The 137,219-nt window shown below is 42.1% G+C and overlaps 15 protein-coding genes and 1 long non-coding RNA gene across 21 annotated transcripts; 14 read left to right on the forward strand and 2 right to left on the reverse strand.

The window, feature by feature from the left end:
- Positions 1–277: 277 nt before the first annotated feature.
- smg1 (SMG1 nonsense mediated mRNA decay associated PI3K related kinase) lies at positions 278–29,184 on the forward strand. The gene is made up of 64 exons (XM_047571785.1): positions 278–517; positions 3,970–4,118; positions 4,290–4,430; positions 5,353–5,489; positions 5,735–5,793; positions 6,304–6,517; positions 6,774–6,899; positions 6,999–7,071; positions 7,577–7,674; positions 7,761–7,934; positions 8,178–8,399; positions 9,215–9,316; positions 9,501–9,791; positions 10,323–10,453; positions 10,819–10,980; positions 11,060–11,178; positions 11,293–11,380; positions 11,515–11,616; positions 11,704–11,844; positions 12,017–12,243; positions 12,345–12,544; positions 12,752–12,913; positions 13,046–13,200; positions 13,317–13,450; positions 14,003–14,314; positions 14,403–14,544; positions 14,861–15,011; positions 15,113–15,233; positions 15,539–15,784; positions 16,192–16,343; positions 16,454–16,589; positions 17,553–17,697; positions 17,784–17,922; positions 18,058–18,276; positions 18,399–18,579; positions 18,986–19,147; positions 19,393–19,607; positions 19,736–19,890; positions 20,018–20,240; positions 20,319–20,565; positions 20,781–21,010; positions 21,125–21,370; positions 21,477–21,615; positions 21,729–21,838; positions 21,946–22,164; positions 22,307–22,500; positions 22,668–22,840; positions 23,067–23,346; positions 23,430–23,702; positions 23,816–24,050; positions 24,162–24,373; positions 24,460–24,616; positions 24,818–25,007; positions 25,245–25,525; positions 25,638–25,847; positions 25,948–26,085; positions 26,523–26,675; positions 26,762–26,941; positions 27,153–27,380; positions 27,611–27,822; positions 27,914–28,014; positions 28,307–28,483; positions 28,621–28,727; positions 28,838–29,184. The coding sequence occupies exons 1-64, from the start codon at positions 441–443 to the stop codon at positions 28,913–28,915; spliced, it is 10,953 nt and encodes a 3,650-aa protein (XP_047427741.1). The 5' UTR covers positions 278–440; the 3' UTR covers positions 28,916–29,184.
- Positions 29,185–30,929: 1,745 nt separating this feature from the next.
- On the forward strand, positions 30,930–34,584 carry LOC124997838. Its single transcript, XM_047571846.1, has 5 exons — positions 30,930–31,452; positions 31,594–32,055; positions 32,143–33,127; positions 33,334–33,450; positions 33,572–34,584. Exons 1-4 carry the CDS (start codon positions 31,292–31,294, stop codon positions 33,424–33,426), a joined length of 1,701 nt encoding a protein of 566 aa, XP_047427802.1. The 5' UTR covers positions 30,930–31,291; the 3' UTR covers positions 33,427–33,450; positions 33,572–34,584.
- Positions 34,585–34,989: 405 nt separating this feature from the next.
- On the forward strand, positions 34,990–37,640 carry LOC124997964 (serine/threonine-protein kinase SMG1-like). Of its 2 annotated transcripts, none has more exons than XM_047572052.1 (5): positions 34,990–35,194; positions 35,545–35,696; positions 36,328–36,609; positions 36,747–36,853; positions 36,964–37,640. In XM_047572052.1, exons 1-5 carry the CDS (start codon positions 35,058–35,060, stop codon positions 37,039–37,041), a joined length of 756 nt encoding a protein of 251 aa, XP_047428008.1. In that variant the 5' UTR covers positions 34,990–35,057; the 3' UTR covers positions 37,042–37,640. The 2 variants fall into 2 exon arrangements, with proteins under 2 accessions (XP_047428008.1, XP_047428009.1); XM_047572053.1 differs by having other exon boundaries at positions 34,997–35,194; positions 36,433–36,609.
- A 1,758-nt stretch (positions 37,641–39,398) lies between these two features.
- Positions 39,399–41,687, forward strand: LOC124997839. The gene is made up of 5 exons (XM_047571847.1): positions 39,399–39,573; positions 39,715–40,176; positions 40,266–41,199; positions 41,409–41,525; positions 41,628–41,687. The coding sequence occupies exons 1-4, from the start codon at positions 39,413–39,415 to the stop codon at positions 41,499–41,501; spliced, it is 1,650 nt and encodes a 549-aa protein (XP_047427803.1). The 5' UTR covers positions 39,399–39,412; the 3' UTR covers positions 41,502–41,525; positions 41,628–41,687.
- Positions 41,688–43,081: 1,394 nt separating this feature from the next.
- On the forward strand, positions 43,082–43,952 carry LOC124997779 (2-Hydroxyacid oxidase 1-like). Its single transcript, XM_047571760.1, has 2 exons — positions 43,082–43,313; positions 43,661–43,952. Exons 1-2 carry the CDS (start codon positions 43,177–43,179, stop codon positions 43,875–43,877), a joined length of 354 nt encoding a protein of 117 aa, XP_047427716.1. The 5' UTR covers positions 43,082–43,176; the 3' UTR covers positions 43,878–43,952.
- A 550-nt stretch (positions 43,953–44,502) lies between these two features.
- Positions 44,503–46,417, forward strand: LOC124997780 (serine/threonine-protein kinase SMG1-like). The gene is made up of 3 exons (XM_047571761.1): positions 44,503–44,701; positions 44,925–45,031; positions 45,141–46,417. The coding sequence occupies exons 1-3, from the start codon at positions 44,563–44,565 to the stop codon at positions 45,216–45,218; spliced, it is 324 nt and encodes a 107-aa protein (XP_047427717.1). The 5' UTR covers positions 44,503–44,562; the 3' UTR covers positions 45,219–46,417.
- Positions 46,418–47,587: 1,170 nt separating this feature from the next.
- LOC124997840 lies at positions 47,588–50,075 on the forward strand. Its single transcript, XM_047571848.1, has 5 exons — positions 47,588–47,748; positions 47,890–48,351; positions 48,444–49,275; positions 49,482–49,598; positions 49,712–50,075. Exons 1-4 carry the CDS (start codon positions 47,588–47,590, stop codon positions 49,572–49,574), a joined length of 1,548 nt encoding a protein of 515 aa, XP_047427804.1. The 3' UTR covers positions 49,575–49,598; positions 49,712–50,075.
- A 1,213-nt stretch (positions 50,076–51,288) lies between these two features.
- On the forward strand, positions 51,289–63,345 carry hao1 (hydroxyacid oxidase (glycolate oxidase) 1). Of its 2 annotated transcripts, none has more exons than XM_047572323.1 (8): positions 51,289–51,453; positions 51,803–51,954; positions 60,492–60,768; positions 60,871–61,043; positions 62,254–62,345; positions 62,443–62,601; positions 62,705–62,774; positions 62,894–63,345. In XM_047572323.1, exons 1-8 carry the CDS (start codon positions 51,317–51,319, stop codon positions 62,959–62,961), a joined length of 1,128 nt encoding a protein of 375 aa, XP_047428279.1. In that variant the 5' UTR covers positions 51,289–51,316; the 3' UTR covers positions 62,962–63,345. The 2 variants fall into 2 exon arrangements, with proteins under 2 accessions (XP_047428279.1, XP_047428278.1); XM_047572322.1 differs by lacking the exons at positions 51,289–51,453; positions 51,803–51,954 and adding exons at positions 59,285–59,538; positions 59,873–60,024.
- LOC124998122 (serine/threonine-protein kinase SMG1-like) lies at positions 52,370–54,480 on the forward strand. Its single transcript, XM_047572324.1, has 3 exons — positions 52,370–52,849; positions 52,987–53,093; positions 53,204–54,480. The coding sequence occupies exons 1-3, from the start codon at positions 52,531–52,533 to the stop codon at positions 53,279–53,281; spliced, it is 504 nt and encodes a 167-aa protein (XP_047428280.1). The 5' UTR covers positions 52,370–52,530; the 3' UTR covers positions 53,282–54,480.
- A 734-nt stretch (positions 63,346–64,079) lies between the features above and the next one.
- Positions 64,080–72,903, forward strand: mettl22 (methyltransferase 22, Kin17 lysine). 2 transcript variants are annotated; one of them, XM_047572320.1, is made up of 12 exons: positions 64,080–64,163; positions 65,944–66,107; positions 67,030–67,228; positions 68,037–68,167; positions 68,425–68,465; positions 69,725–69,869; positions 70,032–70,103; positions 70,645–70,698; positions 71,294–71,374; positions 71,721–71,823; positions 71,951–72,119; positions 72,523–72,903. In XM_047572320.1, the coding sequence occupies exons 2-12, from the start codon at positions 66,002–66,004 to the stop codon at positions 72,595–72,597; spliced, it is 1,176 nt and encodes a 391-aa protein (XP_047428276.1). In that variant the 5' UTR covers positions 64,080–64,163; positions 65,944–66,001; the 3' UTR covers positions 72,598–72,903. The 2 variants fall into 2 exon arrangements, with proteins under 2 accessions (XP_047428276.1, XP_047428277.1); XM_047572321.1 differs by lacking the exon at positions 64,080–64,163 and adding an exon at positions 66,665–66,712 and having other exon boundaries at positions 65,968–66,107.
- A 1,137-nt stretch (positions 72,904–74,040) lies between these two features.
- abat (4-aminobutyrate aminotransferase) lies at positions 74,041–94,282 on the forward strand. Its single transcript, XM_047571725.1, has 16 exons — positions 74,041–74,197; positions 79,264–79,412; positions 82,148–82,245; positions 82,327–82,356; positions 84,325–84,442; positions 85,408–85,457; positions 86,368–86,448; positions 86,549–86,641; positions 87,359–87,421; positions 87,529–87,592; positions 88,861–89,009; positions 89,352–89,489; positions 89,621–89,788; positions 90,000–90,146; positions 91,438–91,549; positions 91,826–94,282. The coding sequence occupies exons 2-16, from the start codon at positions 79,343–79,345 to the stop codon at positions 91,945–91,947; spliced, it is 1,503 nt and encodes a 500-aa protein (XP_047427681.1). The 5' UTR covers positions 74,041–74,197; positions 79,264–79,342; the 3' UTR covers positions 91,948–94,282.
- Positions 94,283–97,543: 3,261 nt separating this feature from the next.
- On the forward strand, positions 97,544–103,649 carry rcn3 (reticulocalbin 3, EF-hand calcium binding domain). Of its 2 annotated transcripts, none has more exons than XM_047572393.1 (8): positions 97,544–97,649; positions 99,212–99,438; positions 99,591–99,784; positions 99,964–100,136; positions 100,264–100,324; positions 100,406–100,497; positions 100,801–100,908; positions 103,350–103,649. In XM_047572393.1, exons 2-8 carry the CDS (start codon positions 99,224–99,226, stop codon positions 103,455–103,457), a joined length of 951 nt encoding a protein of 316 aa, XP_047428349.1. In that variant the 5' UTR covers positions 97,544–97,649; positions 99,212–99,223; the 3' UTR covers positions 103,458–103,649. The 2 variants fall into 2 exon arrangements, with proteins under 2 accessions (XP_047428349.1, XP_047428348.1); XM_047572392.1 differs by lacking the exon at positions 103,350–103,649 and adding an exon at positions 101,619–102,228.
- Positions 103,650–103,722: 73 nt separating this feature from the next.
- On the reverse strand, positions 103,723–109,120 carry LOC124998169 (nitric oxide synthase interacting protein). The gene is made up of 10 exons (XM_047572395.1): positions 109,025–109,120; positions 108,668–108,771; positions 108,015–108,120; positions 107,797–107,878; positions 107,286–107,421; positions 106,824–106,975; positions 106,261–106,377; positions 105,282–105,352; positions 105,057–105,165; positions 103,723–104,178 (listed from the first exon to the last, which is right to left on the reverse strand). The coding sequence occupies exons 2-10, from the start codon at positions 108,735–108,737 to the stop codon at positions 104,107–104,109; spliced, it is 915 nt and encodes a 304-aa protein (XP_047428351.1). The 5' UTR covers positions 108,738–108,771; positions 109,025–109,120; the 3' UTR covers positions 103,723–104,106.
- Positions 109,121–115,284: 6,164 nt separating this feature from the next.
- LOC124998117 lies at positions 115,285–115,926 on the forward strand. Its single transcript, XR_007111025.1, has 2 exons — positions 115,285–115,435; positions 115,755–115,926. It is a non-coding gene; the product is annotated as an uncharacterized LOC124998117 (long non-coding RNA).
- A 2,171-nt stretch (positions 115,927–118,097) lies between these two features.
- bcl2l12 (BCL2 like 12) lies at positions 118,098–127,039 on the forward strand. Of its 2 annotated transcripts, none has more exons than XM_047572145.1 (8): positions 118,098–118,470; positions 121,504–121,684; positions 121,845–122,049; positions 122,870–123,080; positions 123,233–123,337; positions 124,173–124,243; positions 124,511–124,771; positions 124,860–127,039. In XM_047572145.1, the coding sequence occupies exons 1-8, from the start codon at positions 118,284–118,286 to the stop codon at positions 124,899–124,901; spliced, it is 1,263 nt and encodes a 420-aa protein (XP_047428101.1). In that variant the 5' UTR covers positions 118,098–118,283; the 3' UTR covers positions 124,902–127,039. The 2 variants fall into 2 exon arrangements, with proteins under 2 accessions (XP_047428101.1, XP_047428102.1); XM_047572146.1 differs by having other exon boundaries at positions 124,176–124,243.
- On the reverse strand, positions 126,745–134,219 carry tspan4b (tetraspanin 4b). The gene is made up of 8 exons (XM_047572148.1): positions 133,895–134,219; positions 132,032–132,101; positions 131,711–131,902; positions 131,542–131,616; positions 131,338–131,433; positions 131,093–131,206; positions 130,005–130,088; positions 126,745–128,698 (listed from the first exon to the last, which is right to left on the reverse strand). The coding sequence occupies exons 2-8, from the start codon at positions 132,098–132,100 to the stop codon at positions 128,630–128,632; spliced, it is 699 nt and encodes a 232-aa protein (XP_047428104.1). The 5' UTR covers position 132,101; positions 133,895–134,219; the 3' UTR covers positions 126,745–128,629.
- Between the last annotated feature and the right edge of the window lie 3,000 nt (positions 134,220–137,219).

Here is a 137,219-nt window from a genome sequence, read left to right on the forward strand (position 1 = left end):
ATTGTTGAATGTCAACTGTTAACTCCATGACACTGTTAAACCTAACTGGAAAGCATTTTTTGACTGACTGTTACAATATCAATTGGTTTGTTGTTGTTATTAATTGTTTACGAGTCCGTGCTCTTAAATTAAGCGGATAGTAAACAAATAGAACAAATATAGCTTGCAGAAGAAGAACAAGTTTTATTTATTTATTTTTTAATCTTAACATAAACTGTAAAACCGCACTCCAGCCTAGGTGGCGGTCTTGCGCCAACCCCGTCGTGCCGCCAACCGCCAATAAACCTCACGAAGAAGGGTGCCCACCGTAGGCTAGCTGTAACGACGAGTTGCTAACCTTATTTGTGAGACTTGACAAAACATATTAGTTGAACCGTAAGTCCGTAGTTGTAGAGACCAGGTTGTCGCTGCCAGCAGGCCATGCAGCGCTCTAAAAGGTAATGAGCCGTAAAGCCCCGGGGTCTCGACTCAGCGGCGCCCACAGACTGCGGCCACACTGGAACGACTGGCAGCCCAGGTCGGTGCTCTTCTCCGGTGTAGCATGGGTAAAATAAAACGGGCCTACTCTTGTTGTCTTGCTGGGTTGAGTTGTGGCCACATGGGAGGTGAACACTCACGCACCATTTCACCTTTAAATGCCTTCCCGTGGCGTGAATTAAACGACGTTTTAAATCGAAATTTCGACACAGTTTGCCACGGAGGCGCGGTGGTTTAGCCCGGGCTGTTGATGTGGGGCTGGTGAGCCCGGGCTAACGTTGCTCCTCACAAGGGGGATGGAAACATGTTGCCCGCCTGCTGCTTAACTTACTTAATGCTTGATAATTGACAGCAAGTGGCAGGAAACACGTCAGTTTAAAAATAGCAGCACCCTGTGCGCCCTGGTGATTTAATAATTAGCCACAAGTTGATATGTATTCTTAACGAGCTGTGGCAGTCGTGTGTGTGTGCTAAGGTTAGCATTATTACATTATTGCTGGCTAATGATAGCTTGGTAGCAGAGGGGGGGACGACGCCACCCTACTATAATGTTATCGACTTCCTAAATGACTTCCGGATTATTTTTATTTTTTTTGAAGATGCCTACAGAGGAATGCGTGGCGGTGTTGGTGCTGTAACTTCTTGAGCTGAGGATTAGCAACAGCAAGAGTCAAGACAGCAGTGATTGAAGTGTCTGATTTCATGACATTTGTCATCATCATCATCATAGGGGTTTCCTTTTTAAGCGTGGCAGCTGTCTAATGGCCCCACGTTCCCACTGTGTGGCTCTTTATTTTTTTTTTTTTATAATAACCTTAATGTGGAGTAAGCAACTTTTTACATACAAAGATTGTTCATGTTAGAACTTCCAAAGATCATACCTTCCAGTACAACATCTGAGGCTTGGTGCCCCCAAAAAGACAACGACACTAAAGCTTGAGGTATAGTGGTACGTCACGTCTACGCCATGGCCAAAGCCTGACCTGCACTTCCCCATGATTGCAGCGTCACGTCTTAGCATTGTAGACGGCATCAACTGTGATTGATCCAAATAGCTGCTTCCGTCTGCCTCATACACGCAGTTCACTCGAACGCAACGTTCATCAACTCCCGCATGAGCCGCTCACTTCCAGTCACCACTTTGGAGCGACCGGTTGCCTTAAAAGCGTTTTTGTGCCGGTATTACAGTACCCCTACACATGAGGCTCTTTGTAGACCCGTTGCAGTATCTATCCCGCACCGTTAACACTAATGACACACCTTTTGGTGGAATTTGGCTGAAATTATTGGTGGGGAGATCCCTGGGACCGTTCGGCTTAAGAATCCAACACGACGTGGTCATCTACTATGATTAAACTCTTCACTCGACACTGACCAATGTAATTCTTTGTAGCTGGTCCCAGTTCTTAGGTTTTCCTTCTAAAATGACGATTACACACTGTTACCATCTGCTGGTGTTAGTTAGTTCCTCTTACGTAGCCGTAGAACGTACTTCCCACTTGATCTTTTGTTGGCCTTGTGATGGGTCTACTGATCCTTTTGTCAACTCCCAATCCTTTTAACTCTGAGGTTTGCGGTGGTGCAGCTCATTGCCCTCTCTGACCATAACCCTCGTTCGATTTCTATTAGTCCGCACGTTTTCTCATGGACTGTTTCTACACAACGTCCTACTATTTGAGTTAACATGTGTACTATGCTATTCACTTTCTTAAATTCATTTTTACCATAGTCAAAGTGTCTCAAATGTTCATGAATGAAACTGGGCATGCAGGGTCATTTACCTGGATAGGAGGCTCATGTCTTATTTTTACACCAAAACTTCCTGTGGGTCCAATTTAAAAAAATTTTGAACAAATACTCAAACCATATAGGTCCATAATTAATTGATAAAAATATATTTCTAAAATGCTCATCAGGTTGAACCTTTGTCAACTTTTTTAAGTGGTTTTGTGGTTTCAGCCAACGTTAGCTACATCCACTGAACAATTAATCAGACACAAAGGGACAGAGGCAAAATTAAAGTATAAATAGGATCAGTATAAAAAGATCAAGTTTGTCACCGTGATTTTCAATAGACTAGTCTCCATGATGATGAACTGATAAACATGAAACTTCACAGCGTGAATCACACATTTACAGGAGGGAAAAAAGTGTCCCTTCCCTCGTGTGCAAACTTTGCATTTCCCTTTTTTTACTCACTCACTTTCTCATTCTCCCACTCCTTTCTAAATCACTCCGTTTGGGTTCTTTTAAGTTACACTTAAATGTTGCTTTCACTCACTTTTGATGAAACAGGGAAGAGCAGGTGTAGTTCTTGTAGTTCTAAAGTTGAATGTACTCTGCCAACTCAAATGATTGATTTGATCTAACTCTGTTTATGCTTCAGCACAGACACTTAACGCATGTAACCTGCAGTATATGGATGAGGAGTCTAACTGTACCGAGGAGCTTTGACTAATTACAGGGTGGGAATTCCCATCCTAAAGTGGAGTTTATTACACACATGATTCACCACTCAAACCAATCCACGTCTGCAGGATTATTTGCTGTATGCGTTACCATGTTAGGTGGATGTGATTTATACATATTATGTTATATTTGAGTTGTTTCCTCATAGACAGAAAGCCTGTAAATACCTGTATTTCGATTTCTATGTAGTTGTTTTGCTTTTACTGTCTTTTTATTGAAACATATCTAACCAGGAAAGCCTTTACTGTTGTGCTACTGCTAAACTTGACAGTCAGCACAAGAGCATTTATAATGTAATTGTCTCTCGGACTTCTAGCTGGCCTACTTGTCAGTTGTATATAACTTTTTTTTCCGGTAGAATAAAACACGATTTAATTTGTAATTAAATGCATGATAGACCGTTTAAGCAGTTGTTAAGGATTGTATTTTTTATAGCGTCGAAGCTCAAAGGGTGTTTTCCCACTGCTCCCAGGAGAATATTGTCAACAGCTGAGCGTCGCTGCAAGGCAAAAGTACCTAGACTTCCAGCCAGCGATGTTGGTCACTAAGACACACTTTCATTTCATTATTTTCTGCAGACAAATTGTTGCAGATAGATGTGCTAAATTTTCGCCTTGCAGCGTTGCATATTTCACAGTTTAATTTGATTAGTAAGACAAAGAGCACATTCTGTTAATTGTACGTTTCAATCAATGCAGCAGACGACTGTAGATATATTGGTGGAGACGCGTGTGTGGCACTCCTCTTTTGTTTTTTTGAACTGTTTTTAGCTTCTGCTGAGACAGGGTTCCTTATACTTTGCACATAATACTCACTTTTCTACATTACAGTTGCTCTGTGTTTCAACTGCAAAAAGCTGTTTCCTCCAGTTGCCCAATCCTGTTGTATTGTCAATCAGTAACTTAAATTGGTTTGGAATTGAGTATCGGTGGGAAAGTGCCAAAAGCAATGTCGAAGCCACCTTAAAAACTGTGGTTATTCAATTTGTGTTTTCTTTTGTGCATGTTTTATTCACATATTCAGAGTTGACAGTGCATCATCCAGCCAGGACGACACAAAGTCCAGAGAGCTCGGTTCAGGCCTGTTGTCAGACGTGTTGCCTTCCAGCTGCCCTGAACAGCCAGCGGTGCCCAGTGATGCCTACGCTGCCACAGATGCACATCAGGAAGAGAGTGAGGCCTCTTACTAATTTATATATGCGTGTTTGTTTATGTGCCCCCTTCTTTGTCTGCATTTTAAAAAATAAAACTGGGTACTTATCCTTTTATGCTTATGCATTTGAGGCTTTCTGTTAAATATGTTGTTTTAATTCTGCACGGTTTGTGTCCCCCTTGGTTATGAAGCTGGTCAAGGTGTCTGTGATACTACGTTTGGTTGGAAGTCGCTGGGGAAAGAGTTGAGACCCAATGACGTGACAACGGATTTGACCCCTTTTCAGCATGGAAACCGTGCTTTAGCTTCAAAGGACATGAGGAAATCGCAGGGTAAGCTGTGCGACAAACCTGAACTACTCTAAAGTCTAAAGTACAATGAAAGGCAAAATTGTCAAGAGGCATTCAGTGTAAACTTGTGTACAGTGCAAACTAAAGAAAGGTAGTGAGTGTTTAGTAATGGCATGGGGACATTCACAAATATTGATGAATGTGACGTTAAAATAACATTAACCTCCTGCGACCCAAGCTTTTGTTTGGAATGCATTTTTAATTTCTACTTCAAAGGTATTTGGGATTAGTAGGATCTAAGTATAAAAAATAAGCATCATCTTTGACCTGGAAGTAGTTTTTGGGGAAAAAAAACTTCCTCATATGTGTCCACAGGGATTATTTCACTGTATATAAGTCACCAGGATGTACCAATATGAATAAAACAGTTTATTTTAATGTGAAAGCACAATTGGAAATGATGAAATCCTAATGTCCTCAAACCAGTACTTTGTACAAATTTGTTAAATTTGCATGTCAAGTGTATTGATCCTTCGCTACAAGTTCATGCCAGACAAAAATGGCTCCTTATGAGGAGGACAACAGCTCTAAATAAAGAAGAATAAGCTGCCACATATCTAATATGCAACCTCCCCGTATGGGGACGCCGGGTCTCAGGAGGTTAAAAGTGAACAAAAAAGTAAAATACAGATTTTTTTTTTACAGATCAAATTAACTCTTCATTATGAAGCATGAAACTGAAGGATTAGCCTAATAAACACAATATTAAACTTCATGGCTGACTGACCTGACATAATACAGAATGAAGATGAGTCAATGCACAGACCCAAACAGTATTTATTTCTGTGTACTTCTCCAAGATGTGCAAAAGGTTGCTCAGCTGTAGTCTTGATCGTTTTGAACCTGCAATAGAATATGTAACCGTGCAGCCAATTAGTGGAGTGAGCGTGTCCTTGTGTTGCAGACAGAGGGATGGCTCACTCAGAGGAGTCTCGACTGGCCAACCTCCTGCGCCGAGTCTCCAGGGAGGATGATCGCGACCGGAGGCTGGCCACCCTCAAACAGCTGAAGGAATTCATCAGCCATGGCGAGAACAAAGTGGTCAGTCACAAAAAAAAAAATCTCAAAATACAAGAATGTGACGTTGATTTGAGTAACTATAGCCTCGTTTATGGAAAATATTCTACAGTTTTCCTTCCTTTTGCTGTGAAATCCCTTAATATTTTTAAGTGTATATTAACTCCTCCCTCCAAATCTGTGTTTGAAGTCACATGAATGTATTAAGTGTACAGATTCTGTGCTGACAGATGCATCACGGCCCTAATTATTTACTTTCTCTTGGACAGACTCTTGTCAAACAGCTGGATACCATCCTAAGCACCCTGAATGACATTTTGAATGAGAGGTAAGCTGTGTTGCTGTGGTTTTGTCGTGAGTTGTGTGATGTTGCTATGTACAGAATGTTATCATTTACTGAGGCCAGCTCAATGAACAGTACTGGCCAGTAGAAAGAGATCTGAATATCTGGATTCGTATTTGTCTAGGGATCCCAAAAGCGTCTCTCCTAATGAGGCCAAAACTTGTGATGTTCTTAGTGTTTCTACTATTGAGATTGTTTCAGATATTTCATGTTGTTGCTCTCTGTAGTGTGCAAATTGGCAACGGCCTCACAAGTGATTATAGGTGAGCCGAAAATACAAATAACGTATGACGCAATTTAAGGATTGCCACACGGCTATTGATATTCCAGTGTTGCAACAGAGATGCATCTTTTAAAGACATCACTGGGGGTCAGGTTTAAGTAGTGCAGTAGTCCTGGCTCTGGCTCAGGATCATGGCGTAACCCTCGATGATGGCTCACCGTGAACAAAATGTATAATACTCGGCCTCCTCTCTGTGCCGTTGACACCTGCAGCAGTAAGCTGCTGTGCGAGCTGCGCCAGGATGCGGCCGCCTGCCTGGGTCTCCTCTGCACGGTGCTCAGCTACGAGGCCGAGCGCATTTTCAAGTGGCTCTTTCTCAAGTTCAACTCGAGCGGTCGCGACGAGGTGAAACTGCTTTACCTGGTGGCTGCACAGCGCGCTTTGGAGGCTGCTGGAGAGAGGAAGGCCTTCTCCCACATCATGCAGGTAACCACACGAAAGAAGCTTCACGTGTCATTTGTGGCTTTTGAGCTACAGCTGTAGGTTATAAATCAAGTTTTATGTCAAAGTTGCCACACAATCCATTATGTCTATGGTTGCATCCCAATTGCTACTTAGAGAACATGTGGGAATTACTTCCGTTTTCCATTACACTAGCAGGCTTCTATTAAAATAAAATAAAAACGTACTGTTCTAGTACAAAAGTGTCAAGTGTAAACTAAGATGGTGTTATTTGCTGCAGCTGGTGATGAGCAACTTGCAGTCCATCCTGGAAAATGTGGACACACCGGAGCTGCTTTGTCAAAGTGTGAAGTGCATCCTTCAGGTGGCTCGCTGCTACCCACACGTCTTCAGCACCAACTTCAGGGTACGTATCTCATCAGCTACGTCAGATCAGGGCATCTTATCAAATGCCAGCTCTGAATCTTGACATGTACTGCTTTATTTATTTATTTTTTTCCCGTAGGACACAGTGGACATCTTGGTGGGCTGGCACATCGACCACACTCAGAAGCAGACGCTCACTCAGCAGGTCTCAGGTCAGTTGGGCTTTTTCTGCCTGTGATAAAATGGAATCGGTGTTTGTTTTCTACTCCTGCTGCCATGTGACTGGAATATTTGGTTGAATTACCGAATTACACTCGTTCCCTTTTTGACTACTCGCACACCACAAGTTACACCTTGTAACCGTGAGCCCATGGAGATTTGTGGCGTATTCAAAGCAGCCTGTCATTTGCCTTTTGCCCAAGAGTGGCTTCTGTCTAGTCACTTGACCACAGAGGCATCATTGATGAAGCGTTGCTGAGACGGCTGTTTTTCTGGCAGCTCCTCCCGAGCTTCACAGGTTCCGTGCAGCTCTGTTAATGATCGTTGGGTTCTTGTTCAGCTCCCCTGTCTGAGGTTCAAAGCTCCTAGTGTGGCCTAACTCTAGGAGGAATTTAGGCAGCTCCAAATTTCTTTAATAGGTGTGCTTAATCAATCGACACACTTGATCACGCAGTGACAGTCCAGTGACGTTGCATTGCCCTCCATGTCTGTGTTTAGGCTGGTTGCAGAGTCTGGAGCAGTTCTGGGTGGCAGACCTGACCTTCTCCACCACCCTGCTGGGCCAGTTCTTGGAGGATATGGAAGCATACGCAGAGGTGACTCCTCCACCGTGCACTAAGTGTCATGTTGCAGATCTTTCAAAAATCCCCTCAGTTCTTGACTGAGTCTGTGCTCTCTTTAGGATTTGAGCCATGTGGTGTCAGGAGAGGCGGTCGATGAAGACATTCCCCCTCCCTCGGTGTCACTTCCCAAGCTAGCCGCTCTGCTGAGGGTTTTCAGCACGGTGGTCCGCAGCATCGGAGAGCGGTTCAGTCCTTTCAGAGGGCCGCCGATCACTGAAGTCTACGTCAACGATGTAAGAGGGAGAATCTGACTCTCGATACAGAACTCGCATGCATCTTCTCTCTCTTAATTTGCCTTACAAATGTAGTCAAAGCAGAAATTTATCTAGTTACAGCCCTTTTCTTACTCAGCACCTTTTTTTTGTTTGTTTAAATCCCTTAAAGGCAGCTCAGTGTGGAAAACTGTATAAAAACCCAAAGGTGGAGGCTACAACCAACAGATAATTGTTTCCGCTCCGTTCTGTGTTTTATCTAAGGTCCTGAACCGGGTCCTGGGCTGTGTGACCGCCGCGAAGCAGGTCCAATTCTCTGAGGCCGTCCTCACAGCGGGGAACGAGTGCGTGGGGGTGTTGCTGGCGAGCGTGGAGCCCTGTGGTCAGCTGATGGACGCTGTCCTAGCCTACGGCCTGGACCAGCTGGACTGCTGCCAGGCCTGTGGCTCAGACTACAATCTAGCAGTGCTCAGTCTCCTCACCCTGGTAGAGTCACTTTTCTGGTTTCTAGCACATTTTTATCCTCCCGCTTTGATCCAAACCACAGCGCTTGTGTTTGTAATCTGGCAGTCGAGCCTAAACAGATGTTGTGTCAGTTTTGTTACAGACTTTCTGCAGCGATTCAGATGTAATTGACCTTATGCTGTCTTTCTGCCAAAGTGCAGCCTGTTAGCTTGTCACCCATTTATATGAATTGGCTTCACTATATTGGCTTATATGTTTTGTGTTTTTATTTATTTAAAAAAGGACATTGCACTTTAATCATCTTCATAGTAAATTAGCCACTCGTTAGCCAGCTGGCTAATTTTCAACTGTAGTCCTTTTGGTGGTAAGATGTTTTAAGATCCAAAAAATCAAAAGTTGTTAAAATTGCAAAGCAAAAAGAGTCATTCATCACTAAAAACCAGGCATTAGCTATTAGGCTAGCTCAAAGCTAATACAAATACATGAATAATAGATGACAACAACATGCACGCTGTAAGGCAGATACAGCTAATGATACGTATTTGGTTCTTCAGAAGCCAGTTCTTCAGGTGGAGACTAAATGTCTTGTAAAATGTGCAGTTTCTTATGTCAATTCTATTCCGTAATTTAGAAGCTCACACAGAAAAGCACAGTTGAAAGGCACTAGATCTACGAGGGATCACACAGTCCCCTCTGAGGGCTGACCTTGTTGTTACCATTTATGATTTTAAAAAAGCGAGCATCAGTGTGTTTCATTAAGTTCTCCCAACTAAGGATGTTAATTTCTTTCTTTTTTCTCCCTGTAACATTTCATTGAAACACTTGTCCTCTTACAGATTGTTGACCAGATCAACACAAAACTGTCCGTGTCTTTTGTTGAGAAGTTGTTGGCGCCGGACTCGCAACTGCTCAAGCTTCGCTTCCATCAAGAGAAAGAGGTGTGTGTCCTTTTATTAAAAATGTTTAACCGGGTGTCACATAGGTTCATCAATACAAAGCAAAGTATAACAAGAATTAGTTGTATTTTAGGTTAAATAAAAATAATGCACGTGTTTGTCTTTGATCGTGCTCTATATTGTGACTAAGTTTGTGTATGTGTGTGTGTGTGTGTGTGTCACACAGGTGATGTCAGCTGTGCACGCCGTGTATCAGGCGCTGCTAAGCCTGAAAAACATTCCAACACTAGAAGCAGCTTATAAAATGGTGCTGGGTGAGATGGCATGCGCCCTGTCCAGCCTGACGGAAACCCTGGATCCCTGCGGGAAGGCCCCGGCGCCGGGCAGTCCCAGCCCCAATATCCAGCACCCTGCTTTCGCCTCCCTCACCCTGCCGCTGGAAAAGGCCCAGTTCATTGTCATCTTCAACCTCAGCACCCTCACTACCATCGGCAACACCAAGAACTCCCTCATTGGGGTGAGCCGACGTTACGTGACCCAGAAATATTCTCTCGTTGTTGGATATCATAAGGCCTCCGATATTAATTCTGTTAATGGTTAAACAGACTTGTTTAAAACTGCCCTGTGGTCTCAAGAATCAAAATCTGAGATTCCCTCTTTAGCCCGGAGGACATGGCAGTTCAACACGGTGGTTAAAGTGCCTCAAATGCGCCCTTGGATTTAAAGTTTCAACAAATTATATGTTGTCAGAAAACATGTTACTGGCTGTAACCTAACTCATAAACCACAGAGGCTTTTACTACATCCACTACATGTGTTGAGACAAACTTGGAAGGAAACTTATTTTGCTTTTTGGTTGGCAGAGGCACGCAAGTGCAACAGTGTACCTCTATTTGTTTTTCCTGAAATTATCCAAGATTGCTCAACATGAAAGTAGCTGTTCATCTTTGAATAAGGTTACAGCTCTGGCAAATGATTTGTTTCTTCTAACAGAAAATGAACTGCTGTTTTTGACATTTTTTTTAAAAAAAAAATGCGTTTCATGTAGATGTGGGCCCTGTCCCCCACGGTCTTCGCCCTCCTGAGTCACAACCTGATGCTGGTCCACTCTGAGTTGGCCGTCTACTACCCTGCCATCCAGTACGCTGTGCTCTACACCCTGTACTCCCACTGCACCAGGTAATGCGCTCATCTTTGCTGTGAATTCTGTCCACTACGGCGACAGAGTTTCACCTTTTGCATTTAGAAGCCACAATTTATTTGTTTCATTTGCACCTTTAAGAATCATCTTAGAAAATGCTATTGTGAGAGTAGGTTGTTATTCCAAAACCTTGCTGGAGAGCTAAAACTCATTCATTTATCTTGAGCGGTAAGTTGGTAGCAGGAGTAATGGGCGAGTGTGAGATTCTGAGCAACTGCACACAGCGATCCCACCAAGAAGCCAGATGAACATTTTACTCGAGCATCTGGTCGACGCCAACACGCGTCGGGTTTGCGCTCGGCTGCTTTAGTTACCCGACCCCCTCCTCTGCTTCCGTTTCCAGACATGATCATTTCATCTCGTCCAGCTTGTCGTCTTCGTCTCCGTCTCTGTTCGACGGTGCCGTCATCAGCACCGTTACCACGGCGACGAAGAAACATTTCAGCACGCTGCTTAGCCTCCTGGGAGATCTGCTGTCAAAGGAGCACCTTTACCCAGAGACCAGGTCCTTTGAAGCACACACTCACGTTTGTTACATTTGGATGAAGCTACGTGAAATAGCTCTGACACTTTTGGTGTATTAGGAAGCTGCTGCTGACCTGGGCTCAGGAAATCTCTTTGCTGATGAAGAAGTCGGACACCTACAGCCCCCTCTTCTCTCTACCCTCCTTCAACAAGTTCTGCAGGGGTCTACTGGCTAATGGTGAGCCACAAATGTGCAATTCCCTACGGAATATATCACCTTATGTTTTCTAAAGCTGTTTTTCCTCCTTAACAATACTGATGTGTGTTTTTCGTGCTTGTTTTCTCTGGAAAGCTGTGAATGAAGACCAGAATATCTGCCTTCAGACCTGCCACAGCTTACAGGTCCTGTCTTCATCACTGTCCACTGAACTTCTGCAGAGGTGAATAACATGCATTTTACGCTTTTGTGAAGTTTGCTGTAGATGTGAAGAAAAATCATGGCCGACGTGTGTTCTGTTGTGTTAAAGCCCAGCGTTCATGCATGTGTTTGTGTGTTGTGTGGGTCGTCTTTTAGGTGTGTGGATGTGTGCAGAGTGCACCTGGTCCACTCAGCGGTGAGAGTTAGGCAAGCTTACGCCAAACTGCTCAGGACAATCCCCCTCGATGTGGCTTTGAGGTAAGACTTGATGTGCCACTCCAGGTTTGATACGGCCTCATGGTTTGATGTCACGTTATTAATGGCGCGATTTTGTTTTGGCCAAAGTAACCACAGCCACCCTGAGATGAGGGAGATCTCTCTGGCTGTCCGCCACCACATGAGCCGTGCACCAAACAGCACCTTCCATCCTCAGGACTTCAGCGACCTCATCAGCTTCATCCTCTATGGAGTCCTGCACCGTGGAGGGTAATTCATTTAGACAAATACCTGCTTTTCCATGCTTTGTCTTTTTGACTCTTGGTAAAGTCAGACAGCAACATTTGCAACAATGCAATGCGTTTTTAATTTTGTCTTATGTATTTATGAAGCATGATCATTATATTAAGACTTCCTACTCTTCATATTTCTGTGTTTACAGCAAGGATCCCTGGCTGGAGCGTCTGTACTACAGCTGCCAGCGGTTTGAGAAACGAGACAGTCGAGGAAACGTTGACGGCGGCCGGCCGGATGTGGTGCCACGGGCCCTTCTGAAAACCGAGGTGGTGCTGTGGCATTGGGCAGTTTGGGAGGCGGCACAGTTCACCGTACTGTCCAAACTCCGCACACCGCTGGGTCGGGCTCAGGACACCTTCCAAACCATTGAAGGTATTAAGAAGATTCCTTTCAATGGTGCTACATCTTAGTCTGCCAGTACAGTTTTTTGTGCATGGATTTGTGGTTTTGATAGCTGCGGTCCTGTGTTTCAGGTATGATCCGAAGCCTGGCTGCGCACAGTCTGAACCCAGAGCAGGATGTTGGAGCCTGGGCCGGTACTGGGAGCGACGGAGATGGTCACCACTCCAATCAGCTTCGCCTCGCGCTGCTGCTCCAGTACCTGGAGAACCTGGAGAAGCTCATGTACAACGCCTACGAGGGCTGCGCCAATGCTCTCACTGCCCCGCCCAAGGTGTGTAAATAAAAGGTGTCAGATTCTTAAGGCGAGACACAGCAGCAAAAAATGTTTTTTTCACCCACTGGTCAGTTTTGAGATCTTGAGTCTCGCCTTAAATAATGAAAATTTAAGAAGGAGAGCTGCTACCAAGAAAGGCTGTTTGAATATCTCAAACACATTTGTGTGTAAATACTGACGTATCCTTCCATCGTTGTGTCTCAGGGCATCAGGACGTTCTTTTACACAAACCGTCAGACATGCCAGGATTGGCTGACAAGGATTCGCTTGGCATTGATGAGGGTTGGCCTTCTGTCTGGTCAACCAGCAGTAACTATTCGCCATGGCTTCGACCTGCTCACAGAGATCAAGAACAGCGGCACCCAGGTCAGTTTATGAAACTTTTATGCTCAGATATTATGAACTCTATCCCTCGTGTGTGACTTCAGATTGCTTGCAGTTGCAGCATCCTTGGCAGTGTTTGGTTTGGTGAAAATCATGTTTTAATTTGCTCACAAGGGTCCGGAGCTGGAGGTTCCTCTGGCGTTGCTCGTGGAGGCTCTGTGGGAGCTGCGCTGTCCCGAGGCCATCCGGGGCCTGGCGGCTTGGAGCCTCTCCACCACTGGCAAGAGTCTGGGCTGGTTGTCGTCAGTTGCCCTGCAGGCTGAGGGCCGGTAAGCACCTTCGCTTTAACCAGACATCTTTAGCCAGTTTAACGAGACATTCTCAACTCTCAAACATTCGTTTGATGACCCTCTGCTAATTAAATGTTGTCTGTGTGTGTGTGCAGGTTTGAGAAAGCAGCTCTGGAGTATCAAGATCAGCTGTCTGCAGTTACAGGAATGGACTGCAGCATCAAAAGCGCTGAATGTTGTCTGCTCAAACTCTCCAGCAACACGAACAGCCCCAAACACACTAATAACGGTAATCAGCCACTATTTACGTTGAATGGAACCGTAAAATGTTGGGTTTATCCCATATTTGCAAAATCTGAATCAGTGAAGAAGAGTAAGACAAGATGATCTATAACAGGGGTGTCAAACATAAGGCCCCGGGGGCCAAAACTGGCCCTCAAGAGGTTCCAGTCTGGCCCGTGGGATGAATTTGCAAAAATTACACTGAAGATAACAGCTGAAAATATTCAATAAAATAAGAAATTGCACTTGCACCTTGCACTTCATAAGAAATTTACAGTTGTTCATTACACGTACTTGTACTTCTTTACATTAAAGTAAAGGGAAACATTAGGAGTTGTCATTGTTTACAAGTTAATAAGCTATTGTGTTACTGGTCTGGCCCCCGAGAGATTGAAGTGTGTGAGTGTGGCCCCTTAGCTAAAATGAGTTTGACACCCTTGATCTATAATAATGTTTTGGCTCATTGGTGCACATGCTTTTGTCTGATTTAGTCATCGCAACAGGATTTATTTTTAAGTTATTTGTTTATTTATTTTGGTGACCCTCTAAAAAAAAAAAGGTGACAACAGGAAGACGGTGCTACTGAAATCCAGCGAGTGCTCCCCCGAGGTGATCAACTTCCTGGCCAACAAAGCTTGTCAGTGTTACGTGGCCCTCTGCGACTGGGCCTCCGTGAAGGAGTGGCAGGCCACCGTCAACGCCCTCAAGCAGAACTCCACCAATCCAGTGAGCATCAACCTGAGGACAGATTTCAACTACATCCAGGCTCTGAGCCGCTTTGAGGAGGGGGATCTGGTCGAGTGTGGAGCTCAGTTGGAGCTGCTGCCGGGAGAGGACTACAGCTCTCTGTCCAGCAGCAAGGACAAGCTTGGTAAGTTTGTCAACGCCAGGTGTCACGAAGCTGCAGATATTTATATATTGTTTCAAATTTACTCAAAACGTAACATTTGTTTGCTCAGATTTGAAGAGGCTTCTGCCCTCCATGAGTCCAGATCCAACTGAGCTGCAGAGAGCCATTGAGGTGCAACTCCTTCGCAGCTCTGTCAGTGCTATGGCGAAAGCGAATCAGCAGCAAGAGCACGGGACCACATCTAATCCAGAGTGAGAATTCTTATTTTTAAATGTTGTTTAGAACAGCATGTATGTTTTATAAGGGGTCCATCTATTTCATAGTAGATTAGAATTGGTTGTTCAAAGGTCAAGCTTGTGTAATCTTGCAGAACGCAATGTCATGAATTCATAAATGAATTATGCTAAAATTCTGCTGTCCACCCCTTTCGCCGCATCTCCCTGGATGACAGCCAGGACAGAGGGGCTCTTGTTAATTTGGTAGTTGTCTGGACAGATGCAGATGTAAACAGCAACTGGAAGATGTTGTCTTTCAATAAGCCGGTGTTGTCTTACGATGACGTTGCAGTGCATTGGTGCGTTGGTTGAAACAAACTGGACGCATCTGCCTGGGTCCCCTCCGCCTGTCCACGCTCACTCTTTCTGACTCCCTGCCCACCCTACCCACCCTGCAGCTCCACTGCACTGCCACCCTGGAGAACACTCTCACCGGACAAGAGGTATGCACATCCACACATGCTCTTTGACTCCTTTTAAAATGCAAATTCAATTCATGTACAGCTATTTATCTTATTTATTTCTACCTGTGTATTCCTTGCAGGACTGTGTGATTCCTCTGTGCAGTGAGGCTCTGAGCTCTTGTAAGCAACAGGACGTCCAGCTTTTCCTTCAAGCTCTCAGATACACCATGTTCCAGAGACAACTCCTCCAGAAACTCAAAGGTAATTGTCAATGACTGTATAATATCTGCATTTCTGATGGAGGCCACTCAAAATAGGGGATTGCTCTTATTTCAGTGCAGAGATGCAAAGCACTTATGTGATATGGGCCATAATCCACTGTGTGTAGTAGTCGGAGTTGTACAAATCAAGCTGATATTTTTTTGAAATGTGTATTTTCTTAGCATAAAATGTACTCTGTGTTATAGTTCTGTTGTCCCAACAATACAGAGTCCCATGGACACAATATATACAAATGTGTTTTTATTTGTCCGTGTAAAGATTTCACCTTCTTCGTTCTCGCTCAGGTTACTCTCCCTCCATAGACGGCCACTTAACGGAGCTCTGTCTGACCGCGGTCAAGTTTGCGCGGAAAAAAGGAAACATCACCCTGGCGTCCCGACTGCTGAGCCAGTGCAGTGACGGGACACAAGAAGAGAAGCCGCAAGATGAGCTGAGCCAGGCCTTTAGACGTCTCAGTCTGGAGGGCACTCTGGGGGAGAAATGGGGACCGGAGGTCCAGATAGAGAAAGCCAAAGTCCTGAGAAGTGCAGGTGAAGAACTGGAAACAGCCAAAAGCTGTGCACTACTGTTACCTCCCCTTGTCATTCTCCTTCCTCTTGTGTGTTTGTACCTTTTCCTATATGTGTGAAAGGTGTGTTTGAGTTTTGTCTGTCCTCTTTCTGTGTTCAGCTCATGCAGATCAGGCCCTGTATGTTTAGCAACAGCTTGAAATTACTCAGCTTCCTCCAGGATTATAGTCTCATTATGTTTCCGGTGTAATGTTTTTCCTTTTTAATTTAATATTTGTTCAGTGGTTGAGTTGTTTTTCTGTATGACCCGAATGAGTGAACCCTGTGTTGCTTTTCTATTCCACTACTACTCTCTTTCTGTGTTGATTATGTTGACAGTGTCTTATGTATGTATGTATGTATGTATAACTAGTGTCTTTTGTCCACAGGTCAAGCCTTGACAGCCATGGAGATGCTGAGCAAGGCTGCTCTGTCTTACTGCCACGTGGGGAAGAACGAAGGTGCCGCCTGCCGCTCACTGCTGACACTTTGCAAATGGCTGTTGGCCGACTGGAAGGACATGACACCTCAACTCAAACAGGTGCACAATTATTTTTGAAATTTTAAACCAGATCGAATACACATACTAATAGTGCAAATGGCTTTTTTGTGCTTGGAAGCAAAACTTAAAATGTTTAAATTTCATCCCAGGTGGTAAAGAAATCAGGAGCAGTCAACTCAACAAGCGCTTTGGGCAGTATGTCACCTCTGAGCCGAAATATTGCTGCTCTGCTGGAGCTTCCTCTGGAGGATCAGGGCATCCCTCACATCACTGCTGAGACGTCAGGTAACATGGACACAGTCTTCATACTGCAAGACAAATCTAATAATGATAATAATAATACATTTTAATTTATAAAGACCTTTCAGATCTTCAAGGAGTTAAAATGTAGATGAAATACAAAATACAACAAAAAATAAACATGAAAACAATAATACATAAAGATCATTAAATCAAATGTATGACAAATCAGAACAATTGGTTTGTGGGGGAGTGAAAATATGGGTCTTAAAAGCGGTTTTGAATGTGATGAGGTGCTGAGCGGCTAAATGATCGATGGTCGAAAAAGGACCCCTAGGGGTACTGCAGGGGGGTTGCAAAATCTTTGGTTGGTTAGACATTTTTTGTATACATTTTTTTTTCTCCCACAAGTTTAGATTTCTTTAAATATACATCAACATGAATCCAACATATTTTAGTAAAAGGATAAATGAAGTCAGAAGACGTTGCTGTCACCCTACTGTTGCACATGTTGGATATTAAAAAAAATGAATATTTGAACCTGTGTATTTGAACAATACTGAATGCAAAATTGTAATATATTTATGAAGAGGACTGGACTGAGTTTAATATAGAACACATATAGTAGGTAAGATTCCCTACTTCATTAAGGATGGTGGTGGATTTGAAGCGAAGGTGGAAGTAGGCGGTCCTGGCGACTAATGTTTGAAGAATAACGCAGAGACTATCGACCTGGGGGGAGGGTGAAGGGGAAAGGTGGAAGGATTTCTGTCTTATTGCTGTGTCCAGAGAGTTTGAGGAAGTTGTGTGTGAACCAGAGCTGAAGTTCATTTAGACAGTCACAGGGGGAGGTGGGTTGGGCGGAGAGGTAGAGTTGGGTGTCATCAGCATAGCAATGAAAGCTGATATTGTGTTATCTGAGGATGTGGCCAAGGGGAAGGATGTAGATACGTCCATATCCAGCTTGGTTCCGGCACCGTTATAACCTTGATGGTCTTATCTTTGCAGTGAGTGTTGGAGTTGGGGAGCCAGACTTTGTGTTGGGACAGCTCTATCAGCTCTCCACCAGCCTGGCTCCAGAGGTGGCAAAGTCCTGGGCTGCCCTCGCCAGCTGGGCTTATCGCTGGGGCAGGAAGGTGGTGGATAACGCAAGGTTAGTGGGCCGACATGAATACATGAGCAGTTTGGACTCCACTTATAGTTAATGTATTACTTACAATTTAACATTCCTCTCATCAGTCAAGGGGAAGGATTGCCTCTTCTCCCTGGAGAAAAGAAGGACATAGAGGAGCTGCTGCCAGCGACCACCAGCGAAGAAGACAAGGAAACCATCTTCAGCATCCTTGGACAAGCCATGTGTCGCCCCACTGGCATACAGGTAGTTATTTGTCTGAACTTGTCTGTCAGAAATAGAAATTTAAAGAAAAATAAATCCACAATTAAATAATACATCTCTTTTGCATAACATATATATGCACCAATGTTTGTTTCAACCCCACTGTTGTGTCTTTAGGATGAGGACATGGCTCTACAGCAGGAAGACGATGAGGACGACATGGTGGACGTGATCTGGAGGCAGCTCACCACCTCGTGCCCCTGGCTGGGGGAGGCGGGCCAGGTCGTCACCGATGGTCTAATCCGGGTTTGGAGACGGGTGGTGGACCGCATCTTCGGTCTTTACCGCGTCTCCTGCCAAGCCTATTTCACCTTCCTCAAGCTCAATGCAGGACAGGTGAGACCGCGTCCACTGGAGTGTTAACATCCTGACGACTTGATCCAGTGTCTTTCTATTGGAGGACAGTGAGTTCATTCCTTCATCCTGTGTGTCTTCTCTGTTTTTTTTTTTTTTTTTAGGTCCCTATAGATGAAGATGACCCTAAACTCCTGCTGTCCTATCACTGCAGCAAACAGAGCAACGATGATGTAATCGTCATGGCAACCCTGCGTCTCCTCCGTCTGCTGGTGAAGCATGCTGGTGAACTGAGAGAGGGGCTTGAACTAGGTTTAGCCTCGACCCCCACAGCACCCTGGAGGGGTATGTCATGCAGCAATATTTGCATCCACTTTGGGATTCTTTGCATGCAAACAGAAGTTAATTGTGTGCACAAAAACAATGTTGTTCAAGGACAGGTTAGTAATCTCTCATTAGCTAAATAAAAGGAAGTATCAGGAGATGATAGATGATGCTGGTCAAAGAGTGGGACACAAGGTTATTCCCCACTGAAATGAGCTACAATTTCCTCAGTAAAATCATTGCAGTGTCTTACATAAGATTGGTTTAAATCCCAGTTCAGTTTTATTTATATAAAACCAACAGACCTAAAACTCCCAGAAGAAGCCCTAAAGCAATGTACAGGTGATGTGGTGCAGGATGTCGTGCCTGAGTTTAACCAGGTTTGCTAGTTAGTTGGGCTCCGTATTAACCCCTGTGTTCTCCTCAGGTATCATCCCCCAGCTCTTTTCCCGTCTCAACCACCCGGAGGCGTACATTCGGCAGAGCATATGCAGCCTGCTGTGTCGAGTAGCTCAGGACTCCCCCCATCTCATCCTCTACCCCGCCATTGTAGGCTCCCTTTCCCTGGGAGGAGAAGCTCAGAATTCAGGTATTCTTTCATATTTTTAATCCTCTGCTGTTCCTGTAAAAAAGTCTGAAAGAAGCGAAATGTATTGTATGTGAAATGTATTCACTTCGATGCAGTTTGCATCTAATATTGACTAGCGGTGATGCCATCTGCTCCCAAATTAAACTCTATGTGGCCGTAACCATAATTAAAGCCTCTAATTATCAGTGAGCAGTAAAAATGCAAATACTGTGGACGTGTTAATTGATGATGAGATGTGTTGACAGGGAGCAAATTGCCATCAGCCCTGCCCACGTTCTTGGGTAGCATGCAGGCTGAGGACCTGGGTGGGGAGGAGGAGCAGCAGCTGGAGGACGGTGGACAGGGAGGACTTCCAGAAGAACTGGTGACCTGCTCCAGTCAAGACCAAGCCATGATGCAGGACTGTTATAGCAATATTGTGGAGAAGCTTTCTGTAGCCAACCCCACCATGGTGCTTCAGGTGGGTGGATGGACACAGATCCTTCATATATCTAAAATCACAACCCTTCAAGTCCAGTTTTTGGAATTATTTGGAAACGGTATTGTCGACCCACTGATCTAAAGAACCTGTTGACATGTCATCTCCAGGTCCAGCAGCTGGTGGGTGAGCTGCGCAGGGTGACCTTGCTGTGGGATGAACTCTGGCTGGGTGTGTTACAACAGCAACACATGCTTGTCCTGCGCAGGATCCAACAGCTGGAGGACGAGGTCAAGAGGGTCCAGAACAACAATACACTGCGCAGGTGAGACTCTACCAACCGAAAATAAAATCATTGAACAAAACCTTTTTTGCTTCATATTTATACCCGTTCCCGTTCACTTTAGATCCTTTAAAAAGAGATTTTGATTGCCGCTTTTTTTGTACTACAGGGATGAAAAAATCGCCATAATGCGCGAGAAGCACTCGGCTCTGATGCGTCCAGTGGTGTTTGCATTGGATCACGTCTGCAGCATCACAGCAGCTCCAGCAGAGACGCCACATGAGACCTGGTTCCAGCAGACCTATGGTGATAACATCACCGCTGCTCTGGAGCGCCTCAGAAACCCTGTCAACCCCGCCAACCCGGCCAATAGCTGGCTTCCCTTCAAACAGGTGTGTGTTAATTCATATGCACCTGTACATGCATACATTTCCTTTGCACAGATGTTAAATTACATTTAAACGTAACAGATAATGATGAGCCTGCAGCAGCGTGCTCAGAAGCGAGCCAGCTACCTGCTTCACCTGGATGAAATCAGTCCGCGCCTGGCGTCCATGACAACAACAGAGATGGCTCTGCCGGGCGAGGCCTCGGCATCGGACGCCGTCACCATACAGAGCGTCGGCAAAACCATCACCATCCTTCCCACCAAGACCAAGCCCAAGAAGCTGTTCTTCCTGGGATCGGATGGACACAAGTACCCGTACCTTTTTAAAGGTGAGAAGCTAGTGCAGTGAATATGTGTCCCATTTAAACATGGAAAAAACTTCAATAATGTCTGCGAACCTGGAAAATAATCTAGCTAAATCAAAACCTCTCTGGCACACTCCCAATGTAGATGCAAATTTTAAATCAGCACTAATTCAAACTAGACCTTCACTTGTTTGTGTGCTCCTGATTTGATATTTGTCCGGTCTTAAAATCCCTCCCAGGCCTGGAGGATTTGCATCTGGACGAGCGCATCATGCAGTTCCTCTCGATCGTCAACACGATGTTCACCAAGATCAACCAGCAGGAGCAGCCGCACTTCCACGCCCGCCACTACTCCGTCACCCCCCTCGGAACCCGCTCGGGACTGATTCAGTGGGTTGATGGTGCAACGCCGCTCTTTGGCCTATACAAACGCTGGCAGCAGAGGGAGGCTGTGCAGCAGGCTCAGAAGGTGGGTTATTTCCCTCCACAATTCTACATTGTAATACTTTTATAAGTACTTAAGTATAAGTACTTAATTTTTTTTAATCTGAACCACTGTGTCTTTTTTCCCCCCCTCATCAAGGCCCAAGACTCATTCCCACCGCAGCCTGTGCCTGCCGTACCCCGCCCCAGTGAACTCTACTACAGCCGCATCGGGCCGGCTCTGAAGGCAGTCGGGCTGAGTCTAGATGTGACGCGGCGAGACTGGCCTCTCAGCGTTATGAAGGAGGTGCTGAAAGAGCTAATGGAGGCTACTCCTTCCAACCTGCTGGCTAAGGAGCTGTGGTGTTCCTGCACCACGCCCAGTGAGTGGTGGAGGGTCACTCAGGTAACTGGGCCTTTTAAAATCATAGAATGACTCAGGAACATCATCACTGATTAAAATCTAGACTTCATCAATGTGCTGCTCAGCTGATTTTGGTTTTACGCTGCAGTCCTACGCCAGATCCACTGCTGTCATGTCCATGGTGGGATACATCATCGGCCTCGGCGACCGTCACCTTGACAACGTGTTGATTGATATGACCACTGGTGAGGTGGTGCACATTGACTACAACGTATGCTTTGAAAAAGGTCAGTATAACATCTATCTGATTAAAATGATTTATGTTTTATATAATTGTTGAACTGCCTCAGGTTTCCTGACTGTGTGATTAATTTTGTGTTCTGTTTGCGTGTGTCACCAGGGAAAAGCCTCCGGGTGCCCGAGAAGGTCCCGTTCAGGATGACTCACAACATTGAGACTGCTCTGGGAGTCACTGGGGTCGAGGGTATCTTCAGGCTGTCCTGCGAACAGGTAAATGCCACATCTCAATTTTACACCAGTGAAGTATCGGGAGAAAAACCATTGCATGGTTTCGTTCTGCTCCGGTAAAAGTGCTGAAGTCAGATCTGTCATTCCAGGTGGTTCAAATAATGCGCCGGGGCAGAGAGACCCTACTGACGCTGCTGGAGGCCTTCGTCTATGATCCCCTGGTGGACTGGACTGCTGGGGGGGAGGTGGGCTTTGCTGGTGCAGTGTATGGAGGAGGAGGCCAACAGGCAGACAGCAAGAAGAGCAAGAGGGAGATGGAGAGGGACATCACACGCTCCCTCTTCTCCTCTAGAGTGGCTGAGATTAAGGTGACGTCAGGACACACGTTGATCCCTGATCTTTGCATTTCATTTTCTTTTTTCTAATTTTGGTGTGTTTCATGTATTTGTGAAGGCTCTAGCACAAACTGAGTGTCTAAATACATCATGTACCGGGTGGGTCTTTGCGCAGGTGAACTGGTTTAAAAATCGTGATGAAATGCTGGCTGTGCTACCGCAAGTGGAGGACGCGTTGGAGGAGTACTTAGTCCTGCAAGAGTTGCTCTGCCAGGGGGAGAAACTGCAAGGCAAACTGCAGGAGGAGATCGCCTTCTTGGAGGGGGCAGAAAACCATCCAGATCATCTCATCTTGACGCTGGAGCAGAGGTCAGAGAGAGGGCTTTGTTTTTTAAATGCTGTAAATATGGTAGAAAAGCCAACATAGACCTACTCGTCTTTTGTTGCCATATACATAGAGGAGACAGACAGAGAGACTGAACATTAATACTGCATGTGGTGCCACATTCTGAAACCCTTTTCAACCCCGTTCACAGGTATTCTGAACACACCCAGCTGCAGTCACAGCAGCGGACTGTGCAGGAGGCCATTCAGAGCAAGCTCACCGACCTGGACCAGTGGATCTCTCAGTACCAGGCAGCTTTCTCAAACCTGGAAGCCACACAGCTTGCCAGCCTGCTGCAGGACATAAGCAGCCCCATAGATCTTGGTTAGTCCTGAGAACTGGTTAAAAATTAACATTTTTGGGGGATTTTTAATGGGTTTTCTGCAAAATAAGTCCTGAATTCTTTAGGTAGTTCTAGGTAATATGTATTTAATTAGTAAATGATTTAGCGTTTAAGCAGAGCGTGATAAAATGTGTTTTTAAAATGCTGCATGTATTTTATTTTTGTGCTGTGCTGCATCTTATTCCTGGTTGTTCAAAATTCCTCCAGGTCCTCCAAGCTACGTGCCTGCTACAGCCTTCCTGCAGAATGCGGGCCAGGCCCACCTAATCAGCCAGTGTGAGACCCTGGAGGCGGAGGTGAGCTCCTTGCTGCAGCAGCGCCATGCGGCACTTCGCAGCTGTCTGGAGCAGCTGCACAGCTATGCCACCGTGGCTTTGCTGTACCCTCGGGCCACGATGCTGTTCCACAGAGCCCACCGTTGGAAGGCCTGGTTGGAGGAGCTGCTCAGAGACATGACGGTGGAGCATTGCCAGCACATCTATAGGCAGTAAGGGACCACAGCATGTTTTAGGGATCTAAAACATGGTCTATTTAAGCCATAAATAAACGTATTTTCCCCTCCCTTTGCAGATATGAGGTGCTGTTCGCCCCTCAGCCTCCTCCGGCCACCTGCCAGTTCTTGTCCAGCGTCGAGTTGACTTTGCAGCACCAAGTGGGTGACACCAACGAGCGTGTGATCCACCACGCAGAGCGTCTGAAGACGGAGGGCACAACTGTAGCCGCCTGCGAGGAGCAGCTGCAGGAGATTGAACACTGCATCACAGTCTTCCTCCGTGAGAACGGAGAGCCGGGTTCTATGAGCCTCGCCGCCATCATCACCTCTGCCCTCTGCACACTCTGCAGGTAAAATGGTTCATGGTTGTGTTTGTGCACTTAATCTAATGTATAATACAATGAAACAATTCAACTCCTCGTAAATAAACAAGTAAAATAAAAGTTTATTTTTTCCTGCCTAGGCGTAACCTGGTCATGGAGGGCGCAGCTGCCAGCGCTGGAGAGCAGCTCGTGGACTTGACGTCTCGGGACGGGGCTTGGTTTTTGGAGGAGCTCTGCAGCATGATTGGAAACGTCAGCGCCTTGATGACGCTGCTACAACGCTGCCCGCTCCTTCCCCATGACATGGAGCTCCCTGCGCCTTCAACCACCACCCAGGCAGTTTACCTGGCGAACGCTGTTTACACCTGTTTGCAGGTAAACACGTCAGCGTGTCAGGACTTAGAAGCTGCGTCTACTCCGTGTGTGTGAGTGCATAAATGTTGGAAAAAATAATCTGACACTGATATCTTTTTTTGTTTTTTGTAGGAACTGAACACCAACTTCCGTCAGATCATCTTCCCGGAGGCTCTGCGTTGCATGATCAAAGGGGAGCCCACCCTGGAGTCCATGCTGGCCGAGCTGGAGCAGCTGCTTGAGCAGAGCTCCGACGGTCTCGGGCTGCAGGGTCTGATCGACAGTCTGCAGGCGAACACGGGCCTGGACCACGATGGGCACAACCACTGTCTCCACATCACCAGGTTGAAATCTTCTTGCCATGTGTTGCATCATACTACACATTGCTGTGTGAAGCGATTGAAGTCTAATTTCTGATGTTTGTGCGCAGGATGCTGCGTGCCCAGTATTCTGATCTGATCCAGCCTCGCAGCATGGACGGACAGGGCCAGGAAACACCGAAGATGTCCGCCGGTCAGATGTTGTTGGTGGCCTTTGATGGCATGTTCACCCAGCTGGAGACTGCATTTGGGCAGCTCACCGAGAAGGTAGCTCTAATTGAAGTATTCTGATTTTATAGATCAGCGAAATGTGTTCCCCATTTGTCTTTTGCATTTTTGGTTTATAGATATATTTTATTATTAATACTTTACATCTCTATCACTTCCTGGTTAAATAAACCGTTGCTGTTGATGATTATTGATATCTCTCACATCCCATAATTTTTTCCCGCTCTTTGTCATCCTCAGCTGTGCTCTTTAGGGGTCCCATCAACCTGGAGGAAGGTGGATGTTCTGAGGGAGGCTCGGGCCACACAGCTCCACTTCTTTGAGAGTTTAAATCTGCGTCAGGTGATGGAAGAGGTGTTCTTCCTCAAGAGACTGCAAACCGTCAGGGATTTCTTCAGGCTGTGTTCGTCCTTCGCTCAGACCCTGTCTGGTAAGAGGTCTTCACCATGAATTAGAAGCGACCCATTACCTTACAATCACTGATTACAACCCCTCCATCAGCTGTGATGCCTAAAACAATAAGTTAAAACCATAGTACCTTTTGTTTCTTGTTTTCTACAACTTTTCCTCCTTGTACTATAAAACGTTTATTATATTTTAACACTTTTAGACCAAATCCAACTATTCACAGAAATAAAATCAAGCCTTTTCTTCATTTCCTTGTCAGGTACCTGTCCCCCGGCTGAAGAAATGTTGCCTACAAACGGGCCGGTTGCTGTGGGGAAACCACTGTACCGCCGGCCCAGTGCGACGGGGTCAGGAGCGGCAGTGGTCAGCGAGGAACAGATGATCCGCCCCATCAAGGCCTTCACAGCCGAGTTTGTCCGGCAGATGCTCATGGGTCTGCCCAGCCAAGCCCTCGGTCTGGCTCTCTGCAGCACCATCTCCGCCCTCGGCCTGGACGTTGTCGCTCAGGTGGAAGCAAAAGACTTTGGTGCAGAGAGCAAGGTATGAATATGTCCTGGCCACAATGAGGGACCACCGGCACGGTCCAAAGAAATAGCATGAACAATTACAATCAATATTTAACCAGTAAACCTGGATATGTTTGACTCTGAAGGTGTCTCTGGATGAGCTTTGTAAGAAAGCAGTGGAGCAGAGCCTGGCGTCAGGTCGGGTCTCCCAGCAGCTGCTCAACAGAGCCACGGTGCTGGCGTCCTCCTATGACACCGCCTGGAAGAAAGTCGACCTGCTGAGGAGGTTGGACATCAACTTGGAGATTGCCAAGGCCGGACTGCAGAGGAGTCAGCTGCACATCGCCATGTTCCAGGTACTCGCAAAAGCCATCTTGGTCCAAGATTACCATGATGAATGTTTTCAGTTCTGCATGTTTCCGACATTCAACTGTTTTTGTGTGCGTTCACTTCCAGTGGCAGCACGAAGATGTTCTGGGCCCCAACAATCAGCCCCTGAGTGTCAGCGTTCCTCCTCGCTCCGTGATCCTCAGCAACATGAAGAAGAAGCTGTACAAGCTGAGTCAGGATGAGGGAGCCATCGTTGCCATTCAGGTCAGTAGTTCAATTACAGGTCCAACATTATAGAGGAGTTTCTGGATTCTTCAGGATAAAGACATTTTTGATCTTTGGTCTATAAGAAAAGGTTTCTTTGCTAGTGGCAACATCATTTCCACAGTTTGTTAGATGCAGTATTACCTACAAGATAAAATTCGTGAAAAATGTCAGTGGGACCTAATAAAGGACCAGAATGTGACCTAAACAAAAGTCTGCAGGTTCATTTTATGCTCTTTAAAGTCATGTTTACCTACTTGTGTTTAAAAAACTGTAAACTTTTGAAGCACATACAACTTCCAGTAAACTTCTCTAAGTTGACAATATGGAAGAAGTTTTAAGTGGCAGCGTAATTAATGTTTATAACCTTCATAATCCTGGAATGAATTAAATAAATTACTCAAACAGAGGTCCCTGTCCTGTGTTGGTGTCTTTAGGAGAAGCTGGCGTCGCTGGAGGCGAGCATCGAGCAGCGTCTGAAGTGGGCTGGTGGAGCCAACCCGGCTCTGGCCCCCGTCCTGCAGGACTTTGAGATGACCATCAGGGAGAGACGCGCCATGGTGGCCAGAGACAACCAGCGCACCAGCCAGGTAACACTGCCGCCATGTTGTAGTTACTCTTTGTGACTCCATGCAGCTCGCAGCTACTGAAAGTTTTCCCGCCATCTCATTTCCAGGTCACCTTCTTGTGCTCCACCATCCTCAACTTCGAAGGCCTTCGGACCCGATCCCCCGAGGCTCTCAACATGGACGCAGCGCTGTTTGAACTGCTGAAGCGCTGCCAGCAAACCTGCTCGTATGCGGCTCAGTTCAGCAGCACAGTGTCTCCTCTGGAGCTCCAACTGCTGCACAGACTGGTGGGTTAGGGTTAGGGTTAGGGTTAGGGTTAGCCAACATCCATGGATTCTATAGTCCTTTACATAAATAAATGGAACTGCTACACATACATTTCTTTTCTGATGCATTATTACCACGTGCATATAAACAGAATAGTTAAAAACCACTAGCAGCACTTGATTACAAACATGTGCATTATTGAATTGTTCTCTTTGGTCGTTGTTATTACAGAGTCCAGTGCTAGACCTGCCCATAGGCAGCCCTGATTGGCTGAGCTGTGCCCAGAGGCAGCTGGAGGAGGAGCTGAGCATCGAGCGGAGGACTCAGGAAGAGCGAGAGCAACAGCTGGAGTCCTGTGGAGAGACGCTGCAGCTGCTGGTGGACTCCATCAAAACTATTCTGTCCAACCACAACCGCCAACTGGCCGACGTCAAGCACCTGCTGAGAGCCATGGCCAAGGTTTTCATATTATTCATATCAACAGGAATGAAAAATGAGCCCCTGCAAACGTTTGAGAATAAATTTCTTAAAAATCCTTTTTAAATTAACTTCATGACTCAAATGTGGAAGTTAAATTGGTGTAAATGCTCCAGGGTCTGTCTCAGAAAGCTGTGTTGCGCTATAATGCTTCATTTTTTTGCAGTCCATCTTGACCCTTTTTTATCTTCTGTGTTAAATCCCTCATAAAGGATGAGGAGGCAGCATTGGCGGATGGCGAAGAGGTGGCCTATGAAGGCAGCGTGCGCCACTTCCTCTTGGAGTACAAAGCCTGGCAAGACAACATCCAGCTCGTCTTATTCACCGTGGTTCAGGCCAGCGGGCAGCCACGCAACCAGGAGCAGGTGGAACTACTGGAGGAGGTTCCTGCTACCCTGAAGGAACTGCACTCCCAGAGCCAGAGGTACTCTCAGCCGTACGCACGTACGCTCTCAGCCTGGTTTGTTATCGTCCTGTCCAAATCTCCTAGTAATCTGTGTGTGTTCTCACAACAGTGTTTATAATGGACTGGTGGGCTTTGCCTCACCACTGGTGACAGACAGAGAAGGGGACTGCGCTAGTCCTGTTTCTGCAGCACAGACCAGCTTTGCAGCAGGTATGGATTAGTGTCCCACTCAGCTTGTGTTCCTGAAAAGCATCTTTAGAGACACTGTAGCTTCCTTCTTGGCTTGGAACAGCAGCTGCAGCACAAATCTGTAGTCACTTTAAAAATATTCTTACCTGTGTTTAATGAATGATGCTGAGCCCTGCAAACACAAAAAAAAACCTTGCGTCAAAATGTATTTTACTGACCACAGCTGCTGTTGTGTCACCAAGGAATCTACAAACTTGACAAAGCATCGATGAGTCACAGTTTAACATTTTAACATCTTGTGATTTGGATGCAGCCGTTAGATGCAGTGGCGTGAAGACCCAGCCAGACTCGATGTCCCAGAACGCGCGCAAGGCTCTGCCTCGAAACCTGGGAACCCCGACTGATACCCCGCCCAGCACTCTGATGATGAACAGCAAAGGTCTCAACCCCAGCCCCAAGAGGGCCATACGGGACCCCAAAACAGGACGAGGTAAAGTTCTTCACCCACCTCACCTCGGTCTGTGGTGGTGATTATTACACTACGGGCTGCACATGTTCATGGTTATCAATGGAAGACGTGTATGTGTGACTGCACTCTTTTAACTTTGCATACTTGCCGTGTTGCAGCTGTCCAGGAGAGGAACTCGTACGCAGTGAGTGTGTGGAAGAGAGTGAAAGCCAAGCTGGAGGGCAGAGACATCGATCCCAACAGGAGGATGAGTGTCACAGAGCAGGTAATATGCATGTATGGATTTATTACGTTCAGTGAATACATGCATCTACACTGACCTGAATGTGTGAAGCAGTGAGATGCACCGTTTCCTGACCTCTTGTGATCTTGCAGGTGGACTTTGTTATCAAAGAGGCTACCAACATGGACAACCTGGCCCAGCTGTATGAGGGTTGGACTGCCTGGGTGTGAACGCTACGCTGCTTCATGTCTTTGGTCCAGCGAAGGCTTGGAGATCCACCAGAGTCCAGCAGGACTGGGGTGTCGGAACAGCAGCACCGCGCCACACTAGGGGAGGAAAATGGGAAGCGGATGCTTAGTCCGCCTTCCCAAACCCCTGGGCTCCCAAACTGGGGCAGCGACCTCGTAGCATCGCTGCAACCACACTCCCCCCAACCATCGGCGATCGGGCTAACATAATGCTTCGGGGGCCTGCAGAGCCGCCTTCCTTTTGGGGATTTGAGTGGCAAAGCGGCGCCGGGACGGGGAGGGGGGAAGGAGGGCGAAGGCCTCTTCACCCTCGACTTGGAAAATATCTTCCCCCCCTCACCTGCATAGCTCACTATCAAGTTGTACCCATAAACATCACTCATCATCCTGTTGTGCCCATCAAACTCCACCTGAGGGCAGGATGAAGCAGGAAGTGAGCTGTGTACCTGAAGCACACAGCTGATGCACCGTGGGTGGGACTTTACCAGGGTTAAAGCTCTGATGGAGGGGGCGTTTACATGGCCACATTTGTTTTTCTCTAATCTTTTCCTCGACGGCGTTGTGATTCTGATTGGCCAGTGGGAGACACGGTTGGGCAGGAGTGATGGAAACAAAGATTCCACCGGATTCTTTGGGCTACATGGACATCCACCTGAAACCTGAAATGAAAGTGGGAATAATAAAAAAACTGTGCTTTGATTGGCGCACAGTAAAAGACGTTGACATGTCTCTGAAGTCTTGTCAAAATTTCACAGAATAAAAAAGATTGTTGAGCAGAGTTGTTTTCTCAGGAAGGTTCCTTGTGATTTTTGTGGATAAAAGCCGAGACATCCTGTCATGTGACATAGTTTTGGACGGCTCATTTTTGTGAGCGCGGAGCGAACGCAGTTTGAAGGGAGAGACCTCTATTTGATTGTTTTTCTTCGGTGTGATCTTTAGTCTGTGCTGTGCTGTGTAACTATCTGTAGGAGTAGATTTCCGCCTCTTTTGACTTGCCTGTCAGAAACTGTTACCTGCATCATTCACGCCTCAACCCTACTGCTTGCATTTTATGAACCTTGATCTTCTAGTTTTACATTTTTATTGAGAGAAATTATGTTTTTTGGTGATGGTGAAACATGTTAATTCTTAAAGCTTTTATTGGATTTTGTTGGATGTCAAATAAACATGGAACTGAGAAGCGTTGAGCGTTTGCTTTTATTTAACCGCTCCAGTTAAAACTGAACACTCTTTTGCTACTCGTAAATGTTTATGGGCATCTGTGAAGTCGTCTTTTTCATATTGCTGCAGTGACGTGCAGTGGACTAATGAAGTTAGTTTTTACGGGGCCCCCAAAAAAAGTGACAGTATTCCTATGAATAAGTTTTGGCAGAAGGTGGTAAAAGGTAAAAAGCTGTATATTATTTTCTCTAAATTATTTTCAGTGCATAAGACAAAAATCGTGAATTAATTCAACTTAATGTATGTTTAAGTTAGTACCATACACATTTATTTATTTATGTATATAATGTGTTATAAATATACACTATGATCATTCTGCATTCAATATTAAGCTATGCAAATAATACACAGGTTCAATTTTTTTTTATTATTTCTATTTTTTGTTCAAGTGACAAAGTGTTTCATTTTGGCCTCGCCAGTTGACTGATGGGAGTTTTTGCGACCCCCTGCAGTACCTCCGCAGACCACCTAGGGGTCACAATAGACCTAAGATCTATCGAAACAAATCCATGCAACTATTCTTTGAACAATGGCCAGAAAAAGACAGTTGAACTAGCAAGCAAGCTACGTAGCAAATTTAAATCAAATCCAGCATCAGTGCACTATACGTTATTATGGCGTTCTGGTGTAGTCTTTCATACAGTTCTCAATCATTATCAGTGGTTGAATATATTGACAACTGGACTATACAAATAAAATAGTTCCTGTTAGCAATGCAGAACAAAAGAAATTCACTTTATTATGACATGAGTGTTTCTAATTCCTGAAAATCAGCACAGTGGTGGGAGCATCATGTTGAGGGGAAGCTTCTCAGCAGCAAAGCCTTGATGGCTAAGAGTAAAGTATTTATTTATTTATTTATTTTATACACTGGATAGGTAGATCTCAGGATAGAATGGAGTGAAGTCCTCCTGGCCCTCACTGATGATGTCACATTCCGTTAGTCCCCCACTGATGATGTCACAGTCCATTAGTGAGTCCCTGATGATGTCACAGTCCTGTGGTACCTGAGCATTCCGGAGGGGTATAAATAGCTCACGGAATCATTTCATCTTCAGTTCGTATTCATTACACTGACAAGTCGTGATTACAAGCCCTTTTTTCGAAAAGACTTTTTTCAAAGCGCAAGTTTGAGTGATGGCAGCCAAGAGAACCAACGCCATGAACCAAACACCAAACAGTCCACAGGAACCAACTACAGTGGACGTGATTCACCATGTTGTGAATTCCTACATTGGGATGATTGACCCCAGGCAGTGGGCCTTTTTGCTCACAGGAGCCCCTGATGGCAAGACCAGGTACTTCACTTATTTTTATAAGTCTTGTAAATATTGTGTATGTAGTATTGTGTTTCTCTGTTATGTAGTATGTATGGTGTCGAGTGCCTGTTCATTTCCCAGTTTGGGATGAGTAAAGTATCTATCTGTCTATCTATCTAGATACATCCTGGTAGAGCTGCTTATTGACTTGGTGGAGCTCATTAACCAATCATCGCTGTCAGAGGAGAAGAGGAGAGGAGCTAAACCCTGGGAGTTCCTGTCATCCGGTTTGGGGGAGACAATACCCCAAACCTTTCCTCAAATTCTGGTGGTTCCAGACGAGGTTTTCCATGAGATCTTGGACTCCCTGAGGAGCATCCTCATCAGAGTAGCGACAGCAGCATATGTGAAGTGCATGCACTTTGTCCGCACTCCCCCTGCGACACCATGTGGACAGTACAACACTGCCCTCAAAGCACTGTTTGAGGAAATGGTTGATCGCATCATTGAAAAGCTGTGCAGTGAGAAGAAGAGACTGATGTCCAAGCATCAACGTCTCCACCTGGGACTCGTGGCCACTTCCAAACCAACACTCCCTAAAGAAGAAGATCTGGAGTCAAACAAACCTGGAGTCTGCAACAAGTAGGACAAAAGTTTTATATATTATATTATATATTTTTTGTCTTCATATTTGAAAAACATCAAACTTCTTTTTCTTCTTCTTCAAAGTGACATCCCAGAGAGTTTGGAAATGACGCCTGAGCCACTTCCCAAAAAGTCTCCTCCTGTGACAGCACAGACGCCCGACGTGACAGACGTCGGCCCTGAGGACACCTCTGTGCCTCCGGACACAGCTTCAGTGTCCACCTCTGAACCTGAGGACACCTCTGTGCCTGCGGACACAGCTTCAGTGTCCACCTCTGAACATGAGGACAACTCTGTGCCAGCACAGACGCCCGACGTGACAGACGTCGCCCCTGAGGACACCTCTGTGCCTCCGGACAAAGCTTCAGTGTCCACCTCTGAACCTGAGGACACCTCTGTGCCTCCGGACACAGCTTCAGTGTCCACCTCTGAACCTGAGGACACCTCTGTGAAAGCACAGACGCCCGACGTGACAGACGTCACCCCTGAGGACACCTTTGTGCCTCCGGACACAGCTTCAGTGTCCACCTCTGAATCTGAGGACACCTCTGTGCCAGCACAGACGCCTGACGTGACAGACGTCACCCCTGAGGACACCTCTGTGCCTCGGGACACAGCTTCAGTGTCCACCTCTGAACCTGAGGACACCTCTGTGACAGCACAGACGCCCGACGTGACAGACGTCACCCCTGAGGACACCTCTGTGCCTCCGGACACAGCTTCAGTGTCCACCTCTGAACCTGAGGACAAGCAGGACGTGAGAGCGGAGGAAAAATCATTCGTGAGCGGTGCAGCGGAGAAGCTCATTTCACGTGCTCTCAAAAAGTCAAAGGTGACCTCCGCTACAGACCCTCTTGATGACATCCACCAGCAGATATTCACCAAACTCTGGGAGGGTGTCGAGAGTGAAGGTCTTCACATCAACCAGGACCAGATGAAGAACATAGACAAGGCCGTATTCAAAGACGTCTGCAAGAATCTGCACTGCTCGAAGTCATCTCTGTGGACTCTCATGGTCTTAGAGGATCCACCGGTAGAAGACGTCATCTTGTCTTCTTTTAAAAACCAGGTGTGTGCTCCCTGGCATATGATTGCGAGTGAGTGAGTGTTGGTGATGGTCGGAGAGGCTGTAGGCACATGTTGGCAGTTTAGTTTACCACCACCAGGGTGTGACAGTGTGAGCGAATGAATAATGCATTCAATGTAAAGCGACTTTGAGTGTCTATGATAAAGTGCTATATAAAACAAATGCATTATTATTATTGTTATTATTAGATGAAGAGACAATCCCAGGAACCTGGGACCATCAAGAAGTTCTTCAGATCAATAGGCAGAGCTTTCTGCAGGCCCACAGTACTGGTGTCCTAAAGCTCAACATCTAAATCATCATCGGTAAATATTTTTTGTACATATTTACTGTTATACATTTTATTTCTGCAGGTGTCTATCTATCATTTCTATTGTTTTACCTATTTTTTTGTACTTTGTATTAAATCTTATCTCATCTTTCTAGACGAATCCACCTCAAAGCTCAACCAGGAAGTTACCAACTTCCCCTCCCCTTCCCTTCCACTGATTGCTGCTTGTCAGAGAGCAGTGGAGCGGTTGGTCTCTTCCATCTGGGGACACCTCCTCTTCCGCTAGTTGCTGCTGGTCAGAGAGCAACGGAGGAGGGGGTCACCTAGATGCGGGGACACTTCCTGTGCCTGCCTGCAGGATTTGAGCTCGTATCGTCGTCTTGATGGACACCAGTACCACCTGACACCTAGAGGGCCAGTGATCCATTCCTTGCACCACCTGTTCTGCTGCTGCTGCTGAGGACGTCTCTTTATCTGCTAACTATTAGCAAAATTAAAAAAAAAAAAAAAAAAAAAAAAATCAGTTTGCATTTCTCATTTATGTCAACAAGTTAAATAAAACTGAAAAAAGTGGTCAGATTAGAGGAACGTTACCGGGCATCACTGAAGAGGACATACGTATAATGTCATTCCTGATATGCTTTCAACCAATCATGACATTAACACGGTTGAAGGAGTTAGGGCTGAGGAGACAGGTTTTCCCAATTCATCTTAGCAAGATAAACATTTTTCAGGCCAGGGACCCCCAAACTGATGGAGAGATTAAGCAGTATATAGTATATGTTTCTACATTAGACTTGGCCTAGTGCTATTTATAAATATACATCATTATAATTATAATCATTTTGCATTCAATATTAAGCTATTCAAATAATACACAGGTCCAAATACTATTTTTTTGTTTCAAACATGTGCAAAGTAGAGTGGCAGTGCCAGAAAATTGTAGTCACAATGTCAAAATGTAAAATCTAATATTTCACCAGGCATACATGAAGTCAATGGCACCAACATGAATAAAAATGACTTGGCCCAGTTTAGTATAAAACACCCTTTTATACAATATACATATATAGTTGTAGTTTGAAGATATTTAGCCTAAAAGACATTGGAGACTTCTGTTTGAGACTCAGTTATTTCAGGTTTTCATTATTCATTTATGGGTATGAACCCCCTACACATATAGCGACATATAGTCAGGACGTAGCAAAGGGTAGGAGCCCCCTGGTTGGAGGTGAGCAGACCAATCAGAAGACCAGCAGAGGGTCAGTAACAAATAAACTTTTGGTAGCTGGATTTTGACCTTAAGATTTAAACATTACACAGCACTATCTCTCTATATGCAGCCAGTCCTTCTGTCCTTAATGAATACATCAATAGTTTAATCAGCAGACTCTTAACTATCTAATAACATGGCAACAATATAAACACACAGGATATTAAGGCCCGGTTGGTCCGGAGTCATAACCCTGGTCTTTTATCTTGAGTAAACTGTGCTCCCCACATAAGTTCTGATGAAGTGGAAGAGGCTCGAGCCGATGAAGCCTCTAAGTGCGTTAATGATTACAGCGGCCCTGCGTTTTAGAGTTCTCTCCTAGAAGCCTCAGTGCGTCCGAGTCTGAGTCTGAGTCTGAGTGGACAGCCATGTCGGGACAGCGGGTGTGCGTGTCGGACTTCGAGGAGGAAGCGAGGAGAGTTCTTCCCAAAGCTGTGTATGACTACTACCGCTCAGGGGCCGATGAGCAGAACACGCTGGCTGACAATGTAGCTGCCTTTAAAAGGTAAAACCCATCAACACCCACAGTCTTTGTGGGACGTTGTGTTTTGAAGCCAAAGTTCAAAGTTTTATCCTCAGACTGTGTAACAGAACATGCTGTGTAATGGTTTCTAAAATGGTTTTTATAGCTGTTACCAACAATCACACTCATGTACGTTTATTCCTATTCTTAGTTTTGTGTTTTAGTAACAATATGTGATTAATTTTATAAAGTTGCATACATGTAAATACAACAGAAACTTGACATATGGCTCATTTGTAGTGCACATAATGCAGTGTCGACTCAGAGCAAGTAATACACAGGCCTGGATGGCATGATTATAGCGATAATAACGTGTGCGTCTCTGCCTGTAGGTGGTACCTCATCCCTCGAGTGCTGAGGGACGTGTCCACGGTGGATCTGTCCGTGTCAGTGCTCGGCCAGAAGCTCAGCATGCCCATCTGTGTTGCAGCTACAGCAATGCAGAGGATGGCTCATCCCGAGGGGGAGACGGCTACAGCGAGAGGTAAACACTAGTGGGAACTTCACAGTAAAAGAAAAAAAAGTTGAGCAGCAACTTCGATTATTAGACAATGTCGGCCTCTAGTGGCTGTTTGGGAAACTGCATTTTTTTTCGCATTGGCACATTTTTCAGCTCTGGAGGTTGTTGCTTGGTCAGACATGGATGTTTCTAAGGACAATTGTGCACAAACTTGTATTTTGCTCGAGAAATTACAACTAATATGCACCGATCAGGCATAACATTATGACCACCTTCATCTAATATTCACATCTAACACTGTGTAGGTCTACCTTGCGCCTCCAAACCAGCTGTGCCTCATCAGAGGAGTGTCATTGCTTTGGGGTGGGGGGTGGCTTTGTCTGGTCTAGGTGGGAGCTACATGTCTAAGTAACGTCCACATAAATGCCGTAAGATCCTAAAGTTTACCAGTAGAACATTCAATTCTTACAAAATACTCAATTTCATGTACTTCTCCTGGCAGTGGTTTTACTGTTGTGGCTGATCAGGTAAGTTATGGGTCCATGTTCAAGATTTTTCCAGGTTCTGTGTAGAATCTGTTCAGAGCCTTTTTAATATTCTGTTAAACCACTTTAGAAAATGCATTTGCCACAAGTAACTGTATGTTTCCCCCCAGCATGCAAAGCGGTGGGAACAGGGATCAAGGAGCATCAAGGACATCAAGGACAAAGCATCAAGGAGTCACAGTTTAACAGTTTAACATCTTGTGGTTTGGATGCAGCCGTTAGATGCAGTGGCATGAAGACCCAGCCAGATTCGATGTCCCAGGACGCCCGCAAGGCTCTGCCTCGAAACCTGGGAACCCCGACTGATACCCCGCCCAGCACTCTGATGATGAACAGCAAAGGTCTCAACCCCAGCCCAAAGAGGGCCATACGGGACCCCAAAACAGGACGAGGTAATGTTCTTCACCCTCCTCACCTCGGTCTGTGGTGATGATTATTACACTAGGGGCTGCACATGTTCATGGTTATAAATGGAAGACGTGTATGTGTGACTGCACTCTTTTAACTTTTCATACTTGCCGTGTTGCAGCTGTCCAGGAGAGGAACTCGTACGCAGTGAGCGTGTGGAAGAGAGTGAAAGCCAAGCTGGAGGGCAGAGACATCGATCCCAACAGGAGGATGAGTGTCACAGAGCAGGTAATATGCATGTATGGATTTATTACGTTCAGTGAATGTATACATCTACAATGACCTGAATGTGTGAAGCAGTGAGATGCACCGTTTCCTGACCTCTTGTGATCTTGCAGGTGGACTTTGTTATCAAAGAGGCTACCAACATGGACAACCTGGCCCAGCTGTATGAGGGTTGGACTGCCTGGGTGTGAACGCTACGCTGCTTCATGTCTTTGGTCCAGCGAAGGCTTGGAGAGTCCAGCAGGACTGGGGTGTCGGAACAGCAGCACGTCGCCACACTAGGGGGAGGAAAATGGGAAGCGGATGCTTAGTCCGCCTTCCCAAACCCCTGGGCTCCCAAACTGGGGCAGCGACCTCGTAGCATCGCTGCAACCACACTCCCCCCAACCATCGGCGATCGGGCTAACATAATGCTTCGGGGGCCTGCAGAGCCGCCTTCCTTTTGGGGATTTGAGTGGGCAAAGCGGCGCCGGGACGGAGAGGGGGGAAGGAGGGCGAAGGCCTCTTCACCCTCGACTTGGAAAAAATATCTTCCCCCCTCACCTGCATAGCTCACTATCAAGTTGTACCCATAAACATCACTCATCATCCTGTTGTGCCCATCAAACTCCACCTGAGGGCAGGATGAAGCAGGAAGTGAGCTGTGTACCTGAAGCATACAGCTGATGCACCGTGGGTGGGACTTTACCAGGGTTAAAGCTCAGATGGAGGGGGCGTTTACATGGCCACATTTGTTTTTCTCTAATCTTTTCCTCGACGGCGTTGTGATTCTGATTGGCCAGTGGGAGACACGGTTTGGGCAGGAGTGATGGAAACAAAGATTCCACCGGATTCTTTGGGCTACATGGACATCCACCTGAAACCTGAAATGAAAGTGGGGAATAATAAAAAACTGTGCTTTGATTGGCGCACAGTAAAAGACGTTGACATGTCTCTGAAGTCTTGTCAAAATTTCACAGAATAAAAAGATTGTTGAGCAGAGTTGTTTTCTCAGGAAGGTTCCTTGTGATTTTTGTGGATAAAAGCCGAGACATCCTGTCATGTGACATAGTTTTGGACGGCTCATTTTTGTGAGCGCGGAGCGAACGCGGTTTGAAGGGAGAGACCTCTATTTGATTGTTTTTCTTCGGTGTGGATCTTTAGTCTGTGCTGTGCTGTGTAACTATCTGTAGGAGTAGATTTCCACCTCTTTTGACTTGCCTGTCAGAAACTGTTACCTGCATCATTCACGCCTCAACCCTACTGCTTGCATTTTATGAACCTTGATCTTCTAGTTTTACATTTTTATTGAGAGAAATTATGTTTTTTGGTGATGGTGAAACATGTTAATTCTTAAAGCTTTTATTGGATTTTGTTGGATGTCAAATAAACATGGAACTGAGAAGCGTTGAGCGTTTGCTTTTATTTAACCGCTCCAGTTAAAATTGAACACTCTTTTGCTACTCGTAAATGTTTATGGGCATCTGTGAAGTCGTCTTTTTCATATTGCTGCAGTGACGTGCAGTGGACTAATGAAGTTAGTTTTTACGGGGCCCCCAAAAAAAGTGACAGTATTCCTATGAATAAGTTTTGGCAGAAGGTGGTAAAAGGTAAAAAGCTGTATATTATTTTCTCTAAATTATTTTCAGTGCATAAGACAAAAATCGTGAATTAATTCAACTTAATGTATGTTTAAGTTAGTACCATACACATTTATTTATTTATGTATATAATGTGTTATAAATATACACTATGATCATTCTGCATTCAATATTAAGCTATGCAAATAATACACAGGTTCAATTTTTTTTTATTATTTCTATTTTTTGTTCAAGTGACAAAGTGTTTCATTTTGGCCTCGCCAGTTGACTGATGGGAGTTTTTGCGACCCCCTGCAGTACCTCCGCAGACGACCTAGGGGTCACAATAGACCTAAGATCTATCGAAACAAATCCATGCAACTATTCTTTGAACAATGGCCAGAAAAAGACAGTTGAACTAGCAAGCAAGCTACGTAGCAAATTTAAATCAAATCCAGCATCAGTGCACTATACGTTATTATGGCGTTCTGGTGTAGCCTTTCATACAGTTCTCAATCATTATCAGTGGTTGAATATATTGACAACTGGACTATACAAATAAAATAGTTCCTGTTAGCAATGCAGAACAAAAGAAATTCACTTTATTATGACATGAGTGTTTCTAATTCCTGAAAATCAGCACAGTGGTGGGAGCATCATGTTGAGGGGAAGCTTCTCAGCAGCAAAGCCTTGATGGCTAAGAGTAAAGTATTTATTTATTTATTTTATACACACTGTAGATAGGCAGATCTCAGGATAGAATGGAGTGAAGTCCTCCTGGCCCTCACTGATGATGTCACATTCCGTTAGTCCCCCACTGATGATGTCACAGTCCATTAGTGAGTCCCTGATGATGTCACAGTCCTGTGGTACCTGAGCATTCCGGAGGGGTATAAATAGCTCACGGAATCATTTCATCTTCAGTTCGTATTCATTACACTGACAAGTCGTGATTACAAGCCCTTTTTTTCGAAAAGACTTTTTCAAAACGCAAGTTTGAGTGATGGCAGCCAAGAGAACCAACGCCATGAACCAAACACCATACAGTCCACAGGAACCAACTACAGTGGACGTGATTCACCATGTTGTGAATTCCTACATTGGGATGATTGACCCCAGGCAGTGGGCCTTTTTGCTCACAGGAGCCCCTGATGGCAAGACCAGGTACTTCACTTATTTTTATAAGTCTTGTAAATATTGTGTATGTAGTATTGTGTTTCCCTGTTATGTAGTATGTATGGTGTCGAGTGCCTGTTCATTTCCCAGTTTGGGATGAGTAAAGTATCTATCTGTCTGTCTATCTAGATACATCCTGGTAGAGCTGCTGATTGACTTGGTGGAGCTCATTAACCAATCATCGCTGTCAGAGGAGAAGAGGAGAGGAGCTAAACCCTGGGAGTTCCTGTCATCCGGTTTGGGGGAGACAATACCCCAAACCTTTCCTCAAATTCTGGTGGTTCCAGACGAGGTTTTCCATGAGATCTTGGACTCCCTGAGGAGCATCCTCATCAGAGTAGCGACAGCAGCATATGTGAAGTGCATGCACTTTGTCCGCACTCCCCCTGCGACACCATGTGGACAGTACAACACTGCCCTCAAAGCACTGTTTGAGGAAATGGTTGATCGCATCATTGAAAAGCTGTGCAGTGAGAAGAAGAGACTGATGTCCAAGCATCAACGTCTCCACCTGGGACTCGTGGCCACTTCCAAACCAACACTCCCTAAAGAAGAAGATCTGGAGTCAAACAAACCTGGAGTCTGCAACAAGTAGGACAAAAGCTTTATATATTATATTATATATTTTTTGTCTTCATATTTGAAATAAACATCAAACTTCTTTTTCTTCTTCTTCAAAGTGACATCCCAGAGAGTTTGGAAATGCCGCCTGAGCCACTTCCCAAAAAGTCTCCTCCTGTGACAGCACAGACGCCCGACGTGACAGACGTCGGCCCTGAGGACACCTCTGTGCCTCCGGACACAGCTTCAGTGTCCACCTCTGAACCTGAGGACACCTCTGTGCCTCCGGACACAGCTTCAGTGTCCACCTCTGAACATGAGGACAACTCTGTGCCAGCACAGACGCCCGACGTGACAGACGTCGCCCCTGAGGACACCTCTGTGCCTCCGGACACAGCTTCAGTGTCCACCTCTGAACCTGAGGACACCTCTGTGCCTCCGGACACAGCTTCAGTGTCCACCTCTGAACCTGAGGACACCTCTGTGAAAGCACAGACGCCCGACGTGACAGACGTCACCCCTGAGGACACCTTTGTGCCTCCGGACACAGCTTCAGTGTCCACCTCTGAACCTGAGGACACCTCTGTGCCTGCGGACACAGCTTCAGTGTCCACCTCTGAACATGAGGACAAGTCTGTGCCAGTACAGACGCCCAACGTGACAGACGTCACCCCTGAGGACACCTCTGTGCCTCCGGACACAGCTTCAGTGTCCACCTCTGAACCTGAGGACAAGCAGGACGTGAGAGCGGAGGAAAAATCATTCGTGAGCGGTGCAGCGGAGAAGCTCATTTCACGTGCTCTCAAAAAGTCAAAGGTGACCTCCGCTACAGACTCTCTTGATGACATCCACCAGCGGATATTCACCAAACTCTGGGAGGGTGTCGAGAGTGAAGGTCTTCACATCAACCAGGACCAGATGAAGAACATAGACAAGGCCGTATTCAAAGACGTCTGCAAGAATCTGCACTGCTCGAAGTCATCTCTGTGGACTCTCATGGTCTTAGAGGATCCACCGGTAGAAGACGTCGTCTTGTCTTCTTTTAAAAACCAGGTGTGTGCTCCCTGGCGTATGATTGCGAGTGAGTGAGTGTTGGTGATGGTCGGAGAGGCTGTAGGCACATGTTGGCAGTTTAGTTTACCACCACCAGGGTGTGACAGTGTGAGCGAATGAATAATGCATTCAGTGTAGAGCGACTTTGAGTGTCTATGATAAAGTGCCATATAAAACCAATGCATTATTATTATTATTGTTATTATTAGATGAAGAGACAATCCCAGGAACCTGGGCCCATCAAGAAGTTCTTCAGATCAATAGGCAGAGCTTTCTGCAGGCCCACAGTACTGGTGTCCTAAAGCTCAACATCTACATCATCATCGGTAAATATTTTACTGTTATATATTTTATTTCGGCAAGTGTCTATCTATCATTTCTATTGTTTTACCTATTTTTTTGTATTAAATCTTATCTCATCTTTCTAGACGAATCCACCTCAGAGCTCAACCAGGAAGTTACCAACTCCCCCCCCCCTTCCCTTCCACTGATTGCTGCTTGTCAGAGAGCAGTGGAGCGGTTGGTCTCTTCCATCTGGGGACACCTCCTCTTCCGCTAGTTGCTGCTGGTCAGAGAGCAACGGAGGAGGGGGTCACCTAGATGCGGGGACACTTCCTGTGCCTGCCTGCAGGATTTGAGCTCGTATCGTCGTCTTGATGGACACCAGTACCACCTGACACCTAGAGGGCCAGGGATCCATTCCCTGCACCACCTGTTCTGCTGCTGCTGCTGATTACGTCTCTTTATCTGCTAACTATTAGCAAAATTAAAAAAAAAAAAAAAAAAAAAAATCTGTTTGCATTTCTCTTTATGTCAACAAGTTAAATAAAACTGAAAAAAAAATGGTCAGATTAGAGGAACGTTACCAGCATCACTGAAGACGACATATGTATAATATCATTCCTGATATGCTTTCAACCAATCCTGATATTAACATGAACCCTGAAAGCGTGGTTGAAGGAGTTAGGGCTGAGGAGACGGGGCAAGGACTAAATTGCACAGGTTTTCCCAATTCATCTTAGCAAGATGACGAGAGGATTAGTTATAACTGACACCAGAGGTCTTAAACGTTTTTCAGGCCAGGGACCCCCAAACTGATGGAGACATTAAGCAGTATAAATAGTATATGTATTCTACATTAGACTTGGTCTAGTGCTATTTATAAATATACATCATTATAATTATTATCATTTTGCATTCAATATTAAGCTATTCAAATAATACACAGGTCCAAATACTAATTTTGTTTCAAACTTGTGCAAAGTAAAGTGGCCGTGCCAGTTTTTTTTTTAAATGTATAAAAAATGTCAAAGTTTTTGCCCTACGGTCGGTCACAACATCAAAATGTAAAATCTAATATTTTGTATAAAATACCCTTTTATACAATATAAATATATAATAGTTGTAGTTTGCAGATATTTGGCCTAAAAGACATTGGAGACTTCTGTTTGAGACTCAGTTATTTCAGGTTTTCATTATTCATCTATGGGTATGAACCCCCTACACATGACTAACCTAGCGACATATAGTCAGGACGTAACAAAAGGTAGGAGTCCCCTGGTTGGAGGTGAGCAGACCAATCAGAAGACCAGCAGAGGGTCAGTAACAAATAAACGTTTGGTAGCTGGATTTTGACCTCAAGATTTAAACATTACACAGCACTATCTCTCTATATGCAGCCAGTCCTTCTGTCCTTAATGAATACATCAATAGTTTAATCAGCAGACTCTTAACTATCTAATAACATGGCAACAATATAAACACACAGGATATTAAGGCCCGGTTGGTCCGGAGTCATAACCCTGGTCTTTTATCTTGAGTAAACTGTGCTCCCCAAATAAGTTCTGATGAAGTGGAAGAGGCTCGAGCCGATGAAGCCTCTAAGTGCGTTAATGATTACAGCGGCCCTGCGTTTCAGAGTTCTCCCCTAGAAGCCTCAGTGTGTCCGAGTCTGAGTCTGAGTCTGAGTGAACAGCCATGTCGGGACAGCGGGTGTGCGTGTCGGACTTCGAGGAGGAAGCGAGGAGAGTTCTTCCCAAAGCTGTGTATGACTACTACCGCTCAGGGGCCGACGAGCAGAACACGCTGGCTGACAATGTAGCTGCCTTTAAAAGGTAAAACGCATCAACACACAGTCTTTGTGGGACGTTGTGTTTTGAAGCCAAAGTTCAAAGTTTTATCCTCAGACTGTGTAACAGAACATGCTGTGTAACGGTTTCTAAAATGGTTTTTATAGCTGTTACCAACAATCAAACTCATGCATGTTTATTCCTATTTTTAGTTTTGTGTTTTAGTAACAATATGTGATAACTTTTATAAAGTTCCATACATGTAAATACAACAGAAACTTGACATATGGCTCATTTGTAGTGCACATATGCAGTGTCGACTCAGAGCAAGTAATACACAGGCCTGGATGGCATGATTATAGCGATAATAACGTGTGCGTCTCTGCCTGTAGGTGGTACCTCATCCCTCGAGTGCTGAGGGACGTGTCCACAGTGGATCTGTCCGTGTCTGTGCTCGGCCAGAAGCTCAGCATGCCCATCTGTGTTGCAGCTACAGCAATGCAAAGGATGTCTCATCCCGAGGGGGAGACGGCTACAGCGAGAGGTAAACACCAGTGGGAACTTCACATTAAAAAAAAAAAAAAGTTGAGCGGCAACTTCGATTATTAGACAATGTCGGCCTCTAGTGGCCGTTTGGGAAACTCCTTTTTTTCGCATTGGCACATTTTTCAGCTCTGGAGGTTGTTGCTTGGTCAGACATGGATTCTGCACAAACTTGTATTTTGCTCAAGAAATTACAACTGACATGCACCAAACAGGCATAACATTATGACTGCCTTCATCTAATATTCCCATCTAACACTGTGTAGGTCTACCTTGCGCCTCCAAACCAGCTGTGCCTCATCAGAGGAGTGTCATTGTTGTGGGGTGGGGGGTGGCTTTGTCTGGTCTAGGTGGGAGCTACATGTCTAAGTAACGTCCACATAAATGCCGTAAGATCCTAAAGTTTACCAGCAGAACATTGAATTCTTACAAAATAGTCAATGTCATGTACTTCTCCTGGCAGTGGTTTTAATGTTGTGGCTGATCAGGTAAGTTATGGGTCCATGTTCAAGATTTTTCCAGGTTCTGTGTAGAATCTGTTCAGAGCCTTTTTAATATTCTGTTAAACCACTTTAGAAAATGCATTTGCCACAAGTAACTGTATGTTTGCCCCCAGCATGCAAAGCGGTGGGAACAGGAATCAAGGAGCATCAAGGACATCAAGGACAGAGCATCAAGGTTTAACAGTTTAACATCTTGTGATTTGGATGCAGCCATTAGATGCAGTGGCGTGAAGACCCAGCCAGACTCGATGTCCCAGAACGCCCGCAAGGCTCTGCCTCGAAACCTGGGAACCCCGACTGATACCCCGCCCAGCACTCTGATGATGAACAGCAAAGGTCTCAACCCCAGCCCCAAGAGGGCCGTACGGGACCCCAAAACAGGACGAGGTAACGTTCTTCACCCACCTCCCCTTGGTCTGTGGTTAATCTGTTTTCTCCTCACAAAATGTATCTGAAGTAACAAACACTACAAAGGAGCATTTTTATTCGTCATTAGGACCAGATTCTTTTTTAATAGATTAAACTTGGGCTGCACATGTTCACGGTTATAAATGGAAGATGTGTATGGGTGACTGCACTCTTGTAACTTTGCATACTTGCTGTGTTGCAGCTGTCCAGGAGAGGAACTCGTACGCAGTGAGCGTGTGGAAGAGAGTGAAAGCCAAGCTGGAGGGCAGAGACATCGATCCCAACAGGAGGATGAGTGTCACAGAGCAGGTAATATGCATGTATGGTTTATTACGTTCAGTGAATACATGCATCTACACTGACCTGAATGTGTGAAGCAGTGAGATGCACCGTTTCCTGACCTCTTGTGATCCTGCAGGTGGACTTTGTTATCAAAGAGGCTACCAACATGGACAACCTGGCCCAGCTGTATGAGGGTTGGACTGCCTGGGTGTGAACGCTACGCTGCTTCATGTCTTTGGTCCAGCGAAGGCTTGGAGATCCACCAGAGTCCAGCAGGACTGGGGTGTCGGAACAGCAGCACCGCGCCACACTAGGGGGAGGAAAATGGGAAGCGGATGCTTAGTCCGCCTTCCCAAACCCCTGGGCTCCCAAACTGGGGCAGCGACCTCGTAGCATCGCTGCAACCACACTCCCCCCAACCATCGGCGATCGGGCTAACATAATGCTTCGGGGGCCTGCAGAGCCGCCTTCCTTTTGGGGATTTGAGTGGGCAAAGCGGCGCCGGGACGGGGAGGGGGGAAGGAGGGCGAAGGCCTCTTCACCCTCGACTTGGAAAATATCTTCCCCCCTCACCTGCATAGCTCACTATCAAGTTGTACCCATAAACATCACTCATCATCCTGTTGTGCCCATCAAACTCCACCTGAGGGCAGGATGAAGCAGGAAGTGAGCTGTGTACCTGAAGCACACAGCTGATGCACCGTGGGTGGGACTTTACCAGGGTTAAAGCTCTGATGGAGGGGGCGTTTACATGGCCACATTTGTTTTTCTCTAATCTTTTCCTCGACGGCGTTGTGATTCTGATTGGCCAGTGGGAGACACGGTTGGGCAGGAGTGATGGAAACAAAGATTCCACCGGATTCTTTGGGCTACATGGACATCCACCTGAAACCTGAAATGAAAGTGGGGAATAATAAAAAACTGTGCTTTGATTGGCGCACAGTAAAAGACGTTGACATGTCTCTGAAGTCTTGTCAAAATTTCACAGAATAAAAAAGATTGTTGAGCAGAGTTGTTTTCTCAGGAAGGTTCCTTGTGATTTTTGTGGATAAAAGCCGAGACATCCTGTCATGTGACATAGTTTTGGACGGCTCATTTTTGTGAGCGCGGAGCGAACGCAGTTTGAAGGGAGAGACCTCTATTTGATTGTTTTTCTTCGGTGTGGATCTTTAGTCTGTGCTGTGCTGTGTAACTATCTGTAGGAGTAGATTTCCGCCTCTTTGACTTGCCTGTCAGAAACTGTTACCTGCATCATTCACGCCTCAACCCTACTGCTTGCATTTTATGAACCTTGATCTTCTAGTTTTACATTTTTATTGAGAGAAATTATGTTTTTTGGTGATGGTGAAACATGTTAATTCTTAAAGCTTTTATTGGATTTTGTTGGATGTCAAATAAACATGGAACTGAGAAGCGTTGAGCGTTTGCTTTTATTTAACCGCTCCAGTTAAAACTGAACACTCTTTTGCTACTCGTAAATGTTTATGGGCATCTGTGAAGTCGTCTTTTTCATATTGCTGCAGTGACGTGCAGTGGACTAATGCAGTTAGTTTTTACGGGGCCCCAAAAAAGGTGACAGTATTCCTATGAATAAGTTTTGGCAGAAGGTGGTAAAGGGTAAAAAGCTGTATATTATTTTCTCTAAATTATTTTCAGTGCATAAGACAAAAATCGTGAATTAATTCAACTTAATGTATGTTTAAGTTAGTACCATACACATTTATTTATTTATGTATATAATGTGTTATAAATATACACTATGATCATTCTGCATTCAATATTAAGCTATGCAAATAATACACAGGTTCAATTTTTTTTTATTATTTCTATTTTTTGTTCAAGTGACAAAGTGTTTCATTTTGGCCTCGCCAGTTGACTGATGGGAGTTTTTGCGACCCCCTGCAGTACCTCCGCAGACCACCTAGGGGTCACAATAGACCTAAGATCTATCGAAACAAATCCATGCAACTATTCTTTGAACAATGGCCAGAAAAAGACAGTTGAACTAGCAAGCAAGCTACGTAGCAAATTTAAATCAAATCCAGCATCAGTGCACTATACGTTATTATGGCGTTCTGGTGTAGCCTTTCATACAGTTCTCAATCATTATCAGTGGTTGAATATATTGACAACTGGACTATACAAATAAAATAGTTCCTGTTAGCAATGCAGAACAAAAGAAATTCACTTTATTATGACATGAGTGTTTCTAATTCCTGAAAATCAGCACAGTGGTGGGAGCATCATGTTGAGGGGAAGCTTCTCAGCAGCAAAGCCTTGATGGCTAAGAGTAAAGCATTTATTTTATACACACTGTAGATAGGCAGATCTCAGGATAGAATGGAGTGAAGTCCTCCTGGCCCTCACTGATGATGTCACATTCCGTTAGTCCCCCACTGATGATGTCACAGTCCATTAGTGAGTCCCTGATGATGTCACAGTCCTGTGGTACCTGAGCATTCCGGAGGGGTATAAATAGCTCACGGAATCATTTTCATCTTCAGTTCGTATTCATTACACTGACAAGTCGTGATTACAAGCCCTTTTTTCGAAAAGACTTTTTTCAAAACGCAAGTTTGAGTGATGGCAGCCAAGAGAACCAACGCCATGAACCAAACACCAAACAGTCCACAGGAACCAACTACAGTGGACGTGATTCACCATGTTGTGAATTCCTACATTGGGATGATTGACCCCAGGCAGTGGGCTTTTTTGCTCACAGGAGTCCCTGATGGCAAGACCAGGTACTTCACTTATTTTTATAAGTCTTGTAAATATTGTGTATGTAGTATTGTGTTTCCCTGTTATGTAGTATGTATGGTGTCGAGTGCCTGTTCATTTCCCAGTTTGGGATGAGTAAAGTATCTATCTGTCTATCTATCTAGATACATCCTGGTAGAGCTGCTTATTGACTTGGTGGAGCTCATTAACCAATCATCGCTGTCAGAGGAGAAGAGGAGAGGAGCTAAACCCTGGGAGTTCCTGTCATCCGGTTTGGGGGAGACAATACCCCAAACCTTTCCTCAAATTCTGGTGGTTCCAGACGAGGTTTTCCACGAGATCTTGGACTCCCTGAGGAGCATCCTCATCAGAGTAGCGACAGCAGCATATGTGAAGTGCATGCACTTTGTCCGCACTCCCCCTGCGACACCATGTGGACAGTACAACACTGCCCTCAAAGCACTGTTTGAGGAAATGGTTGATCGCATCATTGAAAAGCTGTGCAGTGAGAAGAAGAGACTGATGTCCAAGCATCAACGTCTCCACCTGGGACTCGTGGCCACTTCCAAACCAACACTCCCTAAAGAAGAAGATCTGGAGTCAAACAAACCTGGAGTCTGCAACAAGTAGGACAAAAGTTTTATATATTATATTATATATTTTTTGTCTTCATATTTGAAATAAACAGCAAACTTCATTTTTTTCTTCTTCTACAAAGTGACATCCCAGAGAGTTTGGAAATGACGCCTGAGCCACTTCCCAAAAAGTCTCCTCCTGTGACAGCACAGACGCCCGACGTGACAGACGTCGGCCCTGAGGACACCTCTGTGCCTCCGGACACAGCTTCAGTGTCCACCTCTGAAACTGAGGACACCTCTGTGCCTCCGGACACAGCTTCAGTGTCCACCTCTGAACCTGAGGACACCTCTGTGAAAGCACAGACGCCCGACGTGACAGATGTCACCCCTGAGGACACCTCTGTGCCTCCGGACACAGCTTCAGTGTCCACCTCTGAATCTGAGGACACCTCTGTGCCAGCACAGATGCCTGACGTGACAGACGTCACCCCTGAGGACACCTCTGTGCCTCGGGACACAGCTTCAGTGTCCACCTCTGAACCTGAGGACACCTCTGTGACAGCACAGACGCCCGACGTGACAGACGTCACCCCTGAGGACACCTCTGTGCCTCCGGACACAGCTTCAGTGTCCACTTCTGAACCTGAGGACAAGCAGGACGTGAGAGCGGAGGAAAAATCCTTCGTGAGCGGTGCAGCGGAGAAGCTCATTTCACGTGCTCTCAAAAAGTCAAAGGTGACCTCCGCTACAGACTCTCTTGATGACATCCACCAGCAGATATTCACCAAACTCTGGGAGGGTGTCGAGAGTGAAGGTCTTCACATCAACCAGGACCAGATGAAGAACATAGACAAGGCCGTATTCAAAGACGTCTGCAAGACTCTCCACTGCTCGAAGTCATCTCTGTGGACTCTCATGGTCTTAGAGGATCCACCGGTAGAAGACGTTGTCTTGTCTTCTTTTAAAAACCAGGTGTGTGCTCCCTGGCGTATGATTGTGAGTGAGTGAGTGTTGGTGATGGTCGGAGAGGCTGTAGGCACATGTTGGCAGTTTAGTTCACCACCACCAGGGTGTGACAGTGTGAGCGAATGAATAATGCATTCAATGTAAAGCGACTTTGAGTGTATATGATAAAGTGCTATATAAAACCAATGCATTATTATTATTGTTATTATTAGATTAAGAGACAATCCCAGGAACCTGGGACCATCAAGAAGTTCTTCAGATCAATAGGCAGAGCTTTCTGCAGGCCCACAGTACTGGTGTCCTAAAGCTCAACATCTACATCATCATCGGTAAATATTTTTTGTACATATTTACTGTTATACATTTTATTTTGTGCGAGTGTCCATCTATCATTTCTATAGTTTTACCTATTTTTGTATTAAATCTTATCTCATCTTTCTAGACGAATCCACCTCAGAGCTCAACCAGGAAGTTACCAACTTCCCCTCCCCTTCCCTTCCACTGATTGCTGCTTGTCAGAGAGCAGTGGAGGGGTTGGTCTCTTCCATCTGGGGACACCTCCTCTTCCGCTAGTTGCTGCTGGTCAGAGAGCAACGGAGGAGGGGGTCACCTAGATGTGGGGACACTTCCTGTGCCTGCCTGCAGGATTTGAGCTCGTATCGTCGTCTTGATGGACACCAGTACCACCTGACACCTAGAGGGCCAGGGATCCATTCCCTGCACCACCTGTTCTGCTGCTGCTGCTGAGGACGTCTCTTTATCTGCTAACTATTAGCAAAATTAAAAAAAAAAAAAAAAAAAAAAAATCTGTTTGCATTTCTCTTTATGTCAACAAGTTAAATAAAACTGAAAAAAAGTGGTCAGATTAGAGGAATGTTACCAGCATCACTGAAGACGACATACATAAAATGTCATTGCTGATATGCTTTCAACCAATCCTGACATTAACACGGTTGAAGGAGTTAGGGCTGAGCAGACGGGGCAAGGACTAAATTGCACAGGTTTTCCCAATTCATCTTAGCAAGATGACGAGGGGACAAGTTATAACTTACACCAGAGGTCTTCAACGTTTTTCAGGCCAGGGACCCCCAAACTGATGGAGACATTAAGCAGTATAAATAGTATATGTATTCTACATTAAACTTGGTCTAGTGCTATTTATAAATAAACATCATTAAAATTATTATCATTTTGCATTCAATATTAAGCTATTCAAGTAATACACAGGTCCAAATATTATTTTTTTGTTTCAAACTTGTGCAAAGTAGAGTGGCCGTGCCAGAAAATTGTAGGGGAATTTTTTTTTTTTAAATGTATAAAAAATGTCAAAGTTTTTGCCCTTACGGTCGGTCACAACATCAAAATGTAAAATCTAATATTTCACCAGGCATACATGAAGTCAATGGCACCAAAATGAATAAAAATGACTAAGCCCAGTTTAGTATAAAACACACTTTTATACAAAATATATATATATTTACTTGTAGTTTGCAGATATTTGGCCTAAAAGACATTGGAGACTTCTGTTTGAGACTCAGTTATTTCAGGTTTTCATTATTCATCTATGGGTATGAAGCCCCTACACATGACTAGCGACATATAGTCAGGACATAACAAAGGATAGGAGCCCCCTGGTTGGAGGTGAGCAGACCAATCAGAAGACAAGCAAAGGGTCAGTAACAAATAAACTAGCTGGATTTTGACCTCAAGATTTAAACATTACACAGCACTATCTTTCTATATGCAGCCAGTCCTTCTGTCCTTAATGAATACATCAATAGTTTAATCAGCAGACTCTTAACTATCTAATAACATGGCAACAATATAAACACACAGGATATTAAGGCCCGGTTGGTCCAGAGTCATAACCCTGGTCTTTTATCTTGAGTAAACTGTGCTCCCCACATAAGTTCTGATGAAGTGGAAGAGGCTCGATGGCCGATGAAGCCTCTAAGTGCGTTAATGATTACAGCGGCCCTGCGTTTCAGAGTTCTCCCCTAGAAGCCTCAGTGTGTCCGAGTCTGAGTCTGAGTGTGAGTGGACAGCCATGTCGGGAGAGCGGGTGTGCGTGTCGGACTTCGAGGAGGAAGCGAGGAGAGTTCTTCCCAAAGCTGTGTATGACTACTACCGCTCAGGGGCCGACGAGCAGAACACGCTGGCTGACAATGTAGCTGCCTTTAAAAGGTAAAAACGCATCAACACACAGTCTTTGTGGGACGTTGTGTTTTGAAGCCAAAGTTCAAAGTTTTATCCTCAGACTGTGTAACAGAACATGCTGTGTAACGGTTTCTAAAATGGTTTTTATAGCTGTTACCAACAATCAAACTCATGCATGTTTATTCCTATTCTTAGTTTTGTGTTTTAGTAACAATATGTGATAACTTTTATAAAGTTCCATACATGTAAATACAACAGAAACTTGACATATGGCTCATTTGTAGTGCACATAATGCAGTGTCGACTCAGAGCAAGTAATACACAGGCCTGGGTGGCATGATTATAACGATAATAACGTGTGCGTCTCTGCCTGTAGGTGGTACCTCATCCCTCGAGTGCTGAGGGACGTGTCCACGGTGGATCTGTCTGTGTCTGTGCTCGGCCAGAAGCTCAGCATGCCCATCTGTGTTGCAGCTACAGCAATGCAGAGGATGGCTCATCCCGAGGGGGAGACGGCTACAGCGAGAGGTAAACACTAGTGGGAACTTCACAGTAAAAGAAAAAAAAGTTGAGCGGCAACTTCGATTATTAGACAATGTCGGCCTCTAGTGGCCGTTTGGGAAACTCCTTTTTTTTCGAATTGGCACATTTTTCAGCTCTGAAGGTTGTTGCTTGGTCAGACATGGATTCTGCACAAACTTGTATTTTGCTCAAGAAATTACAACTGACATGCACCAAACAGGCATAACATTATGACTGCCTTCATCTAATATTCCCATCTAACACTGTGTAGGTCTACCTTGTGCCTCCAAACCAGCTGTGCCTCATCAGAGGAGTGTCATTACTGTGGGGTGGGGTGGCTTTGTCTGGTCTAGGTGGGAGCTACATGTCTAAGTAACGTCCACATAAATGCCGTAAGATCCTAAAGTTTACCAGCAGAACATTCAATTCTTACAAAATATTCAATTTCATGTACTTCTCCTGGCAGTGGTTTTAATGTTGTGGCTGATCAGGTAAGTTATGGGTCCATGTTCAAGATTTTTCCAGGTTCTGTGTAGAATCTGTTCAGAGCCTTTTTAATATTCTGTTAAACCACTTTAGAAAATGCATTTGCCACAAGTAACTGTATGTTTCCCCCCAGCATGCAAAGCGGTGGGAACAGGAATCAAGGAGCATCAAGGACATCAAGGACAAAGCATCAAGGAGTCACAGTTTAACAGTTTAACATCTTGTGGTTTGGATGCAGTCGTTAGATGCAGTGGCGTGAAGACCCAGCCAGATTCGATGTCCCAGGACGCGCGCAAGGCTCTGCCTCGAAACCTGGGAACCCCGACTGATACCCCGCCCAGCACTCTGATGATGAACAGCAAAGGTCTCAACCCCAGCCCAAAGAGGGCCGTACGGGACCCCAAAACAGGACGAGGTAACGTTCTTCACCCTCCTCACCTCGGTCTGTGGTGATGATTATTACACTAGGGGCCGCACATGTTCATGGTTATAAATGGAAGACGTGTATGGGTGACTGCACTCTTTTAACTTTTCATACTTGCTGTGTTGCAGCTGTCCAGGAGAGGAACTCGTACGCAGTGAGCGTGTGGAAGAGAGTGAAAGCCAAGCTGGAGGGCAGAGACATCGATCCCAACAGGAGGATGAGTGTCACAGAGCAGGTAATATGCATGTATGGATTTATTACGTTGAGTGAATGTATACATCTACACTGACCTGAATGTGTGAAGCAGTGAGATGCACCGTTTCCTGAACTCTTGTGGTCTTGCAGGTGGACTTTGTTATCAAAGAGGCTACCAACATGGACAACCTGGCCCAGCTGTATGAGGGTTGGACTGCCTGGGTGTGAACGCTACACTGCTTCATGTCTTTGGTCCAGCGAAGGCTTGGAGATCCACCAGAGTCCAGCAGGACTGGGGTGTCGGAACAGCAGCACTGCGCCACACTAGGGGGAGGAAAATGGGAAGCGGATGCTTAGTCCGCCTTCCCAAACCCCTGGGCTCCCAAACTGGGGCAGCGACCTCGTAGCATCGCTGCAACCACACTCCCCCCAACCATCGGCGATCGGGCTAACATAATGCTTCGGGGGCCTGCAGAGCCGCCTTCCTTTTGGGGATTTGAGTGGGCAAAGCGGCGCCGGGACGGGGAGGGGGGAAGGAGGGCGAAGGCCTCTTCACCCTCGACTTGGAAAATATCTTCCCCCCTCACCTGCATAGCTCACTATCAAGTTGTACCCATAAACATCACTCATCATCCTGTTGTGCCCATCAAACTCCACCTGAGGGCAGGATGAAGCAGGAAGTGAGCTGTGTACCTGAAGCACACAGCTGATGCACCGTGGGTGGGACTTTACCTGGGTTAAAGCTCAGATGGAGGGGGCGTTTACATGGCCACATTTGTTTTTCTCTAATCTTTTCCTCGACGGCGTTGTGATTCTGATTGGCCAGTGGGAGACACGGTTGGGCAGGAGTGATGGAAACAAAGATTCCACCGGATTCTTTGGGCTACATGGACATCCACCTGAAACCTGAAATGAAAGTGGGGAATAATAAAAAACTGTGCTTTGATTGGCGCACAGTAAAAGACGTTGACATGTCTCTGAAGTCTTGTCAAAATTTCACAGAATAAAAAAGATTGTTGAGCAGAGTTGTTTTCTCAGGAAGGTTCCTTGTGATTTTTGTGGATAAAAGCCGAGACATCCTGTCATGTGACATAGTTTTGGACGGCTCATTTTTGTGAGCGCGGAGCGAACGCAGTTTGAAGGGAGAGACCTCTATTTGATTGTTTTTCTTCGGTGTGGATCTTTAGTCTGTGCTGTGCTGTGTAACTATCTGTAGGAGTAGATTTCCGCCTCTTTTGACTTGCCTGTCAGAAACTGTTACCTGCATCATTCACGCCTCAACCCTACTGCTTGCATTTTATGAACCTTGATCTTCTAGTTTTACATTTTTATTGAGAGAAATTATGTTTTTGGTGATGGTGAAACATGTTAATTCTTAAAGCTTTTATTGGATTTTGTTGGATGTCAAATAAACATGGAACTGAGAAGCGTTGAGCGTTTGCTTTTATTTAACCGCTCCAGTTAAAACTGAACACTCTTTTGCTACTCGTAAATGTTTATGGGCATCTGTGAAGTCGTCTTTTTCATATTGCTGCAGTGACGTGCAGTGGACTAATGAAGTTAGTTTTTACGGGGCCCCCAAAAAAAGTGACAGTATTCCTATGAATAAGTTTTGGCAGAAGGTGGTAAAAGGTAAAAAGCTGTATATTATTTTCTCTAAATTATTTTCAGTGCATAAGACAAAAATCGTGAATTAATTCAACTTAATGTATGTTTAAGTTAGTACCATACACATTTATTTATTTATGTATATAATGTGTTATAAATATACACTATGATCATTCTGCATTCAATATTAAGCTATGCAAATAATACACAGGTTCAATTTTTTTTTATTATTTCTATTTTTTGTTCAAGTGACAAAGTGTTTCATTTTGGCCTCGCCAGTTGACTGATGGGAGTTTTTGCGACCCCCTGCAGTACCTCCGCAGACCACCTAGGGGTCACAATAGACCTAAGATCTATCGAAACAAATCCATGCAACTATTCTTTGAACAATGGCCAGAAAAAGACAGTTGAACTAGCAAGCAAGCTACGTAGCAATTCAGCTGGACTGTCAATAACAAGTTAAATCAAATCCAGCATCAGTGCACTATACGTTATTATGGCGTTCTGGTGTAGCCTTTCATACAGTTCTCAATCATTATCAGTGGTTGAATATATTGACAACTGGACTATACAAATAAAATAGTTCCTGTTAGCAATGCAGAACAAAAGAAATTCACTTTATTATGACATGAGTGTTTCTAATTCCTGAAAATCAGCACAGTGGTGGGAGCATCATGTTGAGGGGAAGCTTCTCAGCAGCAAAGCCTTGATGGCTAAGAGTAAAGCATTTATTTATTTATTTTATACACACTGTAGATAGGTATATCTCAGGATAGAATGGAGTGAAGTCCTCCTGGCCCTCACTGATGATGTCACATTCCGTTAGTCCCCCACTGATGATGTCACAGTCCATTAGTGAGTCCCTGATGATGTCACAGTCCTGTGGTACCTGAGCATTCCGGAGGGGTATAAATAGCTCACGGAATCATTTCATCTTCAGTTCGTATTCATTACACTGACAAGTCGTGATTACAAGCCCTTTTTTCGAAAAGACTTTTTTCAAAACGCAAGTTTGAGTGATGGCAGCCAAGAGAACCAACGCCATGAACCAAACACCAAACAGTCCACAGGAACCAACTACAGTGGACGTGATTCACCATGTTGTGAATTCCTACATTGGGATGATTGACCCCAGGCAGTGGGCTTTTTTGCTCACAGGAGCCCCTGATGGCAAGACCAGGTACTTCACTTATTTTTATAAGTCTTGTAAATATTGTGTATGTAGTATTGTGTTTCCCTGTTATGTAGTATGTATGGTGTCGAGTGCCTGTTCATTTCCCAGTTTGGGATGAGTAAAGTATCTATCTGTCTATCTATCTAGATACATCCTGGTAGAGCTGCTTATTGACTTGGTGGAGCTCATTAACCAATCATCGCTGTCAGAGGAGAAGAGGAGAGGAGCTAAACCCTGGGAGTTCCTGTCATCCGGTTTGGGGGAGACAATACCCCAAACCTTTCCTCAAATTCTGGTGGTTCCAGACGAGGTTTTCCACGAGATCTTGGACTCCCTGAGGAGCATCCTCATCAGAGTAGCGACAGCAGCATATGTGAAGTGCATGCACTTTGTCCGCACTCCCCCTGCGACACCATGTGGACAGTACAACACTGCCCTCAAAGCACTGTTTGAGGAAATGGTTGATCGCATCATTGAAAAGCTGTGCAGTGAGAAGAAGAGACTGATGTCCAAGCATCAACGTCTCCACCTGGGACTCGTGGCCACTTCCAAACCAACACTCCCTAAAGAAGAAGATCTGGAGTCAAACAAACCTGGAGTCTGCAACAAGTAGGACAAAAGTTTTATATATTATATTATATATTTTTTGTCTTCATATTTGAAATAAACATCAAACTTCTTTTTCTTCTTCTTCAAAGTGACATCCCAGAGAGTTTGGAAATGACGCCTGAGCCACTTCCCAAAAAGTCTCCTCCTGTGACAGCACAGACGCCCGACGTGACAGACGTCGGCCCTGAGGACACCTCTGTGCCTCCGGACACAGCTTCAGTGTCCACCTCTGAACCTGAGGACACCTCTGTGCCTCCGGACACAGCTTCAGTGTCCACCTATGAACCTGAGGACACCTCTGTGAAAGCACAGACGCCCGACGTGACAGATGTCACCCCTGAGGACACCTCTGTGCCTCCGGACACAGCTTCAGTGTCCACCTCTGAATCTGAGGACACCTCTGTGCCAGCACAGACGCCTGACGTGACAGACGTCACCCCTGAGGACACCTCTGTGCCTCGGGACACAGCTTCAGTGTCCACCTCTGAACCTGAGGACACCTCTGTGACAGCACAGACGCCCGACGTGACAGACGTCACCCCTGAGGACACCTCTGTGCCTCCGGACACAGCTTCAGTGTCCACTTCTGAACCTGAGGACAAGCAGGACGTGAGAGCGGAGGAAAAATCCTTCGTGAGCGGGGCAGTGGAGAAGCTCATTTCACGTGCTCTCAAAAAGTCAAAGGTGACCTCCGCTACAGACTCTCTTGATGACATCCACCAGCAGATATTCACCAAACTCTGGGAGGGTGTCGAGAGTGAAGGTCTTCACATCAACCAGGACCAGATGAAGAACATAGACAAGGCCGTATTCAAAGACGTCTGCAAGACTCTCCACTGCTCGAAGTCATCTCTGTGGACTCTCATGGTCTTAGAGGATCCACCGGTAGAAGACGTCGTCTTGTCTTCTTTTAAAAACCAGGTGTGTGCTCCCTGGCGTATGATTGCGAGTGAGTGATGTTGGTGGTGGTCGGAGAGGCTGTAGGCACATGTTGGCAGTTTAGTTTACCACCACCAGGGTGTGACAGTGTGAGCGAATGAATAATGCATTCAATGTAAAGCGACTTTGAGTGTATATGATAAAGTGCTATATAAAACCAATGCATTATTATTATTGTTATTATTAGATGAAGAGACAATCCCAGGAACCTGGGACCATCAAGAAGTTCTTCAGATCAATAGGCAGAGCTTTCTGCAGGCCCACAGTACTGGTGTCCTAAAGCTCAACATCTACATCATCATCGGTAAATATTTTTTGTACATATTTACTGTTATATATTTTATTTTGTGCGAGTGTCCATCTATCATTTCTATAGTTTTACCTATTTTTGTATTAAATCTTATCTCATCTTTCTAGACGAATCCACCTCAGAGCTCAACCAGGAAGTTACCAACTTCCCCTCCCCTTCCCTTCCACTGATTGCTGCTTGTCAGAGAGCAGTGGAGCGGTTGGTCTCTTCCATCTGGGGACACCTCCTCTTCCGCTAGTTGCTGCTGGTCAGAGAGCAACGGAGGAGGGGGTCACCTAGATGCGGGGACACTTCCTGTGCCTGCCTGCAGGATTTGAGCTCGTATCGTGGTCTTGATGGACACCAGTACCACCTGACACCTAGAGGGCCAGGGATCCATTCCCTGCACCACCTGTTCTGCTGCTGCTGCTGAGGATGTCTCTTTATCTGCTAACTATTAGCAAAATTAAAAAAAAAAAAAAAAAAAAATCTGTTTGCATTTCTCATTATGTCAACAAGTTAAATGAAACTGAAAAAAAGTGGTCAGATTAGAGGAACGTTACAGTAATCACTGAAGACGACATATGTATAATGTCATTCCTGATATGCTTTCAACAAATCCTGACATTAACATGAACCCTGAAAGCGTGGTTGAAGGAGTTAGGGCTGAGCAGACGGGGCAAGGACTAAATTTCACAGGTTTTCCCTATTAAGCGTTTTAAGCGTGTAGATTTACTGCAATTCAGCTTAGCAAGATGACGAGAGGACTATTTATAACTTTAAACTTTAAATTAAGCAGTATATAGTATATGTGTTCTACATTAGACTTGGTCTAGTGCTATTTATAAATATACATCATTATAATTATTATCATTTTCCTTAAATATTAAGCTATTCAAATAATACACAGGTCCAAATACTAATATTTTGTTTTAAACTTGTGCAAAGTAGAGTGGCCGTGCCAGAAAGTTGTAGGGGATTTTTTTTTTTAAATGTATATAAAATGTCAAAGTTTTTGCCCTACGGTCGGTCACAACATCAAAATGTAAAATCTAATATTTCACCAGGCATACATGAAGTCAATGGCACCAAAATGAATATAAAAGACTAGGCCCGGTTTAGTATAAAACACCCTTTTATACAATATAAATATATATAGTTGTAGTTTGCAGATATTTGGCCTAAAAGACATTGAAGACTTCTGGTTGAGACTCAGTTATTTCAGGTTTTCATTATTCATCTATGGGTATGAACCCCCTACACATGACTAACCTAGCGACATATAGTCAGGACGTAACAAAAGGTAGGAGCCCCCTGGTTGGAGGTGAGCAGACCAATCAGAAGACCAGCAAAGGGTCAGTAACAAATAAACTAGCTGGATTTTGACCTCAAGATTTAAACATTACACAGCACTATCTTTCTATATGCAGCCAGTCCTTCTGTCCTTAATGAATACATCAATAGTTTAATCAGCAGACTCTTAACTATCTAATAACATGGCAACAATATAAACACACAGGATATTAAGGCCCGGTTGGTCCAGAGTCATAACCCTGGTCTTTTATCTTGAGTAAACTGTGCTCCCCACATAAGTTCTGATGAAGTGGAAGAGGCTCGGGGCCGATGAAGCCTCTAAGTGCGTTAATGATTACAGCGGCCCTGCGTTTTAGAGTTCTCCCCTAGAAGCCTCAGTGTGTCCGAGTCTGAGTCTGAGTCTGAGTGGACAGCCATGTCGGGACAGCGGGTGTGCGTGTCGGACTTCGAGGAGGAAGCGAGGAGAGTTCTTCCCAAAGCTGTGTATGACTACTACTGCTCAGGGGCTGACGAGCAGAACACGCTGGCTGACAATGTAGCTGCCTTTAAAAGGTAAAATGCATCAACGGTCTTTGTGGGACATTGTGTTTTGAAGCCAAAGTTCAAAGTTTTATCCTCAGACTGTGTAACAGAACATGCTGTGTAACGGTTTCTAAAGTGGTTTTTATAGCTGTAAGCCACAATCACACTCATGCATGTTTAATCCTATTCTTAGTTTTGTGTTTTAGTAACAATATGTGATCAATTTTATAAAGTTGCATACATGTAAATACAACAGAAACTTGACATATGGCTCATTTGTAGTGCACATATGCAGTGTTGACTCAGAGCAAGTAATACACAGGCCTGGATGGCATGATTATAACGTGTGCGTCTCTGCCTGTAGGTGGTACCTCATCCCTCGAGTGCTGAGGGACGTGTCCACAGTGGATCTGTCTGTGTCTGTGCTCGGCCAGAAGCTCAGCATGCCCATCTGTGTTGCAGCCACAGCAATGCAGAGGATGGCTCATCCTGAGGGGGAGACGGCTACAGCGAGAGGTAAACACCAGTGGGAACTTCACATTAAAAAAAAAAAAAGTTGAGCAGCAACTTCGATTATTAGACAATGTCGGCCTCTAGTGGCCGTTTGGGAAACTCCTTTTTTTCGCATTGGCACATTTTTCAGCTCTGGAGTTTGTTGCTTGGTCAGACATGGATGTTTCTAAGGACAGTTCTGCACAAACTTGTATTTTGCTCAAGAAATTACAACTGACATGCACCAAACAGGCATAACATTATGACCGCCTACATCTAATATTCCCATCTAACACTGTGGTGTACATCATGTACTTCTCCTGGCAGTGGTTTTAGTGTTGTGGCTGATCAGGTAAGTTATGGGTCCATGTTCAGGATTTTTCCAGGTTCTGTGTAGAATCTGTTCAGAACCTTTTTAATTTTGTCCTAGCTTTCTGTTAAACCACTTTACAAAATGCATTTGCCACAAGTAACTTTATGTTTCCCCCCAGCATGCAAAGCGGTGGGAACAGGGATGATGCTGAGCTCCTGGGCCACTTCCACCATAGAGGAGGTGAGGTCAGCAATGACGACCTCGGGGGGCGGCGGCGGTGGCGGTGTGCTCTGGATGCAGCTTTATATCTACAGAGACCGAGAGCTCACGCTGTCGTTGGTGCGCCGGGCGGAGAAGATGGACTACAAGGCCATCTTCGTTACCGTGGACACGCCATACCTGGGGAAGAGATTGGCGGACGTGCGCAACCACTTTAAAATGCCCCAACACCTGAGGTAGGAACTAAACAGACGACAATGTGATCATTTCTTAAATTTCTCAAAGTCTAACATGTGGTTGATTGTGTCTTTTGTGTGTGTGTGTGTGTGTGTCCGTAGCCTGTCCAACTTCTCAACAGCCTCCCTGGCTTTCTCAGAGGAAAACTATGGCAACGACAGTGGTTTGGCAGTTTATGTTGCAAAAGCAATCGACCCTGCTATCTGCTGGGAAGACATCACCTGGGTGAAAAAGCACACGCGCCTTCCCGTGATTGTGAAAGGAGTGCTGAACGGTACCACACACTCTCACACACCTATGTTTTTACAACACTTCAGGCAGAGCCTATTACCTGGTTGGACCAAGAGAAAAGTGTAGAGAAAGAGGAAAAGACGAATATTTGAGAACTAATGTACACAGTGGGCAGAAATATGCAGAACTGTGAAATGAAAGGAGCTGAGTGCAGAGCGCTCCCCCACCAGCCTGGGCCTATAGCAGCATAACTGGGGGTTAGTTCAGGGTCACTTGAGCCAGCTGCAACTGGAGAAGAACGACATTTCAGGCCTAATTTTAAACTAGAGAAGGAGCCTAGTGAGCCTCCTGAACCCAAACTGGGAGCTAGCGCCACAGGAGGGGAGTCTGATAGTTGAAGGCTCTGCAAACTCACATTTGAGTTTGAAACTAGATTGGGATTTAGACCTCCCAACATTGATATCTGTAAACCAGGGCTCTTCAATGTTTTTCAGGCCAAAGACCCCAAATTGATGGAGAGATTAAGTAGGGACCCCCTAACTATATGTGTTCTATATTAAACTCAGCCTACTATTTATAAATATATTATTATAAATGTGCCTTCAATATTAAGCTATTCAGACAATACACAGTTTCAAATATTCATTTTTTTTTTAATTTCAAACGTGCAACAGTAGGGTGGCTGTGCGACTGTCATAGGCATAAACATACATATAACATTAAAAGATAAAGAAAATGAAACACAGCGATCCATTTTGGCTTCAGTAGTTGACTGATGGGAGCAAGCTCCACTGTTTTGCAACGTGCTCCTGGATTTCACCTGGGGTCTGAATAGGTTCACGGCCTGACAGAGTCTGCATGTGATATGCTGCCTTGTGATTGGCTCAGCAGCAATGGGGGCGGGGCCTACTGTGTACGGGAAGCTTAGATTGACAGGTCTAGTGTGGCGCTATGTGTGAAACGGTGGGTTTTTGACACAGCTCCTGTATCACTGATTATCCCTTTACTAAAATATGTTGGACTCAAGGTAATGTGTATTTAAAGAAATTTTGTTTTGTTTGTTAAAAACAACAACAAAAAAAAAAAAAAAAGAAAAAAGTCTAATCAACCAACCGACCCCTCCTGCAGTACCTCCGCGTATCCCCTAGGAGTCGCGGGCGCCCTGTTGAAGACCTATGCTGTGTAAACAATAACCTCAGACTCATATTCATGCAGTAGTGTGTTTTAAGCTGTTGTGTTTGTGTGTCTGCCAGGGGAGGATGCTGTCCAGGCTCTGAACTACGGCGTCGATGGCATCTTGGTGTCCAACCACGGAGCCCGACAGCTGGATGGGGTTCCTGCTACGGTCTGACACATAGACAAACACATAAAACAAATGAAAAAATAAAACTTCCAAGGGCAGTTCAGTTCACACTCTATTGTGTGTGTGTGCCTGTTTGCAGCTGGACGTGTTGGAGGAGGTGGTGGAAGCGGTGCAGGGCCGCTGTGACGTCTACTTGGACGGAGGAGTGAGGCGAGGGACCGATGTCCTGAAGGCCTTGGCTCTGGGGGCGAAGGCCGTCTTCGTCGGCCGCCCCGTGCTGTGGGGCCTCGCCTGTGAGGTGAGTCTCTTTAACCTGAGTCAAGCCCCCACACAACCACAGTGATGCTGCGTTCAAGAGTAAAAACATTACATTTTCCACGTATTTTAAACCGATGAATCAGGGGGAAAAAGGAGTTACAGAGCTCCTCGAACTTCTGAAAGAGGAGCTGAGACTGGCTATGGCGCTGTCAGGTAACACACACTCACACAACCAACAAATAGGTGTTTGTACTTTATGTATACTTGACTACTGAGGAATGGCATGCTACTTTTAACCTTGGAGGGGTTTTTTTTTTGTGTTTGTGTTTTAGGTTGTCGTTCTGTGTCCGAGGTGAATAGGTCCCTGGTCAGGAGGGTGGAGTTCACCTCCAGGATGTGAGGAAAGAATCTGCTGCAAGAAATCACGCTCTTTTTCATTCCCAAATCAGTCTGATATTATTTTTAACCCATGTTTTTTGAAAATGTATATCATATATAACATATAACATGACACCCAATGTAGGTACTACCCAGCGTTTGATTACAATTTGTAAAATTCTTAGAAAAAAAGAAGGATTCACCATTAACTATGTGTCTGCCCTGCTGCATAGATTTTTAACATTATTTTGAATGTTGCTTGGAGTGCACCTTTAACAAAAAAGTACAAGACCGAATGGTCTTGCCGTTTTACTTCCTAATAACTTCCTGTCATGTTCTTCTTTATCTGTACTTTTTGGAGTCAATAAAAATCATTTGTGATGTCACAAGAAAATGTGCAATACAATATATTTGACATTGTACTGTCATTTCAATCAAAGGCTTCCTCTGATTGATAATTAGAACAGGTTCCAGGGATAACTATATATTCAACAATTTTTAAGCTGAAACATCTTTAATGCTTTTGTCAATATTGTGACGGTATGTGGATTTTATTCCAGTATAAAAAACATAAGTCTAAAATAAAAGTACTATGGATGTGGGCAAAAATTTGTTTCAATAGGGGCCCAGTTACTCTGCAGTGCAGTAAGTTGCAAGGCTGAAGTTTGTTTCCCATTGGCAGCATCATTGGGTACACTATTAAAAAAAAAAAAAAAAGGAAATAGTACAATCTCAGTTCTGCTCTGAATCTTCTGGAGCTGTTGATTCAACTTTGTTTTTTTGGAGGCTGTGGTTTGTTGCACTTAACAGCACAAATTACTTCCTCCAAAACTATCATCCTGTTGAATTACTAGTGAGTGATGTTTGGTGGTGACTGGAGAAGCTGTTGGCATGGATTTGCGGCCACGTTTCTGTAAGCTGTGACTACTTCTGTCTGATCCCTTTCATTCAGATTTGGGAACTTTTGTGTTTATATTGAGCTGTTTTATTTTAATCAATGAATGAAATACACGCTTTGTAAATCTTTGTAAAGCGCTATATAAAATAAATGTACTATTATTGTTATTAGTAGTAGTAGTAGTAATTAGTAACAACCAGCGAAGAGCAGGGGGCAGCAGTGAGTCATTTTAATGTGGCGTAGTCCGCCTCAACAAAAACAAGAAGAAGAAGAAGAGTTTACTCCGTCCTGACTGTCATGGCCGCGCACACAGTCCACTGATGCTGGTGAGTTAATGATACACCTGTTTCTCCCCTATTATTTCCCACATTTTTTTGTTAAATTCATAAGGGGCTATTTTAGGATTTCCGAGCCTTTAATTAAGATCTTTCGTTAAGTTTTGCAGACTTTTACAGGCGGACTAAGACTTCACGACGTTTAGACGTTAGAGATGAGTTTAGTTTCGATTAGTTTCTGTTTGTTTTCACATAATTTTTCACGTCTCACAGAAGATTTAACCGCTTTAATAAAATACAGACTCATCACATCTTTACAAAGGAACAAGGTCAACCACACTGTTTCTGTATTTCCATTTATGGTGACAGATAATGTTGTTGTTGTCGTTCTTCTTCTTCTATTTTTGGACGCGTTGACGCTCCTCGACGTTTTACTGCCCCCTCCAGGATAAAAAGAGTTAAGCCGACTTCACATTAGATCACTGAATACTATAAACCTGTAAAACTGTTACAATAACACGGTAATACATCAGTAACAGGTCATAAACATCTAAATCTGTACTTTACTCTTGCTTACTGTTACCCAATAGGCTGTTTTCTAACAATCCGAACTGATATAGTTCAGTCTGGCTGTGTTTGTATTGACAATATTTATTAAACCAGATTAAAATGATCAAGGGTTCCAATTTAATTCTTGTCATAAACGTAAAATAAAGTCATCTGAGAAGTTATAATTGTTTACATAGCCCAGAACATCAGCCAGAATGTATTTTTTTCTGCATTTGCAAGTTAATAATATATTAATTTTAATTTTGTAACAGGGCAGAGGAAACCAATTTAAGGCTGCTACAACGTCTGCAAATTACTCCCAAAGACCTAGACATGAAATAGATGTAAATATAGGGATGACTATTGGGAAGATATGGACATGGTCTTATTTTTGGCATTAAATAAAATAAATGAAAGACTTATTTGTGTCCTCACGTTCACTAAAAATAATATATATATATATATATTACAGTATAGTAGATCAGAGAGAAACTAGATTTCATTGACTTATAGGTCCAGATATTAGATGGAAATTTAACAAGACAAGATTAAGAAGTTCCCCCCAAAATTGGGCTATTGAGAAGACTGAATTCATTTATTAGAAGAATATGATCTCTCTTCTCTGTCACCTTGAAAATTCCTTCCAGTCTGGCTCAGTCTCTTCTGGTGGAGGTTGTTACATGAGACATTTTGATTCAGATCGGGCTATTTTTAAGATTATTAGTGGAATCCATGTAAATGGAGCAAGTGTCCGAACCTCAGTCTGGTTCATCTGACAGAATTACCAAGAGATAAGAGGACGTCTCAACCTGAAGCCTAATTAGTGCCTTCATCTGATCCCTCCTTCCCCATTTCTGCTCTCCAACTCCCAATGATATTTTTAAATTGTAGAGACTGTATTGATATGCAAAGCTGTTTCTCTATTATCTCTATTATTAAAGCAACTCTACTAAAAATATTTGTTCTCGCGTACTTGTTACATCTGTTGTTTCATGAACCAACAAGGAACAGAAAACCAATTTTTATTGTTTGATGTGTTAAATATAAGTTATCAGTTTTTAATCTGCCCGGAAGACTCATGTTTGCAGACGCTGGGCTGGAACTGTACGATTAGGGCCACTTCATTTTGGCCAAGCAGTTACCGTTCAGATGACTCATATTTGATTTCCTGGGTCCTGTCACATGAGATAATTTACACTCCATTTAATTGTCCGGTGAGTTTCCTGCAGGAATATAACTGATGTGTTGTGACTGTGAGTTTGTGTGCCCCCTGTCTCCACAGGTAACGGGAGGCAGATGCTCGGAGTCCTCTACTGTTCTGGGACTATGAAGGATCAGACATGGAGCAGATCACTTTTCATCACGACACCGTCCTGTCAGATGTTCACATGCTCTTTCCCAGCGCGCGCCACCTCATGACTCGCCTCAACAATGTCGGACAGCCTGGTGAGTACGGTTACATATTTAGACCTTTTTTTTTATTTTATTGTATTAATGCACGTGTTGTAGAAAAGGAAAGGGAATCCACTGGAAAGAAAACAAAAGAAATGGCAAAATTCCCCATTGTCCAGTTTTAGTCTTCTGCATTTCTTTTGTTTTATATGTTTATGAGCAGAATGTGTTTAAACAATGCATCACAAAATAACAGCTTGAAATGAACTGTTTTGTTTTAGACTAAACAATCAATCTAGAAAGAAATTAACAGAATACGAGGAGCTAAGTAAATTCATTAAAGCCCAAGCTGTGAAACAGGAACTCTTACATCTAGAATCTCAAGAGAAAGAAGTTGTGCCAGATTTAGTAGGTTGCGATAAATATTTCATGATAACATTTCGAATCGTTTAGCTGAACTGTGCGCATCAGACTTTGGATCCAAATCACCAGAGTGAAAGTCTAGACGCTCTGTAAATGATTGGCTCGAGATGAGAGCAAGTGGTTTCACTCAAGCTTCTTCTTTTCAGACTCTGACCGACAGTGTTACTGAATTTCTGACTTCTTATCAGGTTACAATATCCCAAGCTCCTGTCTCTGGACCTTCAAAACGTAAAATGGTAATAACCATTACTTCACTATTTAATTATTTCTCGCTTTTTTTCTCTGTGTCTCTCAGCTACTTCTCTCTGCTTTATTGGGAGAACACCACAAAGTCAATGTCACACTTTAAAGAAAAACCTTCAAAGTAGAATAATAAATAAAGATAAAGAAACTGACTAGATTGTTTAGTCCATCACAAAATGTGTTTCTTGGTTTCGTCTGATTGTTCTGCTCATCACCGACCAGAGGGCTCCTGTGTTACCGTTGCTAGGTGAGACAACAGCCTAGAATCCAGCCCGCTTTATTTCTAACGCTGCCGCATTCATCTGTCCAGTCTTCATGTCCAGATTCAAGATCTTGGCAGAAAGACACGATGACAGTGACCAAGGAAAATGTTCGGGAAAGGATGAGGACCCGAAGGAAGACGGTGGAGGAGACACGGAGACAGCTCACGGAGAAGATGAAGAGGATGAGCGGGGAGGAAGCGTGGAGGCCTTGCTGGACGAGGACGGAGACCTTGACATCCCTCATCGGTATTGACTGAGTGGTTAAAGTTCAGTGGATGTGGTGGAAGAGGGCAAACGCATGGAGAGATCAAGACCAGGACTTCCACCAATACAGAAAACCTTTTTTAATTTTAACTGAGTATCAAGATGAAGTGAAAATTCGATGACATCAACCTTAAGTCATGGATTGTAGTTGGTGGAGAGACGTCTCTGATACACATCCAATGGGAGATTTTTCACCTTATAGATCCCTTCTTAATCCTTAAGATTGAGTTTGTTGGAACAAGAGTTGTTGCAGTTTGGTTCAGGTTAAATATGTGATCACTCGAGCAAATGCAAATCACTTTATAACCTTTATATAAAGTGTCTTTTTCTGGATCTTTTGTTGATATTCTGCCTCTCTCAATTAAAAATAACCCCACTTTATTAAAATGATTAATTCCTTTATTAGTTACAAAAATCAGCAGGGGTTCAAGTACTTTAATTCCCACTTTAATTAGTGTACCGTTTAACTAGTAAACCATAATGCTTTTAGCTGATTTTAATGAACAATTTGAATTCAAAAGTCTGCTTTTTTGCCATAACGACAGATAACAAACACATTTAGAATCAACCTTTGAGCTAAGATCTGAGATATGAGGCTAATCCTCCAAAAGAAACCCAACCTGGTCCTGGATGAACATATTAAACTAAAATCCAAACCTGGATGGGTCCCAGATTGAGTCCTATTTTTTATTTTTTTTTTGTTTTTTTGAGACTCTGTGACCTCTACTTGTTCAAAATGTTATTTAAGGCGTTGATTAACTCATGTCATGCTGTTCTTTTGATTCTCTAGACCACGGAAAAAGCCTGTGGATGACGGTGGCAGAGACTCGGTCTGTCCAGTCATTATCAAACAGTCCAGTCCTCTGCTGGACCTGGAAGAAGAGGACATGGACGATGAAGCTGGAGACATTTTAAGGATCGGTGAGAACCTCTCTTCTGTTACGTCCTTTATTCTACCATGAACTTTGCTGTATATTTAATGTAAAGATGTGTCTATAACCTGTCTTTCACCATCACTTGCGTAGTGATGGTGGATGTTACTTAGACATGTACCACCCACCCCATAGCACTATTTCTTTTATCTATTACCTTCACAGATTATGCATGGTCTGATGTGGTAATATTTCCTCTTTGGTGCAGCCATGCACGTTTAATGTCTGTATCCAATCTACTTACAGAACACACCATGGCTACGCCCTTGGATGACGTTGGCAAACAGGTGAGGAGGAAAATGTGTTAAAATGCTTTTTCTTTTCGTCTTATTCACTCACTACTGGTGATTTTTTTTTTTTTTTTTTTGGAAAAATGAAACTGCGGCTGGAGCCTGTTTCCTCTTATATTTCATTCACTCAGCAAAATGCATCGACTTACTTCTGCAGGAATGGAGTGCAATCCTTTCCACTGCAGAGCCTCCGCAATTTGACTGCGATTTGCAAGTGTCACTTATGAAAATCAACCCTGGCGGCGTTTTGCAATCTGTGCTCACAGATTGCTTTTATGAAACAGGATCCTCGTTTTTTTCCCACTCACCTCTCTTTGCTCCTCGTACAGCGATTAAATAGAAAGCGTGATTAGAGTGATTTTTTTTTGTGTGTGTGTGCGGTGCAGACACTGATTGCAGATGTCACGTGAGAGATTTCAATCTATGATTATCCAAGTTAGTTCAGTCGAAGGTCACACAAACGGTTTTATTAGGGCTGGGTGGTGTGACCGAAAATGTACGTTGTGGTATTTTTCTAAATTTTGATGGTATCATGATATTTTATTTTTTTTGTTTTCATGCATAATCAAGTGTTCACAACATTTTCTACTGGTTGAGAGAGGAATTAATCCAGTAGGTTGATTAAGCATGGACTGTTTTCATGTGATGATGTGTAAATGGTGTAGAATAATCCCACACTAGTAGTAGGTTTGCATGACCTCATATTAGCACTGACTGCTCATGTGAAAATCCAGGATCATTTACAGCTCAGAGATAAAATAAATAAATAAATATATGTTATCAGGATAAACGGGGACAATTACGGTTTGATTTATTTTAACATATTTACACTACTATGTCTGTGTCAATAGCTGTGTGACTGGCTACCGTAATAACTGTAGTCTGCGCGCAACATTTTTTTTCTCATTCATAAAAAGTTCAAATTGGGGACATTTTTAGGGACAACTTTGGCCGCGGGATAGGTTATCTAAAATGGGGACAGTCCCCAGAAATCAGGGACGACTGGTCACCCTGATAAAAGCAAAAAAAACAAAACAACTGACTTGGAGCCGTTTTTCGGAACTTTCGATTCTGCCTCTTGATTTTTCCATCTTCACCACAGCTCACAGTGGTATACAATTATTTTAAAAATCCTAACGAAAAAAAATACTGATATTCGGTATGAACCAATATACCGCCCAGACGTAGGTTTAATCTAGAGAGAATATTACAGCAGTAATTAAGGTTGATGTAGAGTCGATATTCTCCCGTATCAGGTGTGGCGGGGGGCGCTGCTGCTGGCTGACTTCATTCTCTCCGAGGCGGCCACGTTCAGAGGGGCCACGGTCCTGGAGCTCGGGGCAGGGACGGGCTTAACCAGCGTCGTCATGGCAACCGCAGCCAAAACGGTGTACTGCACAGGTACGACGGCATCCAGCAGACATCCTAATAAAAGCTCACACCGATCAGCTACCGGATCAGAATAAAGAACATTTACAGACATCAGTAGCAGGAATAAAGTTGAATTAAGTGTTTCCCTATACTACTGTGTGACGTTTAACTTTTTTCAATTTTGTTTTACAGATGTAGGAGAAGACCTTCTGAGCATGTGCAAGAGAAACGTCGCTCTGAATAAACATATGATGGAGCCTGAGGGTGAGATGAATAAAAACTAAACAGTAATGAGCCTGCAGCGTAATTCTGTACCTAATAAATAATGAAACTAATGATCCTTGTGAGATAACAAAGGTTGCGTTCTCCTGAACCTATTCACATTTGAGTTCAAACTACAGAAAGGCGAGTCTACTTTCATTTGCTTCTAATGATGGCACGGAGCCATAGATGGTGTAGCGATGTTAACTTGACCCCGTTCTTCGATTGCTGTTGTTGTGTAATACATTAACTGGGTGGAGAGGCCCCACGTAGCTACTGTGGCCAGAAAACGCCTGCGCTGTGGTTGTCGCTGAGCTTGGGCTAAGCTCGTCTGGTGGTGGTTATGTACAGAGAGCGTGAAGCCGTGAAGCTTTTGGCTAAACACTAACACTACAGCGCTGACTTGCTCACACTTGTTTAGATGGTATTGCCACGCCTCAGTGCAAGATTTTATCACGTGAACAGCTTCTAGGCCTATTTATTTGTTTTGCTAAAGAGGATTTCTACAGCTGCCTCAGTAAAACATTACTCAATCTCTCATCAGGTGGAGAGGTGAGAGTGAGACAGTTGGACTGGCTCCAGTATAGCCTTTGCACAGGTAACGCACACACAAACATTCCTTTTAAAACCAGTGCTCATATATTCAGTTTAGATATCAGGTGCATCTAACTCTAAGTCACATGCATTAAGGAATTAAAGAATTTTAATGTACAGATTGATCTGACTTTCATCTCTCCTAAGAATCTTTTTACAAAACTGGATTAATGTTTTAAGTATAGTGAGTCTTGTCTTAGTTCTTCTTGTTGCATTTTGCTTTGCAACTTGTGTTGTAAAGCTCCATATCTGCTCCTGTGAAGTCTTGTCTTTGCGGTAGACTTGGATAATGACATGCCTACCTCTCACAGGATCCTGAGATCCACCCCCCTCCACTCCAGTTTCAGTTCATTTCAATTATACAAATGTAGAGTCGATAATGATAGAAATTCCTCCAGGCATTTTATGTTGCAGAGATTCTCCAATGCAGGTTTTTCCCCTGAGGATGTATCGAACTGTTGGTTTGGTCATGTTTTGTTTTGTTTTTTATTCCTGGTTTGAAGCAGACATTCCTCTCCAGTTTGGATGTATGACGTACATAATGAGACCTAGCAATGTTCTGACCATTAAAAAAAAGACCTTCTGTGTGATCTTTGTAGATGCTGATGTGGAGTTTAGTTGGACAACGGAGGAAGTGGATGATTTGTACAACAACACTAGCTTCATCATTGCTGCTGACGGTGGGTTTTTGAACTGACTCTCCAGACTTCTCCAGATAAATATAATGTTTTGTTTAAAATGTGACTTTTAGCTCTGGCATAACCACAATTGTTATTTCTATTTTCCTATATCCCTGCATGCGTATAGAAATAAGGCACCGCAGCGATTGTTGTTTTCAGTGCTGCCTTGAAAAGTTGACAAAGAGCCAAAGATGATTCCGTTATGTTGTTAATGTGCATAAACGACAGAGTCAGACAACACTGAAAGCTGTGCTTACTGCAATTCCAAGGTTTAGAGTTCCTGTGTAAATCACAGGACTTCAACTATAGTAATACATTAACACGATTCGTTTTTTTGCATCAACAGTTTGTTATGACGATGATCTAACAGATGGATTTTTCCGAACACTGTATCAGCTCTGCAGCAACTTCCTTCACACCTGCACTGTCTTCATCTCCTTAGAGAAAAGGTAAAGCATATGTTTAACTTGTGTGTGTATATATATATACATATTTATATATATTTTCAGCTCCAAATTAAAGCAGTAATCAGCAATGTTTATAGATATATTTTCCTGTGACTGCGTTTCTTACAAGGATGAACTTCACCCTGCGTCACATGGATGTTTCCTGCGAGGCGTACGATCACTTCCGCCACTGTCTGACCCAACTCCAGGACCTGGAGGATGGACGCTGCAGATTTAAAGTGGAGCAGCTGCCTTGTAACTTTGCGCAGTTTCTTCTGTATGAACGCATAGAGCACCTGGTAAGAGGAACCCTAAGACACACTGTATTTAACAAAACCTACCCTTACAACTTACATTTAATCTGAAACCTGAATCTAACTCATACTCAGTCTACTTTAAAGTGATACTGGCCTTATTGCTAGCTAAAGCTGGCAGAATGAAAAGTAAAAGATGCAGTGTAGTAGTCACTGAACTGAAAATAGTTTCTCTTTAAAATAAAAATCTGGCCTCAGAAGTGTTTTCTTCGCAACTCTGCACACATGAAATACATCAGAGTTGATATAATGAGGTTAAAATAAACACTTTTAAGTCTTGTGGCTGGTCCCTCCTGCTTAGTTTGGATGTATCAGATGTAGCAGATGAATGTCCCCAAGAGGAATGTTGAGGTTTTTATTAATATGCATTATTGTCAATTTTCTGCAGGAGCTGTGGAAGGTGACTGCGACTCCGCTCCCTGTTGAAGAAGCCCGGTCGGATTCTGGACAGTCTTCATCTTGACCTGGCACTTAAATCCGACCAATGTGAACACTGAACTCTCTGGAGTATTCAGCATTTAATATGCTAAAACGTTTGAAGTTTTCAGTTAATCAAACTGTACGTTTTAAGACAGAAGAGCTCATTTAAAAATAAGTTTGAATAAATGTTTACCTTTTGGTGAGTGTATATATGTTGGATGAATCCAGTTTGAAGGATTTATTATTTTTTATCATTATGTATTTTTGTGGGAGAACAAAACGATGCATGAGCAGGATAAGTTGATTTGTAAACAGACTTATTAAAAAGAAATAAATCAGAGTTAATATTCAAAAAATATATACTCATAATGTTTTCTGATGCATTGGACATTGAAGTCTTCAGATAGTCACTTGACAAACATGAAGCTCCCACCCAGTGATAATGTCCTCTGATATACTATGCAGGTGCACACAACATCTAAACCAGTGGATCTCAGAGGTGATAAAATTGTACCGTCTCATTAAAATGTGAAAGGACAATTAGAAGATTTTATATTTTGACACATCATCTTAATGTTGCTATAAATGACTTCTCATTTAACGTCAAGCCACTGAAAAGACGGTTGGCTAGCTGTCTACCTTCGTCTCATAAAGAGAAGAGATGCACCAGTTCCACACATTTTCTGGTCAGGTAGACACAAAAAAGTAATACAACTTGTGTCTAAATCACAGGTGTCAAACATATGGCCTGTGGACCAATAGTGGCCCTCATGAGGGTCCAATCTGGCCTGTGGGATAAAGTGCAAAAGTTACATTAATTAAAGTAACTGTGATTTGTAGGTTCCATATAGTTTTAGTTGCCACTAAACAGGTTGTGCATAGTGCTGTTCATTAAATATAAACACTTTCATAATGTACTTCTTTGCACTAAAACAAAGGGAAACATTTGAAGTTGTTATTTATAGGTTACTGCTTAGTTTTTTTACTGGTCTGGCCCCCTTGAGATCAAATTGGAGTGTGTGTAAAAAATGAGTTTGACGTAAATGAATTTAAGCGCCCAGGAAGATCAGCAGGTACCGGAAATGTAACGGGAAGTCACAGCAGATACTGAAAACGGGGGTTCAGCTAGGTTTTTGTAATTTTTCTTGGTTGAATAAATGCACAAAAGAATAACATTTCTACTCATTTGTGGATGTTTTGTCATTTTTTTCATGCAGAAATTAATTAACCGCTGAAGGGAAGGAAATATATGACCCGAATTATTAAACATAAAAAAATATCTGTGGTTTTACACAGGCAAATTGGAGAAACAAAGTCCAGGGAATGAGTGTTATTTCAGTACCGCAGCAATTCGAGAGAAGGGGTGTTTTTGAAGATGGTGGTCCCTGAATTGGGCACGCACCAGTTGGTTGCGGTGCCGCACCAAGTGGTAGTTTGCAAACCGCCAATTAACCACTAGGAGGAAAAAGTGGTGGTAGAGAGGCAGAGAACAAGCTCCTCCTCCCGCACAGACCATAGGCCTGTCTGGCAAGTCCTCACTTCGGTCCACGGGGTAGACCAGTGTCTGTGCCGCCGTCCAACACTCCTGCTGCGCTGCAGGGATTCTTTAGGCGCTGATCCCCGCTGCCGTCTCTGGATCATCGGTAAGTCATCCCTCGAAGCCTCCATCACTAAACCCCTCAACCCGATCAATCTGCTGCCGCTGTGTTGTTGGGTCTGGAAATAACACGGCCGTGATTGTGTTTTTGTGCGCGCTGCTGGACCGTCAAGGCGTCGGGTTACGCAGGAGTCTGCAGAAAGCATCTTATGAAACGTCTGGCTCTGTTTTGCACAAACCGCTAGAATTGGGTCTCGAGCCAAAACCATCTGATACCAGCGTGTGAACTGCACCGTGTGAGCCAGCCAGATCCAGCCGCAGCCAGATTTCTCTGGGGAAGACCAGAATCGCAAAAAAAAGCAAACAGTTAGAAACGTCTCAATAATTTGAATGCGCTCTCTTCTCCCTGGGTTATGGGGTGAGTCTGGGTTGTGTTGTTGCAGGAGCAGCATGAATTCCCTTGTCTGCATGCATCTGAATCACCAACATACAGTATTTTAGCTCACTGTAATAGGAGAAGTTTGCAAATGTTTGTCAATGCAGTTGTGCAACTTAACATTCAGTGACTAATGGCCACCAAGAGATCATCATAAATAATAAAAAAAAATAACGGGAAATGACATGATCTGCACTTTATTTTGCTCTAGTAGAGCTCAGTTAATACTCCCAAATATCCATAAACTCACTCTGAACTGAACCGAAATGATCAAATAAATAATGTATTGCAAGTCTGTAATAAAATGCTGACATATTTTTTCTTTTCTTCGCCTTTACTGTCAAATTTGGGCCAGGGGCGGTGGCTTGGTGTTTAAGGTTACCGGCCCCTCGAGTATAAAGTCTGCAGGCTGACCCTGTATTCTGACCCCGGCTTCAAAACAAGCTGAGATGTAGTGAAAGGGAGGGCAAAAAAAAAGAAGAAAGAATCTCATTCTTCTGGAGGACATTTGGGAGTATGTAACCGGCTCCAGTGTTTAGCAGCGTACTGCTTCAGCATCCATACTAATTTAGTTTCATCAGAAAATGAAACTGAACTTGTTTTGCTTCTCTTTTTAGACTGAGTTCTCCTGCAACAAATTTCATGGACTCTTCCCTCTGTCTTGCTGAATTCGCAATCTTAACACACTCTTCTGGGTTTTGTTGTCTACACAGGAAAACGTGGGAATATCCTGTTCAGTGACCGGATTAATGTCACTGCATATCACTTACTACGCAACATCATTCATATTTTATTATACTTTTGTACTTCACTGGACATTTTTTCCTGAATCAATGTTCACTGAAGGCCTCTCAGAATCTGGGACAGGCAGTTTAATTTGTCTGATATTTACTTGGGACGCGTTCCAAAATTGCCTCCGTGGCACAGGTTTTAGTCAAGGTTGCCTCCGTCTACTTGGGACACGGCGCTGTTAAGTTAAGTTTCCCCCTTAGCTTCCAATTTACCTGCATCGCACGTTGCGTCACAGCGGCAGACCGGTGTGATGCAATGTGCAATTGACCGGACTCGTTCTCAATTTAATAGAGAGTTTTCCAGTCAGCACTTCAGTGTTCATTCATGTTATAGATAACCCCAGCTGGTCACAGCCAGTCTATCATCACTAAGTTGCTGATTACACTGATTTGCATGGAAAAAATTCTCTCTTTATCACCCCACACTTTATCTCTCATATCTAAATGTGATGTGTTAAACTCTTGTCAGTATGAATGGACACGAATAAGAATGATGCGGGTTGACCCGGATGGAGGAGCTTATTCTAAAATCAGAGAAATGTCCCAATGAGTGACTGTAATTCTGCCACAGTTTTACAACTCGCCGTGCACCGAGTGGTGGTTTATAAATGAAGCGGTCGAGAGAAAATTCAACAGTGGTGGCAGCTCTCCCTCACTCTCTGGACCCTTTTTTTTTTTCTTTACACGCCGAGACGCTCCGTCTCTTTCTTGTCCTTTTCCTTTTGGGCCTGCACGGTTCCCATGGCGACTCGTTGGCCGTGTCAGCTGCATTTTAACTTGGTCCCTGAGTTGGTTGCCCGAGGGGGAGCGGGGGGAAGGGGGGTGGTGGTAGCAGTGGCTGAAGTTGTAAGTGAGAATCATTAAGTAACAACCCTAGGCTTGTTTCTAAGATAAATCACCCTGTTCTCTGTACGTTTAGTAAGACGTGGGAGGGTTCGTGGAGAGTGGGCGGACAGCTGGATACAGTGCAGGAGCTCTTGGTAATAGTCAAAAAAATTTTCAAAAGCTGGAAAAAACAAAAAGAACAAAAACACTTTCTTTTTCTGACATGTGAAAGGCTTCTCTTAAGGCTGAGGGTCAGAGATTGTGATGACAGCTGAGATCACGTCTATTTGTTTTTTTAATCAAACCTGTTCTCATTTAACCCTCTGATATGCTTCATTGGAACTTCCCATCACTAGTCAGTTTTTAGTCCCAAAGAGTCTTAAAATTCTGTTGCCGCCAGATCAAGTGGGTAGGGACGTGAAAGAAATCTGGGTTTGAACTTCATGTGAACTTGAGCCGCGCACGCAAATAAGCAAACGCAGACGAGCAGATGCTTGGGACAGCCGCGGCGGCGTCGTAAATCCACCGCCGGCTGCGGGCGACATGGTGGTGCAGCGGTGTACGCCTCTGGGTTCAACCTGTGAGTGTGTGAGTTTGCGTGTCCTGCTTTGCGTTTGTGCAGGTTCAACAGTCCGGAGACGTGTGTGTGTGTGTGTGTGTGTGTGTGTGTGTGTGTGTAATGCATGAGGTGGTGAGTCTAAATGTGCCTTCTCATTGCGCGTGTGAACGGCTTTTCCCCCCCAGTCTCAAGCCTCTCGCACCAGTGCACCGTTGGGATGAACTCCATCCAGTCTCCTGCGTCCCTCTGCAGGATAAAGCCGACGGACGGGTGGTTCAGTGCTGCTGCGTTCCCTTCACCGTTCACGTTCCGATCATATTTAGCCTCAAGCTTTATGTCTCCCCTCGGGCGTCACTTTTTCATCCACCCCCTCGCGCGGTCCACTCGGGTTAAGTGAGGTTACAGCCCTCTGCGTACGAATGTGCTGTCTTGTGTAACTCTTGCAATCTAAACCAGTTTCATCCAGTTCGCGAGGTGTTGCCAAGAAACCGCCTGTGAGCGCACGCATGTTCATCTGTGTGTGTCCTTGGTTGCTGTGCTCTTTTTTCTTTTTTCTTGTGCGTTCACATGTGCAGTCCGATCGAGTGTGCGCGCAGGCGATTGTGTGTGAAGGGTTTTTCATTCTGCGTGAAGGCAGATAACCGGAATATTCCTGTTCCCGCCGCCAGTATTACATAAGAGAGGGGCGAGCGAGGAAGAAGAGCAGACAAGCGTGCCCCGTCTTCCTTTTCACCCTGCCTCACTCTTGTTTTCTCCTGGTGATGTAATGTTGCCGTGTTTGTTTTGATGTTCTTCAGGCAGCTACTTCTCGAAGCCTTTGCGGAGAGAGTGTCTGAATTGTTCACGTGGTCGACGCAGTCATCTAAGCAGAACATCTCCACGGGATCGTACCCGTCACAAACAATAATCCGCCTGAACGATAAATGCCTCTTTATTTTTTTAAGGTGATGGAGCCTTTCTTTTGTCCCTTTATTTTACCAGGTTAGTCCCATTGAGATCAATGATCTCATTTTCAAGGGAGACCTGGCCCAAATAGCAGCAGCTTAACAAGTTACCGACAGGACACAACAAACAACGACAGATTCATTAAAAGTAATATTGATCCAATACAAATGATAACATTGAACCTATGTATTTATTATTGAGAACTTTAAAATTAGGCAGCAGGATAAGGTTCTCCAGACTCAGGTCTTTTTGAAGACCTCAGGTGAGAGGAACCCAACACTTAAATGGCTTTTTACCCAATTCAGTCCTTACAATTGGTACTTGGTATCTTGCGATCTCAAGCTAGAGATACCACCAGCTTCCTGAGCAATCAAGGAGCAAATGTAATAGAGCAAAAAGAAGGGACGAGTCAGAACTGCACTGTTTGTGGTTAAACCTCAGAGCACTGTGATACGCTGTGTCCAACATTCACAAACAATGGGCTGGAGCATTCATATATAAAATATCCCCATACATCCTCAAAATGAATTTCTTCTTGGCCTCAAAGGAGAAACGACTCCTGTTTGTAAAATAAAACCGTAACTTCAACCTCACCAACCTTGAAAAAGACAGGTAGTCGTCTGTCCATATACCTAGATATTTATAGCAGGGGATGATCACTAGTTTCCTTGAACAGCAACAGTATCTCAGATGTTGTTGGGTTTTGGCTTATTAAGAAACAACATTACCTTAGTTTTGTCAGGATTTAAAAGCAATTTTAGGTGAAAAAGTCTGGATGGTATTAAAAACAGTCTGCAAGTTGGTACAGGCCTCCGTGTTGGAAGGAGGAGCACAGTATAGCACAGTGTTATACGCATAAAAATGAAAATGAGCTCCACCCACATTATAACCAATGACTGATTATTAATGTCTTGGTCTTGTGCGCATTCTTCAACCAACCAATGAGCCAGAGGGGCTTTTGATCGTACGTTGAAAAAACCATCTCGTCTTCGTAGTCGTCCTTTTTTTCGTTTTTCGGGTTTTTTTAAGCCGCTCATGTGAGTAAATTGAAAAAGACCCACGAGTGATGGCACAAATTAAACGACAAGATGCTTTAGAACTTAATTCTCCTTTAATCAAATGTCTTATTTCCCTTTTGCATTTTCCCTCACTGTGCTGACTGTGTTGCATGGTGCAGTATTACCCTTGAGATGTTGTAATGTGGTTTTATTTTACCTACGTTTCCTGCACTGTAGACTTCAGAAGGAGGAATAACATTATGGCGTTTTGGTAGTAATTGTTTACCTGTGCTTGCTGGAGTCATTCCTCCAGTTATAGAGTTGTTGATCAGGTTTCTTGTGCCAATATAATGCCATAACTAAGGGTGACTATTTTGACTAGTTTCAACCAATTGCTTGGCAGACGTCTCCGCAAACCTCAGCTCATCTTTTGACCCGATGACCGATGACAATGAGCAGATAAATCTGTAGACACAATGACAGCTTGGAACATGTTGCTCTTCGTCTGATTACTGTATTTACCATTAATCTACTCTTTGTGTTTCTCTTTTTCCGTAGGTGCTTGGTGAATTAAGAACCTGAGGGCAACTTCTGCCTCTCCCTTTCTTTTCGTTTCTTGTCCAGGGGTTGCGTCGTCATGGCGACCTCTCTGATCAGCCGTCAGCTCGTCCTCTCCCTCCAGAAAAACCTGTGGCTCAGCTCTTCAGGTAAAGTTGTAGATAAACATCGCAACAAATTATGAAGTTTAATTACTTCCTCAGCGAAAATGGAAGATAGAGCAGCGTTATGTAATCGGCGTAAATGTTTGACTGACCTCATGCAAGATGTGCTTATCAATTTGCCTCTGCCTGTTTTGCAGAGACTTCGAGGCCGTGGGATGTGTCAAAGTTCCCCCTCTCGTGTCAATCATCAATAGGCTTGTCTGGGTCGGATTTTTCTGGTTCAGTTCTGGTTCAGCTTAATTATTCAGCAGAAGCTGTTTACCAGACTGACAGAGTTAATTTCACATCAGCGGCAGGTTCTCAATACGATATGTATCATGATACTTAAGTCACGGTACGATACATTACTGCGAAATTTTGATATTGTGATATATTGTTTATATAGTTCATTGCAATTGTACAGAAAAAGTGGGGATGGAGCTTTGGAAGTCGTTTTTCTTTTAAAATCAATATTAAGGCATTCAAAATCGATATTGTATCGATTAAAAAAAATATCGTGATATACTGCCATATCGATATTTTTTTCCCCACCCCTAGGTAGCCCCGTAACTCATGGCCCTGACGTATCAAGATTCTCGTCGTAGGAAGACGAAATTCATACACCTATTTAAGACTACTTTTAGCCACAGGTGTTACTTGTTTCTTCGTTAGCATTTCTATGAACTGTGACATCAATAAATTATATCTTGTGCCGAGATGACTGGATGCTTGATAACGCTGGACTTTGGGAAACGAGTTTTGCAACTTGGACTCACCCTGAGGAAGACCTCCGGGTTGAAGCGTCAATCATGCCTAGAATTTTTCCAGTGAAATAAGCTCGACTTTCAACTTTGCAACACGGACTCAACCATCAATGTCAAGGGGTCAAATAATCTTTATTATACCCCTGGTGGGCAGTACATACAATCAGTCATCAACAATTTACACAAAAGCGTCTTTATAGAATGCATCTGTGACCAGATTGATGCAACCTGAACAAGGGTTGAACGCGACGATCGAGTGGGCCTTTGAAATGATAATGTAAAGGTACGATGCTGGGGGTAAACCCTGGGGAAAACTACGACAGGAAGCATAACATTGGAAGGTGTGTTTGATGGCTGGGGCAGATGTCCAGCAGGGGACGAGTGGACCTCCATCTTCCCTTGATGACAACATAAGCCAGACGTGACTGAGCTCCATTTTATGGACTGCAATTACAAGGCACTCCACAATTTGCATGTCACTCACCCATTCAGACTCGCACAACAATGGCAGTGAGCCATGAGAGAAGCCTGGTCTTCAGGAGCAGTTCTGTTTGGAAGTATTTTGTTCACTTCTTAGTTAGCAAATGTGGCAAGGGCAATATTGATTGATCCTCATGCAATGGGAAATGATCTCCTCAATGTAAAAGTTTTCTTTTTACATTCATAAAAATGAAATTAACAGAGCCCCGCCAACAGGCGGAGGTCCCACCAGCTGTCCAGAGACAGCTGCATGCTTCAGGACGGGTCAGGTCCCCCGAAGGAGGTGGAGCAGTGCCAAAATTTAGGTCCAGTCACACGAAGAAGAACGGGGGAAATTATCTAATGTAAAATTTCAGCTGTTGTTTCTGGCACACATCCTGATGTGCATCTGACATTAGTTTTTCTTACTCAGTTTTTGCTAATATTAAGCTCTGGACACTGGAGTCTCCCAACGGTCATATGGGCCCCCAAACACACCATCTGCCCCGAGAGGCGTCTCTAAGGTTCTGCTCAGAGGTTTTTACATGCACTCTACTTCTCAATTTATCTCTTTACTAAAATATGTCGGATTCATATTGATGTGTATTTGAATTAATTTAAATTTGTGGAGAAAATTTTAAAAAATATATATAAAAAATGTCCAATCAACCAAAGAGTTTTTTGAAGATCTATGCTGTAAAGGACTTACAGCTTAGCCCAGCCATCTTTACAAGGAGTTAAGCTGCTTGTATCTGTATCATTCCCCAAAGATCCAGACAGTACAGGGGACGTCTTTTAGGTAAAACCAGAGAATCCACACCTTGGTGTCCCACATGCGATGGCTGTGAATGAATTATGTTCTCATATAACTATGCGGCGCCTATCAAAGGCTGTCATCTTGGTCAAGTCTCTCTTGTAAATGAGTTAAATTAATTAAAAGGCCTTAATTAAAAAAGAAGCAGAGACCTGATGGGGATCCACCTCTGTCCCTGTGCTCCTGACTCTACTCACAGTAGAGTGGCCGTGGCTCTCTCAGAGACACATGTTTAAGGATCCAGTGATATTTAGACTCGGATAATTACTTTTGAGCTCGGTGGTTTTGAACATATCCAGGATGCGGTGTTTACATGGAAGCCTCTGTTTATAACATAAGCCAAGGCTCAGATGGTCTCCATCAAGCATGTGTTGCACAACCACCCAGCTGTTTTTTTTTTTGTTGTTTTTGTTTTTTTAAAAATTTTCTGCTTTCTGCACATTTCTCTCTGTGTGCAGATCATTCCTTTGACATTTGCCTTCAGTTTTATTTATTTATTTTTATTCAGTCCTGCTGACATTGCGTGCCCAGACCCTTCAGACCGCTTTGACTTGAACACGAGAGGTTAGAGGTCAGCTGACAATGAGTTTCCTGTTTTTTCACTCTTTCACTACGTAACTTAATCAGTGAGTCGAGTTTTTTTTTTGAAGGCACGGTTTCCACGTCTGTGCGCCGCCGTCATTTTTTTGCGTCTCCTCCACCAGGGTGCAGATATGTCAGCAAGGCGGCGGCGAAGGCTGACATGGAGTTCGACTACGACGGACCGTCCATGAAGACTGCAGTCCCCGGGCCACGATCACTAGTAAGGAGCATAAAATAGGTGCATTCGATTGACTAAATATGACTGAATATCACATTTTTTGTTATTTTTTTTTTTTTGTAGGAGCTGACGAAACAGCTGGGAGAGATCCAGGTGAGCTGAGAATTGTTAGTGTGTTATTATGTCCTGTATTCTTTTTAAGTTGATGTATAGTTTAAGGTTGCGATGATAGACTGGGCCACTTTTTGACCTCCCTGTTCAAAACTGAACTGCAGATTTGATGCAGACATCACCCAACCCCGAGTCTAATTAATCACAAACATCAAGAGTTTTAACGTGCTTCTCTGCGAAACATTTTGTGGTTTTATTATTGTGCATTGGATCGGAAAGCAGGAGCTGAAATAACGTTGAGCTCGTTGTGGCCGGATAGAATCTCCAATTATGTTAACTCAGTGAACTAGTTAAATAAACCCCGGAGCAGAAGCGCTGTTCCACTTATAGTGGCATTGTCAAGACATATGTAGAAATCTGCAGCCTTCCAGCAGCTCGTCTGCACGCGTGTAAGTCACGTATACACGCGGAGCCACATATATAATCATTTCCGTGATTTTGCCGTCATATCGAAAGGCTTAAATAGCAGCGTTTCAGACGACCATCTGCTTCATCTGAGCTCCAGCATCCTGGACGGATTGAGCGCTAAATAAAATATTTCTTGTGTGTGTGTGATGCCAGTAGTGTCCTGTTCAGCTGTTTACGTCTATAAATAGAAGTGTGCGTTCGCTTGAAGCATGAGTTTAGATCCAGCAAACACACACACACACACACACACACACACACACACACACACACACACACACACACACACACACTGGGAGTCATTATTGATGAAAGGCAGAAATAAAAAACAAAACAAAATCATCCATGTAATGAGCAGCTACTGACTTCCACCTGTGTCCGTGCTAATATATCATTACGTGCATATTCATCACATGCAGTGTCTTAATTTATCAGGTTTTCCACATCTTGCTTCAGGCTTTCTCATTTTCTGTTGTGCCTAGAGGGGATTTACGTGGTCTGGTTAACCAATTAACCAGTACCGGTCCAGTCCATACTGTTCAAGTGCAATTTTTTTTAGGACAGTCACAGACAAAATACTAAACAAATCCTAAAACAGCCATTAAAAACTTAATACTAAACACATAAGAAATGTAGGAAGTATTTTGGTACTGGTGATCCACTAATGAAGGCCGTTTTATTAAAAGACGCATGTTTCTGTTGTTGTGCTTTGTGCCTATATAAAGCCAGTACGTTTGAAAGTTCTTCTTCTAAGCAGTGAACGAAATAAATAGAATTTGTCATTGTTGTTGTGTGTCTAATGCAGCCACACCTTTTGAAACACACACAAAAAAGATTTCTCCACAAATATTTCCCGATAATACTTAATATTTGTGTCCAAAAACGTTTTTCCACCACTGTTTGTTGACTGTACGAGTTAAAAGAGAGATCCATGGGATTAATATCACAGTATAATTAAATTTTATAATTATGAAAAAAATTCAAAAATTGTTCTAAAATTTTAGAAAAGTTTTCCAAGTCTGAAACTTTTTTTGAAACTTTTGCAGCTTGCGTAATGTTTTAAAATCTGAAAATAGCTAAAATATCTACAAATTACACACTATAAAATACTGTACGTTTTTTATGCTCGAGGTTTTAGTTTTGCTCTTAAAGATTTTCCAAATTTGTATCATTGTCTTCCAGCGGATTGGTATAGACTGGGAGTCTTCAACGTTTTTCAGGACAAGTACCCCCAAACTGATGGAGAGATTAAATAGGGACCCCAACCTACTATATGTGTTCTATATTAAACTGGGTCCAATGTAAATTATAAATATACATTATCTTTATTATCATTTTGTATTAAAATATAAAGACAAACAGAACTGACATAAACATGCAGATAAAGTTTTCTACCTCCATTTGTCCCTTTACTAAAAAAATAATAATAAAAATATAAATAAATGTCTGATCAACCAAAGAGATTAGCAAGTAGTTTTATTTGAGCATTAGACTGCATTTTACTGCTGTGTGCTGTTTTTTAATACGGAACATGTCTCTTCCCAGAACGTTGGGGCCATCAACTTCTTCTGTAATTATGAGGAGAGCAGAGGAAACTACCTGGTGGACGTGGACGGCAACCGCATGCTGGACATCTACACTCAGATCTCCTCCATCCCCATTGGTTAGTACCGTGGGCCAACGGGATGAAATCCCATCGCAGGAAATGTTTATTCCCAACTTAGGTTTTTGAAATTTTAAGAAATACACCAACTTATAAAGGTATTTTATTACATTACAGCTAGCGAACACATTCAAAATTACCATAAACCTCATTTAGGGACAGAGGGAAATGTGATTAAATTTGGAAAAATATAACTTTAGTCAAAATTATTTAGAAAAATACCTTCTACTATTTGTCCCAGTAATCACAAACGTCTCATACATCTTACCCTTTTACAGAAGAAGTGATAAATCTACATGAAAATGTGGTTATTTGAAGCGAACGTGTCTCGCTCGGTTCTTTTTGTCTGAGGCTGAGGTTCCCGGGGTTTGTGGATTTGCACTCCAGCATTCAAATGACTTATATGGAAAAAAAAAAAAAAAAACACATTAGCATAGAAGTCCTGGTTTCCTGCTCTTTCTCTCCCTCTGTGTGACCTTGTTTTCTCCTACAAGTTAATGATCAGACGCGGTTTTCATTTCAGGCTCTTTGTTTTTGAAAAAGGAGATTAATTCGTTTAGTTAGATTAGTTTAAAAAATAAATAAATAAATAAAAATCCTGGCCCTTTAAGAAGCCTCGTAGCTCATTCACCGTCTGAAACGAACAAGTCTCGGCAGAAGGTTTTTCTTTCGATTGATAATCAACACTAAACAAGTAGATACACGTGAACAATCTGAAACTTAAGTGATGTTATTTTTTGTTTTTCTTCTCGATTGGATCGGGCCCATTAAAAAAAAAAGGTTTTCTTAAGAGTCTAAAGAAAGAGAGCTTCACTTTTGTTGTGTGAGATGTTGGTTTAATGTGCAATATAAAGGAAGAATACCACTTTAAATGAATCCATGCGGGTGTACTCAGATTTATTCCAGTTTCTATGAGAAACATTGGCTAGATTTTCTGAAACCCCTCCCGTTCTGTCCTCCCTCAGGCTACAACCATCCTGCTCTCCTGAAGCTTATGACCAACCCCAACAATCTGGTAAATCCTCCTAACGTTGCAAGATCTTTCATGTCGTCGCGTATGGCGCTTCGGTGATGTTTTCAGCACTAGACAATGTACTCAGTGAAGAAAATGATTCTATTTTTGTAATATGTGCTTTTTTTAAAAATATTTATGTTGGGTGTTTCACCGCATTTGTTTTATTAAATTAATTTGTCCATAGTTTGGATAATCTAACATAGGGGTGATAATAATAACGTACAAGCAGCAACAACACCAGACTTTTTCCATTCGATTTAGCGCCAAGAACAACAAGTAAATAAGGAGAATGTTAACATTTAATAAACTATTCTTTAAAAAAAAAAATGAAGTTTCTTAAGAAAAATAAGGGCACATTGCTGTCTGCTGTTTAGTCCTGGCTCTTAGTCTTGTGTTCTCTTACTAAAATAGTTATTTTCTATTTTCTACTATGTAATTTTCTGCAGACCAGGTTAGATCCTCTGGTAGGCCACTTTTGGGCCGGGGGCCTTATGTTTGACACCTGTGATCTAACTTTTTCTGGTTTAAAATCATGATGAGAATATGATATAAAACAAATAAATATCTCAGGAATGACTTTATGGACATTTGTCAGATGTAGACATTCACTTGCTTGGACTCAGGGACGAAATAATTAACATTTGGTCAGAAGTCAAAAACCTCAGAAAACACATCTTGATATACAATACCTCAACGCATCACGCTTTAACTTGGATTAAATGTTATAACAAATATCCAGTTTGATGAAAGTCATTTTATATCCAACATGTCAAAGGACAGTTTCATCATGACGTCACAACGTTCTGTTCAAAGTTTTCACTACATACAATACATATGATTATTATTAATATTATATGAGTCGTCATTTGTGTGTATTGTTGAATTTATTTATTTGTTTTTTTCCTTTCAGAGCACGTTCGTGAACCGACCCGCTCTTGGGATCCTGCCTCCTGAGAACTTCCCGGACAAAATCACTGAAAGTCTTCTCACAGTCAGTATCACATTCTCTCTATGCAACATAGACGTAGTCGTATATAAATAGTGGCGGTGGAACAACCGTGGTATAATCCCCACCTCTCACTTCCTTTCAGGTGGCTCCAACTGGAATGACTCGTGTTCAGACGATGGCGTGCGGCTCTTGCTCCAATGAAAACGCTTACAAAGCGATGTTCATCTGGTACAGGGTGAGTACAAGTGGTTTAACAAACGACATTCAACTAAACTACAAGACATAAGAAAAAACTAAAATTAAACAAAAAAAAGGGAAAAAGAAGTTGCCCAACTGTATTATCTCTGTATCGCTGTAGCACAGATAGACTTGAGAAAGACAGAAATTTTGAATTAATGGAGGAAATCAGAAAGGCATCAAAAGGAATGAAGGAATCAAAAATGATCATGCGTCATCTTACACAAAGAATAAAAAATAAATTATGCAAAAGGCCAGTGGGCAAATGAACTGATTTCCGTCTCATTAAATAAATAAGGAGAATGTTTACATATAATAAACTATCCTTAAAAAATGGCATTTCTCAAGAAAAATAAGTGCAAAATAAGTGGGTTGATTGTTCTTTTTATTTGTTTACTACTAAAATATAACAACAGTTTTCCAAATGAATTTTATTCAGACATGTTGATGACATATTTGCACATGATATCTATGAAAAAAAAAACATTTCACTCTTCCGGTTTTAATAAATGAGACATATTTGACAAAAATCTGGATGTTTTGAGTGTAGTTTTTTTACCACATTCTGTCATTATTTAGCATACGCATTTGTTTTCTGTTGTCAGCTGAATCCAAATCCGGCCAAAGTTTAAGACCCAAAAAATGTTAGATCCAACATTTCCCATAATGCACCATAACCTTAACTATGACATTGTTTCTTTTTATTTTTCTCTAGAACAAGGAGCGAGGCCACAACACGCCATCTAATGAAGAGATGAGCTCCTGCATGATAAACCAGGTAACATTTTATTTTTAATTCTAAATCCTATTTCTCATAATTATTTTTTCTGCTTCTTCATTTCTCTGTTACTCACTCGCTTCATCTTTCCACCTTTCCGTCTCCAGTCCCCCGGTTGTCCAGATCTCAGTATTTTATCCTTCATGGGAGGTTTCCACGGAAGAACATTGGGTACGTTAAACACCTTTGTACTGTGTTGCACATAATAATTGGGCGAAGCAGCTCGACTTGTTTGAAGTGAGACCGGATGAAGGGCGACAGGTAATAATTTGAAAGCCGCCCACTGGCTGATGCTGAGGCTGGTGGTTGTATTCTGTGGGAAACGTTAATTTATTCTGCTCACTGTGAACACAAAAACTAAAACCTTTACCATTAAATCCTAAACATATGGTGGATATACACAAACCTATTCATACACTCGTAAACATGTACATGAACATATGTTTAAACGAAATTCTGCGAGTTGTTAGGATGTTCGTTAAAAAAAAAGCTTTGGTGGCACAAGGTGGTAAGTTATCTTATTATTGAGATGACTGCAATTCCATTTTAATTAAGGCATGGTGAAGATGGAAAGGTCCAAAAAATGAAGCTGTAGAACATAAGAGGACTTGTACCAAAAAAAATAAATAAATGGTGTTGTGTCAGTTGTGTATTTTTGTTTTTTACATAAAGCTGTCCCTGAAAATGTCCCCAATTTTAGCTTTTTATGAAATAGAAAAAAATGTTGCGCGCAGACTACAGGTATTACGGTAGCCGGTCGCGCTGCTATGGACATATATGGAGATATAGCAGCTTAAATGTGTTTAAATATGTAAAAAAAAATGAAACCGTAATTGTACCCGTTTATTAATTTCATCTTGATAACATTTATTTACTTATTATTTTAGTCCGAGCTGTAAATGTCCCCAGATTTCCACATAACAGGGCCTTGCAAACCAGTTTTACTACTAGTGTGGGATTAGTCAACAATGTTTACTCATCATCACAGTAAAATAGTCCATCATTAGTCAATCTACTGCATTAATTCCTCTCTCAACCAGTAGAAAATGAAAAATATACAGTGATACTGTCAGAATTTTGATAATAAATAAATATCGTGTCATACATGTTTGGTCATACCACCCAGCCCTAGTTTAAATAGAGGGTGACAACAAGAAGTTTCACTGAAACATTTGGTCTTGGAAATATGCGACGGTGTCACCTGTCCTACCGGGACTCGGAAAGTCTCATGACCAACACACAGGAAACTCATTTTGCCCTGATCAGTTCAGTTCAGTGCAGCGTTCAGTGTGGCAGTGACTGCAGTAAAAAGCGTCGATCAACATTTATTGGCTCCAACTCCAACCAAACTTTAGAAGCATCATGACCTGGATTTTGTCTCAGCGATCGATAAAAGAGTTTGTGGTAAACACGGCGTCCTTTGCTTTTGCTTTCTTTAGGTTGCCTGGCGACGACACACTCCAAAGTGATACACAAGCTGGATGTGCCATCGTTCGATTGGCCGATCGCTCCGTTTCCGAGGCTGCAGTATCCCCTGGAGGAGTTCGCCAGGGAGAACGCACAGGAAGAGGCTCGCTGTCTGGAGGAGGTGTGTGTCTGTGTGTGTGTGTGTGTCTGTGTGCACGGCCATGAAGAGCGATCCAGGCTGCAGCATTATATAATCAGTCTGTTAGTTAATCAACAGAGTGATTTACTTCAGGATTCAAGCATATAATTTAGTTCTGTTGTCTTAGGAAACCAACCAAATATTATATTAAAGCTCCAAGTGCATTTTGTATTCGCAGTCTTTCAGATTCATTATTGAGTTGATCTTTTAAGATATGAATTGCACAAAGATTAGGATAAATTGATGTTTTGCATTCAGAGTACGAAATGGATGTAAGTCTTGATTTCTAGCTTTCTTTTAAATATCACGATGGTTCGTCTCCAGGTGGAGGATCTGATCGTTAAGTGGAGGCAGAAGGGGAAGCCGGTGGCAGGGATTGTGATCGAACCGATCCAGGCTGAAGGTGGAGACAACCACGCCTCGGTGGACTTCTTCAAAAAACTCCGTAACATCGCACGCAAGGTGACTGACTGTTCTGTGTTAGTTAAAGTGGATGCATTTAAGACGTTTTAGAAAGAGACACAAATTTACAATTTCACACCTTGTTAACGGGTGGATTCTAAGTGTTTAAATGTGGCCTTTTCTCTCCCCAGCATGGTTGTGCTTTTCATGTGGACGAGGTTCAGACTGGTGGGGGCAGCACAGGGAAGTTTTGGGCCCACGAGCATTGGGGCATGGACGACCCGGCCGACATCGTCTCCTTCAGCAAGAAGCTTCTGACCGGGGGCTACTACTACAGGGATGAACTACAGGCCGATAAGGTTTGTTTTGTTGCCGGTAGATAATGATCATTATAGTAAACTACAATGTATCCCCAAATTAGGAGTAGGTATATTTATGAATAAAGAACGAGATTAAATATGTAACGTTAAACAAATGTCAAAAAGGCTAAATTATCTTTCTAAATATTTGAATTAAAGGGGGAGGAAGAATCTGCCGCCTCCTCACAGTCATCTTGTGTTTTGTTCTCAGGGTTACCGGATCTTTAACACATGGATGGGCGACCCATCCAAGAACTTGTTCCTGTCCGAGGTCCTCAATGTGATCCGCAGAGAAAACCTCCTGGAGGAAGTGACCCGTTCTGGGAAAGCCTTGCTAAACGGCCTTTATGAATTACAGGTACCATTCGGGTTGCGGGTGTGCATATTGAACAAAGCTGGAAAGTTATTAAAGTTACTAAAATTAAATCTGTATGCATGTAGCTGCAGATCTGTGCATTGTCCATGTCTTTGCCCTCCATGCCTGCGTTACTTGTCAGGTAGTGAATCCTTTAGCAGTGGTTTGGTCCAAAATTTTATTATTTTATTCACATTTGATTTGAGAGAAATATTACACTGTTGCTATTATAATCATTGCTGTTGCCTTAGTAGATTTTTTTATAGAGAGATTTTATTTTAATATATGAATAAAATAAATATTTTTGATTCTCCTGTCCTCATAACTGGATAGTCGTCTGAAATCGACACTTGTGTACCCCTTTGAAAAACAAGGAAGGGACACAGTTTATTTATTATTTTTATTTGGAAGGCACATTTTTTGTCTTAGGAGCAAGGGTGGGAAAGAATATCGATATGACAATAAATCGCGATACTTTTTCTTCTGATACAGTATCGATTTTGAATGTCTTAATATCGATTTTAAAAGAAAAAGAAAAGTCCTGTTTTGGGCAGATCGTGAACAACTTCCACACCTTCACCACCACTTTTTCTGTACAAGTACAATAAATTGGAAATGGATTATTTGGATTAATCTATTTTTTTGGATCAATTTGTCCAATTAATTATTATATCTGATTTTATATTCTGTAGTTATGTGTGTATATATACATATATTATCAGTGAACTATGTAGAATATTGAAATATAATGAAATGTCAAAATATCGCAGTAATGTATCGTATCGTGACTCAAGTATCGCGATACGTATCGTATATTGTGTATCGTATCGTGAAGTACCCACCCCTACTTATGAGTGAGTCTTATGTTTTTAAGATAAAATGAGCAACCGCTTTTGTTTTCTTTTGGGGGGATAAATGTAAGAAAAAAAGCACAACCTTATAAGTAAATCTAAATAAGATATTTTAATGCACAGTAATAAAAAGAGTCAGAACAACAGTATCAAATACAGTGACGGTATCAAAGAAGTTCCAGACCAGTAGTGAGTATTGATAAAAACAGCAGTACTAATCAATGTCACAATGTTTTGCCAACTGAATAACTTTATGTGTAATAATTCAATATGTGCCACGTTGTAAATCAATAACCAGAGTAGCTCTAATTATTTTTTTCTCTGTAATAAACAGGGTTACTGTAGTGCAGATCACGCTTGTTTTGTTTTTTTATGGCCTGTATATATATATATATTTGTGTGTGTGTGTGAACATGACCTACTTGCATGCGTCTGGTTCCCAGGCTCAGTATCCCGGCTTATTGAGCCGAGCTCGAGGACAGGGGACCTTCTGCGCTATTGATCTCTGTGACGACAAAACACGCGACAAGGTCCTGACAAAGGCCAGAGACAAAGGTATAAAAATATTTATACTTCACATTATCATCCAGTTCATTTCTACACCCTTTCGTGCTAAGAGGAGTGTGATTTGGCTGAGTGCTCTATAAACCATGACAGTTTTGATTGTTGTTTGCGCTTTATGATTACCAGGATTTCCGCTAGCTACATAAAAGATAGCTGGACTGCTACTACTGTTTATACATTCTGATTAGCACTATTATCTATCCTTCATATAGACGTTTTTTTTTTTAACCAGTGTGGACATGCAATAACAGCATTTGTCCTCTACAGGTGTCCTCCTCGGAGGGTGCGGGGACCGATCGATCCGTTTCCGCCCAGCGCTGGTTTTCAAAGAGTACCACGTCCACATCTTGCTCAACATCCTAAACGACGTGTTGGCCCAGCACAAATAAATGAACGGAGGGCGTCTGAGTACAACTACGCTAGCTCGAGTTAATCGTGACTGGAGGGAAGGAAGCTCCAGACAGTCTTATGTCATAAAAAAGCACAATCCACACAACAATATATCCTATAAAACCTCTGTTTGAACATCCTGGGCCTGTAAAAAAATAAATAAATTAAAAAAGTAATAGTACGATAATAATAATTGGCTGTCCCTAGTTTAAAAACGATAACGACGTCCTCTTAAATGTGCTGCCGCAAAGATAATGATTTGGAGTAGGTGTTGGAATAGCTGAGAATTCTGTTAAAGGTTCATTTTCTGGGAAATAAATCTACTGAAGTGACTCCCATCTGGAGTCGTGTTTTAACATGCAGGCTGATTTTAACTATAAGTACCTTGGGTGTATGTCAGCAAATGAAGGAACCCCTTTACTGATCCATGTAAAGGAAACTTTTTACTAAATAGGCCATGTCAGCCTCTACTGGAGGCATTAAGATCCCAAACAGTAGCAATTTTAATTTAATTTCATGGTTTAAGAGGTATTTCCGTAAGTCAATCTAAAAAAACCTGTAAATTTGTGTTCATCGCTCCATTTTTTTTTTTTTTTTGTGGTGATGTCTTTGTCTCTATCGCGGAAGGTGGCCACCCCCCCACTCATTTGAAAGAAGCCTCGATGCGCACAACGCCTGGCCTTTTTTGAGTCTCTGAGGAAGTCTTGAGATTCTGAGGTTTAGACATCAGATACAGCACCACAACAGATAAATGTAAATAACAATATCCTGAATCTAATGAACTGGAATAAAAGCCTCAGAACGGAGCGTTGCATACAGCTTGTTTTAGGGCTCATATGCCAGCATCCACTCACCACCAGACTCCAGACCAAACCTCGTAGTTTGTGGTAAAGAAGCCGTCCTGAATGCAGAGGAACACGCTACAAATTTACAACGAAATTTACCAGCTTGCATGTCATTTACAATTCTGTCCATTTGAACTGCCCAATAATAATAATAATAATAATAATGATGATAATAATAATAATAATGACTGTTGTGTGTTGTTCTTAATACGAATGACTTTTTCAGCTTGAAATGTTGTAGCCCAGAAAAATGTGAATCTAAAATGGACCATGAAAATGTCATAGATTTAGTGCCTGCATGTTTCTTAAATGTGCTTTTTTTATTTATTTTTTTTTTAAATTTTTTTTAATTTTTTTTTTTTTTTTGCTCAAATCAGAGCAGCCGTCAGTGACCTTTAAGTGAACACATTCGTTTAATTCTTGAACAAGAGCTTCATTTCAGTTGCTAGATTTGATTCTGCGTTTCCCACTTCTGACCGGAATAATATTCTACAAATTTGAAATCACACACTATATAAAAAGTGCAGTCACATTTAATATTATGAACTTGTGCTGATACTACAAGCAGCTGTCCACCTTGCAATATCAGGTTACAAGCATTCATCCAAATGTAGAGTTCTTGCTAAAGCTTTTGCATTGATTAACGTCAATTCTGTGTCGACTGGGTTTGTTGCTGTTGCTGTGTGGGATTGTCTTATCCACTGAAAACAATCACAACGCTAAAAAGCCCATTTGAACCTTTGCGACGTGTCCCACATTTGCACAGAGCCCGTCCGTGGACCTGTGCAGAGGGTGAGACGAATCAAAACAGGGCAAACTGTGGCTAACAGTGGCTAGCTGACCTTTAGTCACAGGTTTATCATTCAGGGTGGTCTATCAACACGGTGGATCATGGGTAATACAAAGCTGCGGGTTAAGTCTATCAAATAACTTTACAGCACAAGTTTTATAAAACACTTGCCATTGTGACTTTGTGGAACACTTTGGACCTCCAGCGGTGTCTGTGAAGCTTTTAGGCAAGTTTTAGGGATGTGAACATAGATGGTGTTACCGCGTTAATTTCTTTCTCGTTAACATAATATAATCTAATACAAATGTGTATATGAATCTATATGTACATCTTTCTGCAATCATGTTGCATAAATGATATCCCACCCGATGTATTAAGCATAGTTCACAGAGTCGGTTTGTCTCGTATGAGTTGCATTTAGTACTGAACATACTTGTAATGAAGCAAAGAGTGCCGGGTCTGTAGGATGGTGATGACGACAACAGTGCCTGTCTCCTTGTTGTCAGTCCAGTATTACTTAGTGCATCTGTAATAACCTTCTTTATATTAAATACTAATAATAATTTCCAGTTAACTACTTGCACTGGTGATCTGAGGTAGATGATTATTGATGTAATTACTTTAGATGGCTCTAAAGATTGTTGTCTATGAAGCATTATGTCCATGTTCTGTGATAAATAAATGTTTTGAGTAACTTAACCCCTGGACCCTTATTATTTCTTTGCGGTTCTTTACCTAGAAAGGTCTTAATGTGTTTGGTATTACAAATTTCTGTCTTGATCCCAAAACTGGCCTGTAATATTAGCTAGCACTTAGTGTTTAGTTGGGAAAATATGGGTAGGTACTCTAAAGATTTTTAATTATGAATTAGGGGTATGATTTTTACAGGGAGTCCGTTAAGACAAGCTGATGTGAAAGCTGCAACATTTTAGACAAACTGGCTTTCTAGAGTATCCAGCATGGATGTAACAAGATGCATAAACTAGCTTTTTAAAGGTGGGTGTCATCTGCATATAAACAAATGCAACATTTCCTCCTAAAGCATAAGGTGAAAAGTATCGCCCCAGACACAGAACCCTGAGGAACCCCATGACCAAATTTTGTGTGTTCGGAAAAACAAACACTGACATGATTACTTTGGATTTTTACAAATGAATGAGAGATCGACTATACAGTACTACAATGATTTTGAGTTCCTTAAACAATTATGTAAACAAAGGCATTTTCAGTTCAAATCTAAAACTTCTTTTGGTAAGTTTGGGAACTTCAGGTTTCATCAACTCTTTATCAAATGTTATATTTGGTCAATTTAAACTGGTCATTAAAGTAGCCATTCTTGCAGAGATCTTTACTGAACTTCCAACAGCAACCTCATGCAATTTGCCTGTGACAAAGGAGCAAAATTAAAATTTTACAAGATATACTTTTATAGGAAGTGGAATGTACCATTGGAAATAAATAAACTAAAAAAAAACAGATGCATGCAAGTAGGTCACACATATATATAGGCCATAAAACATTTTTAAAAAACAAACAAGCGTGATCTGCACTACAGTAGCCCTGTTTATTACAGAGAACATAAAAAAAATTAATTAGAGCTACTCTGGTTATTGATTTACAACCTGATTATTATTTAGATTAAAAAGTAATGAAGGATATGAAGTGTCAGCTCGAGATTGGGCTCTTTCTCACTATTGTGAGATGGCAATAATAGTACATTAGTACAGAAGTCCACAATATCTGATTCCCAGAATGTACAGTTATAACCACTGTGGCTTATGGTGTAAACCAAACTGTCCTTCAGTGTACTCTGAGCTTTAATTATAATTCCAGACAGCTGTTGCATGGATAATCTGATTAAAGCTTGAGCTGTGAGCTGGTTTATGGAGTGATAATGTGAAGAGTGAACAGTGGAAATGTGACATCCAGCTTTACCCAGACTGGTGAGTGAAAGCTCCATATTTTGACCTGTGTTGACCTCTGGAAACCTGGTCAATCCATTCTCTGTTTGCAGCAATTCTAGGCCCGGCTGCATCACAAAACCATTTGCTGTTATCCGCAGTGGGAAATTCCAAGGACACGTAAAGGTATACAGAAAATGTACATAACTATATGGGCAACGGTACTGCTATGTAAATGAAACATTGTATACGGCACAGAATAAACTCTGAAAGCAACAACACTCTACATCCTTTTAGGTTCCTATACCAGAACATGAACAACAGGCCATATGTGTGTTTCTGTTTTTACATCATTTCTACACATGCCTTTTTGACTGCACGTAACTGATGACATTAATTAGAAAGTATCACGTTTACTTATGATGTTATTTTTTCCTTCAACCGATCTAAAAAAAAAAAAAATATTTCAACAGGTTGCCATTTCTGTTCTAACACTACCATCTAGTGGCCATTTCTGATGCGAGGACTACTCTGTATAAACTACAGGAGGTTCTGGAAGTACTCAGTAGCCTACAAAAAAACATGCAGCTGTTAATAGTATCACTGTAAACCAATATAGTGTCTTAAACTCAAGCCATACAAGGTAAACTGAATGGTGGAAGCCTTTCAAAATAAGCTGGACTTTCTTTTGGTGTTTCAAACCAGAACAAAAACTTTATTAACGACAATATTGTGCATTGCATCATATGCAAGATGCAAGATGGTGTGACATCAGCAACTCAAGGCTGATGCAAACAGAAGACCATAAGGTGTAATTTGTGATATCCACCTATTTCACACAAACAATCAACTGGAAAAAATTATTTACATCTGTTATGTAGTATGGAGTAGGTAAATTTAAGACAGCAATTCTGAAAAATGACAACATAAAACTTATTTTACCTCTTAAAATCTAACAAACCAAACTTAAACTTGAGAAGAGCCATGTGTTACATAGCTTACCATTTGAGATTAATAACTGAATGACAAGAATATTGTTATCGAATCCTCACTGAATCATTACTGCTCCAAATGTAACATCGATGTGTTTGAAAAAGCCCAAAACATGTGTTTCAAACATTATAACTGCAAAGTAATACAAATTCCAGCTCACTAAGCTGGTACCTGGGTGTTCACCTCAACAACAAGATGGACTGGACTCACCACACTGAAGAACGATACAGAAGGTTTCTTTCCTGCTGCTGCCACGAACACTCATAATACGTGCAATATTATTACCCCTCAAGGTTTTAAATGCTCTCATCATTTCACTACTCTCTGTACTGTGTACAGACACGTGTGATATCTGTTATATATTCGTTTGCAATTCAGTACTTTTTGTTGCCATTCAATACTTTAGGTCTGTCTTACAATACTTTTTGTTACAATCCCATTACTTTTTGTTGCAATTCATTACTTACATGCTTACGTGTAATACTGTGTAATATTCCACAGTAGCTATCTGTTGTGCAATTCAACACTTTCGGCCTGTCATGCTACACCTTGTGTCACAATCCAATTACTTTCTGATGCAATTCACTACTTTTTGTATATATGCCAATAATTGTATATTGTTTATTCTATTTTACTTTTTAAATCTTATTATTTATCTTTTACAAAGTTCACTCTTTATTCTTGTCGCTTTTCTGCACCATGTATGCTGTTGCAAACTGCGATTTCCCCACTGAGGGACAAATAAAGGTTTTTCTACTCTTATTCCATTCATTGATTTAAGTTTAATCGACACACAGTGGTGGCTGTTCTCATCCACAAATCACTTTTACAGAAATCGCCATTATTCAAATTTTTCACAAGTTTAAGTCGACCAGAAAAGACCATTAATTAACTGTATAGAGGAATTTGGGAGGCGTCTCTCGGGAAAAGCGTGGCGCGTTTGCGTGACAACGTGGCGATTACCAGCCAATGAGAAGGCACCGTGAAGAGTTTGACAACCACGTCACACCTTTTATTGGTCAACGTCCCCTCTGCGCCGTTGATGATTGGCTGTCTGCGATATAAGCCCCGCCTCCTCTGCCATTGCGATTTAAAGGCGCAGATTGCCAACGCGGACTGATGCTGATCGTGTTCTACGAAGGGAGGTGTCGCACGACTCTGGCGAGAAGTTTGTGAGTTCATCTTTTTTTTTTCTTGTGTGTAAAAAGTGATGCTGGAATAACAGGAGGTTGCACTATTTGTTGAAGCCTTTCTGACTCAGCTGTGAGTCTTTGTTTTATTATCAATTTCATGCAGCAGGAAGGAGGAACTCTGAATGTGTGTTTAAAGACTTTATATACTTTAATTGTTATGAATTTAAGTTTAATGTCATAGGTCCGATTGAAATTCCTGCCACGTTATCTTACACTGACTCGATTGTGTTTCTTTCTGTCAAATATGTGATGTGCTATCAACAATTTGACTTATTTCAATGTAAAGTTTAAAGAGTAGTATTTTGTATTTAGTTTTTCAGTTATAATAGCCTGAGTCTATTAGTTGCAAACGTGTGTGATTGTATGGCAAATTCAAAAGTCGGACACAAAACTCATCATTTCATTTTCAAAAGTGCCCAAGCACACGCACACGGATCTTCTGCAGATATGGGCCGATCAGTCTGCACACGTACACGGAGTTTTGAGACTAATTTCACTCCATAAATAGAACTTGGAAACACATTTAGACTAAAGAAGCTTATATCTGTGCCAAACAAGGTCCTTATACCAGACCCTGCTGGACTTGAACATGTCCTGAATACAGATCTACACCTTCATTAAGGACATTTCTATAATGTAGAAAAAGCAAATGTCATTGGAAATTTTGCAATGCAATGAAAAGGGAAGTTAGAATGAAATGAACTCCTAAGAGCTAAAATAGATAGTGTCTTTCTTCTTCTTTTAAGATGATATCTGTTATCTTTATCAAGTATGCTGATGACTCTGCCTTATTTGTCCACGTCTTGATGCAAAAGTAGCAGTAATTATCAGAATCAGCTTTAGTAGTCATGTACACGTGCACATAAAAGGAATTTAACTCCGGTCACTTTGCTCAGTGATACAAGAGAAAATAACAACACTTAAATAAGCATTTTTAAAAAAGAGGTACAAAAAATAGAAAAACTGTACAACATAAATAAGACTTTCAGATTAAAATAGTAATAGAAAATATAGGTTATAATCTGTGCCCACTCGTGCTAGAACATGTGCTGAATGAAGGTGTAGAAAGTGAGAGGTCTTGGTTCATTTTGCAGTGCTCGGAATGCAATAAAATCTATTATCATTATTATTATGATTATCATTAAGTATGCTGATGACACTGCCCTATTTGCCCATTTACTGCCAACATAGATATGAGTGCACGCAAAATGAACACAGCTGTTCCTGTTATTCAAACCCTTGGCACAGTTGAGCAAATATGGCAGTGTCATCAGTATACTTAATGATAGCTAATGTAGTTAAACGCATGCTGAATGAAGGTGTAGGAAGCTACTGAAAAATACCTAAGATTTATAAAGTCCAGTTGACTGGACAGTTATAGATAGAATTAGTCTACGGCCTTTTAAATTTGACGGGTCTTGCAAAGTCACTGTAGTCTCAAATCTGCTCACTGTACTCTGCAACTTAATTTGATTCTCTGTATATCTGTTCTTAACTACTCTATTGTGTGATGAAATCTGAATTTTGGTCCCACCCCGCAGAAGTCCCCAACGATGCTGCTGAAATCATTAGCGTCCCTCTACGTCCTGGCAGCGGTTGCCTTCGCTGTCCCTGCTCAGGAGAAGCGAATCCATCACAACCCTGATCTGAGTGACCACGCCCACAACGATGGTCAGGGCTACAAATATGACCACGAGGCCTTTCTGGGCAAGGAGGAGGCCAAGACCTTTGACCAGCTGACGCCGGAGGAGAGCAAAGACAGATTAGCGTAGGTTTCACTGACGTACCTTTAAAAAACTTGCTCTATTGAAATTTTTTTTGTTGTGCATCCCGCAGTACCTCCACCGACCCCTAGGGGTCTCTCTAACTTACTGTCTGAGTCGTGGCAATAACCCTGATCCCATCCCTCTGTCCATACAGGAAGATTGTGGACCGCATTGATACGGACAAGGACGGGTACATCAACCACGCAGAGCTGCACTACTGGATCAAACACCGCCAGAGGAGGTACATCGAGGAGAACGTGAACAAACACTGGAAGGACTACGACAAGAACAACGACAACAAGATTGCCTGGGAGGAGTACAAAAACACCACCTATGGCTTCTATCTGGGTATGTCACTCTCTCCTCAACACCTTTACTTCTCTACAAACTCTTTTGTATCCAGGAAACTGATCCTGATGCAGCTTAGAAGTCTACTTTTAGGAAATGCCCAAACTGAACCTAGAAATATTACAGGAAACATTGTTTATAGTATTTGGAGTGCTCAAATTTAAGGCTCTCCTTTTCAGCCGAGGATTTCGATGACATTGAAGACAAGGCCACCTATAAGTCCATGCTCACCCGGGACGAAAGGCGCTTCAAGTCTGCTGACCGAGACCGTGATGGGGTCGCCACGCGCGAGGAGTTCACTGCCTTCCTTCATCCTGAGGAGTACGATCATATGAAAGATGTGGTTGTGCAGGTAGAGTCTACTCACTTATCCATCAGTGACTCTGAATAAGGCTGAATTATAATGTCTGTGAGCATGCTTATTAGGTTATAGTTGCAGCAAGACTGTTGCATTGTGAATCATTTTCTCTTTTCTTTAGGAAACCATAGAAGACATCGATAAGAATGGGGATGGCAAGATCAACCTAGATGAATATATTGGTAGGTAATGCCCATTTCCCCCCACGATCAGCTATTGTGGCGGTCTGTTCTAAATTTGTGTGCGTTTCTGCTGCGCCACAGGTGACATGTACACACCAGAGTCTGGGGAAAGTGAGCCAGAGTGGGTCCTAACGGAGAGGAAACATTTCTCAGAGATCAGAGATAGCAACAAGGTAAAAAGCTACTCATGCATACTAAACAGAAAACCACATCAACAACTGAGAAACCTGAGTAGAAAATAGTCTCTATTGTGAGGAAAGCTCATTTAGACTGTAAAAGAGCTTAGTTTTGATAAGGGCTAAATTGTTGTTGTTGGTGGTGGTGGTGCGTACCTGCAGTAATCCAAGCAGGGACAAACCAATAACTGGTGACAGCATACTGCAACAAATCTGATCTGCTGCTCAGGTCTTGGTGCCATGTACAGGTCTTGAAGAGATCTCCCTACTTCACATTTATATCCTCCCTTTGTTGTGCAGGACGGCTACCTGGATGCTGGTGAAGTGGCCCACTGGATTTTGCCTGGGGAGGTTGATCATGCTGACAATGAAGCCAAACACTTGATCCATGAGACGGACACCAACAAGGTAATCTCTACAGATATCTGCAACTGAACCTGCAGAAACCCCTGGTCAGACCCCGACGGCAAGAAAGCGATAGAAGATCCATTCCAAATACTGCTGCTTGAATCTACACAGGCTACATTGTTGCACCTCTAGTGGTGAAGACAGTTGGGTTTGGCATGGATATCCATTAAACTGGAGTGGAACCATGTTATCGATGGCACATACACCGTTTAGACCAGGGCTCTTCAACATTTTCGAACTCCTACCTCTTATATGTGTTCTATATTAAACACGGTCTAGTGCTATTCATGAATATACATTATTATTATCATTTTACATTCCATATTAAGCTATCCCTTATACCTTTACTTAACTATGTTGGATTCTTGTTAACGTTAGACTCGTCATGGCGTCCACTTTTTTTACAGTCTGCAGCCTCAATGGATAACAGAAGTTAGTTTAGGTTAACAATATTTTATCAGTCTATTAAGTGCATGTATATTACCACAGCCTTGTAGTATCTCTATGCACTGACAGCCCAACACCTAACAATGCTGTCAAGGATTTTTGTTTATGCTTGAACAATTGGGTTAATTGTGGGTTAATTATTAACTAAGTTTCTTTCTCTGTCTCTTTTCTTCTGTTCTGCTCTTTCCTCCCTCCTTCCTCCTTCCTCCTCTCAATCATAAATGAATGAACCAATGTTGGACGGAACCTTCATCAAACAACAGGACGAGAAAATAACCAAGAAGGAGATTCTGGCCAACTGGAACATGTTTGTGGGAAGTCAGGCCACCAATTACGGGGAAGATTTAACGAAGAGACACGATGAACTTTGATGACGTTCAGAGGGAAGCTCGGCTGGGTTTACATTTCACTATTATGGAGATATTGGTTACAGTTGTATAAGGGTGGGGGGTGGGGATGGGTTAAGTTAGTAAAGCACAGTTCTGACTCTTGGTTATGCTGTAATCAAGGGTATAATCACATACCCTTGTCCATGCACTCACACACACACCACTCAACATCCACACAGACAGTACAGTAGCAGTACTTCCCAATGAAGTCACATACTGTGTATGTGAGCACAGGTGATACTGATGAGCAGGCAGTTTGTTTTAAATATATGTCCTTTTGTGTTGTTGTGTTTTTTTAATAATAATTTTTTTATTCACACTTTGCCGTTGTTCAGTAAAAACTGTAAATCTCCAAAACACCAAAAAATTACTGTGGCTACTGTCCAACTTGCACTGGCATATAAAACTCAAGAGGCTCAAAAGTGTCCACAAACACACAAGGGATGCAGTTGTTCTTATATAATAAAATGTGTAAACACATCCACATGTGCTGTCAAAGGTGTATGAAATACAGTTACTGTTGTTACTGATTTTTTTGAGGGGGGGTCGACTATTAAAGTCATCTTTTTTTCTACGTAGCCATGTGCTTTTTGTTAAGCTCAAATCTTTGAAACGTTCATCACTGTGGACATTCTGCTCAGTGAAGTCAATGAGAATATTTACTAATAGTTACAGTTTTACACGTCTCAAGCAAATCATACTGTTTTGAACATTGGATTGATTATCATGTAAGAAGAGGTAATGAGATCAAAAAAAAAAGTCATTAATGCAGGGTGTTTGGGTTCCAGCTATGAAACACAGCACAGAAAAATAAAATAGACCGTTTTTAAAGTTTATCCATTCTCGACCCTGATAAAGAAAAACGGCTTGAATTTCAATTTTAATTTTTGAAGTTGAAAATGAAAATCGAGTACCGCTCATTTTTTTATTTTTTTTTAATTTCCTTTTCTGACCGAAAATCCATTGACCAAAAGATATATGGTTCCTGACTTGGCACAAGGATTACCTCTGGAAACTGGGCTCAGTTTTAAGGTGAAGTTTTTTATTATTTTTATTTATTTGGAAATCCCTTCTTTTGTTATTGAGGATCATGTAATCTATGTCACTTTGGAGCAACTTTCTAATGGATCATCCAAACCCAGATGAGATTACATATTACAAAAGCTGCAAAGAACAACAGGTAGAATTTCTTATATCATATTGGATTCAATATATTCACTGAATAAAACAAATCCCCTTCAAACTTGTTTCATTCTGTCAGAAAATGGAATTGACTGGATATGAGAAGCAACTGTATGTATGGTTTTAATATTTTTGTGCAATTAGAATCAATATGCGATTGCAAATTACTGCTAAAAGTATATTTTTGTCAAATATCTATATCTGAACGATTCTTTTATCTACAGCTACAAGTAATGATATGAAAAATGTTTCGGGTTGACCTCAGGGAATGAAACATTGCTCCTCACTTGTCATCCTTAGTTATATGACTCACAAAGCCACTCTTGGCTTCAGTCACCGTATAAAAATAAAATGTGTGGGTGTACCAACCGAATTAATCTCCACATTTCACGCCCCCTCTCTGTCCTCTGTCCCGCTCGTCAGGACGGCCGCCTGACGCTCTCCGAGGTGCTTGACAACATGGACTACATCAAGATCAGCACCATCACCGACTATGGAGGGATGACGGTGGACGAGCACGATGAACTGTGATCTGAGTGATTTGCAAACCGTTCCAACACAGAAGGAATGTGTAGACGTGAATCAGTTACTGGCCGTCGGAAATTAAAGACAACGTAAACCTCCTCGCCGCGTGTTTGGAGCACTGACCGCAGTTTGTCTGACGCTGCATGTGGTTATTTAATATGATGTGAATCTGCATTTAATAAACACAGTCAGCCTTTGCTTTCTGTATTTTTAATGTAGTTTTGTGAAGTGATCCACAGGGGGTCAAATAATCACGGGGTATAATGTGGTCCTTAGTTCAGACATTTATTTAAATGAAAAGATACATCTGAATAGATGCGATATCAGCATGAAAACAAACGCACAGTCTTTCTCCAAAAATCTGCAAGCTCCACTGAATGACTAAAATATTCCATCTTGTATAGGTGAAGACATGTTTAAAAAGACAAATCATCTATGACAGACAGTACTTTAAATGCCAGCTGCCTACAGGAACAAAAAAAGCATGTCAACGAATGTAATGAAATTAGGTGCCATTTGTCAACATGACGGGGGAGGATATGAAAAAACATGACAAAACCACAATACCCCTTCACACTTCACGTAACAGCGACGAGGATGCACTGTGGAATCATTGTGACAAGGCTGGACGGTCTTCACGTCCTCCTCCGTCGTCTCACACTTGCATCACCGGCCGAGCCTCTTTGGCGCTGAGGGCCACTCCAGAGGCCGCGAAGCCGGTTCCACCCTGCAAGGACACGACAGAGCATCAGCACCACTTTAACACTGAGTGACAGGTTCATGTCTGAATCAAGTTCAGACAGAGAGAATAAAATCTTTTTCCCTGCAGACTTGAGAACAGCTGCAAAGATGCGTCGATGTGATCGCTGGCTATGTAAATATGTCACAGTGTTTATATTCATTCCCAATTGTAGCAGCATCATGGTATTTGGTCAATTTCAGTGGCTTTTGTCCGGTTCTTGGTTGGTGGCGTCCGCGACCCCTAGAGGGTCCCTGGAGGTACTGCAAGGGGGTCGCAAAATCAAGTGGGGTCAGACCAGTAACACAACAGCATAATAACCCATAAGAACCAACAACTCCAGACTTTTAAATTCTGGAGTAATTTGAGTAAATTAGGACACAGTTCTTCATTGGTTGATTAGACATTTTTCTAGATTTTTTGGATTAAAATTCCCCACAAAGTTAAATTTCTTTAAATACACAGTAACATTAATCCACCATATTTTAGTCAAGGGATGAATGGAGGCGGAAGACATTATCTTTCAGTCAGCGATATAGGAGCTATCGCACCGTTTCACACAGAGGCCCACACTAGCCGAGACCTTAGGTTTTTTTTTTAATAAAAAGATCTATAAAACTGACATAGATTTCCATTAATGTCATGCTTTAAAGCAACCTTTAGCAGATTTTCCAATTACAATCAGCACAAGCCATTAAAGTTCATACATCATGCTATTGATGAATAGTGCCATAAAGTAAATGTAAAGTGAGGCAATTTACTTGAAAAATCAATAAAATAACTGATTAATTTACTGAGAATCCTCTATATCAAATGATATATATGTATAATTCTGGTTCTTATAGTAACTGTTAACGTGCACATACCCTCTGCAGTGGTATGATGTCTCTGTCGGTCAGTTTGTCTCCAGATATGGGGTCGATCATGTCCTTCTTGATCAGCCTCTCCACACACTCCTGCGTCACGACTGTGCCCCTGAACGCAGCAGAGAGTGAGTCAGTTGTTCCCCATAGAGACTAACCCAAGATTTAATTATTTATTTATTTATTTATTTTAAAACATCCAAGAGTCAGACTGAGGTTGTCACTCACGAGGGTCGCAGCACAGCACAGGGAACGCTGTTACCCAGGGCGTCTCTGGTCACTGCACACACATATCTGTCCTGAAGAGAGAGAAGAAGAGATCAGACCACAGTAACAATGCACCAACACAGTCAGTCAAAATAGCGTTGATGTGGTATATTTATGATTTACGATACGATACGTATCACGATACTTGAGTCACGATACATTATTGTGATATTATGATATTGAGATAAATTGCAATATTCTACATATTTCACTGAAATTTTAAATGCAGCTTAAAATATAAGTTGTGTATATGTACATCAGGTGACAGTGATAAGTCATTGGACTAATTAAATCAAAAAAACAATATTAATCCAAATGATCCGTTTCCAATTTATTGCACTTGCTCAAAACTTGACTTTTTCTATTAAAATCGATATAACAATAAAAAAAAGAATAACATCACATCATATATATTTAAATTGTATGTCTATATCAATATTTATGTTCTGCATATATGTTATATATTTATATGGATGTTTATATAGAATAAATTGTAATACAAACTGAGAAATAGTCAAAAAGGGTTAGGAATTTAAAATAGTGTTTACTTCTTCCTACTCCCTGTTTGAACAGATGGTCTGAGTTTCTGTTATTTTTTTTGTTTTGTTTTCTGGTTTATAATCATTATTTCTTTCTTTCATGCATACAAATGGTTACATATTTTTTATACATGTTTGAAATGTTCAAAAATAAATTCATTCATGTCCAGAAAACAAGTTAATATTTGACAGTGCTTGTAAATCATTTGTAAATCGTTGTGTTGCAGAGTTAGTGCTGCAGGTCGCTGTTATTAATGTACCTTGTTAATAATATTCAGTTACTATTACAAATGACTTTTTAAAATCATTTTATTGTCACGTCTACCAAGCCTGAGTGCCAGCGGTGTATGAGATAAGGCCTCAGCTGTTTACACTGTTGGTGGTGCGCTGAGTAAACTGACCTGGCGGTTAAGAAGCGCCACGCGGTCCAGGCTGGGGTCCAGGGGCGTGAAGCGCACCGTGATCAGCTCATTCATCTTAATGGGGCGTCCAGACATGGGACACAACACTGTCTTACTCTGAAAGATGTTTAAGATGGAGAGAAAGAGGAATTATTACAATAAAAATAAACGGATGTTAGATTTGATTTTTTTTTTCCACAGGAGCCTGTTTTTAACTATTACTTCATGTTAAAATGGCTTAAAATGGGAAAGTCTGTTGCTTAACGAGAGCCAAAGAGGATCCAGGGTCAACCTGACTTCTGACTTTTAAATTGTGTCAACATCAACAGAACAAATAAAGTATATCACATCACAAACATTTAAAGCAAACCGACAAACTTGGTGTAATGCATGAGCCAAACCTTCTCCATCTTAACCCTTGATCTGGTGGCTCACAACAAAACAGTACAAGCACACACACACACACTCAAAAGTACACCTGAATTAGGCCCAAATCTGCTGTTGTTGTTTTTTTCCACTGTAGAAAAAAAAGTTGAAATAAATCTGAAGACGAAGGCACTCACAGGTTTTTTGATAAGAGTGGGCTTGGCCTCCGGTGTCAGAGAGGGAATCCAAAAACTGGGCAGGCTCTGGCTGGAAGAGGGCGCTGCACCAGCAGTGGAGGACTCCCCTGAGCTGCTCTGGGGTTTGACCTTCTCGTCCCCTTTGCCCTGAGCTGTAGGCAAAAAACACTTTGAGTTTTATAATTCTACTGTGAGAAATGACAAAGAAAACTTGTTTATTTTCACATATATCTGTTCTCAATATGTCAGCGAGAACGAGAAATTTAAAGCAAGATACAAAGTAAAAACCACCAGGAAAAACATTTATGAGATTTTTAGACATACAGTGTTGTTGCTCATCTGCATTAGAAACACAATATATGTGAAGATAATGGAGAGAAGAGCAGTTTAAGATTCATCCATGATTAGTTAGTCAGCTTTCTCCATGAAGACAGGAGGCAGTAGTGTGCCACATGTACGCACCAGATGTGAATGGGTTGATGGGTTTAGACACGATGCTGTTCTCCCTGGTCTTAAACCTCTCCACCCTCTCTCTTTCCTCTGACTTGGACTCAAGTTGGCTGTTGCTCTTCTGCGCCTGCTTCTGCTTCTCATACGCCTGAAGAATTAGAGGAACAAAGGAAAGTACCCACAATTTAAGATGTAACTCATTTCCAATCTTACCTTTAAATTCAAGAAGTTGACAAATGACAAACATTTTAAGTCATATTTGAATCCCCAACTTTGTACATCTTAGGACACCAGCGTGGTGTTTCAGACTGCTGTGAAATGCAATTTGGTAACATAACATCTGATGCTGCTCGCAAAACAGATGTTCCAATCCAATCCTGATGCAGATTCTGATGCCTGAACTATGCCCTATTTTTCACTGCAGAGAACTGATGCAAACCCAGTCCTTTGTTTTTTTTTGTTTTTTTCTAAGTGACCACAAACAGATAAATCTAAGATTGCAGGGTTGCTTCCCCCAACTTACCTTCATTTTCTTGGCAATTTCTGTCTTCTGGTGGAGGATATATTCAAGAATGGCCTGTTTTTCATACAAGTATCCATCTGGACTGAGGACAGCAATAGACAGAAGACACACAATGTTTCTACGTGTGATCACATATTACGGCTACTCCCGATGTTTGTCTGCGTGAATAAATCCACCCGGACTGTGTATGCGTTTGTGTGTTATAAAGAGGAACATACGTCACCACAGGATCCTGGCAGGGCTGCAGGGACAGGCAGCAGCAGTCAAAGTCTTTGATTGCATCTTTTCCCAGTCGAATGCTCTGTGTCCCGTAACCAGACGCCGCTGAGCAGAATGAAAGACACATAATATAAAGTTAAACGTTACATTGGAAGATTACACGGGATACATTGTAAAAATCTACACTTACTGGCCACATTATAGGTGGACCTGTTGAACTACTATGCAACATTTGGTTGTTGGGGTCAGAAGTTGGTATAAACTAAATGAAAGCATGGCTCCATCCTGCCTTGTGGCTGGTGGTGGTGTTGGTGGTGTTGGTCACAATAACCACATTTCTTCCACAAGCTTGGTTTGAACTGCTGCAGGTCACGTTTGTGTGTCAAAACGCACTGAATTGCCGATGAGTGGATATTCGCATTGATTTGCGGTTGAAAAGACGAATCTAATGAACTGGCTGGTGTATGTTTATCTGAGATTGATTGGTTCCTGTATCGCCTACAAAGAGGACTGATTGTGTGGCATGCATCGGCTGTTTCTGAACTCTAATTCCTATTTTAAGGCGCCAATTAAAGAGGAATAAAAAGAGCAGCCATCACTTTAAAGTGAATGACCAGAAAAACATAACTTTAGTTCCCAACATGGTTCTTACCTGTATCCTTCTTCTTCTCGTGGTACGTGTACACAGCTCCGGCTGTACAGTTCTTTCCGTGGCGAGTCATTGTGCCAAGGGTTAGTTTTTCCTCATTTAAGTACCTAATATACAGGAAACAGAATTTTTTTTAAAAAAAAAAGTGTTATATTAATGCGTTTCTAAGCTAGTTGCTAAGATGCTAACGATAGCTCCTAACGTAAACATGAGTTAGAACGAGCACGGTACTAACGTGTTCTGAAAAAAATACTAGAAGAATAATATAGGAAAGGTGCTAAATATGTTGCTCTATAACAATGCCATTACTAGTTCTGCCAAGAGTGTATAAAAATATAGAGAAATATGTCCAACACAAACCACAACACAACTTCTTCGTCGTTTCCTTCTTCTACTTCCGTCTCCTTCTTCTTCGTTGGTATTTATGGGCGGTTTCCCAGATTAAAGGCACATTACCGCCACCTACCGGACTGGAAACAACGTGAATCAAAGCTAAACAAACCAAAAAATGTTTCATTTAACAATAAAAAGTGACGATTAACTAATTTCTTTATATTCATCCGTATATTATATGTCCTGCTATAAGGTATTAACGTTAGACTGTTTCCTTTTTATTTATTTTAATGTATGGATCTGTTGTGTGTGTATGAAACATGGATGAGATCTGTGGAAAACTCTTCTCAGAAAAGTGAGTGTATGTCTTATGTTTGTTTCCAGCCTATGAATTTACCAGCACCAACATGCCTTGTCACGTTATATAGCTGTCTTCCAGATAAATCATCATCCCAATACCCCTGCCTCACTGTCTGTTCATGTCACCTAATAGGTACCGTTGAAAGATTCATTGCTATGTCTTGATTCTCCAAACATTTAGATATCTGGTTGGGGTTTATTGGCTTCAAAGTGCAAAACCTATTACATTACTTGATTATTTTCTAATTATGCTAATAATGCTAATTACACAAGTTACCAAACATGCTACATGTAGCAACCAAGTTGAACCAAAAGACCAAAAGTAGTGTTCGGGTGGGACACTGCCTCAGTTGAACATTTGAGGACGTCCAGTTCAGTTCACTAGGTGGTGCTGTTACAAAAAAACACGGATTAGGAAATGAGGCACCGGGACTGCAGCCTTACCTTTGTGACCCCTGGCATTTCAGGGATACACAGTTGAAGAATGAGCGTGACACCATATGACTGTAATGTAGCTTCACAACTGTGTTGCTACACTTTGTATAAGAGGTTGCTGCTATCAAGTCTGTTAAATGGATGAAATAAAAACAAAGTAGTTGACACACACTACCGCCGAGTTGCATTTTTGTTGCTCGTTACTTAGAAGTGAGTGTTTGTACTAGATACTCCTGCCGTCAGAAAAGCTGAATGAACTTGTACAGATGTGTTTTACACATTTACGAATTTGACAAATTCAAATTCTGAATGGAAACAGATCTATGGTTTAGTTACTGGCGATTTTATTGTTTGCTCTGCAGAGATTACAGCTGATCTTATAATGAAATGGGTTTTTGTCGATGCTTTGAATCAACATTATTCACGTACACATGTGTTAGTGGTATTAGTCAAGGACTTATTCCTGCTGTTCACACCGGCTGCAAACAGATCCCCAAAATATGAAGATGTTGTAAGAATAAAATCTAACACCTTCATTCTGGGGTTAAAAAAATAAAGGAAAAGAATATCATTTTTAGTATTCTTGTTTGGCTGAAAAACTAGAATTGTGCAGTAAAATGTTGTAGTTTAACGACTACAACTTTGGGAGATAGTTAATTTAACTACAATTACTCAGAAAGCTGAAGCCGCATGTTATGACTCTTTAGGCCATTTCGCTTTTTTTTGGTTTAGGAAGGTGGTTTATTATACATATCAGCATTATACACTTCTTTTGGGTAGGTGTGAGTCAAGAATCTTTCAGTGTGGAAATACACATACAAACTTGATTGAACATATATGTGTATATAATCCACTGTTTTAGAAAGAGAAGTGGAAAATAGAACATGACACTCAGGCCCAGGACTAAACTTCAGACAGCATTGTGGCCAAACTGAACTTTTTTATCTTAATAAATTTAATTTAATTTTCTTCTTTGCATTAAAACAAATGGAACACATTTTCACATATAGGTTGTTGTTCTGTTTTGCCCCGACTTCAGATCAAATTGTGTGGCCCCCGAACTAAAATTACTTTGACACCAATGGTGTAAACGTGGTGGGTTGTACTTTAAACACATTGTTTGCTGACGTGTTTTCAGTTCCCAGTTAAATTCTCATTTCAGTAAATCTGCTTGGTTAAACTGAGTCAGTTCCACGTTAATACTACAAATGCAGATTTAGTTTCTCTCACCGCTGTATTTTCTATTACAGAAATGCACAAATAATATAACGTGCTTCTGTAAACGATCAGTAACTGGTCAACTGTATTAGGGATAAGAGAACATATGCACCATTTGACACAGAAAATTAAATGATCATGAATTCAATCTTTATTTGTCTATGTTAGGATCAGTTCCAAAGCACCATTGAGCACCATAAACGTGCAAGGTGTCTTCTGCACAGCGCTTTATGTGCTTTAAAACACGACCGCACATGCTGTAAATTCTCTGCTTGCATAATAATGTGCATGTTTGTTAAACTGCAGCCACAGTTTGCACATCAGGGACACATCATAAACACTGTGCACAGAGCAAACTCTGGATCTGAATTCGCCGGTGAGAACCCCAGAGTGTTTGTGAACCTGCTGTGATGCTAGGCAGTGCCTGGTGTGTTTCCCTTATATGTCTTGTTTATTTCTGTGTCTGAACAGCAGCATTTCCTGCCTATGTGACTGTGGATTTCCTGTTAGCAGATCCCTACACCCATTTCAAATAAAGCTCCAGCGATCAGATGCACCCAATGAAACACGGCTGGCCTAAAAGACACGGCAGTCACCGGCAAGTTGGCGCAGTTCTGGGAGAGAACAGCGCGGCCAAAAGTGTCCTTCGCGTCGACTTCCTCGATTCTCAAGTATCTGGGTGGAAACAAGTCTAGAAGATGAATATGTTTCACCAAAATGGAGAATGTATCGTCTACAAAACCAATGAGAACAAACAAAAAAAAAATCCTGATAAGCACAATCAAGGAAGAGTCTCATCTCCTAGATAAACACATCCACCGGCCGCGCGTTTGTTATCTTTGGTCGTACCAGACTGGACCATATAAGGTCAAACACATCCAGGATGTTTGGTTGCCACGGTGACGCAGATTGGAGTTAATGATGGGGCGAGAGTGGTAAAGGATGCTATAGCAGATAATAAGCGCGATTGGAGCTCCTTCATAAACAACAATCCCCCACAGACGACCCCCGCCCAGAAGTTATCGAGCTCATTTCTCTTTATCTGGACTCTTTGAACAACGTGAGTCTGTCGTTATCACTCCTTCAACTTCCCGCCCACAAAAATGGGAACAACCAGAGTTCCGATATATTGAAGCATTATTACAAGTGTGACAAAATGAGACACTAAGACATCTTAATGTATCTGAATCCTAAAGAAGTCAACTTGTAACTCTCCCACTTTGACTCCTAGGTTTGTTGTATGAATGAGTCTAATCTCAACGTTTGTGACCTGGAAACGTCATATGCGTAAGTTGCATATCAAGACGTTAGAAATAGCCTTGTTAGCATTATAACAGCACATCATTTCATCTCTTCCACCACATCCCATCTGCTGGATTCAGATCTGGTGAGTGTGGAATCCATGTTCAAGAACCCAGTCTTAGGTGGCTTTGGCTCCGTGGCCTTGGTGCGCTTATGCTGGAATCAGCCTTTAGAAGATGGTGAACTGTGACCATAAGGAGACTACGGTTTTCCACAAAGGCCCAACAGATTTAAAGAAGCTGTACCCACAGATTTCTTCATAGCTGGCAGGAGTGGTCTTCCGATACTGCAGCCCATCCATCTCCACTTTAGACATATTGTGCATTCTGTGTCACAACAATTACTCTCCAACTACTCATTTTACTCAGGACTCTCTCTTTAACTTGGTGTTTGCATCTTGTGAATTCACTGGATTGTGATTTTGAATCCCAGTTATTCTGAATGAACTCTGCAGAGACTGATCGGCAGGTTGAGAAAAGGTCAAACCAGTAGGTTATTCACAGACAACCATTGCATGATCATAGTTTCTTTTTGACATTTTCGATGCTTGGTTTAAACATTACCTGAAGCTCCAGACTTGTCTCTGGAGGATTTGAGACATTATGCTGCTGATTTGTGATTGGCTGAATGGATACTTACATAAATAAACGGGTGCACACGCTCAAGCCGAATGGGAATGTGTGTATTTATGGTTTAAAGGATCTTGCAGTCTTATACAGAAGTGCGTGCGTTTACATGCAGAGCTTAATCGAGCTATGGTCAAAATTCCACTTTCTGACCACAGTCCTTGTCCCAGTTTACATGCAGCGGAAAAAAATCAAATAACTGTTCTCCTCTTCCACACTAGGTGGCGATACGTGTTTTTTCAGTGAGATAATACCACGTTAATACGACTCACTTTCCGGTTGACCTATTGCGTCATGTAATAAACAAGAGTCTTTCATGCGGCAGGCCGGCATTTCAAACAGCAACCATAGGGACAATAGTGCATTTTTTAATCTTGTACGTAATGTGCGCGCTACTTCTGGTGCAGGTAAGATATGCGCTTTCCCTCAGTCGGTTCTTCTGCTGGCTCTGTTCACCTTGTACTTAAATTCTCCTGTTATAGTCCGATTAAGGCAATAATTCGTTTTTTTTCACGTGCATATAAACACACTGACTGATGTGTTTAAAATTAAGCGTTGGATAAATTTGTACGGTCGGTTCATTACTTGTTGTGGTCCTTTTACGGGATTTGCTTGAATACAAAGTCAGACGAATTATTGCCTTAATCTGACTTTAACTGGACAACTTAAGTGCATGTAAATACGTTACCCTGACTAAGTTCTCTTTATCTGAATAAGACACCTAGATAATGCAATCGGAAATCGATTTTCTCCGCCATGTATACGCCTTAATCAGACTTTAACTGGATAACGTGTGTGTGCATGCTCCACAACCCCTGTGCTGGAGTATGACCCTCACAGAAGAAGAAGGCAAACAGAGACGGTAGAACAACCACATGAGGGATAGCACCATCTTATCTGCACTATAAGTGCGATAAAATGTGAAATTAAAAAAGCTGAACTATATAATTCTGGTCTGCCTCATGAACGACTCTTGTTGACGTATTAGGTCAACCGGAAAGGGGCCGTTGTAGGTACCGGACCTGTTCAAGATGACGTCACATTGTAGGGGATGTTGACATCAATTGGTTGGACAACAGGAAGAAGCGGAAGCATAAGTGAGGTTAGTGGCTTTAGCGGTTAGCAGGTGTTATCGAAGCAGAGCTACTTAGCGGTTTTGTTTTGTCCTTTTATTCTTTGGATAAATTGATAAAAGCTGTATTTTTTAAAAAAAAAATCTTTTTCAGGATAAAATTTCTTATATTTTTGAATAATGTGCTGTCATCGTATTTTTTCTGTTACGTGGAAAATTAAAAATTATAAATAAAAACTTTATTGAGCTATCCCTTCCAAACTCTTGTTGGCTAACCGCAGTCTGAGCCAAATGGAGCCGTATGTAGCTGAACGTACAGGCCGAACACATAGCTGAGGTCACATTGTATTAACCCGCTGAAAAGACACATATCGGCACCTAGTGTGGAGGAGGAGGAGGGGGAGGAGGAGGACGTGTTTCCGTCGCTTATTCGATTTTCTCCATTGCATGTAAACTAGGACAAAGGCTGCATTCAGTAAGTGGAATTTAGAGCTTAGCTCTGAGAGAGAGACACTCTATAAGCACAAATGCAAACACAAAAGCAAACGCAAAAGCAAACGCGAGGTGTTTCTACTCTACAAATTCATGTATGGACCCATTAGTAAGATATCTGAGTGAAGTTTAAGGTGCAGGGACAAAAAATCTTAAGTAAAGAGGATGTAGAAGTTCAATGGAGTTGGGTTAGACGTGCGGCAGGAGTGCAAAGGCCTGTCCTTGAACCAAACTGTACATGGCTGTGAAGTTTCTGGTTTCTGTTTAGTACAAAGGAAAAAAAAAAGTCTCACTTTGAAAAGTGACAAATCGGTATTTAAAAAACACCACAAGCTAATTTTGTTCTGTGACTCACGTCATGATTAGTTTCGGGCAGACCTGAAAAAGCTATAAAGTGGTTTGTGACCTTTCTTGACACACGGTGATGGATCAACAAACTCTGCGCCACTTCTGTAAAGCCAGTTTTACAGTAAAAAAAATCAACCCGAGAGATGTTTGACCTTTTTCTAACCTCTCCAGCTGTACTCCGAGCCATCAAACATTAGCATCTCTTTATCTCTCTTTCTCATTAACCCCCTCCCCCTGCTCGTGGTCTCTGGGTGTTTGTTGTTAGTTTCCTGTCACAGAGGAAGTGCCTCACCCTGCTGCCTGGCTCCCTATTGGCCCCAGCGCAGACGAACAGTGATTTTTTTGGGGGGGGGGTGTTTGAAGCAGTGCGACGGGAGGTTCGGGAGGAGGAGGAGGGGGGGCGCGCAGGAGAGGATAGAAAGAGGGACAGGAATTTGGAATCGGGAGACAAGGACATAAGATGGGTCTGAGGGCAGGTCGCAGGAGGACCGTCGTAGAGAAGGCTCCAAATATAGACGAGAGGCAGAGAGCGAGAGAGAGTAGGCGCTTCACTCCCTGGGAGGAAATGGCTTTGTGTTGCAGGAGGTAAGTAAGCAAGCAACACAACAAGGCACACGACTTTACTTTGAGAAACTCACTGGATAAACTGCACGCACTGAACTTTCACATTTTTATTGATCCGCTGTTTAACTGCCTCTTTTGAAAGTTCTTGTGAGAATTTTCTAGTATCCCATGTCACTTGTTTTGACCACAGTGCACAGATTACTCCAGGAAATTCCAAATAAATAAATGTATCTTTTGACAATTGTGACCTCACGACCTGCTGGAGACCTCGCGCTTCTCCTTTGTGCCTCCTCGGTCTGGTCACTCCCAATCCTTGTACCAGTGTCTTCATACTTCACAGTGACGCTGGACAGGGTTGGGGGGGGCTGCGCTGAGGACCTCCGCCGCCCGTCACCGCACGAGCTCGGGTGCGATCGGCCGCTGCCGACTCCTTTTTCTTGTTGATTCTTGTTGATTGTTTGAAATCTTTGTGTGGACTTTCAATAAAACAGAACACGAAGCTTGGGTGAGAACCTGTTTTTCTGTTTTACTCGCTTTGCTCTGATGAAGGGGACGGGATCAACATTGGAAAGAGTCGAAGACGGTGAGACCCTGTGATATTAAAATTAATAACATAGCATAATCTCTAAATTTTATTTTATCTTTCTTGTGTTTACCTTTATATGCAACAAAGCTACGACAAAGTAATTCCCCTCGTGGATCATTAAAGTCTAGAAGTAATGCATAGGATGTTGCGGTCACTATAGAACTATATACTAAACATCACTATACCTTAGACTTCTATAACAGAAAAGTGATAAAAAAGGATAATATAGTACATTGTCTGTACAAAAAACAAACACAGTTCTGTCTTGTAACAGAATAGTCGTAAAATACAAAAACAAAGATTTTTAAAAACTGATATTTGTGCCTGGTTTGTCCAGTAAAATACTGTGACCTATTGTGTGTGTGGTGCTCGCGAGTCTGGTCCACGACATTATACATTTGTTTTATATGCAAAATTAATATTTGCCTTCCTCCTCCTCCTGATACATATATATGTGTGTGTGTAACAGTTAAAGCCTCTTAGTGTTTACAATCAATTTGACTTCTATTAAAGTACTAATAAATAAATCTAACATAATCATAATCACGCTTAACACATATATATATATATATTTTAAATCCCTGTTGATGTTTGAGGGTTTGAATTGAAGAAACTAAAAAAACAAACTGTGATAAACAATCCCCCCGCCCCACTGAACACCATATTCATGCCACTGTACCCACAACCCATGAGGGGGTATTTCCTGCACTTGGTGTGTGTGTGTGTATTGCACCTTCCTGTCCTCACACAAACACTATACTACAGCCTCTGTGCTTGAAATGTAACAAGGTTGCAGCCATGACTGCGTGTGTGTGTGTGTAGTAGTCTCACACTTGTAAGGTGTAAAGAAAAAGAAGAGCAGATCGTTTCGTGCCGCTCCACCACTTCATCTGTGTGCGTCTACAGAGAAACAGGGGCGTGATTTCTGATCTCGTGAGAAACGAGTTATAATGAGGTGTTGATGGATATACTGGCGGGGTGGATGGGTGTGACGTGTTTTGGTGGTCGAACTCAGCTTGTGGCATTTGGCACAAAGTACCCACGAAAAGGTTTGTGTTGAATCCATGAAACATGTTGAAAATCTAACAAAAGTGTAATATCACAGTGTCCAGGTGCACACCGTAAAAAAATAAATAAAAATAAAATCAGTCCCACATGTACAACAATCCCACAAGGGCTGTAAGTGTTAATAAAATGAACATCAATAACATTCAAAGTTAGGATTAAGGACACTGGACACGTGTCTTTCTGTATCAGGATGATATAAATCACCAAATCTGATCAAAGCAAACAAAGAGCACATCTTAAGATTCTGGTTTAAATGTGTCTAAATGCAGAAATACCAATTTTAAAAGAAAGAGATGAACACACAAAGAAACATCTCATGTGTTACATTGCTGTAAATTAGATAGATGTCCACATAAGACACCGTCATGATGCCAGTTTATTAGGTACACTCTGGATCCTAATATAATAACAGTCGTGCACTGAATCTTAGCTTCTTGAATTTCATTGTATTCGGCGTTTTTTTAAAATAAGAACTGTTTCATTATTGAACCAAATTGTTTCTATTATTTTGACATCCCCACTGTATAGGCACCTCAAACTACATCCTCAAAAATGATCATATACCTCTTATAATTCACTGTTGTACCTCATGCACTGATAAGTGTGGTGTAGATGGAATCTCAATTCAGGGTCAGGACTGACTCATTTATGTCTTTACCGTCCCGATAAGCACTTCCCTAAAATCTCAGACAGAGCCTGTGCTCTGACGGTAATAATCTCTGCGTTTTTCTGCGTTTTTGTCCTTCCATTGTTCTGCATTTCATTGTTTTAGTTTTATATTCATTGGGAGGGAAGGAATATTATCTCCGCAACAAACATAAAGCTGAAGGTCCTATTTCCTCATATGGCAGCGGGGTACTCATGCATTAAAAAAAAAAGTTTTGCCGGTTGACTTTTCTTGCAGCTGACAAGACCAAATAGAGAAAAATGCTGACATCTAAAGGAAAATAAGAGAAACTACACGAGCCTTTTTTTTTTTTTTTTTTTTTTTTTTTTGCAGCACATGGCAAACTGAGAAAGTATTTAAGGACATTAAGTCACATTTTTTTAAATCGTTAATAATCAGATTTTTTTTCAATTAAATAATCCATATTAAATAAAACATGATAAGTCGATTTAGGAGGCTTTTGTGAACTTTTGAAAAAAAAATCTAAAAAAAAAAAAAGCAAATATAACAATATATATCAAACTATAAAAATACCAAATGCTTTTATTATGTATTTTTATTTTAATCAACGTAGAGACTACAATAATATCGTGTCGATCAGAAGTTTGACAAAAAATATCCCTGCTCCTCCTTCCTGTTACCGTATCACCCAGAGCACCTGCGCACACGAATTGAAAGAAGCGACAGAAAAGCCTCAGCGTCCGGAGCAGATCGATAAGCCGCACGCAAATGAAGGTAAGAGTAATAGTTTAATTGGAGTACGCCACTTCTTTATCCCATAATCCCATTTCAGAAATGCCACTGAAATGTTTTAGTTAATTCGGTATTAACTCTCGGGCGGTGGGTTTCGTCCCAGGACGTTTTCTCTAAGAAGATTTCTTCTGCCCTCAGTTTACGCGTTAATTATAGATAAACTCTTAATCTGGTGACAAAGATGAGTTTTTGCTATGAAAAGAAATCTTGTTGCAAGCGCGTTTTGGGGTGAAAGGTCGCGAGTAGTTTGTAAGGAAAGACCGCAGTCATGTTAGTATTTCCTGGTGACGGTAGAAGATTGTCTTATGTCCCGGTGTCTGTACAGGGAACTACAGCCAGTGTCGGGACCTCATACAGCTGAGCGGGAATTATCACCAAGAGAAAAAAGAACTAAAATCAGGCAGTGTTGTTTCTCTGGTTTATTAATTATATAAATTATTTTAAAAAGTCTATAGGTGATAATTAGGGCTTAGAGCTAAACATTAGAGCCTTAGAAATAGGCTGACATGCTGGATATGCTTCAGAGAGAACTTACACTACACTTGCCAGTTCATTAGGTACACTAGTGAAAAATAATACATTTTAATATAACAATCCTGCACTAAATCCAAGCTTGATACTTCTGCATTGTGATTTACTTGTGCTTTCATTCTCAAGGCTGTGGTTTGCACTAATATTGAACCGGGTTGTGTTGTGCTGTAGAGACATATGTTTCTATTATTTCCACAACTTTGTTCAAGTCAATGGGCCAGGCTGAACAATAGGAACACTTTTGTTTTGCTGTGCAGTCGAGTTTAACAGTATACAACGAACGACATCCTGCAAAATTATGTTGACATACCACATTTGTGACGCGCTGTCAATGTAAACATAAAGTCACCTTGGTGAGTTTTGTTCAGGGCTGTGATATCATGGTGCATTCTTTTTTAACTAGTGTACCTAATGTTTTGGCAACTGAGCACGTGCTCTTGATAAACAGGGAAGTTGTGGCCTTTAATTCTTCTCCCATTGTTTTTGGTTTCTTTTAGTTCTGGTTTGAAAGAATACAAAAGTACTGAACTCAACAAATTGTCAACCTGTTAACGATTCAACCGTGTCATTTAATCATATGCTCCATCATGCCATTAACCTGCCGTGATTCAAACAATACAGAGAAGAAGAAGAAAAAAAAAACGGATGTACCCAACTGTATAGTCCTGCAACCAATCAGAGTAGCAAATTATGTGACAAATGCCTGAGTCATTGACCTATTTTGTTGTCAACATCAAACTAAACGGAGATCAGAGTATGTGTATGACTGCTGCTCATCCAAACAATTTTATTGACCCGGCAGATCTTTGCCAAGGTATAATCAGTTCTCAACAGACCAAAATTCCCCAACACTGATTGAAGAAATCTCTCAAAGTCCTTGATTTTGCTGTAGTGGAGTTGTCCATTGTCATACCAGTAAGGTGTACCGGTAAGGGAGGGTAAACCAACCATAGTCAATCATTTATAATCAGATCAATAAAAGGACAGGAAGAAACCATATGTAAATGCTGCTGTGATCAGGGAGTAGGATTTGGATTTTTGTATGTAAATGTTAACGTCTCCTCATTGAGTCTCCTCGATAGCAAACGGTGAAAAGACCCAAAGTCTGGCATACAGGTGCCAGTAACACAAGGTAACAAGATCAAATGCTAAAGCTCTAGGGGGTTGGAGACATTTCTTTCATTGTTTAAATCACATGTGGATGTGACCCTCTGGACAATAGTAACACTTTCACAAAGCATGTGTATTTTCAACCAGAACTGATGAACCAGAGCAGTGAATAGTGAACCTGTGCTGGCATTTTAGATCACTGTGTTTCCTATAAAACAAATCCCAAGCCTTGTTTCTCAACAGTAAAGGTGGAAAAGTGTACAGACAGTTCAAAACCACAACTATTCAACTTGTGATCAATACCAAACAAGGATGTCGATGTAGCCAAAAAGTTTTTTAAAGACATAGTTTTGCATTCGTTTTTAAGCAATTTGTTCATTAATGTTTGATTATTGTTATGATATTTGGTGTGGTTAAAAACTTGGTCATCATTATTCAGCATATTGGTCCATGTGTGGCGGCGGGAAAAGAAAGAATGTCGACTGACTGGATTGGCTGATTGTTTTGCTTTTAGTTTTACTTATACTACCACTACTACTGCTGCTATACAACTTCTATACAGTAGTATATTACTGAATAGTAGAGTAATGCATTATTAAATGGAGTTATAAAATAATAGCCTAACTGTGGAGTGGATTGTGGAATGAATACATCTGGCTATAAATACATTTATGTATTCTAACATATATATATACTATACTACTCTATTATCTCTCATCTGTCTCGGCTGTAGATTGTTATCTGTACAGAAAGTGAGACTGAAAGGGCTTTGGCATTGCTTGCTGCCATGAGGAAATGAAATGCCACAGAACGGGCTCCTGCTGCACATGAATACACTCTTTCTGAGGAGCAGGATTCATAGATACTGTCATAGTTAAGATCTAAATGAAAAACTACTAGGTGGAACAGTTTTAACTGGTTTCTGTTTTAGAGGATGTTGAATAAATTTAAACTGTAAAGCATTGTTATATTTGTGGATTGGCCATTTATGAACACTGTACCCTAAAGGCTCATAATCTACGCAGAGAACTCAGATTTTAGTTTTAGATTTTAGTTTCTTAATAAATTGGAGTCAACTCCAATAACATGATCTCCTAAACTACTGGCACCTGCTCTGTGTGAGGTCGTATTGCAACAATGCTAACACAAACATTACTAGCATAACGTTTGAGAGATATGACATCAGAAATAGAATTTTTGAGTCTCCATAGTTCATCAATCATTGTTTGATTACTGTGCCTTCTCTAATAAACATGACGTTTTAAAAATCTTCTTCTTATGAGCACAAAATATCAAAGGGCAAATGCAGAACATACCAGGAAAGTTAGCCACAAGCTGCTACAAAACTAATGCGCCATTCTCTCCTTGTCTCAGGGATGTCACTGTCTGCAGGACGCCTCGACTCGACCTCTTCTGTCTCCTCCATCTCTCTGGTGGAGATCAAGACTGAGACTCGTCTGGTCCTCCAAGCTTTCCTCCATCAGACTCTTTCCACCCCCCTGACAGAGAGGCCTGGCAGGGTAGGGGGAGGGTACAAAGATAGCAGCAAGTACAGGTAATGTCGTCAGCATATTAGAATCTAATGACCTAGATGGAGCCTTCATCTTCAGGGTTTGACATAATGTTGGCCAATGGAAACTGGTCTTTGCTAAAGTGTTTGGTAGCCTGGGAAGTCTGGAAAGCTCATGTTCACCATGCTTCTTTTCCCTTGCTAGCACCAAGCCACAACCAAAGTCAAAGGATGGCGCCGCTGCTCAGGCCAAGGACGACAGTTCGGGCGATGAGAAGAAGACTGGATTTAAGAGCTTAATTAAGAAGCTGCCACGACGCAACACTTCGCACCGTCATGCCAAAAACTCCAAAGGCTCATTGGAAAGAAACAGCAAGGGAAAAATTGTACAGTACAGAAGCCAAACTGATGTAAGGAACTGGTGTTTTTATTTTGACAATCAATGCAACTGTTCAGTGTCAAAGCCACTGTAAGAGAACGATCACACTGTGAGTCAGGCAGGATATTTAAAAGGGATTTGGAATAAATCACCAGGTTAGTCAACCTGGGAAATTCACCTAATGCTGGAAAAAAACAAAACACCCATAATTTCATAACAGTGCCTGCAGGTATGTGTTCAAGTGTGTGCCTCTAGAATCACAAAGAGATTGCACAACCTTCACCTGTATGGTAGTTCTGAACAGGCATATGGCAAAGATCAGATATTTCGGAATGGGTTTCTGTCCAGAAAGTCATCAGGTACTGTAAAACTCCAATCTGATGGTGGTTTTGCTGTCGCCTTTAGTTGGACTTCTGGCAAATTGTAGACCAACTCTTGGCCTAGCCTCTGAGCAAATGGGTTTCTTTCTGGGTTTCTAGTACAGGAAACTCCCACCTATAAAAAAGTTATTTCCTTTCAGTAGAACATTGAGTGTGGGCTAGCTAGCATTTGGTTGTAGTCTTTGCGGTGGGTTCAACAGCAATGGTAGTAGATGCACAATGTGTACTTATAACCTACGAAATCTACCTGGTTTGGTGTGTCCACATGTCAGTTAAGAGTATTATTGGAGCATCATGAGTCGTTTTTTTGGCGCTACCTTTATTTTACATAAATATTTTATTCCTCTCCAATTCATATCTCTCTCAGCATTGCATACATGTCCAATATACATACTGTATACTAGTACATGACTAACCCACATCGGTATCTCTGCACCATTGATGCCAACATGAAAAAACCTGTTTACACAGGATGACATCACATCATCATCGTCTTCTGATGAAGATGAGGACGGTGGAAAGAAATCCTCAAAGAAGATTAACCGAAAGAAAGTTGTTAAAAAGCTGTCCAAGTTCTTCAAGAAGAAGAGCAGTGAGAAGCAGAAGAACGGACCGTCTGCCCAGAGGCCTGAGACGCTGGCTTGGGGCGACCACAATCAACAGCCAGACACCAATTCTCCCAGTAAGCACCTCCAAACACTGAACTCTAAAACACAAAGCTGGTTGTCTTCTTTGAATATTCTAGAGAGCGTAACACTCGACCGTAGCAGAGAGGTAAAAGAGGTATAATGTTCATCTGAGATACATGTGGTGCTGTGGTTTATGTCAATCCAGATAATCCACCCGAGTTCTACACTGATGTAGCAGAGAAACTGGAAAGGATTGCCAGAAGGACCTCCAGTGTAAAGAAACCAAAGATCACAGTCCAGCCTCCGACAGGTAAACACGCTTAATCCTCACACATATAATCTGTCAAGTTTCTGGTGAAGTAGGACCCAAATGCAGAACATAAAGGGGAGGAAGGAGTTGGAAACAAAAATGAGTTACTAGCTGCAACTTAAGAACTAGTTAAAAACATAACTCCAAAAGCAGGTAAGGACCAAAACCAAGACGCGAACACAGTAATGACAAGACAAAAAGGGTAACATCACAGACAAAGACAGGGATAGATATATATGTACTCACAACATACGAGGGCTGATGGAATAATGAGAGACAGGTGAGACCAATGAGGGGAGGAGCATGCAGATATCGGGGCAAAACAGGCGAGAGGAATCAGACAGGAAGTAGAACTTAAATCCAACAAGAAAGCTGATTATATTATTTACTTGAAGACTACTTTTGACTGTCCCTTGGGCTCAGTTCAGCCTTGAGACAAGGTTTGTTTAGGTACTAAGCAAAGCATACAGTGCAATACCTAAACTTTGAGGTGACATAATTAAGAAGACCACCGATGGCAGTGGTGGACTTAACACATTGGCATATGCTGCAAACATATCGCTTGTGTAACTTAATCCATTTTCAAATAGAGAGCAGTGAAAAGCAAGCTAGCGTAGAGACATTAGCAATAGTCTAAAACATCCAGAAACTCTCAGTGAGGGAAATATACTAGAGGGTTACCTAGACAACCAGAGTTTAAAGTGTCCAATAGCAACATAATATTACAGCTAGCCAGAATACACTCAACACAGTCTGAAACTGTGAGTATTGACGTGGTTATAGATATTCAGGCAGTGTGTTTAATTTCTGGTAAAGCTGCTGCTTCTTTGTCCAGTAGATGATGACACAGTGGTGCAGCAGCTTGTTCAGTTGCTCTCCATGGAGGGAGATGCTATCAACGCTAAGGTAGGAAGTGCTTTGTATTGCTTTGAGTCTAGAGCTTTCAATGAATCCTTTCAAAAAATGGACCTTCCTTTGAAATAACCTCTGTGAAGATATTGTGAGATATTGATGGGATATTGGTAAGTGAAGTTTCCTCCTAGATACGGCTGTCAACCTGCAAAGAACTTAAATCAGCTCCCATACGTATATGGAAAACTCAGTTGTGGCAGTTTTCATGGGCAACAATTTACAGAAACTCAACAGTTTTTTTTTGTTGTTTTTTTTTACCAGATCCAGTCAGACCCCGCCCTGTGCGCCAACTTAAACCGTCTTTCCTATGGCTCCTTTGCCCAAATTCTGGACTTTTTCGGCAGCTCTAGTCAGTTATCAGTGACCCCACCTCAGCCAGTACCAGACAGTCCAACGCTGCAGCGCATGGTGGTCACCATGGAGGTGTCGCGGCGGATCGTGACAGCCACGGGCCGCATGCAAGGCTTCGCAGAGCGCTACATGGAAAACTTTTACCCGTATATCAAACAACAAGGAGGCTGGGTGAGTGAACGATTGAGGTTGTCCTAAAGTTTACAGCTCTTTTCCCCTCAGTTGTTATTTATCACATAAACTTTTATTTCATTTTCAGGAACACATGGTAGATTTGGAGGATTCTGTGGAGTACGACTGAGACCCAGGTGTATTTTTGTCCCCAACTGAACAATCGTGACGTGTAAGTGAAGAGGAACGGATGGAGCTTACATTGCGTTCACACGGTGCCACATCCGGACTTACGAATAAACCCTCAAAGGGCCTTTAGTTTCTGCTCAACTGGAATCAAGGCATGAGAAAGAACTTACACCAGTGGAGTTTTGGTTTACACGGCCAGAAGCTAGATTTAAGTTAAGAGAATCACATGCGTTTTCAGTGTTGGACCAGTTCAGATTTAGATCTCTATTAGGGTCTTTCAAACTAAAATTTAAGTTAATCAATTACACTTAAATGTAGTGATAATCTTTTCTGTCTTGGGAAGATAGAAGAGATTTTTATTGCAGGCATGCACACACAGGCCTGCTTTCTTATGGGATGTTGCACAAAAAACACCTCCTGTTCCACCTATGTAGCATTAACACTAATCATGGTCCTCGTACGGACTGAAATGGGTGATCTGATCACAAGTGGGCAGCTATAAGTTTTGGTGCGAACGCAGCCAAGACGCACCGAGATCAGATAGGACAGACCACGTTTGGAGGTGGGCTATGAGCTATTAACTACAGTCTTTTTGCAATGTGACATCCTCTGCATGAAAAAGAGCTTCCTTCATTCATTTTGCATGGCAATTTTAACTTTTAAAATGTGGGAGTATGATCTGTAACCAAATGGTGGCTCATACCCTGAGTACTTGACTGACAGAAAAGGCATAAGCACTCTTTGGTGTTATTTATATGTAGAGACAAAGAGACAGATTTTGATATGGTCTTGTAGCTGTTAGCAAACTGAACTTATGGATAAATCCAATTAGGAATACGTCAACAGATGAAATCATTGAATATGAGTACACTACGTGTTCATGCTGATATTTAAAGTAGGCATCTGGATGTAAGGAGGCCAGTACGCAGCTGTATAAGTGGCAATATTCTACTGGACCCCAACTTACAATAACTCACCTGAATAAGATACTTTGATTAGTGGCCAAATGTCCTCAACCAGTCCAGTCGCTCTTGTTTCAGCTTTGTTTTTATATGTACACGCAAAATGCATTGTGGGATACCTGGCACGTCCCAGGTCCACAGAAGTTACCTCACCGTGTGTCATCGGGCAGGGCAACAACACTTTATGGGATGTTTAATTTCAACTGGAACAGTACATGACCGGAGTCTGATAATGTTTTCCAAGAACAGATAGTGATATAGCCCGTAAATGTGATATTTCTCACGTAAGCTTTAACTTTCTGTTGCCAGTAGATGGGGCTATTTCCATGAGTCTGCGCTGAGTGAACTCTTATCAAACATCTGAGGAAGATCTGGAGAGGAGAGAGAACAGTAGTTTGTATTATCATGACAAAACATGTGCCTACTCTTAAACCCTCAGATTTAGCTTCATAGTAAAAAGCTTTAGTGTTGTATTTCATTTATTTATAAAGCCCTAAATGGCAACTTTTTTAAAAAATATATATATATATTATTTTTTTTTTAACTGGCCCACTAATAAGCATACGAACACATACTTTCTGATCTACAGTATTTGGGGATTTTCTATAATGGCCACTCTCATTTAGAAACTGTTTGTTTAAAAAAAATCTCTGAAATCTGAAAAGCCCCATTTAGTCGGCATCAGATAAGTCACTCTCCTCTCCTTTTTACTTTCAACACTCCTACTGGGCATTACAAATATCCTGTTGTGTTGTAGGGAGAAACGACCTCCTTCAGCCAGCTCATGATAATAATCAGATGAAGATGAATTGTGATGTTGTATGTATGGTCATTTAATACTTTGTGTAGTCATTTTTACATTTCACAATTCTGAGCCAACCATAGAAGAAGAACTAAACACAGCTTTTATTGTGAAATCTTTGCAGGCAAAAAACAGGCAGACGGGATTAAAGGAAAGTGTATCGTTTAATCATTGCAGTGTGAATCATGCCAGGTTAATTTGTGAGAAATTAACATGTTTATTTATTTAAAAACAAAGTGCATTGCATCAGATTTCAGTATTAAAAGTTGTCAAAAGTTTGAAGAGCACGCCAACTGTACAAAATGTTTTTGTATGCTGAACTTAAAAGACTCCAAAATGTTTTGTATGCTTGTGTATTAAAATGTTTTGTCCTTATTTGTCGACTGCTGCGTTTCTGTAAAGTTAGCAGGTTTTATTATTAGATTGTATCCATGGCTTGGATTGAACAAGCTTCCACTCCTGTTTTTCTTCTATTCAGGATGCACAATTGTTAAGGATATAGCCTGGAATTTTTATTTTTTTCACACTTATAGTTTTACTTCTTAAATCAACAATATTGAAATGGCGTTTGATTATTACCTTAAAAGTCCATTCTTGTGCTTTATTGTTGCGGTAGCTCAATCTGTACAGATTAATTAATGCGAAGCACAACTAATTATCTCTCCTTTTCTTTTTGAACATCAGGTAGGGACAGATATTCATATTGATCGGTAGCAATAGTGAGAGTGTCGCAGAATGTAGATATCTACATATTTACCACCTAACGGAGGCAAAGATTTATTACACATAAATCGATTCCCTTTGAATATTAGGAAATGTATAATTAAAGCAGTCTTTATATCAATCTTAAGATTATGCTTCTTATCATTCCTCCCTCCAGTTATTTACCAGAAATCCTTATGATTCTCAATATTAATTCTGAGTAAAAGAATCACAGAACCATGATAAACTACCTGCATCTTTTTTTTAAATCTATAAATCCCCATAGTGGACGCTCACCACCCCTGTTCAACATGTGTGCATCTATAGTTGTCTTATTCTTCAATTTACTCTGCCTTTAGATTTTGTGCTTGAAACACCCGAGAATATCCCAAATATATATAACTATATATATGTTCAAGGCTTAAATTAATGTTGTTTTAATTATAAAATATGTTTCAAGTCTCTATATCACTAACGCCAAACGAGTATTGTTGAACTACAACATAAAATGTTAACTACAGCATATGTTTGAATAAAAAAATTTTAAAAAAACAACAGAAAATTAGATTAATTTGTGGATGATAAGGACAGAGACCAATGCAGAATCCTATAAGTCATAGGTTTTCAACAAGGGGAGTTGCACAATCATTGGTTGATTAGACATTATATATATATATTGAATGTGAAATGATAATAATAACAATGTATATTGGACATGGCTGTAAAATGATATGAACCGGATACATTTTAGGAGTTCATGTATTGAAGAAATAATATACATTGCATGAAATTATTAACATGAATCGTGTTGGTCTTTTACTACAGTAGGCCTACTTATCGAAAGCATCTTCCCCCATTTTAGTGCCAGTCTTAACATACAGCAGGTTAATAAATTGAAAGGTCTCCCGTGCTCCATACTTTAGATGAATCATACAAATACTGACAATATGAACACGGAATGTGAAAAGTTTCATTACGTTTTCCTTGCCTCTCTTCTTGATGCAGAAATACAGTTGCTGGTATCATATTCATTTTTCTATGGAAAGAATGGTAACGTATTAGCTCCTAGATAATAAAAGTTTTACCAGCCACTGACAGATGCTTTTAGGGCATTTTAGGTCCGAACCCAAAGTAAGCCACTGAGCTGAGCACCCCCAGTCTCAATTTGGGGGATTTAAAAGTAAAAAAAAAAAAATGTTGGATGAGAAGTTCTTTCTCGATGAACTTTCCTATCACTGAGCCAGTCAGTCTCTGGTCTTGTGTTCAGTCCAAGTGTTTCTCGGCGCAGAGGATTTGACAGTACATCAGCATGGAGAAGACCAGGGCCAAGATCTGAATAGAGAAGAGAGGACATGCAGGGAGAAGGAAGGGGAGTCAACACATTTAGATCTACTCAGAACATTTTGGTGGATGTTTACAACCAGCAGAGGGCATTGTAGTAGTAGCATTTAAGCAGAGCCGCATATTAGAGAAAGTCTGGTCAACTAGAAAACTGTGCTGATTGGTTCTGAGCTGGTCACGTGTTTCATGGGCGCTGTGGTAGATACATCTAACTCTTTGGCATTTGTTAAGATTATATAGAAAAAATAAAGTCATACCATCATTAATATGTAAAATGATCTCAAAAACACCCAACACTGCTTTACAAATGAATGACGATTGAAGTTAACTTAGCCTTATGCTAGCCTTATTCTAGCTAGTTATCTAGACTAAAGGCTCAGGAAAATAGCAGCTACCGTCATATATACTGTGAAACCCATGTGTGCATGTAATTTATGTCAATGTAAATAGACAAATTTAATAGACACATAACTTTGCCTCTGTTACATAGTTATTATGGCTAGCATGCTAATGGTATAATGATAATACTAATTATAATAGTAATTAACAGTAAGACTAGTTTAATTTTCACTATTTCTGAGTATTTATATTTTTTCTGACTGATTACAAACTTTTAATGGAGATGGAGGTAAACACCGCTCCATAACTTATGAGGCGATTGGGTTACAGAGCATTTTACAGGTTAATTTAAAATATTTAAAGTAAGTAGACACTGGGATATTTAAGTGAGGGCCTTTTACATATTGACAGACATTGGCAATAACATTTATAGGCCCGTTAATGGTTAAAATAAGACATTTATTTCAACGTAGCACATCTGCCCCATAGGATTACATTGTAGAATCTTCCCTCCGATGTAGCAAAAATAGTGTCCATGATTTGAGTTGGCCAGATTCTCTCGAATATACGGCTCTGTGTTTAAAATAATTCAGCTGAAGCTGTAGAAATCTAAATGTAAGCAACGTAAAAATGTAGCTAAAACGTGCTCAGTTTTAGTAAAATGGACATATTTATGAAACAGAAACGAAGGCAAAATACATTTCAGGACTGTCATACATGTGAAAATGTCAGATATTTCCTTGCACCTCTAAAGTTTGTAAAAATATATAAATACATCAATAAAAACAGCATTTTACAAGATTATTTTTTTAAGACATAATATATGAAATGAAGTGGAATATAGTGTGTGCTACCGAATGTGTACACCAAATTCTAAAAAATGTGTTTTGTTGTTTCATGACCCTAAAAGATGGGAAGAAATCACAACAAAAGGTCACAAAGGAGAACTGACGACTACCTGAACAACACCAATGCACACTCCAAACACCAGGACGGAGGTGATGTTATTCAGCAGCCACTCTTTGGCCTTCTCATAGCACGGCTGTAGAGGACAAACAGAGGCAAGAGAAGATGAGGGAGAGGAGAGGCACACACAGAAAAGAACAACAAACAATGGGAGTACAGAGTTAGAACCCATTTATTCTTTCCCACTGAAATATAAACAGGCCAGAACTGGAATTACACCAACATGGAATCGGCCCAAACTCATTCGAGAGAGAAAAATTAGTAAATTATTGCCAAACATCCATCACCGTTTGTCCACCAAGAGGCTGAGTGTTGTAAAAGTTGCGGTTTACATCATCCACGTTAACTGCTGCTTGTTTAAAGAACCCCAGCTGCTCCCATTCCTTCTGCTGCGAGTCAGATAAAACCAAATCCGCACAACACACAGACACACACACACACTGACAAACTACACCCCTGCCAACTGACTTGAACAGATCCTCGTACCTTCGACCTAAACGCTGCCCTCGAGGCGGTTTTAGAGGGTGGGTGGGATGGAAGCGACAAGGAATGTTTCTTGTTATTATATTTTAAACAGATTTTAATTTATAGCCTCCAAAGTTCACCCTTTATTTAAATCACATGGTCTAATCCATGGGTCTTCAATGTTTTTCAGGTCAAGAACCCACAAACTGATGAGAGATTAAGTAGGGACCCCCTACCTACTATATGTGTTATATATTAAACTTGGCTTAGTACTAGTTATAAATCCATTTACCCCTTTGATAAAATAAGTTAATGTGTATTTAAAGAACTTTAAATTTGTGGGGGAAAATTAAAAAATATATCAAAAATGTCTAATCAACCAAAAGATTTTGCGTTGTAACCCCCTGCAGTACCTCCGCCGACCTCTTGTCGAAGACCTATGGTTTAAACTGCTTGATTACTTTAACTTTTCAGGCTTTTTTTTTTTTTGTTGTTGTAGTGTAAGAGTTTATTTTCGTCACATATGCTTGACTCCCTTCTGGACACGCTTGCGCATCCAAAACAAAAAACCTTAGATTTCATTCAAGAGCATCGACCAAACTTGTCAGAACCAACCTCGTCCCATCCTTCGGAACAAGGTGTTGTCTCGACCAAGCAGCAGGACGAAGGCAGCGTTTCATTCATCACGTTGTGCCAGTCTGTTTTGTTGGACACTCCGCAGCACTTGAACTAAGAAAAAGGAGACAAAAAGAGCAGAGTTGTGCCCCTCGACTACACACCGGCCTACCCAGCAGACGCTTCCTGATCCATTAAAGTGACAAGTGGAAGACGGCATGCATGGTTTGGGTAAGCGTGCTCACCATTTTCTGGACGCTGTCCCAGGATTTTTTCAGTCCAGGGTCTGAGTTGTAACTCTTAATACCTTCCTTTAATTTATCTTGTGCTTTTGTATTCAGCTTTAAAAAGAAAAAAAAGAAGAAGAAGAAGACACACGATTTAATATAATTAAATATCAGCACTGTTTCTTCTAAGCCTTGGACTGAAACTTGTAGATAGTGGCTCACCTCGTCGTGGAAGATGTGTACAACCAACACTAGAGCGACCTCTGTCAGGACCAGGAGCAAGAGGATCACAAAGAACTGCAGAACAGAGAAGAGCAGTTGGAGAGTTTCTGAATGTGACATCTCTACGGTCATCTGTCAAGCCCGTAAATGTCTATAAATTTAGTCATACCATGACCAACAGGGAGCGCTGCTCCTTAAGGGCCCCAAGACAACCCAGGAAGCCCGTCACCATCGTTATTCCACCGGCGACCAGCAGCAGATTTGCAGCCGAGAGCGACGGGAAGGACAGAGGGAGAGAGGAAAACTCTGCCTGGGTGAAGGACAGCCAGACGCCAACGCCAAACAATCCACATCCTCCTAGCTATTGAGGAAGTGAGATGTAAAACAAAAAACAAAAAAAACAACAGTGTCATGGGGAGGAAGGGGAAAGCAAACTGTAAATTGGTTGAACATATTGAAGCAAGAGAAAGTTTTGGTTCAAAATACGAACCCAGAAGATGAGGTTAAAGATGAACATCAAGTATTTGACGCAGCACAGACACCTTCGAGAAGCCGACATCCTGCAAAATAGAAAGGGACGACGTTTAAACAATGCTTCAAAACTGCATTATTTATTGTTGGCTAAAATGTCCTCCGTGTTTAAAGTTCATGTTCTTGGTTTGGAGTGGAGAGCGGAGATTTTACACCCACGTCACACGATTTGTTTTAACCAGAACTGCGGAAGTAGTTGAGGCAAGTTGAGGCCAATCAGGCATAATAGTATGACTGCCTTCCTAATGTTGTGTAGCTCTTCCTTGTGCCTCCAAACCAGTTGTGACTCATCAGAGAATGAACATGGGTCTTCAGAGGGTGTCCTGAGGTGTCTGGTATGGCTGCTGCCATTAAGGAGTGTCATTACTATGGGGTGGGGGTGTCTGGTCTGGTCTACGTGGGTGGTACATGTCTAAGTAACATCCACACGAATGAATACGAGGTCCAAACCAGCAAAACATTGAATTGTCACAAAACGGTCAATGTTATGCCATGTGGTACCTTCACTTTTGTCATTTTGTTGCTCTTATTTTGAAATATCGCCTTATAGAAACCACAGGATACCTGAGTATCCGTGTGTCCAGTTTCTATCGGACCAAGTGGTCCTCGCACCGACCACTGACCTCACGCAGGAAGTCAAACTGCTGACAGGAAGGAAGCTCCCTCCCCAGCTCAGCGGACCTAATTATACTGTTGAAGGCATTTCCCATGACTCCTGCTCAACACAGATCTGTTACAAAAATTAGTAAAATTCTGAGACAAACGTGCTTAAAAAACACCAATAGAGTAGGATGTGAGCATAACTTAGAAATGTAATTTGCATCTTGAGACGTCACGTGTGTATTGTTGAGAGTGAAGTCTCATGTGGAGACTATAATAATATGGATGCGTCGTATAAAAGTTGAAAAGAAACGACAAAGAGGTTCCCCCAGTGTCGCCAACAGGGATGAATCACCAACAACTCACATGACATTAAACAGTCTTCTACTCTGTGTTCACTAAACGTTTTATTGCTGTAAAGCACTGCTATTCATTCAAAAACCTCTGCTTTTTTAATAATTTGTGGTTTCACGAGGCAGGCAATCTATTTTTAATGTGTTTGAAATAAAATATTTGTACAATAAAAAAAAATAAATCACTATAGAGATTGTATCACATTAGTCTTCATTAGAGGAGCTTGAGACCCAGGCTAAACCGAGTTTCTATCCACGTTACCTTTCATTTACTCTCCAGATTCATTAAATCTAAAATAAACCTCATCACTGGTTCAATAAACCAATAGATTGTTGTAATTCAAGCAGGTAGTTATAGCGGCGCTCATCACATGTAAACAGGTTGAGGCACTAAAACAAACAAGACGTTTTTCTTGGGAGGACAATCTCATCTCGACTTCCTGTTTCCAATGAAAATGCAGAATTGGAAAGAGAAGAATTGGTCCCTCAGCGCTGGTGGTACAAGATAGAATCACATCTCATCTGTGATTTTATTATTTGTACATTGTTTTTTTTTTTTGTATTGACATCAGATTAGTGAGTTTTTCTTAGAAACTGATGGAAACCCTCCTTTAAGATATCTCCACCACACAGCCACTTGTGCTCCTCTAAAGCATAATATTTTTGTGTCTTTTAACGAATAAAGTTCTCTATAGAAAAAAAAATAAATGTCACATCAATTAGACACATGGAAATGATATCCCAGTATACACACTTCTAATCAAAAACTTAAACTCGCTCAGGTTTGACCATGCGATTTAATTAAGGTGCAGTGTTTAGACTTCCAGTTAATTTCTGATTATATAAAACCTCAATCCAAACAGACTTACTTGAGAACAGGTTTTAACTCCTTCGGTCTCCTCTTTTTAAAACCCCCTTTCTCTTCTGGTTGGGATCTTTTCTTGCTTTTTCCTTTTCTTCACACTGGAGGCTTTTTCAACCTGATTTCCTTCCTTCTCTTCCTCTTTCTCCTCTGGTCGATCGTGTCCGCCCGCCTTTCCCCCCTGGTTAACTTTCCTCTTTTCTCCCGATTCTGAACTTAAACTGACTTTATATAATTTCCATCTTGGAGGTTTCACCTTTCGCTTTGCTCCCTTTTTCCAACAGAGCTCCCTCCTCCTTCTCTCTCGGCCCTTGATTATTTCCAGATGTGCGAGTCGCTGCTCTTTCCCGCCTCGTGTACCTCCCCTTCACTTTTTTTTTCTTCCCCCCACAACATTTGTCCCTCCTCCAGGCCACACTAAAAATAAATCTCTAAATCAGCCCATCTTGCTTATTTCTAACTTTCATGCACGTTGCTGCAGATGCTTCCCGATCGAACCAGGTTCCTGCTAAAATAAAGCATGTGGTCGTGTTTTGGAGACTTAAATGTCTCAAGGTGGACCCTGATCTGGATTCCTTTCGCTATAATATGAACCTCGACTGCAGAAATTCAATGTCTGCTTTTACTGTTTGTATGTAATCACTCCCTTGCAAAACATGTGGAATTATTTTTAAGAAATTGCACATTATTCTGCAGCGACAGAGGACCAGTTTCATCATGTTTTTGGCCTGATGTTGCTCAGTGGTTCAGATCTGGCATTAACAAATGTCTTGATTTAATCCCTTTAGGCAGATCTGGGAATTTAAGGACAAATGCGTGACAACCAAGGAAGTTGAGAATCAAGGTAGCAGGAGATTTATTTCAATGCAAAAACGACAAAAATTCAATACAATAAAACAAGACCTGACTTACTGTATGAGGGGAGGGTACCCCAACCTCAAATACAGTCCACACAGTTGAATAGCAAACAAGGCTGAAGAAAAGGAATGAAAGCAGGCGTCAGGGACTGGAGCCTCCAGGCCACGTCCCTTTTCATTCAGGCCCTGAGCAGTGATTGGACAATCTGGGGGTCGAACCGACCAATTAACTTGCACTACCAGACACTGCACAGGTGAAAACCAATTACACAATCAACACCTATAAAGGAATCAGGGGAGGGAAACACAGAAATACATTAAACAACATACAAAAGTATGTTTGTTAACCCCTCACATTAAAATGTATGTAAAAATGCATCACCAGTCTTTAGTTTGTTAGCAGCAAGAAAGATAGTAGACCAAAAGATACGACAATTTCCTACAATCTATCATAAAAGCTATCGTAAATAGTAATAGGAAACCCTGCCAGGAAACATTATGGGTTCACTCTAGTAAAATTACTCTAGTCACTATTAACACAGGCCACCTCCAGAGGGCCTGTTTTGACCTTGCATCAAGATCCGACCTGGGATGTTCAGACCTTGCGTCCACATGCAAATTCACATCCGATCTTAGTGTGCGTTCGCACCTGTTCTCACAGCTGGCCACTTGTGATTGAATCTCCCATGTTAATTAATGCCAGGTCTGAACAGAACCAGTCTTTCATTTAGATTATAGGTCGTCAACTGGGGGGAGGTGCTGCAGAGGAGGAGTAGACATTTTTGACATGTAAAATGTAAAATGATGCTAATAATGTATATTTATAAATAGCAGCAGGCTGAGTTTAATATAGAACACATATAGTAGGTAGGGGGGTCCCTACTTAATCTCTCCGTCAGTTTGAAAGACCTTGGCCTGAAAAATATTGAAGGCCCCTAATTTCGATGACTGTTTTTGGGAAAACACTAGATATTCTCTTATCGTCTTTGCCAGATAGTGGGAGGAAGGTCCCACAGATAGGGTCTGGAGACATCCAGCCTACAGCTCCTTTTGTTATGACTAGTTGAATTCCAATGAGGCTGACAGCCAGTCCCTCTAACAAGGTTGTCTCCATCCTAGGACAGGATCTACTGTGTAAAAGCGAATGCAGCTTCGCTACCGTCAGTCGATTCTGCACTTGCTGTAGTTAGTGCATGTGTCGGCTCCTTGCTGCAAGTAAAACTTTGCAGCGAGACTCCACTGACTCTGTCATTCCTGATAGAAGAATTCCCATAACAACTGTAAAAATGATTTGCTCTGAGACGGATCACGTTTCTCAGTTTTCAGAGCACGCACAGGCAGCTAAAGGATCAACGCTCTATTTATGTGTCATGTAATTCTAAGCTGTAGTCAACTTCAGGGGGAATAGTTTAGGGTTTTATTACTTTACGCTGTGGTGGATTTACTCACATGTGTAGAGACAGTGTCCTCCTGATTTACTCAATCCACTCGGGGATCCAGTTTGCCCTAATGGCAGCAAGATGTTTGGGCCCAGAAGAAATCAATCTGTGAAACATTACAGATGATGTTGCCATGCTGGTATGCAGAGCTCTTTTTTTTTTTTTTACAGCATACACACTGGAATGTGGTCTTCACCCCATATGTGTTGTGCTTCTTTCTAAAGCTTTCGTTGTCTTTGTGCTTTCTCTGATGGGTTCAGGTTCAGGGTCCTGTGGAGCATCTCCATGATTCTAGTTTTATTGTCACGGGCAACTTATAGGATACCTAAATGGAAGTGAAGCCTTGGTGAAGAACCAGAGCTGGTCCGCTAGCAGTAAATGAATCAGTGTATTAAAAAGTAGATCTGCAATTTGTTTTCTCTTCACCTGGTTCCTGCCTGCAGAACATGTCAGAGACACTGAAGAGTATCCACTGGGACATCTCTTTGAATATATAAAATGTTCCTTTTTTTTGTAGTGTAATTATTCTAATTGTATATATATATATATACACATATATGTGAGCCATAATTACATCCCATCTGATCTTGCATTGTTTGAAGTTTGAAGCCTGAGTTCACACCTCAGGGATGTCATGCAGAGGAACGTGCAGCGTCATCTTGTGAAACCGGCCACTAGGAGGCATCCCACTCCAGATCTCCCGCACCAGTCAAACCTTACTTGCTGGAGTCTTCCATGGAAACAGGAGTAACATTAAAGTGAGGCCAGCTGGCTGCCAGGCGTCATTCATATGTAATCTTCTTCTTCTCCTTCTATCGCAGTCTTGCGTCACATTCATCTAATGTCTGAATGTAACTGGAATAAGTGAGTGAACGTGGCAGCACGAGTTGTCCACTGTGTTTTGTTCCCACTGGCAAGAACAGCATGACCTCCATCCCATGTCCACTTGTAACAGCAATGATCTGAGACGTAGGTCTTCAACAGGGGGTCCGTGGAGATACTGCAATCTTTCACTGGTTAGACGTTCTGATCTAAG

The sequence above is a fragment of the Mugil cephalus genome, chromosome 20 (assembly GCF_022458985.1).
Source record: "Mugil cephalus isolate CIBA_MC_2020 chromosome 20, CIBA_Mcephalus_1.1, whole genome shotgun sequence".
In the NCBI taxonomy this organism is placed as follows: domain Eukaryota; kingdom Metazoa; phylum Chordata; class Actinopteri; order Mugiliformes; family Mugilidae; genus Mugil; species Mugil cephalus.

Bases quoted from the DNA above. Each gene is read 5' to 3' on its own strand.
- smg1 (XM_047571785.1), top strand. From the start codon at position 441: ATGAGCCGTAAAGCCCCGGGGTCTCGACTCAGCGGCGCCCACAGACTG. The intron at 9,317-9,500 runs GTGTGTGTCCTT...TGTGTCACACAG, and splicing joins GCTTCCATCAAGAGAAAGAG to GTGATGTCAGCTGTGCACGC. The intron at 21,011-21,124 runs GTGGGTTATTTC...CCCCTCATCAAG, and splicing joins CTGTGCAGCAGGCTCAGAAG to GCCCAAGACTCATTCCCACC.
- LOC124997838 (XM_047571846.1), top strand. From the start codon at position 31,292: ATGGCAGCCAAGAGAACCAACGCCATGAACCAAACACCAAACAGTCCA. The intron at 32,056-32,142 runs GTAGGACAAAAG...TCTTCTTCAAAG, and splicing joins AAACCTGGAGTCTGCAACAA to TGACATCCCAGAGAGTTTGG. The intron at 33,128-33,333 runs GTGTGTGCTCCC...TGTTATTATTAG, and splicing joins TGTCTTCTTTTAAAAACCAG to ATGAAGAGACAATCCCAGGA.
- LOC124997964 (XM_047572052.1), top strand. From the start codon at position 35,058: ATGTCGGGACAGCGGGTGTGCGTGTCGGACTTCGAGGAGGAAGCGAGG. The intron at 35,697-36,327 runs GTAAACACTAGT...GTTTCCCCCCAG, and splicing joins GGAGACGGCTACAGCGAGAG to CATGCAAAGCGGTGGGAACA. The intron at 36,854-36,963 runs GTAATATGCATG...GTGATCTTGCAG, and splicing joins GGATGAGTGTCACAGAGCAG to GTGGACTTTGTTATCAAAGA.
- LOC124997839 (XM_047571847.1), top strand. From the start codon at position 39,413: ATGGCAGCCAAGAGAACCAACGCCATGAACCAAACACCATACAGTCCA. The intron at 40,177-40,265 runs GTAGGACAAAAG...TCTTCTTCAAAG, and splicing joins AAACCTGGAGTCTGCAACAA to TGACATCCCAGAGAGTTTGG. The intron at 41,200-41,408 runs GTGTGTGCTCCC...TGTTATTATTAG, and splicing joins TGTCTTCTTTTAAAAACCAG to ATGAAGAGACAATCCCAGGA.
- LOC124997779 (XM_047571760.1), top strand. From the start codon at position 43,177: ATGTCGGGACAGCGGGTGTGCGTGTCGGACTTCGAGGAGGAAGCGAGG. The intron at 43,314-43,660 runs GTAAAACGCATC...CTCTGCCTGTAG, and splicing joins AATGTAGCTGCCTTTAAAAG to GTGGTACCTCATCCCTCGAG.
- LOC124997780 (XM_047571761.1), top strand. From the start codon at position 44,563: ATGTCCCAGAACGCCCGCAAGGCTCTGCCTCGAAACCTGGGAACCCCG. The intron at 44,702-44,924 runs GTAACGTTCTTC...GCTGTGTTGCAG, and splicing joins GGACCCCAAAACAGGACGAG to CTGTCCAGGAGAGGAACTCG. The intron at 45,032-45,140 runs GTAATATGCATG...GTGATCCTGCAG, and splicing joins GGATGAGTGTCACAGAGCAG to GTGGACTTTGTTATCAAAGA.
- LOC124997840 (XM_047571848.1), top strand. From the start codon at position 47,588: ATGGCAGCCAAGAGAACCAACGCCATGAACCAAACACCAAACAGTCCA. The intron at 47,749-47,889 runs GTACTTCACTTA...CTATCTATCTAG, and splicing joins GTCCCTGATGGCAAGACCAG to ATACATCCTGGTAGAGCTGC. The intron at 48,352-48,443 runs GTAGGACAAAAG...TCTTCTACAAAG, and splicing joins AAACCTGGAGTCTGCAACAA to TGACATCCCAGAGAGTTTGG.
- hao1 (XM_047572323.1), top strand. From the start codon at position 51,317: ATGTCGGGAGAGCGGGTGTGCGTGTCGGACTTCGAGGAGGAAGCGAGG. The intron at 51,955-60,491 runs GTAAACACTAGT...GTTTCCCCCCAG, and splicing joins GGAGACGGCTACAGCGAGAG to CATGCAAAGCGGTGGGAACA. The intron at 62,602-62,704 runs GTGAGTCTCTTT...CCGATGAATCAG, and splicing joins TGTGGGGCCTCGCCTGTGAG to GGGGAAAAAGGAGTTACAGA.
- LOC124998122 (XM_047572324.1), top strand. From the start codon at position 52,531: ATGCATTTGCCACAAGTAACTGTATGTTTCCCCCCAGCATGCAAAGCG. The intron at 52,850-52,986 runs GTAACGTTCTTC...GCTGTGTTGCAG, and splicing joins GGACCCCAAAACAGGACGAG to CTGTCCAGGAGAGGAACTCG. The intron at 53,094-53,203 runs GTAATATGCATG...GTGGTCTTGCAG, and splicing joins GGATGAGTGTCACAGAGCAG to GTGGACTTTGTTATCAAAGA.
- mettl22 (XM_047572320.1), top strand. From the start codon at position 66,002: ATGGAGCAGATCACTTTTCATCACGACACCGTCCTGTCAGATGTTCAC. The intron at 70,104-70,644 runs GTGAGATGAATA...ATCTCTCATCAG, and splicing joins ACATATGATGGAGCCTGAGG to GTGGAGAGGTGAGAGTGAGA. The intron at 71,375-71,720 runs GTGGGTTTTTGA...TTGCATCAACAG, and splicing joins CTTCATCATTGCTGCTGACG to TTTGTTATGACGATGATCTA.
- abat (XM_047571725.1), top strand. From the start codon at position 79,343: ATGGCGACCTCTCTGATCAGCCGTCAGCTCGTCCTCTCCCTCCAGAAA. The intron at 79,413-82,147 runs GTAAAGTTGTAG...CTCCTCCACCAG, and splicing joins CCTGTGGCTCAGCTCTTCAG to GGTGCAGATATGTCAGCAAG. The intron at 90,147-91,437 runs GTACCATTCGGG...TCTGGTTCCCAG, and splicing joins ACGGCCTTTATGAATTACAG to GCTCAGTATCCCGGCTTATT.
- rcn3 (XM_047572393.1), top strand. From the start codon at position 99,224: ATGCTGCTGAAATCATTAGCGTCCCTCTACGTCCTGGCAGCGGTTGCC. The intron at 99,439-99,590 runs GTAGGTTTCACT...CTGTCCATACAG, and splicing joins GAGAGCAAAGACAGATTAGC to GAAGATTGTGGACCGCATTG. The intron at 100,325-100,405 runs GTAGGTAATGCC...GCTGCGCCACAG, and splicing joins CAACCTAGATGAATATATTG to GTGACATGTACACACCAGAG.
- LOC124998169 (XM_047572395.1), bottom strand. From the start codon at position 108,737: ATGACTCGCCACGGAAAGAACTGTACAGCCGGAGCTGTGTACACGTAC. The intron at 105,166-105,281 runs GTGAGTGACAAC...TGCTGCGTTCAG, and splicing joins TGTGCTGTGCTGCGACCCTC to GGGCACAGTCGTGACGCAGG. The intron at 104,179-105,056 runs GTATGTGCACGT...GTGTCCTTGCAG, and splicing joins ACATCATACCACTGCAGAGG to GGTGGAACCGGCTTCGCGGC.
- bcl2l12 (XM_047572145.1), top strand. From the start codon at position 118,284: ATGTATTTTTATTTTAATCAACGTAGAGACTACAATAATATCGTGTCG. The intron at 124,244-124,510 runs GTAGGAAGTGCT...TTTTTTTACCAG, and splicing joins GAGATGCTATCAACGCTAAG to ATCCAGTCAGACCCCGCCCT. The intron at 124,772-124,859 runs GTGAGTGAACGA...TTTCATTTTCAG, and splicing joins TCAAACAACAAGGAGGCTGG to GAACACATGGTAGATTTGGA.
- tspan4b (XM_047572148.1), bottom strand. From the start codon at position 132,100: ATGTCGGCTTCTCGAAGGTGTCTGTGCTGCGTCAAATACTTGATGTTC. The intron at 131,207-131,337 runs GTGAGCACGCTT...CCTTTTTCTTAG, and splicing joins GGGACAGCGTCCAGAAAATG to TTCAAGTGCTGCGGAGTGTC. The intron at 128,699-130,004 runs GTAGTCGTCAGT...TTCTCTATTCAG, and splicing joins TGTGCATTGGTGTTGTTCAG to ATCTTGGCCCTGGTCTTCTC.